Raw genomic sequence first — 112,891 nt, forward strand, 5'->3', positions numbered from 1 at the left:
ATTTATTTATTTAATTTTGGCTGAAATGGCTCTCCATATTCACTTGGCTCTCTTCAAAACTGAACTTTGGTCCTGGTAAAACTTTGTAAACCGCAGCTGTTGTTTGTTATGTTGAGAGTTGGATCAAATGCAAACAGGAACACAAAGAATATTTAATGAAAAACTGAAAACTTAAAGAACACAAGGAGAAAAGGACATGGAGCTCAGGCAGAGTAATAAGAGGAATCAGACAAAAACAATAAGAACCAGATAGTTTATGTAATGGGTTGAGAAATAATAACATTAAATGCAGGTGATTTAATCAGGGGATTATGAAGAGCTTTGAAAGAAACCAAACAAGCAGGGAAGATGAATAATTAAACCAAGTGAAGCCATAAACTAAACCAAGAGAAAATTAACACTGATCTACAGAAACTAAATCTAAATACACAAAGACCAAAAGACAAGAATAAACTAAGAAACTAACCACAAAGGAATTAACTAATATGGAAAAACCTTATTGACAATAATGAACACAAATAACTGTAGACAGCAAGAACATAGAAGCATAATTAAATAACTAAATCATCAAAACCCAAATAAAAATCCAAACCTGAACACCCAACCAATCAAATAGAAACTCCCAATAATCAACACCTTCAAGAGCTTAAAGAGACATACCCCTTCATTATTCTGGGAAGAGAATAAACATTAACTAGACCAACTAAATAGGAAACATTTTCTTTTCACAAAAGTTAGAAAACTGAACATTTTGTTTTTTATTAAAGCAAAAGAATGAGACGATTTCAGCTCTACTGTATTTTGTTTTGTTTTACTTTGTTTTATTTGAAATTTCTAAAATGTCTAATTTGTAACTTTTTCTCAGGTGAAATAGAAAGTGAAATTGTTTTCATACTTATACAACATTTTATGACTGACATTTTATTACCTGGCCTTTGATCTGTTGCAGAGTAAAACTTTAGATTTCTGTTTGTTCTCTCTGTGAAGTCGTGTCAGTGAGTTTCAGGGATATGGCAGATTTGGACATGTAGGAAAATGGAGCTGTTTGTCGTGTTTCTGTTCCTTCTTTATGGTAAGATCTTTGTCGTCTTTCCAAGGTGAAATTTATGAAGCTGATCTTCATTTATTTCCCTTCTTCGCAGTCAGTAAAGTCATTACTTGCTGCCTTTCTCTGCTCCACTTAAAAAATGTAGAATCTGTTTTCAGCCAGACAAATCGATGTCAAGAGATCAGGCCTCATTGTGAACAATAAATCTACATTTTGATGCACAGTTACATTAGCATCTCAAACTTGCACTTTAAACTATTTTACATCCACATCAACACAGTTGTGATATAACAGCTTAGTTGTACAATAGAAAGTTCACTATTTCTTTCTTTTGATTTTCATTTCCAGAAACTCACCTGAGGGTAAAATGTGTTTTACAGAACCGTAATGAAGGAGATTCATCAAACTGCCTTATAAATTTAATCATGTTTTTCTATAGACAACATTCACCCTGGAGGACTTTTGAAAACACCTTCAGTTTCCAGAGTCTGCAGCCAAATTGTCTAACATGCAGTGGATTTAATGTTATTTAGTGTCTAACAATTATTCTGATAGTTTTTCTGTTATGATCTGCTGGTGTTGGTTTTTTTCTGTTGTGATCATTTGTGGTCTACAAGGTTTTGTAGTTTATTTCTCTTGTGTCATTTAATTTTATTTTTCTTCCCTTCTCTGGATATTGATTCAGACTTGTCTTGTTTTTGCTTTGCCATCATTATGAGTTTTTTCTTTTGTTTTATTCCTTTTTGATTACATTTCTCTGCTTTTGGTCCTACTACAAACTTTCTTAATATTCATCTGTTCTGTTAAAAGTGTGAATCTCTGTTTTATTTCAGTTTGAAATAAATCATCCTGTAATGAGCAGACAGACAAATTTCTATAATTACCACCTGCACCATTACCAATTAGTTACATATATTTAACCAGTTTGTTGGTAGACTATCTGCTTATTTTTGGCTGTACATTATGTGATTCCATTGTGGACAATAACTCAGCAGTAACTTCAGACCAAATCTTCTCAAAGGATCAAGAGAAATGTTTTGTAATTTTTTTGCCCCCTTAATCTGACATGTAGAAAAGGTTCCCATGACATCAACAGAGTTTCTTTCCTGAAACTCTCCTTCTGGAACCAGAGTAACTTTATCAACTCAATCCTTTTTTTTCTTTGGTTATTAAAGTTTTTATTGTTTCAAAACACATACATATAAATACATAATCCCTCTCAACCCTCCTCACATCCTCACAAAACAAAAACCACAAACAAAGCAAGACAACCAGGTCAGCACATGTCAAATCAATGAAAGTTTCACAGATTAAATATCCTCAATGTTGGCAGAAACAACCACATTAAACAGAAGTAGTCACTCGTCTGTATTTTCCAAAGCAGCAGTTCATCAAAGGAGTTTATTTGTCTCAGTATTGCAGGAGAGGAAACAGTTCCAGGATTTACTGAAGTTTTCTGTCATTATTTATCTTGACCAGCATTTCTTCATATATTTCCACTATTTCCAACATTAAATCCAACCAGCTTTTAACATTCGGAACAGTTGAAGATGCCAAGGTCTGAGGATTATTCTGGCAGCCGTGATCGTCCCACCTAAACCACAGTGTTTTGTTTTTTTTAATATATTGATATATTATGATCTTTAGGTCATAATAATCAAACTTACAGAAGGTCTGAAATATTTCATTCTATTTAATGAATCTATATTAGTGTCACTTTCTGAAACAAGAGACAAAATGTTATTTTTTCAATAAATTTTAATTTTTTGAGATGCACCTGAATATAGTGTCACATTCGAGGTTAAATATATAGAATAAATACTTTTAAAAAATTATTCATTAGAGTTAATATGTTCACTTTTCCCTCATGTCTTGAAGAACAGAACAGTTGTGCTGGCATCTCCCCTGCACCCTCCAACCACTGAGTTAAAAACAGGATCAACTTATTTCTGCAGTGAGTCTTTAAATATCAGAGAAAAGTTAAAAGTTAACTGTTTCTTCATCAGAGCTGATTTTTCAGAGCCTCAATCATCTGTAAAACTGCTTCTGATTAACAATAATTACCTGAACTCCTCTGCTGATGCAGAGTCTGTATTTTCTACAGCCAGGCATCACAGCAACAAAATCACCCAGTTAACAAAATTATCATTTTTTCTCTTGAGTTTAAACAAATCTTAGTCTAGAAACGTTATTTCCTGTTTGATCACATCTAATAAATACTTTTTCAAGGCGGTTTCAGGAAGATCCTGTAGAGTTGATCTCAGGTCAGGGTTTGGTGTGTGTGTGTGTGTGTGTGTGTGTGTGTGTGTGTGTGTGTGTGTGTGTGTGTGTGTGTGTGTGTGTGTGTGTGTGTGTGTGTGTGGGTGTGTTGGACCTGCTGATCCGGTTTCTGACATTTTTTTTTATTTTCATTTCCAGAGAACTTATTATGAATCAAACCAGAAACTCACCTGAGGGCAAAAATGTGTTTTATAGAAACGAGAGTCATCAAACTGATCTTTGTCTCCTAAACTTCAACTGATTTATCTGTTAACATGATATTATTTTATATTCAGTGGATTTAAGTGTCCAATAAATATTCTATTTACTTGTTTCTATGCTGATAATTTATGGTTTGTTCCTTATTGTTTGTCTTTAAGGTCTTACTTTATAGTTTAATTTACTTTGTTTTACTTATTTCTTGTCTTCTGTAGATTCTGGTTAGACTCTCTTTAGTTTTTCTCTCAGTATTTAAGCTCCTTGGTCTCCGTTGTTCAGTTCTGGTTTCTTCCATCCTGATCGTCTCAGCTCCATGTCCTGTTCTTATGTCACCATTATAAGTTTCTTTGTTTTCATTATTATTACCTTTCAATTACATCTGGTTCTCCTACAAGCCTCCCCTTATTACATATTTATTTTGTTTTCTGTTAAAAGAGTGGATCATAATTATTTTTTTGTTTAAAATACAATCATCCTGTATTTAGGCAGGTAAACTACTACTGTCAGATGGATTATTATAATATAATTAAAACTTTGGTATATGTGCTAAATGAGATTCCACTCTAGACTACAGCAGTGACTTGAGGTCAAACCATGCCAGAACTGTTTTTACAAATATCTTCATCCATCAGCCCACATAGGAAGAAGCTGGAAGCAAAATGCACCTAAAAAAATTCACTTTAGTTCAGTTCAAATCAGTAAATCAATGGAGCACCAACATCTGTGTTGCCATAGATTTTCACTAGTTGATCTCACCATCATTTAATCTGTAATTCTTGTCCAGACTTGGTTTGTTTACGTACCAGCTGATCTGATCCAACCCGGAACAATGAAAACTGGTTTTACTGGTAGATCTTAGATCAACAGCAGAGTGAACTTTCAGTTTGCTTTCAGTTTGTCCAGAGAAACTATTTCAGAGAGTTATAAAGAAATTATTTAGAAGACTTGGTGTTTTATATCGAGGAAGATGGAGCTTTTTGCTGTGTTTTTGTTCCTGCTATACGGTGAGATATTTTTCCTCTCTTCAAGCTTAAGTTTATTCAGCTGATCTTTATTTTTTTCCTTCTTCACACACAGTAAAATAATTACCAGGTACAACTAAGCCCACAGCAATGTTTTAAAATGTAGGTCCTTGATCTTTCTCATAAAAAAATGTGATTCTTTCAAGTTTATTGTGAAGTCATTTTCAGAATCAGCAGAAAATATGGCAAATAGAGTCTCTTTATGGTAAATACATCATCCAGAGACATACAGCATCACTGTAGCATCATGTCCTTGCAGAAGCTTAATAACAAATAGTGTCAAAGTAAAATTTAAATCTCTACTGTAACAAGTTCTGGCACGGCTGATTGACAGTAGATTACAAACTGCCTCCCTGTGAGCTGAAAGCAACTGTTCATAGTGGAAACAGGAAACTGTTTAGTGGATCATTCTGCCTCAGAGATGCACAAATGAATCTTTTTTGCTGTTTTTCTTTCTCCTCATTAGTAGATAATATTATTAATCCTGGTCTGCAGTTATCAGCAGCTCTGTGTAGCTCAGGTTTCTCTTGGGGTCACAGTTTCCTTTTGTCATGGTTACAACACTGGATTAGGATTACAGGAGCAATGTTAGAGTGGTTCTGCTCTGACAGACACTTTGTGTTAATGTTGTCCATGTTTACTCCACTTCAGCACCACCTACATGCAGGGCTCCACAGGGTTTCATTCTGGGGTCACTTTTATTTCCATTGGGTCTGTTATAAGGAAGCATCATATTTCTTTTGGTGGTTAAGCAAACCCAACTGCAGTGAGACTTCTGTGTGGTTTGATTGTGATGTGATTCTCTTCAGTGACACAACCTTCTTACATAATTACATAATAATAATCATAATTTTCATCTGTTGTTTATATTCTGGCTTTTTCTGCTCCAGAATAATGATGCATGTCTCACATCAATGACATAAAAGTCACATAAAATGCAACATGACCGTTTTGACTGCAGATACTTTGAAAACAATCAGATATGTATCTGAATTAGTGTCACTCATTCAGATACAGTGTTGGATTGAGTGACTCAGATCAGATTTTTATGGGGGTGAAATTATAGGAAATGAGCCATTAAAACTGCCAGGAAAAAGCCACATACAGGCAACATGTCAGTAAAAAAAGAGGATTTAAGTCGTATTTGCCTGCTGTGTGATCGTAGCCTGTCTTGGGCTCTGGTCTCTCTTTCATTCCTCCAGTTTGTTCAGATTGTTACAGCTCAACTCTTAACAAGAGCTCATAGGTTTGAACCAATTTAAAATATATTCTGTGATTCTATTGGTTACAGAATATAGTTTAAAACCCTCTTACTGACTTATAAATGCCCATAAAGAGTTGTATGCATGTTAGCCTGAACAAGTGCAGACATTCAGACCTGAAGCTGTTAATAACGGCTCTACTTCATGTGAAGTGGAGACAAATTATAGTTGACTAAAAGTTTAATTTCAAAGATCTACATGTTGTTAGCAGGTGATTCTGTCCTCTCTGCCTCTTGCATCCTCAGTTATATATAGTATTATTCAAATATGAAGAAATGCAGGATTATTGTAAATAATTAACTTGCTGAAATTGTGAAAATGATCCTTTTCTGTTTTTCAGTCAGTCTTCATAACACTGAAAAAGCACTTAGAAATACAGAGAACTGGGACACAGTTTGATCAACAGTAAATTAAATATTTATAGACTGCATGTCTTTGGTTTAAATGTATTTATTTTAATAAACTGATTTAAAACTTGTCCTTTATTTGTCTTCCAGCCTCTCAGGATTCTTTGGCTGTGACAGTGGAGGTTCAGGAGGGGGAACCGTCTGTCGTTCTGCCCTGTCAGATCAGCAAAACATTAGAAGAGATTGTTACAGTGAAATGGAGTCGCTTTGATCTCAATCCCAACACTGTCCATCAACGGGACGTAGCAGACGACCTACATGGACAAAATCAGGTTTTCAGAGGAAGAACTTCAATGATACCTGAGGCTCTGGACTCTGGTGACTTCAGCCTCACTCTGAGAAAACCTCAACTTTTAGACAGCGGCATCTACATCTGCAGCATGACTGAGAATCAGGAGGAAACAGCTCTGTCTGGCGTTCAGCTGCATGTCAAAGGTCAGCTACCTTTCACTCCTCCCAGTTATTAAAACCAGTTGTTTCCTGGTTTGTAATGTCTAATAAATAATCTTGGTTAAATATGGTCACTCAGCAACCATTGAGCTGATTTATGGTCAGGGTTTTGGCAAATAATTTTCATTAAATAAAAAACATATCCGAGTAAAAAATATGTTTTACTGAACAGTTATAAAGTCGAGTCATCAAGCTGATTGAACTATGTCTCCTAAAACATTTTATTTTTCTATAGATTTTTGTCACTTTTCAATAATTATTCAATGACAGATATTCTGTCCTGATAATCATCCTGTAGTTGACAGATAAACTAATTCAGCTGTCAGAGTCTTCATCATCTATTAGTTAAATATCTCATCACTTCCTTATTTGTGGATTCAACTTATTTTTGCTGAAATGTATCAGATTCTACTGGTGGGAACTTATGGAGACATCAGCAGTAAAGATAACTGATATAAACTCCAGCTCCTCCCAATGACATTTATTTACAGTCCAATTAGATTCTAGTTGTGATAGAAAACAAAGAAAGCAGGTTTATCTAACGAGATCCAGCTAATGATATTAAGTTGCTGACTTCAGACTCATTTTGAGCAGAACCTGAACAGGGTGGAATAAAAGAGAAGAATATTGGTTTTTACCACATTGGGAAAAAGCCTAAAGCAACACTGTAGGCAGGGAGCCCAGTCCTACCTAAGATACCTGGTAGTTTAGCTAGGCTTAGTGTAAAATATTATATAAATTAGGTTATGGAGCTGTTCAACATCCAGCTTAGGGCAGCAGAGCCTCTCTGTGCTGTTCAGTCTCCAGTGACCAGCATGTTGAAATAACATGTTCAGGTTGACAAAGTGTGCCGTATTTTCCGCACCTAAAAACCTTCAATTTCCTCAAAAGCCGACGGTGCGCCTTATAATCCGGTGCGCCTTATATATGGACCAATATTGAGCCACAACAGGTCTAGCAACTACGGTAAGCAGCCGCCGACTTCATTTTCCCCGTAGAAGAAGAAGTGCGTGGTGCATGCTGGGATATTTGTCAGAACGCTGGTTTGTTAATAAAGTTTGATAATACATTTAAAGCCAGGGGGGCCGAGGGGCGGGGGAAGAGAGACAGAGACTTTTTTTCCAAAGAACTTTATTAAATGAAATTAGTATACATCAAAACAACATAATGAAGTATACAACACAGTACAACAGCCAAGCAACACAGCCAGGGGTGATTAGATAAGAACATGCAAAGATGTACATATTGAGATTGTCCTTTGAGCCTTTTCATTTGTAGAGTTTGTTATTGATTTGATATATAGTGAGAGACAGAGACTGCGGGGCAGCGTGTCGGTTGGTCTGTGTTACCCAGAAAGCAGTTGGGCACAATATCACAACACCAACACCGTGAGTGAAACAATGACTCAGGCAGATTACTATTTAAAGTACTTGGGGGCGAGTTATTTATAAATGTAGATGTGTAATAAGAGTACGGATCAAATTCTAAAGAGTCTAGTCTATGTGCTTTATATATGAAAAAAAGTTTTAAAATAGGCCATTCATTGAAGGTGCGGAAAATACGGTAATCTCCACACTCCAGTTGTACCAAATGTACTAACTGGAAGGGAACAAATTAAGAGTTTAATCAAAAAGAAACAGCAGTAAGCTGGGCTGGAAGGGAAATGTTCTGTTAGCGTTGACCATCATTTCCAAAGGGCTACATATTGTTATCTTATCTAGTGTTATTCACATAAGAATTGATGTGATGAATTTGTGAAAATGATCCTTTTTCTGGACTTCATTAACTGTCTGGAGTTTTTCCCCTATTGCTTTATAACACTGCAAAAAGTAGTAATATAGAGAACTGGGAGCCGGTTGGGTTATATGATTAACTGATTAAAAGAAAAAAGTTTCTAATGTTTAAATTTATTAATTTTGACATGTTGATTTAAAACATTTATTCTCTCTATTTGTCCTTCCAGCCTCTCAGGATTCTTTAGATGTGACTCTAGATGTTTATCAGGGGGATTCATCTGTCGTTCTGCCCTGCAAGAGTAAATCATCAGAAGGGATTCTCATCGTGAAATGGAGTCGCTTTGACCTCAATCCCAACACTGTCCATCAACGGGGAGAAGGAGACGACCTACAAGCTCAAAATGTTCTCTTCAGTGGACGAACATCAATGAGGTCTGATGCTGTAGATGTTGGTGATTTCAGCCTCACTCTAAGAGAACCTCAACTTCTAGACAGCGGTGTCTACATCTGCAGCATTCGTCAGGAGACGGAAGAAAAAATGCTGACGGGCATTAAGCTGAATGTCAAAGGTCAGCTAATTTGGTGTATATACACACACACACACACACACACACACACACACACGCACACACCCCACACACACACACACACACACACACACACACACACACACACACACACACACACACACACACACACACACACACAGTATATATCCAAAATTATTGTGTAATCCACAATGTGGGTCATAATCAATAATTGAATTCAGATGTTTCAATCACGTCCTTGGTTGCAGATATAAAATCCAGCATGTAAACATTCAGGTTATAACCAACATTAGCAACAAGACGCTCTGAGAAGTTCAGTGGATTCTAAAGTGGCATCTTGACAGGATCTAATTCAGTTTATTTATTTATATATATATTGTGTTTTCTACAAAAACAAATAATTTTAATTCAGTCAAACATACATTCCAATTAATTCTGGATATTAAACAGTTCATTAAGTTCAGCTTATTATTCAGATTAGTTTAAACATTTTCTATCTAAGGAAACCCAGCAGATTGTATCAAGTTACTGACAGGATGAATCTGTGGAATGAGTCTGAGATATTCTCTCTATTAAATGTTTTACTTTAGTGATAAACTGAAAGTGACTAAGAATGACAGACAGCAATATGTACCGATGTTAAAAGATCAGCAATCTAAATGTTTACAACACAAGTCTGGATGTCCAGAAATGAGTTTTGATATGGATGTTATGAACAACTCGTCATGATTTTCTTATGATTCTCCACTCTTGATGGTTTATGCTTCTGTTTTTGGTAACACTTTATTTGAAGGGAGGTGAATAAGACTGTCATGACACTGTCATAAACATGACATAACACCTGTCATGAACATGAATAAGCCTTCATGAATATTTATGACTGTCGTCATAAAGCGTCGTTCTGTAAATTATGACACTTTTAATACAAAGTTGACATTATTCAAAATGTCTTTGTTATGACAACTTGACATTAACCAATAAATCATTACTGTTCAAACTTTACCTTTAATAACATAAAGTTACCTAATTTTTAAAGTAAAATCAGTAATTATTTTATAACAAATTTATATCAGTAATGATTTCTTGGTTAATGTCAAGTTGTCATAACAACGGCATTTTGAATAATGTCAACTTTGTATTAAAAGTGTCATAATTTACCGAATGACGCTTTATGACAACAGTCATAAATATTCATGAAGGCTTATTCATGTTCATGACAGGTGTTATGTCATGTTCATGAAAGTGTCATGTCAGTTTTATTCACCTCCCTTCAAATAAAGTGTTACCCAGTTTTTTTATGTCTTCCTGAGATTGTGAGCTAAAGGGCTTTGCTGGACACCAGCATGATCACACAGGGTGAAACTGGTTGTATTCATCCTGAAGTGACATTAGAGATGTTTGCTGAATGTGTTGAGTCAGTTTTCACTCTATTATTGAGTGGTTTGGAGAAGTCTGGACTAAAGTCATGAGTCTTAGGATCGAGTCAGACTGGAGTCACAAATTATAAAACTGTGAAATTGACTTTCACACTAAAATCTCCTGGCTGGACTTCAGTTTGAACCCTGATATCTTACAACAAGCAGAAGGTTTGTTACAATGAAAACTCACCTAATGCATAACTGTGCATCCTCACTTTTTACCAATATATTCTCAACCTGTTATCAAGTTTTGTCAGGTTTGCTTTACTGTGTGATTCCCCACTTGAAAGGAATAGTCTCTACTATGAAACTTTTAACTGGTTTTCACTCAAAGAGCCTTCAATTTAGCTGATCCATCTTTATTGTTTATGACGGTCACCATGGTGATGTGATGTAGCCTTTCACCCATAGGTAAAAAACCTCAGAAGAAAGGTCAGCAGAGAAGAGTGGCTGCCTGGCATTTCACCAGAACAGTTATTACAACATGCATGCTGTATCTTCAGGTGTGATGCATCATAAACATGTCATACTTTAGTAACTGTTAAAAATGTATTTATTTTCCACATGCAAATTTGTAAGATATAAATTGCCAGCTACAATGAAATACATTGTTGTTCAGATGATCCTCATTATTTTTGAGTGATCATTTACATATTTCTTTAATCAGTTAAAGATTTATTAATTTGCAGCTTAACTCCTCATTATTCCCAAATCTAACAAAATTGAAAAGAAAAATATACATTTTTGTTAGGAAAACCAATTGGTCAAAAACCTAGAGAGGTAACAATATCTAATTTTCATAACATACTTAAAGCTGCAGTGACTTTTATTTAAAAAATGTTTTTCTACATATTTGTTAAAACTGTCATCATGTCATGACAGTTTAAGACAGATAATCTGAAAAGATCACCTCCTCTACCTCCTCCCTGTGCTGCTGTCATCTGCAGAAATCAGAAACAACCAATCAGAGCCAGGAGGAAGGTCTTAGCGCTGTCAGTCAAGCTCATGAATGCGCTGCTCAATCTGCTAATGGTGGAGGAACAATTTACTGTTACAGGAAAACAGTTTAACTCAGGGCTGTCAAACTCCAGTCCTGAAGGGCCACAGTCCTGCAGTTTTTATTTAATGAAAAGATTCACTGAAACATAACATGGTACCAGTTAACCTGTTGGTTCCTTTCAAGTTCTGCATCCAATCAGAACTCAAAATCCCAGATTGACTCCAGTCTGAATCCTGAACCTGAGAAGAAGAAAAAATGAGATGGAAAACACAAACTGACCGACAGACATGTAACAGGTTAAGCAACTTGATTTGTATTTTAAATTAGTTAAAAGTTTAGGACTCAACTCAAGACTGAAATGTCTTGATGTCAAACCCGACCTGAGACTATCATGTATTTACTTGGATGGAAAGAAATAAGAAATTAGTCCAATATTTTCTATTTCGTGAAGCTTCAAGTAAAACAGGTTACTGATTTTGAATACATGAGAACAGCTTTGGATAATAGATTCTCCTTGAACTCTATGCAGATTATTACTTCAAGTCAAGATGGTAAGTTTTTACCTTGAAACAACTGGAAGCTTCACTGCCAGTAAACACACATTGATCATAGATTATAAATTACTTACGGAGTGTTTTGTCCTGAAAAGCTGATCAGACAATTAAGATTAGCTCTAAACAATTCTTACTTTATGATAAATACGTACATAAGAAAGTCATCAGGTCTATAAAGATTCTTATTTATTCAGTAATTCAGCTTTTTTCCATCTGGCAGAAGATAAAATTTTCTGGTCTGAAAAAACTGCGATGAAAAACATTTTTTAATTTTTAGATGTAACTTTTTAAAGAAGGAAATAATGAAATATCTCAGTTTCTTTCCAGACATGAATATCTCTATGTATGTTTTTGTTTGGAATTATGTACTTTGCTGATTTATTGATGCTACAAGTTTTGTACATTTTAGGATTTCAATTTATCTACATTTATAGTCAAAGTATTTTATTGTCAATCACATCTATTAGAATCAAGATTACGTCTCTTGCCATCCCTTTAAGCTAAAAACTCAGCTGTCATACAATTAAACAGAAGGTTTTTAGAACCCATTAAAAAAACAAAGTTGGAGTTGCATTATAAAATATAACTTATCTTCATAACATTTTGTGTTATGAAGATGAAGAAATCATGACTCTCTTCCTCTCCCAGGTTTATTTGGGTTTTCACAGCCAAAATGCCCTGCAAGGTGGACAGTGAATTATCCAACCTTATTTTACCTTTTCTAGTCATGAGTGGATTGAATTTACTACATAAATTTTACTGAAAAATTATTTGTCTTTTGGATCAACACTTTAACTGAATTAAGTTCCTAAAATGTAACTATTTGGACAAAACTTTCTGACATGAGGCTTTTTACTTCAACTAAATGACTAAAAGGAAAGTAGAAAAGAGAAACAACATGTGACCAGCAGGGGGAGATTCTTTATGCACAAGATGAACCGGAACACAAACTGAATGCACAAGATTTTATTAACAATTTTCTTAAAATATTTCTCTTTTTAAAAACATGGCTTCAGGCCTAATACTCGGTCCCTGAACAAAAAGTTATGAGGTGAGGACAAATTCATTTATTAAAAAAGAAAATAAAGAAGAAAAAAAAGAAAGCAAACACATTAGTAATTTCAATAATGCACAACAAATACAAAATGTGAAAGAAAAACACTTCAAGCAGTGGAACAAATTGTTGTCATTCAGTTTCAAATGCCTCAACAAGCCAGAGGAGTCATGCCACACAGCCTGTCCAACAGCAACAGGTTAACAGGTTTAGTCGAGAGCAGCCAGGTAAAATAAATTAAAATCTAATAGGTGCTTAGCCAGGAGTGGAAACACAGCCTGAACAGGAGGGAGCAGATCAGCAGGTCAGGACTAGTTGGAAGCTGCAACAACCTGCAGCTGCAGCCGCAGAGCAACGCTGCAGAAACACAGCAGGTGCAGCACCTAAAACCAACCATAATCCCAGCCATCGATTGCAAAAATACCACTTATGATCTCAGATGAGCAGATCAAGAACACAAGCCAACATGTAGCAGGGGAAACAAAGACACACACACCTTGATTGATGCTTCACACACACCTTGATTGATGCTTCACACACACCTTGATTGATCCTTCACACACACCTTGATTGATGCTTCACACACACCTTGATTGATGCTTCACACACACCTTGATGCTTCACACACACCTTGATGCTTCACACAGACCTTGATTGATGCTTCACACACACCTTGATTGATGCTTCACACACACCTTGATTGATGCTTCACACACACCTTGATGCTTCACACACACCTTGATTGATGCTTCACACACACCTTGATGCTTCACACACACCTTGATGCTTCACACACACCTTGATGCTTCACACACACCTTGATTGATGCTTCACACACACCTTGATTGATGCTTCACACACACCTTGATTGATGCTTCACACACACCTTGATTGATGCTTCACACACACCTTGATTGATGCTTCACACACACCTTGCAGTGCCTGTCCAACTATGAAGGTATCTGCCACCAATCAGCAGTGAGCTTCTGACTGCATCTGGTGCTCAGAGTGGGGAGGATGGAAAACCATCCACCACAAAAAGAAACAAATGATCTCAGAATAGAAAAATGTCTAATCTCTAACTGGTCTTTGTTTTTCCATAGAGATTTTTCCAACTTGGGCCAAAATTTTCCTGGCTCTGCTGATTCTACTTCCTGTTTCTGGAGGCCTTTTATTTCATTTCCGACATTATTTCATGTCAGGTGAGTTCCTCTTACATCAGCATCAGTACTAATGTCCAACATGCTGAGGTTTTCTGAGTTTTCCTGAGACAGATTGTGAACATTTCAGACAATGAAGCCTGTATTGACACAGAAAGATGAAGGAAGCTTCATAGTCGTGGTTTCATTGTTTACGGTTATGGATAAAATGCTGAGTTTTCCTGGTTTCTATGGTCAGGAGCTGAACCCACATGAACTCAATATACGTTTGTGGGTGAATGAGAATAGAAATAATCTACAAGTTTATAATAGGAAGTACTGCAGAACTACACAAAATGGTTGAATTATCCGTCTTGTTATGAAGATAAATAAATCATGGCGTTCCTCCTCCCATCAACAGTCTCCAGGTTCACCTGGTTTTTCTGAGCCAAAATGGAAAAACCCATTGGGAAAACTTGTAAAAGTTTCCACATTGCTTTGATTTTTGGCATTTTGTTTCACTATAACTATTATAACTATAATCCTGCTGATCTTAATCCTACTGTTGAAGACCAAAAATAACAGAAATTCTAAATTGCAAACATTTATTACGGACGTCCAGATCAGATTTTTTGCCCCCAAATCAGAGTCTTTATTTTGAGTTTTGGCCGATACAGAGTCCCAATCTGATACTTAAAAAAAATCATTTCAAAAATAAAGAACAAAGAAACCGAATAAACAGAATAAACAGAATAAATATACATATATAGATGATCCCTGACTGAGATTTAACACTCGATTCTGATTGAGTCTGAAATTACATAATGTCAAACAACATGGTAGATAAAACATTAAAACATTAAAGTTACACATAAATATTTTCATTGTTTTTTATTTTATTTTCTCTACCATTGCACATCATAAAATGCTTTAAGCTGCTGCTGTTTCTGGTAAAAGAAAGACAAATGTCTGATTAGTTGACCTGCAGCTTCAGACCAGCAAACGTTTCTATGATTCACTGAATGATTTACGTCTGTAAGGTTGATGCACTGCAGCACAAAACCTTCAAATGCAATGATGATGAAATAATTACTAATAATTGAAAACTAGAATGTAAGACTTTTCTAACATCAACCTTAGCCTTGTAGGGTCGATTCCATAAAAGGACAAACTGAAATTCCCAGATCCAGAGTTCTGATGAGTTTCTGTCTGTCCTGCTGAATATTCCTGCTGTTTCTCATCCACTAGACATAAATCAAACCCACATTACAGGATGATGATATGAAGTCACTGAAACTTTTCTCTGCTTTGAACTCATCAGTAACTGTTTTTCTCTCCAGTTAGTAGGAAACAACAGTGATGCAGTTATCAGGTGGTTAAAAGGTACAAATATATTCATAACCATGTGGATGATAGTGAATCTTTTCTTCTGAGTCTTTGAGAGGAAGTTTAGATCACATGGATCCTCTGTCAGCATCTGGTCACTAAATCCTGAGCTCCACTTTGTGACTGAGGTGTTTTTCTCCTGGATTATCACTGAGGCTCCATCACTGTGAACATCATCAGTTCTGCTGCTGTCAGTGCAGCTCATCTGTTTGTTTCTCAGTCTACAGGGTGGAGGTGGATTCAGGAGAGGCGTCTGTTCTGCTGCCATTTAAAACTGCAGTCCGTCTGCCTGAAAATGTCTCAGTATGGTGGAGACACAACACTGGGAGGATGGTCCACGGGTGTTACAGAGATGGTTTCATGTGTTCTGTGGATTTCGGGAACTGGTCTGAACAACATGATCAGTATGAAAACAGAACAAAGATTGTGAAAAAAGGTAAATTTGGAGATTTCAGTTTGATCCTGAATAAACCAACAGACAGAGACACAGGAACCTACAGCTGCACCGTTTACGATTGGAGGTCAGAAAACATCCTGACCATGAAGCAGGTGCTTCTTGATGTCAAAGGTCAGTGCTGTAAATATAGATCATATTTCATCAATAATATATTTAATAAGAGTTGGTCTTTATGCTGAGTTATTAATATGATGGTTAAAATGAGGAAATATGTTATAAAAATATAATGTATAATAATAAAACAATATAAATTATGTGATAAACAACATTGTAATACTAATTATTATAGATGCTATGAAATAAAATGTTTTTCATTGGTTTTATGTAGAACTATTAGATTTTTAGCAGTACCAGTATTCAACCTTTCATTTATCTATTGTTCATATCCTCTTATCCATTCAGATGACACTGAGGTTTTGGTTTCTATAACCACTGGATTAGAAACGGGTTCACCATGAATAGTTCGCCTGAACAAGTGAAATATAAAATTACTGAGCTTTAATGTTTCAGTTTAGTTTTTCAGTTGCAGAATTAAACTAATAAATATAATTATGTTTATGCTTTTATTAAAGTATCAACTTATTGTAAAAACAGAGTCAAACTGTCCTTTAATCATATTCTAACTTTCTCCTCTCCTCCATCCAGCTGGTCCTGACTCTCTCATCATATCCATAGACTTTGGTTCAGGATTCAGTGGCTACGCCTTCAATGTTAAACCCAGACAGGAAGGAGGAGAGACCCAGATAAAGAGATGGAGGAATGGACTTGGACTAGACACCCCAAAGACTCCAACCTGCATCCTGTTAGATGAACATGAAGAATTTATGAAGTTTGGTTATGAAGCTAAAACAGCATTTAATAATATGAGAGGAGGAGAAGCTGAGAAACATTATTTCTTTGAAAACATCAAGTGGTGGATCCTTAACATGGTAAGTAAAAGTAAAGAACTACAGAAAAATCTTCTTCTTTCTTGGATCCTATCATGTTTTCTATGAACACACCAGCCTTCTCATTTTGAAACTGTCACTATTTGAATTATCTAACATTTTAAACCTGACATGTAGATAGTGTTAAGGAAATAAATAAGTCTCACCAAAGGTGAAACCCTGAGTCAATCAAGAACAAAATGCATTTTGATTATTATTTTATCAAGAAATTAACCAAAGAATAGGAGCAATGACTCCCCTCACTAGTCCAGGGAAGTGAAAAAAGATGAAAGTTCATCACTTTTAATATCCACCAGCCTCTAACAGAGATGGGAGAAAAAGAGAGAATCCCAGAGATGTGAAGTTTTAGTTTTTTCACAACTCTGATATTTGGACCTGCAGACTGAGACCTGATGGTTCAAACCCAGTTCAGAAATATCCTTTATTATGTGTTTCCAGCGAGCTGCTCCACATGAAGGATGCTTTATAGCTATGATTGATTGATTGATTGATTGATTGATTGATTGATTGATTGATTGATTGATTGATTGATTGATTGATTGATTGATTGATTGATTGAAATAAAACAAAGTTTGACATAACAGTTCCTCCCTTTGGTCCTATGATGGATCACCTTAAACAAACTTTGTGTTTTCTGGAGATATATAACATATTAATATAAAAACTGTAACATATAAAAATTCCAAAACAAAATAAAAAAAAAACTTCAGTAAAATAAGTTCCTGTAGAAAAGGCCATTCTTCAAACAGAATTAACAGTAAAAGTGATTAATGCAACATATATAAAATAAATACAACATGATGGTAAGAAGTTGAGGATTAAGAAATCATCACAAGCAAATTGTTCAGGAGTTTCTTCAGGTTCCAATAAAAACATGTTCAAGCAAACTTAAGGAGACTCAGGTACAATAATTAAACATTTTAATTTACTGTTTCAAAATTCAACAAAGCTGCACCAGATGGAATCTGAAAGTGAGGAAAAAACATGTTTAAGGCACTAATAAAGTTATTTTCTTAAAGGAACAAATGGACACACACTGATTGGTCTACAGGAAAACACTGAACTCCTAAGGACTCCTATTGGAACTAATATGACACTGAAAGTTAAGAAAACGACTAATGTCAGAATAAACTTAATGATTTTATAGTAAGTAGTTCCAACTATGTTTTATTAACTCCGTCAGGTAGTTCACAGCAGATTCAACCACCTGATGCTTCAACACTTTGATGCAAACAGAACAGAGACTGAAGAAGCTTCATCATCTTCCAGGAGATGATCAGGGAAAACCCAATGAAGCATTCCTGTCATCTTTAGACATGATATTCCAAATCATTCACTCCTATCCAACCTGCAATAACTGTCCAGTTTGAAACTGGTGTGACCGTGAAGGTGAACTTCCATCTCTGCATGACAACACATCTGTTGAACACACAAACCTCACCAATCTTGGTGGGAGCATCAAAGGTCAGCATCAGGTCAAGAGCAGGAGCTTGACTATAAACCCTGCTAGAAAAAATGATGTCAGTTCATTCAAATTAAGACATAGCCTATAAATATTTTACCTAAGATTGAAAAGAAACACTTCCATGTTCAGTGTGCAGTTCCAATGAAAAACAACCAGGAAAGAGAAATAAAATCCTTATTTTAAAAGAACAGTATTAAAAAAAACAGTGAACACAAGCAGTATTTTTTCCTTATTCAATTCAAACCCCCCATTTGTTTGTGTTTTTTATTCACTAAACAATGTTCCTATCACTATTGTTATTAAAATGATTTAACTTCAAACCCTTTAACAGGAATCTGAGCCTCACTTGTTTTCCTCCTGACATGGCAGCACTAAATAGGGAAACAAGGCATTAATTTTTTCACTACCATTGAGACGAACATTCACTAGAAGAATGAATCCCTTTGAAGGAAAACTTCCCTGTGTTGTTTCTGAAAGGCTGACATGACAGAGAAAACCTTCATGCTTGACTGAAAAACTGAGTGAACAATTTACTGTCCATCTTTCCTCTGAAACAACTTTAGTTGCAAACCAAACAAACAAACTGCTTTTGTTCTTCCCCCTGATTTTTCTTTCTGAAGTGTTGAAAATTACATGAGCAACAATACTTCAGATTCTTATTCTATTAAAATTTAATATGCACTAAATTAAGTACCTTTTCTGAAATAGTCTTTGTCATTTTAGATTATTATGAAAATCATAGTAATAGGAAAACCATTTATTCTCAAAGATCAAGTTATAGAGAGAGGTGAGGTTTAAAAAGTACAATTCTTCTTTTATCTACAGCTTCCTGCTTCCTAAGGCGTCTTTCTCTCAGGCTTCATACAAAATAAAACTCTCTGACCCTGAACCAAACCCGGTTTAAAGGAGTTTCACTAAGGGAGAAAAAAACCTCCCCAAAACCTTCGTTATCAGATTTGATTCTTCCCAGTAATTAATCCAGTTTCTTTTTTCCCATAACTTTCTCTTCACAAACCCTGAACAGTTATCACTACAACATCTCTACTGAATAATTTCATAACCATAAATTGTTGGAACAATCTTATCATTTCATAAAAGCTTCAACAATCACCTTACAGATCCTTTAACCTCACAGTTATCAAGTTTAATAAAATCCATGTAAACTTTGAAATGACTTGAGGTTGAAGACATTTGACCTTTTTCTACACAAATGGAAAAGGCTGAACAAAAACAGCAAAAACTTTGCAGTGAATGAAATACTTGTTATAAAAGACTTTTGTTTTAGAACTATTTTGGCATTCATAAGTCAAATCTACATAAGTTTTGTAGAAAAATAGCTGTTTTCTTTTCAATTATAAACATCATCTATGTTACACTGCAAAACATTTGGAAGTGGTTTAACTTGGAAAATGAAAGCTCATCTGCTGCTTTGAAAATGTGATTCAAGTCAACAAGAAACATTTATTGGTTTTAACTTAGAAATTAAAAGTTTATGAAGTTGATTCAACAAAAGACAAGATGTCCAAACATTGTTTTTTAAGTTAATTTATCCTGATTGTGAGTTTTAGCTTCAATTCAACTAAACAATGACTTCACAACATGCAACAAAAACTTTTCTCTATTACTTCACTCACATTATCAAGTCAAAATAACTACTTATTTACTTCAGAATAATTTAAACTCCAGTTTCAAAATGAATGAACTTCATTTCTGACCTGGTAATTTTTTTTATTAAACTTCACAATGATTTCTACTCAAACATTCAGTGAGAACCAGGACATTGTCTTCAGGCTTTAAAATAAACATTTTCCTTTCCAACATAAAGTCAGATCAATGTAACACGTCCATCTCACTCAGAGCAACACAGGAAACAAAAAGCATTCTGGGAAATAGTTCCCACTTTAGTCTTTTTCTTTGTTCAGTTTTTAAATTCACTCAAAAACTGGTTTATTCAACTCTTGGATTTTAGACTAAAGAGTCAACACAACTTATCACTCTAAGTTTATCTTTCTTTAACTCACATTTAAGTTCAAAATCTAAAACTCATTAAATTCATTTAATTCAAAAGTAAGAGATGGTAGATGCAACTAAATGCAGCTCAAACGTTTTACAGAATCTTAGTTTGCAAACTTCTGCATGTCTTAAATAATATTTCTCATCAGATTTTTTCCCGTGATGACAATCACAATGTCCACTTTACTTTACGCAACATAAATCCACAAGCATTTTGGTAAATCTGTTACATCAAAGAGTTTAAACCTGAAATTGCACTTCATACTAAATGCTAATAAAATCATCATTCATCTCCTTTCAGTGCCACATATTACATAATCCAATAGCATTTTGAGAGATTGCTCAAAAATTAATTTGTTCTGAGCATGACTGTATTTTAGTTTGCTAACCCTGTGATCCTTTTTAAAGATTCAGCTCATGAAGAGGGAGTTCATGTGTTTTTCTTTTTCTTTATGCAAATTCCTTGCTCAAAATAAAAGGCTCAGAACTCAAAATCTGCCCAAGGTAACATCAAAGTTACACAACCTTCCTGGTTTGATGAATTTGATAAATTAATCTTTATAAATGAATCTTTATATAGTTAATCTTTATATAAAGGAAAAATTACTGGACTTCAGATAGTTTGAGGCTCCTGTTCAGACTCTGAGTTGGGATTTTATTTGTTTCTTTGCTCATTTCAGTCCCTTGTAGTTTTTCTAGTTATGTTTATGCTGGTTATTTCTTCCTCTAGGTAAAGTTATTTATTTAGTGTCAGAGTCTACTTCTGCCCTTCTTAGTGCTTCTGGTCATTCTAGTGTGAGAATTATGTGTGTTTTGTTTTATCAATTCAGTCTCATGTCTGTCAGTTACTTCATAGTTTCTTCTTGTCTCACTAGTTTTATGTTTCTTCAGAGTTAGAATAATTTTCTGCTTCCCTGTTTTCTCTCTCTCCATCCTCTCCATCCTCTCTCCTCTCCTCACCCCCACAATCAGTTACATCATCAGACCAGGTCTATTCTTCACTCTTTCTACCTCACAGCTGATCAACTCCTCATTTCCTGTCACCAATCATCAATCCTTCACCAAATGCTCGGCCCACTTTGTCACAAGCCTTTTGTCCTTTCTTGTTAAAACATTATATCTGTTTTGTATTCTTATTAATACATAAATGAAGTGTTTTATAGACTAATATGTTTCAGCTTAATTTGTTCATATTAATTCATATTAACAGCATTTAGAGCACCAAAAGATCACAACATTTTAACACTGAAGTTAGTCTCAGTTGTTGTCTGAATCTCTGTCACAGTTTCATCAATCACTAAAATTTAATCAAGCAAAATCCAAGTTTTTACTGTTTTGTCGACACACCATAACATTAATATTTAAACATAATCTTGCTGATATTATTGGCATTTCTAATTTAAATTCTCACTCCTGTTTCTATGAATGAACTTAATTACTCAATTTTCAGTTGTTGCAAAGTTTAGCTTATGTATTTATGTTGTTAATAATACATTCATATATTTATGTATTTATGTTGTTAATAATACATTCATATAATTTTATGTTATTCATAATTTGTCTTCCTATAATGTTGAGATCTTAAAAACCTTTTTATCAATGTTCAGTTTGCCTTATTCTACATCTACACTGAGTTAATTCTTTAAACTCTTTTCTTTTTCTTTACCAAAGTCTTTACAATTTTTTTGATTATACTATTATGTTTATGATCTAATTCGCTTCCTTCTGTAACAAGTTTGGAAAATCTGTCCCAGCATTCCTTAGAACCGAACAGAATCCCCTGTTTAAAATGCAGGTGGATTTGCTGGCCAAGCATCCACACCGTTCCACAAATTTCCGGATCTCCAGAATTCAGTTAGGACTCTCCGTTCATGCATGCAAGCTATACAGGCCCAAAATGTGGTTCTGTTTGCAGACTTGATAGTGGACTGTCAGGGAAAGTATCAGGGCAAATCGAATCCGGATTCTTATTATACAGCTGGAACGTCTTCCAAGCCGGGTTCCTTCCTTAACTTCACGGCGTAGAAGGAGCAAAGACACACCTGGACTCCCTATTGAAGGGAATCCCCAAAATTCAACACAGTAGAAAAGTTTAAACAAATGAAACTTCCTATAAGCCTCCCAAAAGTCAACCAAGTAGATAAACAATGCACCTTTTGCAGTGATTACCCAAAACACTGACTCTTTCCCTGAGGTCACACCAACAGCCTAAAGTTATTTACTTTTAGAAATTACAAAATTAAAACTGTTTCACCGGAGCACAAAAACGTCGGATATGGATTACTGACCATGCAGAGATTCGAAAACACATTTTCCAGACTGATTAGGATAAACATGTCACAATCTCTGCTCAGTCAGAATTCTGCCCACCACTTTAGACACCAAGTTGTTAAGGAAATAAATAAGTTTTACTTCAGGTGAAACCCTGAGTCAATCAAGAACAAAATGCATTTTGATTATTATTTTATCAAGAAATTAACCAAAGAATAGGAGCAATGACTCCCCTCACTAGTCCAGGGAAGCGAAAAAAGATGAAAGTTCATCACTTTTAATATCCACCAGCCTCTAACAGAGATGGGAGAAAAAGAGAGAATCCCAGAGATGAGAAGTTTTAGTTTTTTCACAACTCTGATATTTGGACCTGCAGACTGAGACCTGATGGTTCAAACCCAGTTCAGAAATATCCTTTATTATGTGTTTCCAGCGAGCTGCTCCACATGAAGGATGCTTTATAGCTATGATTGATTGATTGATTGATTGATTGATTGATTGAAATAAAACAGAGTTTGACATAATAGGTTTTACCACTGGGTCTCTATAAATATAGATATTAATTAATATCTCTTTCATTTCAGTCTAATAGGTTTTGTCTTTTTTCCCACTGCTGATCTTTATTCAACATTAATCTGACAGGAAGTGGGGAAAGACAAGCAGCAAAGGTAGCGAGGACTCAAACTCATGTTCATATCGAGGTCTTTAACCTGCCTAGGGGGCGCCACTGCGCCAGGTGACGCCATTAGTTTAACAGTTTCTGAACAGAAAAAGCAGAACTTATACCTAAGGTGTCATAAGAAAAAATCCATAGGAATCATATGAAACGTGAACATATGCCCAAAATCCAAAAATGTCCCATGTCAAATAATAATAATAATAATAATAATCTTGATTTATAAAACCATTTTAATGCACACTTCAGAGCAATTGTCCCTTTATAAATCACAGCTGCACCTCCATGTTTCCATAAGGTTCCTCCTCAGGTTCTGCTCTCTACTCTCCCATATTCCATCATAAAGGTCAATGCAAATTATCTCATGAATAATAAAGTTTATTAACTGATTCAGACGATTGTGTGAAAATCTGTTCCTCTGTCAGGAGCGTCACTGCAGCCAGAGAAGCAGATCTGACCATTTTCACAGCTTCTGACTGATTTCTTGGTAAAATAACTCATATAATCATGTCCAGGTTGTAACTTTCACTTTTATTGGCAGCTGCTGTTAAAAAACAACAATAACAAAATTGTAAAATAAATAAATGAGGTTTTCTTACAGTTTTGTGTTGTTTTTTAATCTCCAAGAGAATCTGTCTTTTCCCAACTTTCACCACTTAAGCTTGATAAATAAAAGTCAGTCACAAATTATTTAAATTAAAATTGAACTGTAAAGCCATTTACAACAGTTAAAATTAAATAAGCACAGAATCTACATCTGATTAGTTTTTTAACCAGTAAAATCTGTTATTTCATCTTTAAATCAAACTATTGTTCAGCTCATTAAAGGAATAAGTTTCTGCTTGAACTGACTTTAAGACTGCAGCAGTTCATCATGAGTAGATTTGATAAACTATCCTGGTATGAACACAAACTAACAGACTGAAACCTGTTGACAGGACGACTGGTGGGAGAGAATCAGAGCAGCCAACAGGAAGAGGATGTCGACCCTGAAGGTTTTTACAGAAGTTCTGAGGTTCCTGAAGGACGATGCTCTGAAAACCATCAGATCTCATCCAGAAGGAGGAGAGTTCACAGCGTCTGACTTCACCTGGGTGCTGACTGTTCCTAAAAGCTTGACGGATTTTCGTAAACAGTTCATGAAAGAAGCTGCAGTTCAGGTAACATCATGTTTTTAGAGTCATCATCTCTAAATGTTCATCAGAATCAGACTTCTGGTTTCTCCTCCAGGCTGGTCTTGTAACAGACGCCACTAAAGACAAACTGATGTTTGTTCTGGAGTCAGAAGCAGCTTTGACCTGGTGTTTGAAGCTTCAACCTGATGGTTTCATCACACAGAACCACAGCAGAGACTCACAGGATCAACCTGCAGGAGCAGCAGAACCTGATACCAGCTGGAACGGTACTGAGTGGATCTGTAACGTCTGGCAGACAAACATTAACAGGTTTTAGTCTGTTTGTAGGATATGTGTGATATATGAATGGATTCTCTAGATGATCTGTTTGGACTAATTGAATTGAAGCAAGTCATGTAAAAGTATTTGATTCTTGAGAATAGGGACAAAATGGGTCTAAATTTCCCCATTTTTTTATTATTCCTCAAGCTCATGTATTCAAATATGACAAATAATGTTTAGGAAATGTAAAGATGCTAAGGTGCAGGCTTCCAGTTGCAACATTTATTTTGAAAATTAAATTTTTAATGGACCTGATCCAGAACTTTGTCATCACCATCTGACAAAAATAAATATAAAATTATTTTAATGACTCTATTAGTGATATTTTTACTAAGACAAATGCTTCTCAAGAAACAAAAATAATATTTAAAACAAACAACAAAAAGTCCATCTGATGGAGTTGATACAGAACTGAAGGTGACAAACTAGTGAATAAAAATAAAAACTTGACACATGTGAAGAAATGCAATTTATGTAAAATACATTAAAATGAATTAATTGCAGATTTAAGTGAGATTTGACAACAATTTCACCGAAAGAGACACAAAATCTGATGGAGTTGACAAAAAGCCAAACTACCTCAATTTATATGATGTTATTCTGAAGGAGGTCATATTGTAGCTCATCAGGTCCATGAAATCTTTACATTTTACCAAAATTAAGCTTTTATTTCACAAAATGTCACCAAAGTTTTGTAAATTGTTAGTTATTGTGTTGACACATCATGGTTGTGACGAGCAGCTTAGGAATAAAAGAAGAAAAAAACTAAAGAATAACATAAGCTAACCAGAGCTAACTAGCCTCTTAGCAAAGGAAGAGAAAGGAAGAGGTCATGGGGTCATCAGAGGTTCTGGTGCCCTGACAGGTCACCAGCTGGAGATGGGCACTATGACCTCCTGACCCCACTAGGGACAAGGATGAACAGAAAATGGATGGATGGATATTTAGTGTATATTTTCTTAAAATGTTGTTCTTTATCCATAGGACCTGTTTGGTCCTCCAGAATCACTGTTTTACATTTTTGTTCATAAATGTTTCACCACATCTTTTACCAACCTAACAAATTCTAATTTCCTCCTTCATCTAATAACTGATTGTTTTCACCTCGGCCCAGAATCTGGGAATAAATCTTTTAAATCACTGAGGGGGAAATTTGCTTCACTCTTTATTGCTGAATAATTTTAATTCAGCCACAATGGAGAGTTTTCCAGTATTAGTTCATGTTTGAGACGATGTCTCAGCATCTTAATGATGATTTTATTTTAACCTATCAGAGGCAGACTTCCTGGTTTCCTTCTGTTTTTCTTGAGTCCATCAAATTTTCTTATAAATCTTGGATATCAGACCTTTTGTTGACCGAGTCTTTATGAAACCAGAGTTTCTGATCTTAAACTCTCCCATGAAGGTCAGTTTTACCAAGTCTCTCTCTCTCTCTCTCTCTCTCTCTCTCTCTCTCTCTGAGGGAATAGAGCTGGAGACGGGAGTGTCGGTGTGAGTGGATTTTTGAGGCGGGGCTGGCGGCGATGATGCCTGGGCGGGCCGGGGCTGGCCACGATGATGCCAGGGCTGGGCGCGATGATGCCTGGGCGGGCCGGGGCTGGCCACGATGATGCCAGGGCTGGGCGCGATGATGCCGGGGAAGGCCGGGGCGCCGCCGGGGCGGGCCGCCATGATGCCGGTGCGCCGCCGGGGTGGGCAGGGGCGCCGCCTGGGCGGGCCGGGGCTGGCCGCGATGATGCCGGGGCAGGCCGGGGCACCACCGGGGCTGGCCGCGATGATGCCGGGGCTGGCCGCGATGATGCCGGGGCAGGCCGGGGCACCGCCGGGGCTGGCCGCGATGATGCCGGGGCTGGCCGCGATGATGCCGGGGCGGGCCGGGGCGCCGCCGGGGCCGGCCGCGATGATGCCTGGGCGGGCCGGGGCTGGCCACGATGATGCCAGGGCTGGGCGCGATGATGCCTGGGCGGGCCGGGGCTGGACACGATGATGCCAGGGCTGGGCGCGATGATGCCTGGGCGGGCCGGGGCTGGCCACGATGATGCCAAGGCTGGGCGCGATGATGCCTGGGCGGGCCGGGGCTGGCCACGATGATGCCAGGGCTGGGCGCGATGATGCCGGGGAAGGCCGGGGCGCCGCCGGGGCGGGCCGCCATGATGCCGGTACGCCGCCGGGGTGGGCAGGGGCGCCGCCTGGGCGGGCCGGGGCTGGCCGCGATGATGCCGGGGCAGGCCGGGGCACCGCCGGGGCTGGCCGCGATGATGCCGGGGCTGGCCGCGATGATGACGGGGCGGGCCGGGGCGCCGTCGGGGCCGGCCGCGATGATGCCTGGGCGGGCCGGGGCTGGCCACGATGATGCCAGGGCTGGGCGCGATGATGCCGGGGCTGGCCGCGATGATGACGGGGCGGGCCGGGGCGCCGCCGGGGCTGGCCGCGATGATGCCGGGGCGGGCCGGGGCGCCGCCGGGGCTGGCCGCGATGATGCCGGGGCGGGCCGGGGCTAGCCGCGATGATGCCGGGGCTGGCCGCGATGATGACGGGGCGGGCCGGGGCGCCGCCGGGGCTGGCCGCGATGATGCCGGGGCGGGCCGGGGTGGGCCGGGGCGCCGCCGGAGTGGGCCGCGATGATGCCGGGGCGCCGCCGGGGCTGGCCGCGATGATGCCGGGGCTGGCCGCGATGATGACGGGGCGGGCCGGGGCGCCGCCGGGGCTGGCCGCGATGATGCCGGGGCGGGCCGGGGCTGGCCGCGATGATGCCGGATCTGGCCGCGATGATGCCGGGGCTGGCCGCGATGATGACGGGGCGGGCCGGGGCGCCGCCGGGGCTGGCCGCGATGATGCCGGGGCGGGCCGGGGCTGGCCGGGGCTGGCCGGGGCTGGCCGCGATGATGCCGGGGCTGGCCGCGATGATGCCGGGGCTGGCCGCGATGATGCCGGGGCAGGCCGGGGAACCGCCGGGGCGGGCCGCCATGATGCCGGTGCGCCGCCGGGGTGGGCCGGGGCGCCGGCGGAGTGGGCCGCGATGATGCCGGGGTGCCGCCGGGGCTGGCCGCGATGATGCCGGGGCTGGGCACAATGATGCCTGGGTGGGCTGGGGCTGGCCGCGATGATGCCGGGGAAGGCCGGGATGATGACGGGGCGGGCCGTGGCGCCGCCGGGGCTGGCCGCGATGATGCCGGGGCGGGCCGGGGCTGGCCGCGATGATGCTGGGGCTGGGCGCGATGATGCCTGGACGGGCCGGGGCTGGCCACGATGATGCCAGGGCTGGGCGCGATGATGCCGGGGCAGGCCGGGGCACCGCCGGGGTGGGCCGCCATGATGCCGTTGCGCCGCCGGGTCTGGCCGCGATGATGCCAGGGCGGGCCGGGGCTGGCCGCGATGATGCCGGGGCTGGCCGCGATGATGACGGGGCTGGGCACGATGATGCCTGGGCGGGCCGGGGCTGGCCGCCATGATGCCGGGGCAGGCCGGGGCTGGTCGCGATGATGCCGGGGAAGGCCGGGGCTGGCCGGGGCGCTGCCGGGGCTGGCCGGGTCACCGCCGGGGCTGGCCGCGATGATCCCGGTGCGGGTCGGGGCTGGCCGGGGCGGGTCGGGGCGCGGCCGGGGCTGGGCGCGATGATGCCCGGGCGTCATCGCGCGATGATGGGCGCGATGACGCCCGGGCGATGATGCCCGGGCGGGCCGCGATGATGCCGGGGCTGGCCGCGATGATGACGGGGCGGGCCGGTGCGCCGTCGGGGCCGGCCGCGATGATGCCTGGGCGGGCCGGGGCTGGCCACGATGATGCCAGGGCTGGGCGCGATGATGCCGGGGCAGGCCGGGAAACCGCCGGGGCGGGCCGCCATGATGCCGGTGCGCCGCCGGCGTGGGCCGGGGCGCCGCCGGAGTGGGCCGCGATGATGCCGGGGCGCCGCCGGGGCTGGCCACGATGATGCCGGGGCTGGCCGCGATGATGCCGGGGCTGGCCGCGATGATGACGGGGCGGGCCGGGGCGCCGCCGGGGCTGGCCGCGATGATGCCGGGGCGGGCCGGGGCTGGCCGCGATGATGCCCGGGCGGGCCGCGATGATGCCGGGGCTGGCCGCGATGATGACGGGGCGGGCCGGGGCGCCGCCGGGGCTGGCCACGATGATGCCAGGGCTGGGCGCGATGATGCCGGGGCAGGCCGGGAAACCGCCGGGGCGGGCCGCCATGATGCCGGGGCTGGCTGCGATGATGCCGGGGCTGGCCGCGATGATGACGGGGCGGGCCGGGGCGCCGCCGGGGCTGGCCGCGATGATGCCGGGGCGGGCCGGGGCGCCGCCGGGGCTGGCCGCGATGATGCCGGGGCGGGCCGGGGCTGGCCGCGATGATGCCGGGGCTGGCCGCGATGATGACGGGGCGGGCCGGGGCGCCGCCGGGGCTGGCCGCGATGATGCCGGGGCTGGCCGCGATGATGACGGGGCGGGCCGGGGCGCCGCCGGGGCTGGCCGCGATGATGCCGGGGCGGGCCGGGGCGCCGCCGGGGCTGGCCGCGATGATGCCGGGGCGGGCCGGGGCTAGCCGCGATGATGCCGGGGCTGGCCGCGATGATGACGGGGCGGGCCGGGGCGCCGCCGGGGCTGGCCGCGATGATGCCGGGGCGGGCCGGGGTGGGCCGGGGCGCCGCCGGAGTGGGCCGCGATGATGCCGGGGCGCCGCCGGGGCTGGCCGCGATGATGCCGGGGCTGGCCGCGATGATGACGGGGCGGGCCGGGGCGCCGCCGGGGCTGGCCGCGATGATGCCGGGGCGGCCGGGGCTGGCCGCGATGATGCCGGGGCTGGCCGCGATGATGCCGGGGCTGGCCGCGATGATGCCGGGGCTGGCCGCGATGATGACGGGGCGGGCCGGGGCACCGCGGGGGCTGGCCGCGATGATGCCGGGGCTGGCCGCGATGATGCCGGGGCTGGCCGCGATGATGCCGGGGCAGGCCGGGGAACCGCCGGGGCGGGCCGCCATGATGCCGGTGCGCCGCCGGGGTGGGCCGGGGCGCCGCCGGAGTGGGCCGCGATGATGCCGGGGTGCCGCCGGGGCTGGCCGCGATGATGCCGGGGCTGGGCACGATGATGCCTGGGTGGGCTGGGGCTGGCCGCGATGATGCCGGGGAAGGCCGGGATGATGACGGGGCGGGCCGTGGCGCCGCCGGGGCTGGCCGCGATGATGCCGGGGCGGGCCGGGGCTGGCCGCGATGATGCCAGGGCTGGGCGCGATGATGCCGGGGCAGGCCGGGGCACCGCCGGGGTGGGCCGCCATGATGCCGTTGCGCCGCCGGGTCTGGCCGCGATGATGCCGGGGCGGGCCGGGGCTGGCCGCGATGATGCCGGGGCTGGCCGCGATGATGACGGGGCTGGGCACGATGATGCCTGGGCGGGCCGGGGCTGGCCGCCATGATGCCGGGGCAGGCCGGGGCTGGTCGCGATGATGCCGGGGAAGGCCGGGGCTGGCCGGGGCGCTGCCGGGGCTGGCCGGGTCGCCGCCGGGGCTGGGCGGTGCGCCGCCGGGGCTGGCCGCGATGATCCCGGTGCGGGTCGGGGCTGGCCGGGGCACCGCCGGGGCGGGCGTAGTAGAGCTGTAGTAGTAGAGCTGCAGGGTTTGGCGGCGTCTACAGGAAACCGAGGGTTTTTAACTTCCCTCAAAGATAAAAAGGCCGTTCTGGCCAACCTGTTGGGCACAGCAGCCAAAGGAGCCTTGGTCAGATCACGCTTCCTAAGTGTATCGGAGATGGATGCCCCGTCTCACTTTTTCTTTGGACTAGAAAAAAAGAATGGGCAGAGGAAGATTGTTCACTCCCTAAAGACTGACTGTGGTTCTACCATCTCAGGTTCTTCTGAGATCAGGAAGTTTGCTGTCAGTTTCTACAAAGATCTTTTTAAGAGTGAACATTTGGAGAATCCGGATGTGAGCGATGGTTTCTACGAAGGACTTCCTCAGGTGGATGCTGAAGCCGATCGAAAGCTGGAGGCTCAACTCACGCTGCAGGAACTGCATACTGCCTTGATGAGCCTAAAGAGTGGTAGATCCCCTGGCATGGACGGTCTTCCTGTTGATTTTTACAAGTCCTTCTGGTCTGTGATCGGAGAAGACTTGTTGGAGGTGATCACAGATGGCCTGCAGAGAGGTCGGCTGCCTCTGAGCTGCAGGCGGGCAGTCGTTACTCTGCTTCCAAAGAAAGGAGATTTACAGGATCTAAGGAACTGGCGACCAGTCTCTTTGCTCTGCACGGACTACAAGATCTTTTCCAAAGTTCTGGCTACCAGACTCAGAGAAGTGATGTCTTCAGTCATTTACGGGGACCAGACGTACTGTGTGCCTGCAGGCTGATAAGTGACAATGTCACTTTAATCAGAGATGTTTTGGAAATCTCCAGCTCATTGGGCTTAGATATTGGTCTGATTTCTATAGACCAAGAAAAAGCTTTTGACCGGGTTGAACACCGATATTTGTGGCAAACCTTGACTGCTTTTGGTTTCAGCCCTGGTTTCATAGCTATGATCCAGGTTTTGTATCGTGACATTGCGAGTGTACTTAAAATAAATGGAGGCTTAAGTGCTCCATTCAATGTTTTAAGAGGAGTGAGGCAAGGCTGTTCTTTGTCAGGGATGCTTTATTCCTTGGCATTTGAACCTTTGCTTCATAAGCTGAGGAAAGATTTGTGTGGTGTTTCTATTCCTGGGTGTAATGTCTCCTTAAAGTTGTCAGCTTATGCTGATGATCTAATGGTTTTTGTAAACGAGCAGGAAGATATTGATGTTTTGGTCAACACTGTTTTTCTTTTTGGCTGCATTTCTTCTGCTAAAATAAACTGGAGAAAGAGTGAGGCTATCGCTGTTGGGAGTCGGCTGGGGGATCAACTCAGTCTGCCTGGAGGCCTAGTGTGGAGAAAAGGTGGGCTCAAGTATTTAGGGGTCTTTTTAGGTAGTGAAATTTTTGTGCAAAAAAATTGGGAAAATGTTTTAGATAATGTTAAGGGTCGACTTTTGAAATGGAAATGGATTTTACCTAAAATGTCATATAGAGGAAGAGTTCTTGTTATTAATAATTTAGTTTCTTCCGTCATGTGGCACCGGCTGATGTGTGTTGATCCTCCAGTTTCTCTTTTATCAAATGTTCAAAGGACACTAGTGGATTTTTTTGGGATAAACTTCATTGGATTCCTCAAAGTATTCTCTTTCTGCCGAGAGAAGAAGGTGGACAAGGCCTGGTCCATCTGGCCAGCAGAGGCGCTGCTTTTCGTTTTCAGTTCATTCAGAGATGCTCACAGGACCCACAGACCTTGTGTGGAGGAGAATATCGTGCTGCATTCTTCAGAGATTTGGCGGCATGGGTCTGGATCTGCCTCTCTTTCTGATGGACTCCAGCAAAATGAACTCCTCTCTTCTTCCAGGTTTTTATAAGAGCGTTTTCTCTGTGTGGACTTTGCTGAGGAAGGAGAGGCAGCAGCAGGCTGAGTCTCTGTACTGGCTGCTCCAGGAACCGGTTCTGTTCGGGAGTTTGTTGGATTGCCCTGTGTGGGGAACAACAACCTGGTCCAAACTCCTCCACACTGCAAAAGTTTATTGTCTTGGGAGGGTGGTAGAGATGACTGGACCTCGACTGGATGATCCTGTGGAACTCGCTGCTTGTTTGGGAATAGAATCTGTTGGAGTTGTTGGTCGGCTTTTGAGCTACTGGAAACACAAGTTAAGTGAACATCAATGTTCCCTTTTGACTGATTATTATGAAGGTTCTGTGTTACCAAATCATCTGGACCCTTTTCCATCCATCAGACAGTTTCCTGGGATCAAGAACTGCTCTGGTCCTTTACTGGATTCGGTGGACAGTAAAGGAATCTCCCTAGAAGGAGCTTCTGGGAAAATGATCTATAGGCTGTTTGTAAAAACTCTTAATCAGAACAAACTGAATGGACGCAGTGACACAGTATGGAGATCTCATATCTCCTTAACACCTGAAATCAAGCCTGAATGGAAATCGTTGTATAAGCCTCCTCTACCGAACAAACATGCAGATTTACAGTGGAGAATCCTTCATGGTATTGTAGCTGTTCACTCATTTGTTTCTGCTATTAATCCTGCTGTAGAAGAAAGATGTGAACAGAGGGAAACAGTGTTTCATTGTTTTTCTGACTGTATTCGTCTGTCAGCTCTTTTTGTGCTTTTGAGAATTATTTTCAACAGATATGGTGAAGTTTTCACTAAACAGGTTTTATATGTGGTGTTAAATTTACACGCCAAAGAAAGACCAAATGTCAGTTGATAAACTTGTTGATAGGACAGGCTAAAATGTACATAAGCAGAAAGAGGAAAGTGGAGGAAGAGTTGAATATTAATGTGGTTTCTTTATTTGTTAACCTGGTGAAGTCTAGGCTATTGCTTGAATTTAATTTTTATAAATCAGTTTCAGATTTAGATACCTTTTGTCACACTTGGAGTTATGGGGAAGTAATTTGTAGTGTGGTAGAAGGAGAACTTATTTTGGAAGGGTGTTAATGTAATGCTGTGTGTGGTGTATGTTTTGTTTTTCCTGTTTGTTTTTTTCACTGTTACATAGTTTGTGATACTATGTCGATTATTTATTGAAAAATAAATTAGCTATTAAAATCTCTCTCTCTCTCTCTCTCTCTCTCTCTCTCTCTCTCTGTCTTTACTAAATCATCCTCTGTTTTTGGTTTTCCATAAACCAGAATGAAGCTCAGAGGACATCAGGTTTTTTCAGCTGTGGCTCCTAACCTTTGACCTTTGACCTCTGGTCTCTGCTGTTGTTTAAATTGTGTTATACAAATAAATTTGACATGAACTCTGACCTTTACTGAGGCCTGCAGAGCTTTAGATGTGTTTCCTGGTTTCTTCTGTAACTTCCTGTTTGAGTCGTTGATGTTGGAGTCATTTTGGTTGGTCAGTCTCTCCTGGGAAGCTTCACCTCTGTTGTTATTCTCTATTTGTAGATAATAACTTTCACTTTGTTCACTCAGGTCAGAAATTATTCTAACTTTATTTAATTTCACTTTTTAATCCAAAGAGTATTTTTGATTTTGAACTTTTACACTGATGTCAGTGACCTGGTTTCTCATCTGTTCTTAACTGTAGAATAAACCTTGACATCGCCTACTTCATGTTGTCAGACAGGTTCTGTTTACCTGATTCTTGATTCTGACAGTAATCAGATCTGGGTTTAGTGCTGAAATTGAATTTTAAAATGTGGCTGAATGGTTAATATGGATTTAGTCTGAAACATGAAGCTGGATAAACTGATGATTTGATCAGAAAACCAAAAGCAGCAGCAGTCAGGTTTTCTAGATAAACTGATGATTTGATCAGAAAACGAAAAGCAGCAGCAGTCAGGTTTTCTAGATAAACTGATGATTTGATCAGAAACCAAAAGCAGCAGCAGTCAGGTTTTCTAGATAAACTGATGATTTGATCAGAAACCAAAAGCAGCAGCATCTTAACTGCAGCATCTTAACTGCAGCATCTTAACTGCAGCATCTTAACTGCAGCATCTTAACTGCAGCAGCATCTTAACTGCAGCAGCATCTTAACTGCAGCATCTTAACTGCAGCATCTTAACTGCAGCATCTTACCTGCAGCATCTTACCTGCAGCATCTTACCTGCAGCATCTTACCTGCAGCATCTTACCTGCAGCATCTTAGCTGCAGCATCTTACCTGCAGCATCTTACCTGCAGCATCTTACCTGCAGCATCTTAACTGCAGCATCTTAACTGCAGCATCTTACCTGCAGCATCTTAACTGCAGCATCAGCTCCATCTCCTCCTCCTCCTCTAACTTCTACCTGCAGCTCTGCAGAGCGACACGCTGTGACCGAGTCCTTCCTCCTGCTGACCTCTGAGTTTCTCAGGCAGCTGCTGCTTGGAGGAAAACCTCACTGTCACCTCTCAGCTTCTAAGTTTAAGGAAATAAATCAACATTCAGGTTGTTTAGTTTCAGTTATTTAGAAATAAAAATGTTAATTGTGTCAGATGTCCCATAACTGCAGACTTTGAAATTACCAGAGGATCTGCAAACATGATGCAAATAAATCAAAATCTCAATATGAAGAAATTAATATTCAGATGAAATAAAATGATCTTTAAAACATTTAACTACATACAGACACATTCAATTAATTAGAACATTATAGAAAAGTTTAAAGTTTTATTTAAGATTATAATATCAAATCAGACCCAGAAAACAACATTTTAATATATAACTTTGTATAACTTTGCTTAAAAAGTCTTTTTAATATCCAACTTATTGTTTTTATTTTCAAAAGGTTCTAATCTGAAAAATTAGTCTCATCAGAACTAATAATCTGATCAAATATAATGATATAATTTAAAGTTGTTTTTTCAGCATCTTTCTTTTTATAAATCATTTTAAAGCTGATACAAACATCATGAAGACACGCCCACTTTACTCTAAACACCTCAGACCTTCATCATCACAGTGACATCACTTCCTCTAACAGTGAATCCTTCATCATCATTTCTACTCAGATTTCTGTTAAAGTCTCTCTGTCCATTTTTATTATTTTCTTTCTATGATCGGTCTGAGGAGCTTTGGCTCTGGATCATCACTGATCTGGAAAATTCTTCTCCAGAGATTTCCAGCATCACCATGGCAACAGATGGAGATAAATGAACTAAAAACCTGAATCTACCTGTAAAAACATTGATCATTGTTCATAGAGCAGCTCAGTGAGGTTTCTGTGTTTCTACAGATCCAGCAGGAGGTCAGGAGGTCGTACAGTTTACTGTGGAACCAGAAGAAACCAAAGTCCTGCTGGAGACCCAAAGAGACGGGAAACGGTACCTTGTTGTCGACTGTGGAGGTAAAAGTTACTCACCGTTATTTAAAGGTTTAAAGACGAGTTTTAAAAACATTTTTATCCACAGTAAACATGTTGAAGTGATGTTGTGTTGCCCGGTGGATCAGCTGGTTTCTCTGCTGCCTTGCAGCAAGAAGGTTCTGGGTTTGAATCCCAGTCTGGGGTCTTTCTGCATGGAGTCTCCATGTTCTCCCTGTTCATGCCTGGTTTCTCTCTGGGTACTCCGACTTCCTCCCACAGTCCAGAAACATGACTGTTGGGTTAACTGGTCTCTGTTTGTCCCCCACAACTCTGTGGGGACAATTGGATAAATGATGGATGAATTAATCTCTTTGATTAATGTTTGTAGAATGTGAGTTAAAATGTGTGATAAGTTGTTTCCTGAGATTTTTCCATTAATATATTTTATTCTCTTTCTTATTGTCAACAGATAGATACAGTCACTTCACTGTTCATGAAGTCCTGAAAGGAGGAGACATGAAGCTGCATGAGACCTTTGAAATATATTGCGGAGGAAAAGATGTGGACAGAAAATTCAAACAGTTCCTGGAGAAAATTTTCTCTGTTGGAATCTGGAAGGAATACGAGAAAAAATTCCCCAATGAGGTTCAGAAGATGATGTATGATTTTACTCGTCTCAAACTTTTGGATGAAGATGTTCTGATCAGTTGCCCAGGTAACCTGGTCATAGTGGCTCAGAAACAGAAACAGATTGAAACGTTCTTTGATTCAGTGGAAGGAGCTTCCTGGGATGATGGATCTATCAGGATCTCCAGAGAGAAACTGAGATCTTTCTATGACTTTAGTCTGCAGGGAATCACAGAGAAACTCAGACAAATATTAAACAAAAATCCCAACATTGGGTTTATTGTGTTAGTGGGAGGATTGGCTGAGAGCCAGATTCTACGTCAGCACATCACTGATCAGTTTGGACGTCAGTATAAAGTCCTGTGTCCTCTTAGACCCCAGGAAGCGATTCTGAAAGGAGCCGTAGAGCTGGGGAGAAACCCAGAGATGGTGGAGCCTCAGAGGAAACGTCCAGCTTGGTTCAGATGTTGTTCATGAGATTTTTGTTCTTAATAATTCATACATAGTTTTCTTGTGCTTGTTTGTGATTGAATAACTTTTTCCATGTTCAGTTTTTTTGCTGTTTTGTACCAGAAACCAATAAATCAGTTCTACAGACTTCAGTTTGTAATTGAATTAAAAATAAAAGTTAATTTGATTTAACCTGGTTCTCCTTCCTCCCTTCTGTTTGTTCTGGTTCTGATTCTTTTCTCTGAGTCATTTGATTCCTGATTGCAGGATTAATTTAGACCTGAAAGTTAAGCACCAAAATGTAGGTGTTAATATTTAAAAAACCCTGTAAGTTTAATTGTTTTATTGTGATGTTTACACAAAGAAAGCTTTAGAAAACTAAAATTTGCTCTTAAGTTTTAGCTTCAATTAATTAATAAACCATCTGAAGAAGTTTCAGGTGGTTTATTACTTGGAGATTTATTAAAATCTCCAAGTAATATTTTTGAATAACTAGTTTTCTTATGGGTTTAATTAGTGTGTAATCTTTGGTCATTAACATTAGTTCAGATAAAATAGAGATAAAAATACATAAACCACAGATGTAAACATTGATTTATTTTTAATTCTTATTCCACTCAACATTTCCTGCAGCAGCTGCAGTAACACATTTAATCACTAGATGGCGCACTGAAGCCAGAAAAGATGGAGATGGTTTGGTTTAAGTTTCGCCACATTTAATGACGTCAGAGCCTCTAGAAGTTGAGTCTGAACAGAGACCTTCATCATGGTCTGAGCTCCTCCTCTTCCTCCTGTGACAGACAGAGGAGATCTGAGAGGAGCAGCAGGAGGAAGAGAGTGAGGAAGAGGAGGAGTCCTGCTGCTGAATGAACGGCTTGTTGGAGTGAAGAACAGGATCTGATCAGAGGACTGAAGTTCTCCTCCTGCTGCTGCTTCATCAGGTTCCTCTGCTGCTGCATCAGGTCAGACCTGCTCACTAACTTTCACCTTTAGCTGCTTTTGACCTCCGACCTCTGAGGTGGGCGGAGTCAGAGCTGCTTCACCTTCATCTTTAATGTCTTCATGTCTGAAAACAAGCTGCAGATTATCTGAGTTTCCAGGTCAAAGGTCAGTCTGATGGCCTTTCTGCTGCATGTTCTCCTGATGTTGGTGATGAAATGAAGAGTCTGTTTCAGTTTTCCTGTTTTCTTCTGGCTGCTGCAGAGAAATGGAGATGAAGGATCATCAGTCAGACTGAACTGCTGCAGCCTGTTCAGAGCTGAGATGAGATTCAGTCTCACATGATGGAGAATTATCACCTGGAGGCTCTTTAAATGTGTTTCATCACATTAATGTGTCTCATCTGGCTGTTTGTATCAGAATCTGAGCTGATGAGCAGAACCAGATCAGAGCTGGTCACTGATCAGAGTGAGATCAGCAGCTGAAGCTGTTTACAGTCAGACATCATGTATCAACCAGCAGCTTCATCACCTGATGGTTTCCTCCTGATCTCAGACTCTGATCTGCTCTCTGGGAATCAAACGTGTCGTTTCTGTGTGAATCTCTGAGGCTGAATGTGGAACCAGAATCTGAGTCTCTCAGCTGTGAAGGATGTTTGTGAAACGGTCGACTGACAGGAAGGAATCTGCTCTGATTAAAACCTGCAGCATGATGGGAAGTTTTCAGGACAGAAAAGCTTCAGATGAACCTGAGGATGAACTCAGTGCAGCTGATGGAGGTTTAGATCTTTAGTCAAGTTGATCCTCTTCGTCTGAACCATCAGTGTTTATCTCAGTCTGATCTCTGATTGGCTCTTTGGTCTAATTGGAAATGAGGCAGCAGTGATGGAAAACACAAAAATGAAACTGATAAACTCTCTTTCTAGCATTTTTTAAAATCAGAGTAGCTTAAAAATATATTTGAAATCTCCCCAAACTAAAACCACAAAGCAAATCCATCTTTGTTCTTTAATATATTTTTTCCACTTGGTGAAGGAACAGAAATCTTTGGTCCCCAAACTGGGGATTTAGTGAGTCGCCCCTCAGCTGTGGAGCAGCTTTTAAGTATTAAAAGCATTGATGATGTCCAAAAATATTATTATGGTTTAGTTAAAATGTATTTTGTTTCTATCATCATTACCTTATATGAATATACAAATATATTGTATTTTCCAATATGCTCACAAAATTTCACTCCCATTTTTCCCACATGTTGATACAGTAGAACCACATTTTAACAACTAAAAACAATTAGTTCTTACTGAATCAAATGAAACTTGGTTTGTGTTTTTTATTGCATAATTTACAAACTTTTTGTTCAGGAACTCCTTAACCTGATCTTGAAGCTAAACCACTTTTCAACCAGAAGTTTTGTTTGGTCTTGTGAACAAAAATTAGTTTCCTATCAAATGATTTCAGGTTTAGGTGTGTATGAGACTTCCAGAGGAGGAGGAGGAGATGAAGCAACAATGTTTGCTTTTCCTTGTTTTTGGCAAATGTTTAGAGTAGATTTAACTATTCAACCCTCCCACAGTTTTAACTCTACGCTCGGGAAGAGCGACAGATGTCAGCCAATCAAAACCACAGTAATAGAAGCTCATAAACCAACGATCCGCCAGAACCTCACACACGGTAAAAAGCTCAGGAGGGATTAAAACAACCGCTCTTAAAGCTATGGAAGGGTTCAAACTTCGCTCATTAATTTTTAGCTTACAGAAAAAGCGCCAAGCTGCAAACTAAACTGACCTCACTCTTGTGGAAAATTTAGAATCACACAGAAGATATCCAAAAACGAATCACACTTAAAACTCTGAACTAAAAACTTCTCATCCCATAATAACAATTAACCACATCTGCCATGATAAATCATTACTGATAACTGTTGTGAATAGTCCTTAGCATTAATATAATGAGGCATCATGTAATCATCATCATGTAAATGTTTCCCAGGAGTCAAAAACAGGATAAACTGTTGTTCTGTAATTTTAGTACCATCTTTTACCACTAGATGGAGCTGTTAAAGAGGAAATCATCCATTCAGGCAGCTTGTCGAGATGACCAACAGGTGTGTGTGCAACCTTCTTCTGTATTTACTGATCTAGGTTCTAAGTTCATTGATAGATATTTAGCTCTTGATAAGAACTTGTTTTATTATCAGACATCATTACATCAACCCTGCAGCTTTTCTACAGTGAAATATCATCACTGGCTGTAATGAATACAGACCTTCAGCCTGAAATCTGTGGCCATGAAGTCCTTTGAGTGACTGATGTTCAACAATCTGAACATCACAGAATGGATTTCTGTTCAAAATATCAATCAGGAGAAATGCAGCCATGATACTGCAAACAATCAAAGGATGTTTTATGGACACATTAGTGGATGTGAGAGTTTATCAAACTGGGATATTGAGCTGAATGAGCTGCTGTCTCCTGGTGACCCATTTTGTTTCCATTTGTTCCAATGTTGGTTCTACGGGATGTGAACATTTTTGGGGAAATATGTCTTCAAGTTATGCCGACTGAGCAACAGATTCTGGGTAAACAAGTTATTGTGCATTTGATTTATATATATATCTGCTTGTGTCTCAGTCTGTGTTAATTATTCTCATTTTCTCCACAGCTGTTCAGCATTGTGCTCTGGTTAAGATAATCTGGTCCCAGTGTCACTCTCCACCCTTTCATCAGTACATAGTTGTTGATTTTTGCATTGTTCCTGATGTTACATAACACCATCATTTTCTTCTCAGAATCAGAATAGTTTTATTTGCCAAGATTGTGGAGACAGACAAGGAATCTGACTTTGGTTTTTAAGCAGTGATACTTTGCAGAGTAGATTATTACTGCAGTTTTAGAGGAAATATAAAGACACAGGATGTGCAGGATGTGCAGCCAGTTTGATTTCTCATTCTCTAAACTAAAGTTTTTGTTATCTGCTGTCAGTAAAACCCTTTCACTCACCATGCAGCTCACAAACTCTCCAATGAACTTTGGTCCAGTTACAACCTCATGAATGTTAGCTATTGTGTTTGATATGTTGAGAGTTGGATCAAATGCAAACAGGAACATGAATGTTTAATGAAAAACTTGAAAACTTATAGAGCATGAGGAGAAAAGGACATGGAGCTCAGGCAGAGGAATAAGAGGAACTAGAAAATTCCGCAGAAATTTTAAGGGGCATGCCAAAGTGTGCCCGTCGGTTTTTAATCAAGCGTTCTAATGCAAAAAATTAGCATTAATGCTAAAGAAAGCTTCAATGTAGTCAATAACCTGTGGTGAGTCAGAAACATGTTGACTAAACTGCACCTGTACCATTCAGTATGTTGAAATTAATGCATAAGCCAAAATGCTAATATTAGCGTGAAGACTAATATTCATGTAGGATGTTAGGATGTGCACTGCCTTGCTGTGCAAGGCAGTGCACTAGTGGGGGCAGTAAAATGCTAAATTTTGTGCTAATGTTGTGCACAATCCTCCTATCCTGAGGAAAAAAAATGCGAAAAAAGCTTAATATTATTGCAACGCCTACGGCGTTGCACTAGCATGAGAGGAGTGCAGCAACTCTTTGAAGCAGTTAGTTTTTCTGATCAAAGCGGCTTACTGTTCAGCATCCATAAGAGCAATCCGAAAACTTTTTGAAGCATATCAGAGGGCAATTTCTTGTCTCCGATGGAACCACGATTTAAATCTGTAGTTGTCTCTGCACTAACCTGAGAGAAAAACATAATAAAGGCCTGAGAGGAATATTCAGGCTTTTATTTTGAAATTTTCAGTAAGCTTCATTTTAAATGGCCACACTAATCCCATGTCTAACAGTGGTTGGGTTAAACCAGTTCATATATAATGCCCAGAACATTCTGCCCTGTCTGTAGTTATAACATTCTGCTCACCTTCTTTCTGTAATAAGTCAGAGTTCCGCCATTATGTACTTCTTAACTGCCAGCTCAGCCCTCCTTTGTAATGATTGAGGGTTCCACCATGTTGACCTTCCGACCTTCTGCTCAGGTCTCTGTAGTAAAGTGTTCCATCGTGTTTAGAACTACAAAGATGGTGTTTTTGTAGTCCTAAGGAGCAGTTTGGCTTTTGTCTGTGTTCTGTTGCTATAGTGATCAAGCCTCCCCCTGTGTTTCTCCAGACAGGGGGAGAAACAATTCTATGTGTTTGAGCCAGCCAGTTTCACTCCAAAAAGCTGTCCGAACAACTCCTTTCCATTCGGGAACCGTGATACGTATTCGAAAACCGTTTGAAGCAAATGAGAGGGCTATTTGTCGTCTCATTTAGTACCGCGATTCATATCTGTAGCTCATTCACAGTAATTGCAGTGATGAGAGAAAAATGGTGTGCGCTGAGCTCAGAACTTTTTGCAGAAATGTATGTAAAAAGAGCAATTACATGATGTAAAAATTGTCAAGGCTTTTATTTTGAAAATTTTCAATAAGCTTCATTTGAAATTGCCACACTAATTTCATGTGTAATAGTGATCAGGTTAAATCAGTTATATAATGCTCAAAGCACAAGTTGTTTATAATACCAGCCAACTCCTCCTCTGTAATAATTGAGTGTTCCGCCATGTTGTAGTTCTGACATGCTGCTCAGGCCTCTGTTTTAACTGAGTCTTGGCCATAGATAGAACTACAGTTATGGCAGTTATGGCTGCTGGTTTGTAGTCCAAACCAGCAGATTTGCCTTTCTCGGGATTCTGTTGCTATAGCGATTGGCCCTCAGCCAACTGCTGTGTGTGTGAGACAGAAAGCTGGGGAAGGATTTCAATCTTTGAGACAACCATGAAATGCTAATGTTAATGAACTGCCTTGCGCAGCAAGGCAGTTCACTATCCTGAGAAAAAAAACATAAAAAAAAGATTTTCATTTTTGCATCGCCTACGGCGATGCACTTTTGTCAGTGCAATTTTCAGAGTTTTATTTTGAAACTTTCAGTAAACTTAATTTTCATAACCACACTAATCCAATGTGTAACAGTGGTTTGGTTAATCCACCTGTATAATGCCCAAAACAGGAAGTAGTTCTAACTGCCAGCTCAGCCCTCCTCTGTAATCATTGAGTGTTCCGCCATGTTGTAGTTCTGACCTTCTGCTCTGCCCTCTGTATTAAAGTGTTCCGCCATATTTAGAACTACAGAGTCTTTGTAGTCCAAACCCCAGCAGTTCTCCCTCTCTGCATTCTGTTGCTATAGTGATGAAAGTGCCCTGTGTGTGTCAGACTTATCTATCTTTATGAGACACCCAGTCAGTTTTAATGGAAAAAGCAGTCCGAACGACTGCTTCCCGTTCGGGTTCCGTAAGTCCGATCCAAAAACCGTTTGAAGCATATGAGAGGGCTATTTGTTGTCTCATTTAGTACCGCGATTCATATCTGTAGCTCATTCACAGTAATTGCAGTGATGAGAGAAAAATGTTGTGCGCTGAGCTCAGAGATTTTTCAGAAATGTATGTTAAACACTGGGGAGGAGCGTCAGTTATCCTGTCCCAAAACTTTGCTCTGAAGCACCTGGACCCTAGGGCTTACGAAAACCGTAAGCCCTAGGGAAATTTTGAAAACATTTTACCGGAGCAGGCATTCGTATCAATGTCATGACCGACTTTCATACCAATAGAGCATTTTTTGCACCCATGAGAGCGATTTCAAAATTATTTTTGGGTCAAAAATCCACTCTTTTTCTCACTCTAAAAAGCGGCAGTTGGTTTCAGTTACACTCTAAGGTTTCGGCAGTTGGAAATTTCGCTCGTTTTTCACTTTTTACGTCGCCGTCGTAACTCCGATCCCCAATAAAAATAATAGCTCCAATGCCGGGATCGAGACACACGTTTTGATACCACTTTTGTGGGTGGGCACGCAGCGGTACGAGCCGCATTAAGGTGAACGGAAGAAAAATATGGAATAATAAAGAGACCTTCTATTGGGTGTAGAACAATAGGTGCCTGCCATGCAATGCATGGAGGCAGTGACTGACCTGCTTCGCAGGTCAGTCACTGCCTCCTGCTTCGCAGGTCAGTCACTGCTCTCCTTATGCATTGCTAATGGCATGCCCCAATAATAATATAGAGACATTCTATTGGGTGTAGAACAATAGGTGCCTGCCATGCAATGCATGGAGGCAGTGACTGACCTGCTTCGCAGGTCAGTCACTGCTCTCCTTATGCATTGCTAATGGCATGCCCCAATAATAATAAAGAGGCGTTCTATTGGGTGTAGAACAATAGGTGCCTGCCATGCAATGCATGGAGGCAGTGACTGACCTGCTTCGCAGGTCAGTCACTGCTCTCCTTATGCATTGCTAATGGCATGCCCCAATCAGACAAGAACAATAAAACCAGATTGTTTATATAAAGAGAGGAGAAAAGAAAAGAGAATATTAAATACAGGTGATTTAATCTGGATTATGAAGAGCTTTGAAAGAAACCAAACAAACAGGGAAGATGAATAATTAACCAGGTGAAGCCATAAACTAAACCAAGAAGAGAACATTTATTAATCCAAACGCACAAAGACCCAAAGACAAGAATGAACTAAAGAACTAACCACAAGGAAATTAACTAATATGGCAAAAGATGGGAAGAACATAGAAGCATAATTAAATATCAAAATCATCAAAACCCAAATAAAAATCCAAACCTAAACACCCAACCGATCAAATAGAGCCTCACAGACCCAAACATCCTCGAGATTTTAGAGACACACCCAGTCATTAAGTTTGCTCAATACAGAGAGGCAGATTAAACTTTAACTAGTCCAACAAAACAGGAAACATTTTCTTTTCACAAAAGTTAGGAAACTGTAGATTTTTAATTTTATAAATGCAAAAGTCTGAGACCTTCAGGTTTATTGTATAATGTTCTTTTTTTTTACGTTGTTTTATTTGAAATTCCCATGTTTGATTCATGGGAGTCAGGTGAAATGGAAAGTGAAATTGCTTCAATAGCCTCGTATGAGTGAAATTTTGCTCAGTTAAATATTTACATAGTTCTTAGTTCACTCTGTGAAACCGTGTCAGTGAGATTCAAGGATTTGGTGTTTGGACATGTTGAAGATGGAGCTGTTTGCTGTGTTTCTGCTCCTTCTTTATGGTAAGATCTTCTTCCTCTTTCCAGGCTTGGATGTATTTTGTCAATCTTCAGTTTTTTTGTCTCTTATTGGTAAAATAATTACTGGGTATTGCTGAGGAATACTTTAAAACATATAATTTATTCTGTCACAGGAACTAAAACATGTATTTTGTTTATGCACCTTTCAGCCTCTCAGGATTCCTTGACTGTAAAAGTGGAGGTTCAGTGGAGCCAATCTGTTGTGCTTCCCTGTCAGCACAGCCAAGGATTACAAGATATGGTTACAGTGAAATGGAGCCGCTTTGATCTCAATCCTGACATCGTCCATCAGCGGCGAGAAGGAGACGACCTGGAATCACAAAATGAGCTTTTCAAAGGACGAACATCAATGAGACCTGATGCTCTGGACTCTGGTGACTTCAGCCTCACTCTGAGTGAACCCAAACTTTCTGACAGTGGGAACTACACCTGCAGCATCATCAGTGATGAAGAAGAAACAAAGCTGTCAGATGTTCAGCTGCATGTCAAAGGTCAGCAATTTAGCTCAAAAAAGAATAACTCCAAGTGGCATCTTGATTAATGGCCTTCTGATTGACTTTATTAAATCAATGTAGACATTGGCTTTATTAAATCAATGTAGACATTGGCTTTATTAAATCAATGTAGACATTGGCTTTATTAAATCAATGTAGACATTGGCTTTATTAAATCAATGTAGACATTGGCTTTATTAAATCAATGTAGATATTGGCTTTATTAAATCAATGTAGACAGGCCACATTGATGGAATAAGAACCTGTGTTTGGCCGAACCATGGATTCTTTCATGCCGAGTTTACGTGCAGCGGCTCGATTTCCCTCCTGTACTGCCAGATCGATAGCGTTCAACTTAAAAGCTGCATCGTCTGAACTACTTCTTGTGGTTTCCATGATGGGGTGGTATGGTATGACGCCCTCATCATAGAGGGTACCCGTTGTGCCTATAGCAGGAGCCATGATGGAGAAATTTCTTCAAACTCATCCGGTATGAGTCGTGGCTGCTGCCATAGGTTTAAATGCACAGATGTAACCACACATATTTAACCCTTGTGTGTGCGAGGACTGAGGCAAATGATACAAGTGTTACGGGTGTGGGGTCGGTTGGACCCCATTTCTAAACACAAGGGTTAACAGGGTTAACTGCGACAGACTGGCAACCTGTCCAGGGTGACCCCGCCTCTTGGCCGAAACGTTAGCTGGAGAGGCACCAGCACCTCCCAACCCCACTAAGGGACAAGGGTGTAAAGATTAAATAATTTAGTGCATCACCGTTCACATAGAGATAGGGGTGCACCCTGGACAGGTCGCCAGTCTATAGCTTACCAAGATATTCAAATGAAGGAATCTGGTGGTTTTAGAAAAGTTTTCATCATTCATCAATATTTTTTTAAATGCTACATATAACTGCTAAACGCCACTTAAACCTCGTCACTTAAAGAACGGTTTCCGATTATATTCACTAACTGCTGTGGTTTTATTAACATGACAGTAGCAGTTTTTGAAAGGTAACACAGACATAAATGTCTAGATGCGCTAGAATGAAATCTGATGAGTGATGTTCTGACGATCTTTCTATGCGCCACAAGGACAGATTGTTGGGTAACACAGATAATCAGAACACCGGCACACTAATGACTCTCTTCAGATGCTTCTCACTTATATGGAAACCTTCTGTCAAGCACTGGTCTGATATGTTTATGCTTGAGCCCAAGTTTGAAATGAAAACCTATAAATCTCCCCTTGTGTGTCCTCCATCCGTGTGATTTTTTCATTACGTCTCTGACCTTTTGATCTCGAGAAAGTAAGTCGGGATTTCTTTTTTATATATAAATGTATTTTTTTATGTACAGGAGATAACAATCCAACATGCTCAAAACTTTACTGTGTATGAATTTTATTCATTTTATACTGAAATCATCTTGAAGCAAATTTGTTGTGATGCTCCAAAAATAAACAGATTTGAACTGAGTTCTTAATTTGAAAATATCTGGATAAAATGTGATGTTCTGATTATGTTAACTCATGATATAAACTTTACCTTTTTGCCACATAGTAGACACTTCAAGATACTTCATGAAGGAGACATGAAAGAAAATCTTAAACATTTTATTCACTTAGTTACATTAATACTAAGAATTTGCTCATTGTGACAATTTAAAGCATTTTTTTCCAACTGTAAAAGAGCATCTGATTTATCTGAATTGTATAGTTATGTAAATTAATAAAATGTTCAGAAGTTATAAGGTCAGTTATGACTATGCATGTCTTCAGATCTAACTGATATTTACCTTTTTTCTATAGAAATTCCAATGTGGGCCATAGTTCTCCTGGTTCTGCTGGTTTTGCTGCTTCTTGCTGTTTCTGGGAGCCTTTTATTTCATTTCCGGCGTTATTTGATATTAGGTAAGTACTTCTTAAAATCACAGATTAGCTAACATGTAATACCATTAGACGATGGTACGACTGGTAGAACCAGGTGAAGAAATAATTGTAATTCTATGAACATGGGTAGAATTATGGATAACAGACTTTCTTTCAGACTTTCTTTCCAGGTGATTATAATTATAAAAGACAATCATTTCTTTTATGAGGAAGTTTTGATGTTTGAATCCCTGAAAACAGTTGTTAACAGATTACTACTTTTTTAATATTACATCTCGACACACTCAGCTTTTGTTAAACATTGACAACTAAATTATGTAACGAATCAGGCCAGCAACACTTTTGGTAAAACATTATAAAGTTTCACTGTTACTCCATAAAATATATGACTAACCATGAAAGATATTCAGGTCTATAAAGATCATCTTCTCCTCTACATTCATTGTTTTAGGTGCTGGTGTTGTTGTGTGCAAAAGACTCAAATACAATCAGTATAAAAACCCTTTAGTGAGAAATATTTTATATATATGTATACATATGTGCTTAATGCATTTTAGGATTTTAATTTATTTTTTGCTAGATATTTAAAAGACATTTCTATCTTATGTCAGTCTATTGCACAATAAGGGATCTGACCTTATTGGAAATTTTTTGAATTTCCAAAATCGTTGTTAATCAGCACCATATAAGTAATATAGACTGTAATTGTCTAAATTAGCACATTAAGAATGAATAGTTTATTTTCACTATTTAACCCTCCTGCTGTGTTGGCGCGATGCTCAGTGGTAAATGTTGTGGTCAGACAGCAGGGAAACACAGGTTGTCCTGTCAGACTATCAGTTTAATAAAAACTAGACACAAAGAAACATTTATAAAAGCACAGAGAGTCAGTGCAGCCCCACCAGACCATGAACAGAGTAAAAACCTCGTGGGATATAAATGTCCCGATGTTTTAAGACCACGGGAGGGTTAACGGTCATCTTCAAGAAGAAAACTCTAGAAACGAAAGCTGAACCCCAGAAAATGCTCACTGATATTATGAACATTATTGCTACTTAGTATTTTCAGGGATAATTGTTTTAGCATTTTTAATGTAATCTCTGATTATGATTAGCTGATTATGAACACTATTAAACTTTCATAACACATATTTGAGGTCTGAACTATGCCTGCATGTCTAAGATCTGACTGACCTGATTTTTCTGTTTTTACACAGAAATTTCAACTCGGGCCAAAATTTTGCTGACTTTGCTGATTTTGGTGGTTGTTTTTGCTGTTTGTGGGGGTCTTTTATTTCATTTTGGACATAAATTTAATGTCGGTAAGTCTGATTTACCACAGTATCACTTTTAATGTCTAGCATTCTGAGGTTTTGAGGAAGCTTCAGGGTTGCCATGGTTTAAAGATCAATTTCAAGAAGCCTTTATTGTCATCATGTGTTCACACCCTCCCTGACTTTAAGAACATTAATTCTAGATTTTCACAGCAACTAAAGGAAATTTGATTATTATTTTTGAAGTAAACTCTGACCTGATTAAAGACAGTTATGTTTTCCCATAGAAATTCCCATCTGGGTCATTGGTCTCCTGTTTCTGCTGCTGTTTCTTATTCTGGATGTGGCCCTGTTGTATCATTTACGACAACAGTTTAAATCAGGTAAGTGTCTTTCACAACAGTTTCAATGCTACTGTCCAACATTCTGAGGTTTTATAAGTTTTTCATAGAGAGATTGTGATCATTTCAGATAGTGAACCATGATGCAGAACGGTGAAGACCACTTCAGGGTTGCCATGGTTTCCATAGTTGTGATTTTACAGTTATGGGTTCAGTTTCTTATTATTCAGAGTTTCTATCGTCATCACCTGAACCCACAGTTGCCTTTATGTTATTGATTTTGGCTTGGTTATTTGTGCATTGTGTCTTTTCCTGCTGGGTCCTGAAGAAACATTTCTGTCCTGTGTTATGGACAAAGCCTCTGACCTCATATTACCTGTTTATATATGAACTCTAAAATCCAACCAGCTGAACAAAATTCTGTTTAATCCTGAAAATATTTTTTTTTTCTCACTGACTTTAAGAACATCATCAGTAAAAATGTTCAGAATATTCAGACAATTTTATGCTCATTTTTAAGGGGAACTCTGAGATCTGTAATTATGAAAACACTTTTCAGAAATTACAAAAGCCCAGTAGTGGGAATGTCTAATATCTGATCTTTATGTTTTTCCAAAGAAATTTCAGCTCAGGCCAAAATCTTCACGATTCCACAGGCGTTGGTGGTTCTGCTGGGTCCTGCTGTGTTTGTGGGTCTATTATTTACTTCTATATCAGGTTGGTCCCTTTTACAACAGTATCAGTGCTAAAGTCTAACATGCTGAGGTTTCATAGTTCTCATTTTAAAATCATGAGCTGGATTGTTCTGGAGTCTTTTATCCATTAATGTAACATATTTGTTATATTAACCTTTTTGTTAAACAAAAAATCCCAAAATCAGCTGATCAGATCAGTAACATCAGTGACTTTAACCAACAATATTTCAATTCTTTGTCCATAATTATTGACTACTCCATGCATAAGAAAGATATGTATGCCTATAAAGAGCAAAGGAGAGGAGAGGAGCTCTTCTTTGCTTGTTGTTTCAGTTGTTACTATGTGGCAGAAGAATGATGGCACCATTATCCCCTATGGGACATGGAGGATTTTTTTTCTTTCCCTCACAATAGGTTTCACGTTCTCTCACAATAAAGTGCTGATAATGCGGCATAAATGAATACTGTAAGCCTTCCTTACAGTGGCCATCGTACTTTCTGCTTTAATATGAGGTTTTCATAAGGTTTTTCCATGAATATTAATATTTCATTGTGAAATTTCTGAAGCTTTATTTTTTTTTTCTTTAGTATAGAAATGCATCACAAACCTATGATATAAACAGAAACTTTCTGTAAGAAGAAATAAGAAATACATCCAAACTATTTGGACTATTTCTGAGTTATTATCATGGGGTAATAAAATCATCTGACAGTTTTGATTGTGTCTCTTTTGTGCTGGTCTGAACGGATCAAAGGTCCGTTTTCATGTCCAGTTCCACCTCAACCTGACATAAACATGCAGTTAATAAAATGATTTTCAATCAGTTTTTTGCACCAAAGAGTTAAGAATAAACACATTTTCACTGAGGCTCTTTAAATGTGTATATATTTGAAATTTATTTTAAATTGACATGTGTGACTGTATAAAAAATAGACCAGGAAATATTGCAGTAAGTGTATTGCGAGGTAAGAAAATAATTTCCCCATGTCCCCTAGGGGGCGCTGTACCATTAAAATGGAAAAACTGCAATGTGAATTATTTTATTTCTTTAGGTGTGACTCTAAAGTATAAGGTAAAATAATGCTTCACCTTTTGGTGTTAGATACTTAACTTATTTAGTTTGATTGTTTTGTGAATTTTAAGATAAATTTCTTTGAAATTGATAAATGCTGGGAAGGAAATTCCTTTTAATGTAAATTTAATGGTCAATAAATCTGAACTAGTATGACCTTATCCTAATAATATGACTGGATCTAACTATGTATTTTGCATAAAAATGAAATGATCTTTGAAAAATGTCTGAAGCTGTGATGTCATCCCACAATATGTGATTAAACTGAGGCCTTAATGCAACCAGCTGGACAAACCAAACTCTTTCTAATCACATGAAGTCCAGCTGTGTACTTTATGTTTTGCTGTTATTCAGTCATTTTATGGTACTTTAAGATAGAGACACATTAAAAATAGAAACCTATTGACATTAAGAACATTAGACAAAGGATTTCCATAGAGGTTAAATTAAATTGTATTCTAATTTTTAAAAACAACTCTAAAATAAAGACGCTAATGTAAACTATTAAACTTTTCAGATCTCAACTAATCTTTCTGTTTTTCCATAGAAATATATATTACCTCTGTAGGAATCATCCTGGCTCTGATGATTTTTCTTGCTGTTCCGGGGAGTATTTTGTTTCATTTCCAAGGATATTTGATGCCAGGTGAGTCTCTTTTACAGCTGCATCCCTGCTGCTGTGTAACATGCTGAGTTTAATCAGTTTTCCTTAGACAGACTGTGACCATTTCAGATATTAAACCATGAAGTGATTCAGAAAGATGAAGGAAGTATCAGGGTTGCCATGGTTTCACAGTCATCATTTCACAGTAATTATTTTTCAATATTTGTAACGACAGGAAATGAACCCACATTAACTCAACTGTGCCTTTTGTAAGTGAATGACGATACAAATAATATATAGTTTTTTGCATTTTGTGTTATAACTACAATAATAATTACATTTAATTGGGATTTTATGTGATAGAAGAACACAAAGTAGATTATAGTCAAGTAATTGATCATTATTTTCCAAATTCAAAAAAACAAAACAATAAAAGTATAGAAAGTTTGCATTTTCTTTTCTTTTATCCCCCTTTGAGTTCATATTTTGTAGAACCATCTTCCACTGATATCACACTGTAATCCTCTTGGGACAGTCTCTCCTCTTTGCACATTTAAAGACTGAAGTCTTTGCATGGAGCCACAAGTTCAGCCACAGTGGACAGGAAGTGTCTGTGGACACCAATTTTCAAGTTTATGCCACAGAAATGAAGTTTGGTATAGATCTAAATATTTGACTGCATCATCTTAATACATAAATATACTTTTATATATCTAAGACACCCCACTGCAGCCCTGGCTTTTTGTTTAGGGATGATCTGTGTGAACATTAACACTCCACCAATCTCATGTCACTTACAGAGAGAAGTCATTTTCCTTCCTCTTCTCCCTTCATTTCCTGCTCTCTTCTTTCCCCCTTTCTACCTGCTTCATGCCATCTTTCTTTAGTTTTTGAGATGATATCACTACTATTAGACAATAGAGCTCTGTAACATTATTGGCTTAAAATAATGTTTTAGCTCTTACTCTATAAATTACCAATCCAAGCATAAGAAAGACATTCAAGTCTGTTTGACTGCATATTTGGAGGATAAATTTGGAATTTTTGTTTTGGACTTTGAAACTTAATCCTTGATTCATACAGGAAAATCTTTTGAGATTCATTCATGGTCTCACTCACGAGAGAGATCTGCTGCATCTGATTGGATTGAATAGATTTTTCTGTGAAGGGCTTTGAGACGACATGTTGCAAATTGAAACTATATAAACTGGAACTAACTTGAGTAGGCAGTACATTTTTAAACTAGAAAATAATGAAATAATGTTTCCTGTTTTTAGACATGACTGGCTCAGAGTGTTAGAATAAATGTCTTTACTTAATCTACCTGTTTTTCTGTGCATTTTATGAGTCATTCTGGTTTTTCCTTGATAGATGATGAAGAAAAACTTCTATTTTATGTACATTCAATGGAAAGAAATATTTCTGAAAACATAAGACGTTTATACTGTGCATCTATTTCTAATATCTAACTGATCTTCATGTTTCTCCATAGGTATTTCAACTCAGGCCAAAGCTTTCCTGCTTATGCTGCTTCTGCAGTTACTTTTTACTGTTTATGCAGGACTTTTCTACCATTCTCAGCAACAGCTCATTTTAGGTAAGTCACTGTTACAACTGTATCGATGTAAATCTCTAACATGCTGAGGTTTTGAAAGTTTCCTGAGTTTGACAATTTCATGCAATGACCCATGTTGCAACTTACAATGTTTCTCTCTCTTTGAAATGAATGTAAGTCTCTGTGCTTGACTTGCATTCATTTCTACTGCTAACCCTGACTGTTACCCTAACCCCACATATTACCAGGATAATAAGCTTAACCTTAAACCTAGTCTAACCTCTAACAAAAATCCAGTACTTCCTCTCATGTGGATCAGGTTTTGATCCTCAGTTGGTCCTCACACAGGTTCATATATCATTATGGGACCTGTTTACAAACCCTGATTTAATATATAAATCTTCATTCACCAGATATCCTCTCTATAGCACAAAATATGTTCTGTCATAAATGGGCAATCAGCTTCTTCATATGGGGTGCCATGAGTGCCTTGGCATGACATGGAAAAACACAAAAAGAGGAAAAAGTGCCTTGAAATTTTTCACACCAGCCTACATTTTGTTACATTATAGCTGCAAAAGCAAGTGGATTTAATTGGGATTGACTTCATTACTGGTCTTTCACATTCCAAAGGGACAATTTTACTTTAAATGTTAAATCAAACTCTGATATATGTAAACTATTAAACTTTTCAGAAAAAAGGTCTGTATTGGAAATGCATGTCTTATATGTACCTGATCTTTATGTTTTTCCATAGAAAGTCCAACTTGGGCCAAAATTCTCCTGATTCTGTGGATTCTGGTGCTTCTCATTGTTTGTGTGGGTCTTTTACTTTATTTTCGGCAACAGTTTATGTCAAGTAAGTCTCTTTTACAATAGTATCAATGCGAATGTCTAACATGACAATGTTTTGAGAGTTTTCATGAAAGCACTTAATCATTTTATTATTTTCTAATTAAAATATGAATCAAATGTACTGTAAAATCATACAAAATATATTTTTTCCAATTACTTTTTATTTTCTCTACAGTATATTGTGAAATATTTTAAACAATTATACAAATCTGTGTCTAGCAAATATATAACATAACCTGATTAGTTAGCCTGGACAGCAATTCACCTGCTTAACTCAATAATTTTATTACGGTAGCAGTTCACCCACTGAGTGATGATTATTACAGAATGTGACTATCTTATAAAATAGTGATAAAATAATTTCTACCAATTTAAAAAGTTGGAAGTTTTATTTTAATGCTGTCAGTGCAGCTCATGTTGTTCTCAGTCTACAGGGTGGAGGTGGATTCAGGAGTGGAGTCTGTTCTGCTGCCCTTTAAAACCACAGTCAGTCTGCCTAAAGATGTCAAAGTAACCTGGACAAACGACTCTGGCAGAATCGTCCACATGGATCAGAGGTGTTCATGCAACTCAATAAGGCTTGAAGAGCAATACAGGCTGTACAGAAACAGAACAGAAATGAAGAAAAGATTTCATCTTGGAGACTTCAGTTTGATCTTGAAGAATCCCACAGACAGAGACTCAGACACCTACACCTGCACCATCACCAACAGCTCGGAAAAAGTCCTGATCAAGAAACAAGTGCTGCTAAATGTCAAAGGTCAGCAGAATAATTACTGGTCACATTTTACGCTTGATAACATACTTATTTAAACTAGGGGAGTTTTATCCTGAGTTACTAATATGAAAGTTAGAATGAGACTGTGTTAAAGAAATATAACATTAACAAAAGTAATGCAACAAAGAATAGCATGATGGATGCTATAAAACAAATTATTATTACAGAACTTTATTAGACATTTAGGAGTCCCAGGATCCAAAACCACTGGTCAGTTCAGGACGGAGTGAAGCTGGTTTCTATCTCCAGCTTTCATTTGGTGAGACGGAGGAACAGCCTAGAAATGTCACAATCACAGGCAGGTGGACCGGTACAACCTGTGTAAAATTAAATATTAGAATAAACTTTCATGTTTCAGTTTAGTTTTTCAAATGCAGGATTACATTTATAAATGTGTACGAAGGTTTATTTGTGGTTTTATTTCAATAATAACTTCTTATAAAACAGTGTCTGTATTTTTCATATTCTAACTTTCTCCTCTCCTCCATCCAGCTGGTCCTGACTCTCTCATCATATCCATAGACTTTGGTTCAGGATTCAGTGGCTACGCCTTCAATGTTAAACCCAGACAGGAAGGAGGAGAGACCCAGATAAAGAGATGGAGTGATGGACTTGGACTAGACACCCCAAAGACTCCAACCTGCATCCTGTTTGATGAACATAAAGAATTTATGAAGTTTGGTTATGAAGCTAAAACAGCATTTAATAATATGAGAGGAGGAGAAGCTGAGAAACATTATTTCCTAGAAAGGTTCAAGACGACTGTCCTTAGCAGAGTAAGTAATAAAGATCTGCAGATAAATCTTCTTCTTTCTTGGATCCTATCATGTTTTCTATAAATACACCTGTCTTCTCATTTTGAAACTCTGTTGCTATTAGAATGATCTGAATATAGTTTATACTTGAACTCTCCCCTCTTCACAGCTTTCCATCTACTGACATGTAGGTGGAAATTTTAATATCTCAAGCACCAAATGTATGTAAATATGTGTTAATGCATACAGTGAAAAACGTCTTAGCTCTACTGCAGAAGGTAACATCTACAGTTCTTTCTATTTCTGTTATTTACTGCAGAGGAAAATAAACTCATCTCCTGATTGGCTCCTTTGCAGTTGCCAACCAACAGCGATCCAGTTGGCATTGCACCTTCCCAAGCTGCGTTTTCTTTGGGATATTTAAACATGAAAGTATAATTTTACCCAAATTACTTGGAATCGCATTCCACAGAAAAATCTAAAACACAGAGTCACAATGTAACAAACTTAACCTTACATATAGCGAGCCTTTTTATACATTTTAAATGTCCTTCTTGTGAGCAAAGCGAGATCAAAGTCAAATTCCTTGTTTGTTTGATAAAACTTGGTAAGCTGATTGCTGAAGCTGATTCTAACTGAATCTGGTTTTCTACATGTTGATCATGTGGTTTTACTCAGATAACATCATATTGTTCCCTTTTGTCAAAAAGTCAAAAGAGGACAATTGCATTAATTGTAAGAGAGGATATGGCCTGTGATTATGACAACTTTAGACTTTTAAACATGTTGGATTCATATAATATGAGCTTTTGGACAATCAGTGATTCTGTTTATCTTCAGCAGTTTTTATGATTTTGTTTGAAATTACAGCTTTTGTAACAGAACCACGAATACTATAAGCAACGTCAGAAAAAAGTTTTCTGACATTAAAACAATCTGACATTGTTTTAGTGTCAGAAACTGACATTAAAACAATGTTTCTATGTGGACTGGTTTAAGTTTTCCATCAGAATTACTGATGGAAAACTGACCTCACCTGGGGATGAATACAAATTAATACAATGAAACTTTTTCCCAGGACCTCAGCAAGCAGACAGTTAAAGTATCCAACAACAAGTCAATGACAACGTTGAAGGTCTTTACAGAAGTTCTGAGATTCCTGAAGGACGATGCTCTGAAAACCATTAAAGATCCAGAAGGAGGAGAGTTCACAGCGTCTGACTTCACCTGGGTGCTGACTGTTCCTGAACTCTTGAAGGATTCCACTAAAGAGCTCATAGTGAAATCTGCAGTTCAGGTAACATCATGTTTTTAGAGTCATCATCTCTAAATGTTCATCAGAATCAGACTTCTGGTTTCTCCTCCAGGCTGGTCTTGTAACAGACGCCACTAAAGACAAACTGATGTTTGTTCTGGAGTCAGAAGCAGCTTTGACCTGGTGTTTGAAGCTTCAACCTGATGGTTTCATCACACAGAACCACAGCAGAGACTCACAGGATCAACCTGCAGGAGCAGCAGAACCTGGTACCAGCTGTAACGGTACTGAGTGGATCTGTAACGTCTGGCAGACAAACATTCAGAATCAGAATGTTTTAATTATTGTTGTACAGATGCACAACAAAATTCATTTCAGTACAACACATCCAAAGAGACACAAACAAGCGAAGTTAACAAAGAGAGTTGCCTCTGGCTGCAGCCATTCATTAGGTTAGAAGAAATGACAACATCAGGAAGGATGAGGGGGGAATCATCCTGTACCGTTAGTGGTTACAAAAAAGCCTCTGTATATTGCCAGAAGTATTCGCTCACCTGCTTTGACTCATATACAAGCTTAAGTATGTGAGTGACAACCCATTCCTAATCCGTAGGGTTCAATAAAACGTTGGTCCACCCTTCTGGGAAAGTCGTCCACAAGGTTTAAGAGTGTTTATGGGGATTTTTGATCATTCTTCCAGAAGCACATTTCTGAGGTCACACACTGATGTTGGACGAGAAGGTCTGGCTCTCAGTCTTCTCTCTAATTCATCCCAAATGTGTTTTATTGGGTTGAGGTCAGAACTCTGCAGGCCAGTCAGAGTTCTGACAGAGTTCATGTCCGTAAAGACATGTCATCCATGTCTTTACAGACCTTCATGTATCTGTGTTACAGCCTTATTCTAATAGTAACCTCATGGTCACTCTGTCAGAGATGTCATTCCTCTGTGGAGAGATGAGAACTTTCTAGAATGACATCTAGAAGGTTCCATCTCTGCAGCAATCCACCAATCAGGCCTGGATGGTAAAGTGGCCAAACAAATGCAAATCCTTAATAAGAGGCACAAGGCAGAGCATCTGGAGTTTACTCTCATAAGAAACAAGATTCTCTGGTCTAATGAGACAAAGATTGAACTCTTTGGAGTGAATGGCTTCATTTTTGGAGGAAACCAGACATGATTCATTACCAGGCCAGTACCATCTCTACATTGAAGCATGGTGGTGGCAGCATTAAATGGGGATGGGAACAGAGGAAAAGATGAAGGCAGCAATGCACAGAGACATTCTGCATGAAAATCTGCTCCAGAGGAATCTTGACCTCAGACTGGGCCAATGGGTCAGCAGAACATCCACCCAAGATCTCAGTGGCTTCAGAACCTTTGCCAGAGTTGAATCTGACTGAATATTCCCAGACATCTGGAAACTTTATATAAATGTCAGAATTACCACTTGAATAGTCAGATGGTATATCAATAAAGTCAACTGATGTAAATATTGAACTACATGTAGTTTTTTTTTTCAGTAACTCATATCAGTCACTAAGCGACTCAGAGGATTCAGAAAAACTAGATCTTGTTTGTCTTTGGTAACACAGCATTTTAATTCACCTTGAAACAGGCTTCATGTGAACACAACTCCATTTCACAACACAAGCTTAAAGGTTTTAATATGAGACATAATGTCACATTTTTAATGCTTTTTTTCCTCTTTCTCTGATTGGTCCAAGGAACCGAGGAACCATCACTGATCTGGAAACGTCTTTTCCAGAGATTTTGAGCATTTCCTTGGATGACAAATTAACTTTCCCAAAAAACCTGAATCTACCTGTAAAACCATTGATCATTGTTCATAGAGCAGCTCAGTGAGGTTTCTGTGTTTCTACAGATCCAGCAGGAGGTCAGGAGGTCGTACAGTTTACTGTGGAACCAGAAGAAACCAAAGTCCTGCTGGAGACCCAAAGAGACGGGAAACGGTACCTTGTTGTCGACTGTGGAGGTAAAAGTTACTCACCGTTATTTAAAGGTTTAAAGACGAGTTTGAAAAAATCAGTGTTCACACTAATAGACCCAATAAACGTATTGAATTGATCTTTTTGATCATTTGCTGAATATGAGTTAAATTGTTCAATGTTTTCTGATATCTATCATTTAATCTGTTTTATTATCTTCCTATTTGTCAACAGATTACAGTCACTTCACTGTTCATGACGTCCTGAAAGGAGGAGCCCTGAAGACGCTGCATGAGGCCCCTAAAAATGATCTGGGAGGACAAACTGGAGAGAGAAAATTCAAAGAGTTCCTGAGAGAAATCTTCTCTGATGGAGTCTGGGATGAATATGAGCAAAACTTCCCCAGTGAGGTTCAGAAGATGATGTATGATTTTACTCATCTAAAACATTTGGATGAAGATGTTCAGATCAGTTGCCTGGGTAACCTGGTCATAGTGGCTCAGAAACAGAAACAGATTGAAACGTTCTTTGATTCAGTGGAAGGAGCTTCCTGGGATGATGGATCTATCAGGATCTCCAGAGAGAAACTGAGATCTTTCTATGATAAGAGTCTGCAGGACATTACTAAGAAACTCAGAGAAATATTAGACAAAAATCTCAACATTGGGTTTATTGTGTTAGTGGGAGGATTGGCTGAGAGCCAGATTCTCCGTCAGCACATCACTGATCAGTTTGGACGTCAGTATAAAGTCCTGTGTCCTCTTAGACCCCAGGAAGCGATTCTGAAAGGAGCCGTAGAGCTGGGGAGAAACCCAGAGATGGTGGAGCCTCAGAGGAAACGTCCAGCTTGGTTCAGATGTTGGTCATGAGATTTAATTTTACTTTCTTTAAATATGAATAATTCACACTGTGCATAGTTTGTTTTGTCTGTTTTACTAATTGATACAATTGTAAACATTTTCCATGGTTCATCTTTTGCTGTTTTGTACCAGAAACCAATAAATCAGTTCTACAGACTTTAATTTGTAAATTGAATTAAAAATAAAAGTTAATTTTTATTTTACCTGGTTCTCCTTCCTCCCTTCTGTTTGTTGTGGTTTTTATTTTTATTTATTTTTTTTTGCAGTCGTTTAATTTTTGGTTTAGATAATTAATTTGGATCTGAAAGGTTAAGTATCAACATGCAGATGTGAATGTTTTAAAACTTAAATTCCCCTGATAGATAAGTCAGTGTTGCTCCCTTAACTTTTGTTTTTCTAATGGGTAACACTTTATTTGCAGGGGGTTGAATAAGACTGTCATGACACTTTCATAAACATGTCATAAACTCCTGTCATGAACATGAATAAGCCTTCATGAATATTTATGACTGTTGTCATAAAACGTCATTCGGTAAATTATTACACTTTTAATACAAAGTTGACATTATTCAAAATGTCTTTATGACAACTTGACATTAACCAAGAAATCATTACTGTTTAAACTTTACCTTTAATAACATAAAGTTACCTAATTTTTAAAGTGCAATCAATAATACTTTTATAACAAATTTATATCAGTAATGATTTCTTGGTTAATGTCAAGTTGTCATAAAGACATTTTGAATAATGTCAACTTTGTATTAAAAGTGTCTTAAATTACCGAATGACGCTTTATGACAACAGTCATAAATATTCATGTCAGGCTTATTCAACCCCCTTCAAATAAAGTGTTACCAAAAAGGTTATTAATGTGTTGCTTAAATAATTAGAGCTTTAGAAAACTGAGATTTGTTTTTAGCTTCAATTGATTAATAAAACATCTAAAGATAATTCAGATGGTTTATTGTTCATGTTTTATGTTTATACAGCTGCACATTTACTAAAAATTGCACATGACAATTTGAATAACTATTTTCTTGTGCTTAATGTGTTTTAGGTTATTAAATATTATTTCATATAAATAAAAATACAGATGAAAATGTTTTATCCACATATGAAAACAATGTTCTGTTTTATTTTTAATTCTTATTCCACTCAACATTTCCTGCAGGCAGCAGCTGCAGTAACACATTTAATCACTAGATGGCGCACTGAAACCAGAAAAGATGGAGATGGTTTGGTTTAAGTTTCGCCACATTTAATGACGTCAGAGCCGCTAGAAGTTGAGTCTGAACAGAGACCTTCATCATGGTCTGAGCTCCTCCTCTTCCTCCTGTGACAGACAGAGGAGATCTGAGAGGAGCAGCAGGAGGAAGAGAGTGAGGAAGAGGAGGAGTCCTGCTGCTGAATGAACGGCTTGTTGGAGTGAAGAACAGGATCTGATCAGAGGACTGAAGTTCTCCTCCTGCTGCTGCTTCATCAGGTTCCTCTGCTGCTGCATCAGGTCAGACCTGCTCACTAACTTTCACCTTTAGCTGCTTTGACCTCCGACCTCTGAGGTGGGCGGAGTCAGAGCTGCTTCACCTTCATCTTTAATGTCTTCATGTCTAAAACAAGCTGCAGATTATCTGAGTTTCCAGGTCAAAGGTCAGTCTGATGGCCTTTCTGCTGCATGTTCTCCTGATGTTGGTGATGAAATGAAGAGTCTGTTTCAGTTTTCCTGTTTTCTTCTGGCTGCTGCAGAGAAATGGAGATGAAGGATCATCAGTCAGACTGAACTGCTGCAGCCTGTTCAGAGCTGAGATGAGATTCAGTCTCACATGATGGAGAATTATCACCTGGAGGCTCTTTAAATGTGTTTCATCACATTAATGTGTCTCATCTGGCTGTTTGTATCAGAATCTGAGCTGATGACCAGAACCAGATCAGAGCTGGTCACTGATCAGAGTGAGATCAGCAGCTGAAGCTGTTTACAGTCAGACATCATGTATCAACCAGCAGCTTCATCACCTGATGGTTTCCTCCTGATCTCAGACTCTGATCTGCTCTCTGGGAATCAAACGTGTCGTTTCTGTGTGAATCTCTGAGGCTGAATGTGGAACCAGAATCTGAGTCTCTCAGCTGTGAAGGATGTTTGTGAAACGGTCGACTGACAGGAAGGAATCTGCTCTGATTAAAACCTGCAGCATGATGGGAAGTTTTCAGGACAGAAAAGCTTCAGATGAACCTGAGGATGAACTCAGTGCAGCTGATGGAGGTTTTTGTCTTTAATTCTTGTTGCTCCTCTTCGTCTGAACCATCAGTGTTTATCTCAGTCTGATCTCTGATTGGCTCTTTGGTCTAATTGGAAATGAGGCAGCAGTGATGGAAAATACTAAAATGAAACTGACAGATAAACTTTTGTTTCTAGCAATTTTTAAAATTAGAGAAGCATAAAAATAAATTTGAAATCTCCCCAAACTAAAACCACAAAGCAAATCCATCTTTGTTCTTTAATATATTTTTTCCACTTGGAGAAGGAACAGAAATCTTTGGTCCCTAAACTGGGAATCAAAACATTTAATGAGTCGTCCCTCAGCTTTTAAACCAGAAGTTTTGTTTGGTCTTGTGAGCAAAAATTATTTTCCTATCAAATGATTTAATCTTTAGATAAAAATGTTTTGCTGCCCAGAGTTCATGGATTAGATCAGGTTTCTCCAGTTAGCTGAGATTGAAGATGCTCTCTGTGTATTAATAATAACTCCTGTATCCAGAATATAAGATGTTAATTTGTTTTTCACATAATACATGATTTCAAATGGATTTTTCATGGTAAAACTGATCCTCGTGTTCAATATTGTCTCTTATTGATGTTTTTATTTTTTCGTTACTTTGAGTTAAAATCACAGTAAAAACAAACTGGACTTTTATGAAGTCTGGATTACATAATAATGTGGTAAAATCTTGTCTGATTACACAATGATATTATTTTCCTATCAGATTATGGCCTCATTAATATCTGTTCAGAGATGTTCCTCAGGAATCAAAAACAGGATCTGTTGTTCTGTAATTTTAGTACCATCTTTCACCACCAGAGGGAGCTGTCGAAAAGGAAATAAGCCGTTCAGGCAACTTGTCAAGATGGCGAGCAGGTAAACATACATTATTTATTTACTGATGTAACTTCTATGTTCATTAAGACTCTCGGTTCTTGATAAGAACCTCTTTTATTATCAGACATCATTACATCAACCCTGCAGCTTTTCTACAGTGAAATATCATCACTGGCTTGAATAAATACAGACCTTCAGCCTGAAATCTGTGGCCATGAAGTCCTTTGAGTGACTGAGGTTCAATAATCTGAACATCACAGAATGGATTTCTGTTAAAAATATCAATCAGGAGAAATGCAGCCATGATACTGCAAACAATTCAAAGGATGTTTTATGGACACATTAGTGGATGTGAGAGTTTATCAAACTGGGAGATTGAGCTGAATGAGCTGCTGTCTCCTGGTGACCCATTTTGTTTCCATTTGTTCCAATGTTGGTTCTTTGAAATGTGAACATTTTTGGGAAATATATCTTCAAGTTATGCCGACTTGGCAACAGATTCTGGGTAAACAAGTAATTATGCATTTGATTTATATATCAAATACACAGATGGAGCTCTAATTAAGCTCAATCTGTGTTAATTATTCTCCTTTCCTCTGCAGCTGCTCAGCATTATTCTCTGATTAAGCTAATCTGGTGCCAGTGTCATTTTCCACCTTTTCACCAGTATATAAAGTCCTTGATTTTTGTTCTTCTGAATTGGTTCCTGATGTGAAATAACACCATCATTTTCTTCTCTGACTCAGTGTTACGGCCCCTGGCCTCTTGAGGCTGTGCAGGCTCCCTTTTGTTATGCAGGTTCAGCTGTGAGAGCACATCTTCCTGATTGGCTGCCTGAAGGCTGCAGGAAAGCAGCTACACCATTGGACCAGCAGAGGATTGTCAAGCCAATCAGATGTTGATGAGGCCCACCTGCACCATGTAAAAGGCTCCTGAGTCCATTCTTCCAGTGGGGCAGCTAGTTGGAAGAGGTTTTGTGAAGTTGTCCCCCCTTGTTAGGTGTTTTAACTGCTTTAGGCAGTTTGTTTTGAACCAATTTGTACCCGTTTGTTCTGCTGAGTAGCTTGACTGCTTCAGATTGTTTTGCCAAGCTAGAAGCTTGTTTGGGAGGCTTGGGACTCCCTTTGTGTGTGTTTTTTTCTTCCCTTTTCTCCCCTTTTGGGTTATTTCGAGTTTACGTTGAATTGACTTGTGTGGACATTTTGTAACTTTAATTTGCACCTGACATCCTTGAGTTTGTTAATCCCTCTCGTTTTGCATTAATTGGGGTTAAATTATATTGTATTGTGAAACTTTCTTTTGCAATAAATCATTTTACATTCCACTTGTTACTCTGGACACATTTTATGTTGCAGCCCCTGGACCCCGAGGCCTTGGGGGTGTAACGCCCAGAATCAGAATAGTTTTATTTGCCAAGATTGTGTGCACAGACAAGGAATCTGACTTTGGTTTTTAAACAGTAATACTCTGCAGTGTAGATTATTGCTGCAGTTTTAGAGGAAATAAAACGAGGATAAACACACATTATGTACAGGTTGAGCAGCCAGTTTGATTTCTCATTCTCTAAACTAAAGTTTTTGCTCTTTATTAAAAACTTTCACTTGGCTCTCATCAAAACTGAACTTTGGTCCAGGTAAAACTTTATAAACTGCTGCTGTTTGGTATGTTGAGAGTTGGATCAAATGCAAACAGGAACACAATAAATATTTAATGAAAAAAACTGAAAACTTATAGAACACAAGGAGAAAAAGACATGGAGCTCAGGCAGAGTAATAAGAGGAATCAGACAAAAACAATAAGAACCAGATAGTTTATGTAATGGGTTGAGAAATAATAACATTAAATGCAGGTGATTTAATGGGGATTATGAAGAGCTTTGAAAGAAACCAAACAAGCAGGGAAGATGAATAATTAATCCAAGTGAAGCCATAAACTAAACCAAGAGAAAATTAACACTGATCTACAGAAACTAAATCTAAATACACAAAGACCAAAAGACAAGAATAAACTAAGAAACTAACCACAAAGGAATTAACTAATATGGAAAAACCTTATTGACAATAATGAACACAAATAACTGTAGACAGCAAGAACATAGAAGCATAATTAAATAACTAAATCATCAAAACCCAAATAAAAATCCAAACCTGAACACCCAACCAATCACATAGAAACTCCCAATAATCAACACCCTCATGAGCTTAAAGAGACATACCCCTTCATTATTCTGGGAAGAGAATAAACATTAACTAGACCAACTAAATAGGAAACATTTTCTTTTCAAAAAAGTTAAGAAACTGTACATTTAGTATTTTATTAAAGCAAAAGAATGAGACGATTTCAGCTCTACTGTATTTTGTTCTTTTTTAGTTTGCTTTATTTAAAATTTCTAATTTGTAACTTTTTCTCAGGTGAAATTGTTTCCATACTTATACAACATTTTATGGCTGACATTTTATTACCTGGCCTTTGATCTCTTGCAGAGTAAAACTTTAGATTCCTGTTTGTTCTCTCTGTGAAGTCGTGTCATTGAGTTTCAGGGATGTGGCAGATTTGGACATGTAGGAAAATGGAGCTGTTTGCCGTGTTTCTGTTCCTTCTTTATGGTAAGATCTTTGTCGTCTTTCCAAGGTGAAATTTATGAAGCTGATCTTCATTTATCTCCCTTCTTCGCAGTCAGTAAAGTAATTACTTGCTGCCTTTCTCTGCTCCACTTAAAAAATGTAGAATCTGTTTTCAGCCAGACAAATCGATGTCAAGAGATCAGGCCTCATTGTGAACAATAAATCTACATTTTGATGCACGGTTATATTAGCATCTCAAACTTGCACTTCAAACTGTTTTACATCCACATCAACACAGTTGTGATATAACAGCTTAGTTGTACAATAGAAAGTTCACTATTTCTGGTATTCTCTTTTTATTTTCATTTCCAGAAACTCACCTGAGGGTAAAATGTGTTTTACAGAACCGTAATGAAGGAGATTCATCAAACTGCCTTATAAATTTAATCATGTTTATCTATAGACAACATTCACCCTGGAGGACTTTTGAAAACACCTTCAGTTTCCAGAGTCTGCAGCCGAATTGTCTAACATGCAGTGGATTTAATGTTATTTAGTGTCCAATAATTATTCTGATAGTTTTTCTGTTATGAACTGCTGGTGTTGGTTTTTTTCTGTTGTGATAATTTGTGGTTTACAAGGTTTTGTAGTTTTTGTAGTTTATTTCCCTTGGGTCATTTAATTTTATTTTTCTTCCCTTCTCTGGATATTGATTCAGACTTGTCTTGTTTTTGCTTTGCCATCATTATGAGTTTTTTCTTTCCTTTATTCCTTTTTGATTACATTTCTCTGCTTTTGGTCCTGCTACAAACTTTCTTAATATTCATCTGTTCTGTTAAAAGTGTGAATCTCTGTTTTATTTCAGTTTGAAATAAATCATCCTGTAATGAGCAGATAGACAAATTTCTATAATTACCACCTGCACCATTTTCAATTAGTTACATATATTTAACCAGTTTGTTGGTTGACTATCTGCTTATTTTTGGCTGTACATTATGTGATTCCATTGTGGACAATAACTCAGCAGTGACTTCAGACCAAATCTTCTCAAAGGATCAAGAGAAATGTTTTGTATTTTTTTGCCCCCTTAATCTGACATGTAGAAAAGGTTCCCATGACAACAACAGAGTTTCTTTCCTGAAACTCCCCTTCTGAAACCAGAGTAACTTTATCAACTCAATCCTTTTTTTTCTTTGGTTATTAAAGTTTTTATTGTTTCAAAACACATACATATAAATACATAATCCCTCTCAACCCTCCTCACACCCTCACAAAACAAAAACCACAAACAAAGCAAGACAACCAGGTCAGCACATGTCAAATCAATGAAAGTTTCACAGATTAAATATCCTCAATGTTGGCAGAAACAACCACATTAAACAGAAGTAGTCACTCGTCAGTATTTTCCAAAGCAGCAGTTCATCAAAGGAGTTTATTTGTCTCAGTATTGCAGGAGAGGAAACAGTTCCAGGATTTGTTGAAGTTTTCTGTCATTATTTATCTTGGCCAGCATTTCTTCATATATTTCCACTATTTCCAACATTAAATCCAACCAGCTTTTAACATTCGGAACAGTTGAAGATGCCAAGGTCTGAGGATTATTCTGGCAGCCGTGATCGTCCCACCTAAACCTCAGTGCTTTGGTGTTTTAATATATTGATATATTATGATCTTTAGGTCATAATAATCAAACTTACAGAAGGTCTGAAATATTCATTCTATTTAATGAATCTATATTAGTGTCACTTTCTGAAACAAGAGACAAAATGTTATTTTTTCAATAAATTTTAATTTTTTGAGATGCACCTGAATATAGTGTCACATTCGAGGTTAAATATATAGAATAAATACTTTTAAAAAATTATTCATTAGAGTTAATATGTTCACTTTTCCCTCATGTCTTGAAGAATAAATGCCAGAACATTAATAATTGTGCTGGCATCTCCCCTGCACCCTCCAACCACTGAGTTAAAAACAGGATCAACTTATTTCTGCAGTGAGTCTTTAAATATCAGAGAAAAGTTAAAAGTTAACTGTTTCTTCATCAGAGCTGATTTTTCAGAGCCTCAATCATCTGTAAAACTGCTTCTGATTAACAATAATTACCTGAACTCCTCTGCTGATGCAGAGTCTGTATTTCCTACAGCCAGGCATCACAGCAACAAAATCACCCAGTTAACAAAATTATCATTTTTTCTCTTGAGTTTAAACAAATATTAGTCTAGAAACGTTATTTCCTGTTTGATCACATCTAATAAATACTTTTTCAAGGCGGTTTCAGGAAGATCCTGTAGAGTTGATCTCAGGTCAGGGTTTGGCAAACATCAGTGTGTGTGTGTGTGTGTGTGTGTGTGTAGGTGTGTAGGTGTGTGTGCGCGTGCATGTGTGTGTGTGTGTGCGTGTGTGTGTGCGTGTGTGTGTGTGTGTGTGTGTGTGTGTGTGTGTGTGTGTGTGTGTGTGGGTGTGTTGGACCTGCTGATCCAGTTTCTGACATTTTTTTATTTTCATTTCCAGAGAACTTATTATGAATCAAACCAGAAACTCACCTGAGGGGAAAAATGTGTTTTATAGAAATGAGAGTCATCAAACTGATCTTTGTCTCCTAAACTTTAACTGATTTATCTGTTAACATGATATTATTTTATATTCAGTGGATTTAAGTGTCCAATAAATATTCTATTTACTTGTTTCTATGCTAATAATTTATGGTTTGTTCCTTATTGTTTGTCTTTAAGGTCTTACTTTATAGTTTAATTTACTTTGTTTTACTTATTTCTTGTCTTCTGTAGATTCTGGTTAGACTCTTTTCTTTAGTTTTTCTCTCAGTATTTAAGCTCCTTGGTCTCCGTTGTTCAGTTCTGGTTTCTTCCATCCTGATCGTCTCAGCTCCATGTCCTGTTCTTATGTCACCATTATAAGTTTCTTTGTTTTCATTATTATTACCTTTCAATTACATCTGGTTCTCCTACAAGCCTCCCCTTATTACATATTTATTTTGTTTTCTGTTACAAGAGTGGATCATAATTATTTTTTTGTTTAAAGTACAATCATCCTGTATTTAGGCAGGTAAACTACTACTGTCAGATGGATTATTATAATATAATTAAAACTTTGGTATATGTGCTAAATGAGATTCCACTCTAGACTACAGCAGTGACTTGAGGTCAAACCATGCCAAAACTGTTTTTACAAATATCTTCATCCATCAGCCCACATAGGAAGAAGCTGGAAGCAAAATGCACCTAAAAAATTCACTTTAGTTCAGTTCAAATCAGTAAATCAATGGAGCACCAACATCTGTGTTACCATAGATTTTCACTAGTTGATCTCACCATCATTTAATCTGTAATTCTTGTCCAGACTTGGTTTGTTTACGTACCAGCTGGTCTGATCCAACCCGGAACAATGAAAACTGGTTTTACTGGTAGATCTTTGATCAACAGCAGAGTGAACTTTCAGTTTGCTTTCAGTTTGTCCAGAGAAACTATTTCAGAGAGTTATAAAGAAATAATTTAGCAAAGACTTGGTGTTTTATATCGAGGAAGATGGAGCTTTTTGCTGTGTTTTTGTTCCTGCTATACGGTAAGATATGTTTCCTCTCTCCAAGCTTAAGTTTATTCAGCTGATCTTTATTTTTTTTTTCCCTTCTTCATGGTCAGTAAAATAATTACCAGGTACAACTAAGGCCACAGCAATGTTTTAAAATGTAGGTCCTTGGTCTTTGTCATAAAAAAACCCTTGTGATTCTTTCAAGTTTATTGTGAAGTCATTTTCAGAATCAGCATAAAAATTATGGCAACTAAAGAGTCTCTTTACAGTAAATACATCATCCAGAGACATACAGCATCACTGTAGCATCATGTCCTTGCAGAAGCTTAATAACAAATAGTGTCAAAGTAAAATTTAAATCTCTACTGTAACAAGTTCTGGCACGGCTGATTGACAGTAGATTACAAACTGCCTCCCTGTGAGCTGAAAGCAACTGTTCATAGTGGAAACAGGAAACTGTTTAGTGGATCATTCTGCCTCAGAGATGCACAAATGAATCTTTTTTGCTGATTTTCTTTCCCCTCATTAGTAGATAATATTATTAATCCTGGTCTGCAGTTAGCAGCAGCTCTGTGTAGCTCAGGTTTCTCTTGGGGTCACAGTTTCCTTTTGTCATGGTTACAACACTGGATTAGGATTACAGGAGCAATGTTAGAGTGGTTCCGCTCTGACAGACACTTTGTGTTAATGTTGTCCATGTTTACTCCACTTCAGCACCACCTACATGCAGGGCTCCACAGGGTTTCATTCTGGGGTCACTTTTATTTCCATTCAGTCTGTTATAAGGAAGCATCATATTTCTCTTTGTTGTTAAGCAAACCCAACTGCAGTGAGACTTCTGTGTGGTTTGATTGTGATGTGATTCTCTTTAGTGATACAACATTCTCACATAATAATAATCATAATTTTCATCTGTTGTTTACATTCTGGCTTTTTCTGCTCCAGAATAATGATGCATGTCTCACATCAATGACATAAAAGTCACATAAAATGCAACATGACCGTTTTGACTGCAGATACTTTGAAAACAATCAGATATGTATCTGAATGAGTGTCACTCATTCAGATACAGTGTTGGATTGAGTGACTCAGATCAGATTTTTATGGGGGTGAAATTATAGGAAATGAGCCATTAAGACTGCCATGAAAAAGCCACATTTAGGCCACATGTCAGGAAAATAAGTGGATATAAGTCGTATTTGCCTGCTGTGTGATCGTAGCCTGTCTTGGGCTCTGGTCTCTCTTTCATGTCTGCAGCTTGTTCAGATTGTTACAGCTCAACTCTTAACAAGAGCTCATAGGTTTGAAACTATTTAAAATATATTCTGTGATTCTATCGGTTACAGAATATAGTTTAAAATGTTCTTATTGACCTTTAAATGCCCAAAGAAGAGTTGTATGCATGTTAGCCTGAACAAGTGCAGACATTCAGACCTGAAGCTGTTAATAACGGCTCTACCTCATGTGAAGTGGAGAGAGATTATAGTTGACTAAAAGTTTAATTTCAAAGATCTACATGTTGTTAGCAGGTGATTCTGTCCTCTCTGCCTCTTGCATCCTCAGATATATATAGTATTATTCAAATATGAAGAAATGCAGGATTATTGTAAATAATTAACTTGCTGAAATTGTGAAAATGATCCTTTTCTGTTTTTCAGTCTTCATAACACTGAAAAAGCACTTAGAAATACAGAGAACTGGGACACAGTTTGATCAACAGTAAATTAAATATTTATAGACTGCATGTCTTTGGTTTAAATGTATTTATTTTAATAAACTGATTTAAAACTTGTCCTTTATTTGTCTTCCAGCCTCTCAGGATTCTTTGGCTGTGACAGTGAAGGTTCAGGAGGGGGAACCGTCTGTCGTTCTGCCCTGTCAGATCAGCAAAACATTAGAAGACATTGTTACAGTGAAATGGAGTCGCTTTGATCTCAATCCCAACACTGTCCATCAACGGGCCTTAGCAGACGACCTACATGGACAAAATGAGGTTTTCAGAGGAAGAACTTCAATGATACCTGAGGCTCTGGACTCTGGTGACTTCAGCCTCACTCTGAGAGAACCTCAACTTTTAGACAGCGGCATCTACATCTGCAGCATGACTGAGAATCAGGAGGAAACAGCTCTGTCTGGGGTTCAGCTGCATGTCAAAGGTCAGCTACCTTTCACACCTCCCAGTTATTAAAACCAGTTGTTTCCTGGTTTGTAATGTCTAATAAATAATCTTGGTTAAATATGGTCACTCAGCAACCATTGAGCTGATTTATGGTCAGGGTTTTGGCAAATGATTTTCATTAAATAAAAAACATATCCGAGTAAAAAATATGTTTTACAGAACAGTGATAAAGTCATCAAGCTGACTGAACTATGTCTCCTAAAACATTTTATTTTTCTATAGATTTTTTTCCAGTTTTCAATAATTATTCAATGACAGATATTCTGTCCTGATAATCATCCTGTAGTTGGCAGATAAACTAATTCAGCTGTCAGAGTCTTCATCATCTATTAGTTAAATATCTCATCACTTCCTTATTTGTGGATTCAACTTATTTTGGCTGAAATGTATCAGATTCTACTGGTGGGAACTTATGGAGACATCAGCAGTAAAGATAACTGATATAAACTCCAGCTCCTCCCAATGACATTTATTTACAGTCTAATTAGATTATAGTTGTGATAGAAAACAAAGAAACCAGGTTTATCTAAGGATATCCAGCTAATGATATTAAGTTACTGACTTCAGACTCATTTTGAGCAGAACCTGAACAGGGTGGAATAAAAGAGAAGAATTTTGGTTTTTACCATGTTGGGGGGGAAAAACCCCTAAAGTAATTCTGTAGGCAGGGAGCCCAGTCCTATCTATAGTACCTGTTAGTTTAGCTAGGCTTAGTGTAAAAAGATGTTATAGATTAGGCGGCGCTGTTCAATCAGAGCCTCTCTCTGCTGTTCAGTCTCAGTGGCCTTGACCAATGTGTTGAAATACCTTCTTCAGGTTGGCAAACTGTGTAATCCCCACACTCCAGTTGTACCAAATGTACTGACTGGAAGGGAAAAAATAATAGTTTAATCAAAACAAATAATATGGTTGTTGACTAGCAGGGTTAGTCTAAAGCAGACTTTCTCAAACTGTGGTCCCCGGACCACTAGAGGGCGCCGCTAGTGGTACTGCATGTAATTACGACCGTTTATTTGCCATGCTGTGAGCTCAAAGTGTGACGCTACAGCTGGCTTTCCAAAGGACTGTGTTAAAAATAATAATGGAAAACTGGCTTTAGACCAAGTCACTCAAAAATGAAAGAAAAGCTTCAGATACCGGTGGAAAGAAAAAAACTCCAGGACTTTTTATATGATCAGAGGAAGCAGAATCACAGATGCTGATTGTTGATGTGTCTTTCACTAGCGACTGGATTCCTTTGAACGGCTCTATGGGGTGAGCGGTAGGCAGAAAAGGATTTTTTGTTTCTGCTAAAGCAACTCCAGTCTGTTTTTCTTTAATTGTGCTTCTAAATTACAAATAGCCCTAAATATTATTAATGCACACAACACTCGATAGTAAAGGACACTTTTATTATGTGTTTGACATCATTGGAAAGCTGACACTTTCAGAATCTGTAAATAACTCAAAATGCCCAAGCAGACCTGTTTTTTGTCTGGCCAGTCACATTTACCAAATAGCACCACTTTTCTCATTAGGATGAACAAAGAAAACCACAACACGAGTCAAGAGACTAATATTTTCAAAAGTTGCATTATATATTAAGATGTGTCATCACGGGGGCAATTTCAGGTTAGGTGGTCCGTGACTGTTTGTTAAACGATCCTCAGCCTGAAAAAGTTTGACAAACTCTGGTCTAAATGAATCCAACAAATAGGAATCAATACTAATGATGATATTAATACTCCAATGCTTACAGTAAGCTGGGGCGGACGGGAAATGTTTTGTTGGTGTTACGTCCACTCTCGCATTTCAAAATATCCAAAAAACACAAAAATGCCAGAGCAGACCAGGAGGAGGGTTTCGACTCGCTCAAAGCAAATAAAGCACTCGCGGAGACTCTTTCCTGTTTCCAAAAGGTTTCTTTTACTTACAAACATAACAAAAAGTAATCTCCGAGTTGACTTCAACAAAAAACTTAATTTGCGGTACAAAGATCATTTCGCTCCTCACTCCTTTGTCAAACAATCAGCTCAGCCCCAACAGCTGTTTGTGCCTGTTAATCACCGCTCCTCACTGACAAGGAGGAGGGTCTAAAAAAGGAACAATTAAATACATACATAATTGAATATACAAAATTGAGCTACCATTAATTTGTCATCAAGTCTGTGTTAATTAATTTAGCAAATAATACACTTATCTAATTCTTAATAGGCTCCAACAGTTGGTGTTAAATAACAGTTGCATTTCCAAAGGGCTACTGTTACTGTCTACTGTTCTTCACATAATTGATATGCTGAAATTGTGAAAGTGATCCTTTTTCTGGATTTCATTAACTAGATAGAGTTAATGAAATAGAGTTTTTCCCTATTCCGTCATAATAACCCTGCCAAAAGTAATTATGTAGCAAACTGGGAGTGTTTTGGATTATGTAGTTAAATGGTTGAAAGAAAAGTGTCTAATATTTAAGTGTATTCATTTTAACACACTGATTTAAAACATTTATTCTGTCTATTTGTCCTTCCAGCCTCTCAGGATTCTTTAGATGTGACTCTGGATGTTTATCAGGGGGATTCATCTGTTGTTCTGCCCTGCCAGAGTAAATCATTAGAAGGGATTCTCATCGTGAAATGGAGTCGCTTTGACCTCAATCCCAACACTGTCCATCAACGGGGAGAAGGAGACGACCTACAAGCTCAAAATGTTCTCTTCAGTGGACGAACATCAATGAGGTCTGATGCTGTAGATGTTGGTGATTTCAGCCTCACTCTGAAAGAACCTCAACTTCAAGACAGCGGTGTCTACATCTGCAGCCTTCGTCAGGAGACGGGAGAAAAAATGCTGTCAGACATTCAGCTGAATGTCAAAGGTCAGCTAATTTAATGTACCCACACACATTCACAGTATATGTCAAGTTTTTGGCCTCTACAAATCACCTTAGCTTCTGCCCAAACTTGAAAAGGGCTTGCTCCCATCAGAAAAAATCCAGGACCAACTCTTCTCTATTTTATTCCTCTTTTCTCTTTTTTCTTTAAATCACTGTACTTTCCAATACATGACACCCAAGCAGGTTGAAAACCTACAAACAAACAAATTACAAATTACTTTTAAGTCATCAAAAACAACAAAACAAAATAAACTACTTTCATAAATCCGTTTTTGTAAAGCCAGCTAGGTCCTCCAAATGCAGGTTTAAAGTTCAGTTCCTACCAGTGGTGTTTCTGCAGGAGCTTGAAGATGAGGTCTTTGTTTGTAGAGATTATTCTAAACACAGGTGTGCTGAGTTGCCTTATAGGCTCCTGAAGACCTGAGTGAGAGAGACGGGTGTGCTTGATTTTCCGTGAGGCACGTGCCAGCTGGGTGGAGATGGTATTGCACTCACACAAATACACCATTTCCTGTTTTAACTTGACAGTATATATCCAAAATTATTGTGTAATGAATGATTTGGGTCATAACCAATAATTGATTTCAGATCTTTCAATCACTTATTTTGCTGCAGGTATAAAATCCAGCATGTAAACATTCAGGTTACAACAAACATTAGCGACGGGACGCTCTGAGAAGCTCAGTGAATTCTGAAGTGGCATTTTGATAAAATCCAATTCAGGTTCAATTCAGTTTATTTATAAAGCACCAAATCACAACAAATGCTGTCTTTTTGTGTTTTTTGCAAAAAAAAAAAAAAAAAAAAAATTCAGTCATACATACCAATTCATTCTGGAGATCAAACAGTTCATTAAGTTCAGTTTATTATTCAAATTGGTTTAAAAGTTTTCTTTCTAAGGAAACCCAGCAGATTGCATCAAGTTACTGACAGGATGATTCTGTGGAATGAGTCATGAGATATTCTCTCTATTAAATGTTTTACTTTAATGATAGCAAAGCAGAAGAGACAAAGAATGCTCTTCTTTGTCAGCAATATGTACCGACAGTAGCGGAACAAGTCAGCGTCGGGCCGGGGGGCGGGGCCAATCACTGGGCCCCTAACCAATCACTGGGCCCCTAACCAATCACTGGGCCCCTTACGTGGAGTGAAACTGAAACTGTTGAGCGGAGGAGAGGGGGGGGTAACATTAAATACACCCTTCTCAACAGGCGAGGGCGCACTTTCTCTGTCTATAATCACATATTTCAATGACTTGAAACCATTCCTCCCTCCCTGGCACCTCCAGGCCCGGGCCGGTTTGGGGGGCAACAGCCCCCCCAGTCCCCCCTATAGCTCCGCGCCTGTGTACCGATGTTAATACATGTCCATTGTGCATCCAGACTTGTGCATGCTCCAAACATATGGATGTTTAGAGCTCCTCCTCACCATCATGATTTCTGTAGGATTGTCCACGCTTAATGGTTTATGCTTCAGATTTTTTATGTCTTCTTAAGATTGTGAGTATAAAAGGCTCTACTACCATACCATACCAACTTTATTTATAAAGCACTTTAAAACAACCACAGCTGATACAAAGTGCTGTACATCAAAACACAACATAATAAAAAAAAAACATAAAAACTTACAGTTTAAAAACAAAAACATACAATTTAAAACTAGATCCCACTGGAGTTGAAAGCCAAGTAAAACAGATGGGTTTTAAGACGAGCTTTAAAAGTGGACAGTGAAGGGGCCTCTCTGACCTGCAAAGGCAAGTCGTTCCATAATTTGGGGCCCATGAGGCTTAAAATATTCCTCCAAAGGTCCCAGGTCAACAGAGGAGGACTCACAGGAGCCACTGGGTCCAAACACCATCACCTCTGTTTTGTTTTCATTAAAATTTAAAAAGTTCAAGGCCAACCAAGCTTTAATATCTCCTAGACATGCCAGGAGATGTTTGATAGAATGTACATCCTTTTGCTTCAGAGGCAAATAAATCTGACAATCATCAGCGTAACAATGAAACAAAATCCCATGTTTCCTGAGGATAGAACCCAGAGGCAGTAAATAAAGAGAGAAAAGCAGTGGGCCCAGAATTGAGCCCTGCGGGACACCATAAGGCATTGAAGCAGCAGATGATTCAGAGTCACTAATTTTGACTGAAATTGTTCTCTCCTCCAGGTAAGACCTGAACCATTTAAGAACAGTGCCACCAATACCTATACATCATGATACCAATACATCACGATATATCATTTTAATATCGTGATGTAATCGCGATATTAAAATGTCTTGGTCTACTGTATCAAAGGCAGCAGTTAGGTCAAGTAAAATCAGAACAACATGAGAAGACTATATAGACCACCTTCTGTCAAATTTTAATCGGATGATTGATTGATGGCCTTAATTAATTGATATTAATGGATATCAAACCCCTCCCCCCACCCCTCGTGACCATCTTGTGATTGAATCCCCTCCCCAAACAAAGACTTTATTTAGACTTTGAATTACCCAATAGAATCTGTGGTTTTAGACATTTTAGACAGATTGTCTTCTTGTGACCCTGGCCCTGCACACCACACCAGTTATGCGTCCAGCGTGTGTCCCCAAGCATAAGACAACCTATAGATTCACCACACCACACCATTTGTGTGAGGAGGATATGACCATCCTCAAACAAAGATACTTATGTGAGGGATGTTAAAAAGCTCCCAGGGCAATATTTATAGTTGAACAAAAAAAAAACCTTTCTCCTTTTGACCAGCACAGAAAGAAGAACCTCATAAAGGAAGAGGACTGACCTTTGCCCTGCTCACCAAAGCGTTTGTGTGAATGTCCCTGCATAGGAGCGGGTAGATACCACTGAAGGAAAACAAATTTAACTGTTTTACTGCATTATTTATGGTAGCACGACTAGTCGGTGCTGACTATGAGTTTGTAATTTCCTTCATCTGTTCCGAAAACAGTCACTTAAATTTTAAACTCTTATACTTTTTTGTAACACTTGCTAGTGTGATACATTTCAGTAAATGTTCCTCGTTTGTACATGTATTTCTTAAGGATATGAGACAGGCAGTAAACAGGCCTACATGAGGCTACTCAAATTTAACTTTTAGTTTTCTACAGTTAAAGTGAGAGACAAACTAACATCGATCCCTTTCCAGAATTTGTCCTCTCATCATTGTGAATGCTACTTTGCTTCAGTCTTTTTCCTGTTGTTGTATCAACACTGATCTTCTCAGTGCTTCATGCTTTCTCCAAAATAGTGAAACTCACAGTTTTTTTTTCTGTAACACTTGCTAGTGTGATACATTTCAGTAAAAGTTTCTCATCTGTAAATGTATTTCTTAAGAATATGTGACAGAGACTAAACAGGCCCAGGTGAGGCTGCTGCTCATATTTATCTTTCAGTTTTCCCCAAAGTTGAAAGTTTTTTACATTACACAACCAGACTCCAAGAGTTGGTCACAATGCTGTAAATTGTTTTGTTACCTTTAAAATTATCTACAGCTTTTGATGCTATCTGTTCACTAATGTTCATTAACAGACAGTACACATCTTGTAACTGATAAGCTTATAAATGATCAATGTGAAGCATCAGTATGTGTTCAAGAAGATCACATCAGTCAGATTAAGTAAAATATCATGATACTCAAAGGAATCAAAATTATAGTTCGCAGAAAGGTAATGTATCATTTTCAGGGAGCTTAGACTGCATGAAAAGAATGATTGAAATTTACTATGAAAATATACAATTTGCAGAATCCTGATGATTAAACTTCAATTGTGAACTGAATGATTAGGTTGTATCTAGACACAAAAGAATCAACTGTTAATTAGTAATAATACTGTGGAAATGACCACCAAGATCTGAACAAACAAGAAACTTGACAACCTCAAGAGATTTCACTCGTTGGAGAACGAACCGTCTGACTTTCTTTAGTCGACTAAATTTAATCTTACCAAATTTTTGTCGTAGAGCAAACAGGTACCGAGTTTGAAGCGTGGATCAGATGCCTCCAGCCGTCTGCTAAAGCTAGACTCCGGCCTTCCTCACTGTAAAATAAAACATTCTGCTTAATAAAAGAGTTCAAGTGAAATTCATTTAATTCTCATCAACTTGCTGTTTGTTATCATCTTAAACAAGTGGCAGGAACTTTTGGATTTAAAAAGAAAAAGAAAGATGCTTTATAAGTTAATCTAATTTAAGTTGAGTCTGCAACAACTAGAATGAAATAAAAAATGAACTATTTGAAGTGGTGAGGATTTTGGGTGGTAAATGTTTAACATTTTAACACACAGACATTACTGCATTTCTACTCAACCAAACAGAAAGGTTTTGAACAGAACAACTATGTCAAGTAACGACACCATTTATCTTTAATCTGTGTATTAAATACATGCTGCTGCTGCTGCTGCTGCTGCTGCTGCTGCTGCTGCTGTAAGCAGAAAGTAAAATAAATTTTGCATTGAATAATATTTTGGATGAGTTTAAGAATATTGTTTGCCAAAATCACACAATGTAACTACACTTGTCTTTTACATGTTGCAGTAATTGAATCTTTTGGGGCATTTGGTTTGCATAAATTTAAGTAACTACAACCTATTTTCCTGCTCCACATACTTGGCTAGCAATTTGCCAGTTAGCTTCCCAGTCTGAACTTCTGCAGAAGAAGAGAGGAGCAGATCTTGATTCAGTCAAATCTTCTATCCTGTTTCTCCTGTACTCTGATATTCTACTACATCCACTCTGTGAATGTTTTGCTTGCTGGTCTTCTTCATGCTTTGAATGCAATATCAGTACCTCCTTTATCAGAAATGAAAAATTATAAATGCACACTACGTGTTGACGTGTTGGGAACCTGTGTTTGTTGACTGACTTTTATTTGTCAGATTTTCACGAGGGAACAGAATTTCTCACAAGACCTCTTAATAATTCCTGTAATGCTGCCACCCAGTGGGCAGATTGTACTACAGCAATTTTGCTATTTTTAATCAATCAATCAGATTCATTTATTTCTATAGCACATTTAAGCTACAAGAAAGTTAAAAGTTCTACATATATTTAAAAGCACAAATATACTAAGTAATAGAACATACAGTGAGTCAACAATCGAAACTTATAGTTTAGGATCTACGCATGCGCAGTTTGATCAAAAAATTATGCCCCGCCTCTTCCGTGACAACTCACATTCAAAACGAGTCTCGCTCTCACACATACATAAAACGAGTCTTAGTACTGTGTGTGTGTGTGTGTGTGTGTGTGTGTGTGTGTGTGTTCAACTTTAGCCTTGTGTATGTGAGAGATAAACGTTTGTGTGAATGTGCAAGCTGTTAGTAGTGCATGTGAGCGAGAAAGTTAACGTTTGTGTGCGTGTGTGACATTTTAGTAGTGTGTATACGCAATTTGAGTACTTTTTGAGTGTGCGTGAGTTTTTGGTAGTGTGTGAGAGACAAAACGTAGATTTTGTCCTGAACGGCCCCTCTTAGTGGCGAACCGTTGTCACTGCAGTACAGCGCATCTCAGCAAGAGAAGTTCAGCTTAAGAGCACAGCCAGCACAAGAAAAATGAAAGCAAATAAACAAAAAAAAAAAAAGAAAATGAAGGGGGTGTAATTACTTCTGATGTCCATTCTCTCACAGTTCATTTCAAGTTCTACATCCAATCAGAACTCAAAATCCCAAATTGACTTCAGTCTGAATCTTGCGAAGAAGAAATAAATGAGACGGAAAACACAAACTGACTGACAGACATGCAACAGGTCAAGCAACTTGATTTGTATTTGAAGTTAGTTAAAATATTAAAGAATAAATGTCTTGATGTCGAACCTGACCTGAGACTATCATGCATTTACTTGAGACTTGGATGGAAAAAAATAAGAAATTAGTTCAATCTTCTCTATTTTGTGAAGCTTCAAGTAAAACAGGTTACAGATTTTAAATACCAGAGGACAGCTATAGATTACAGATTTTTCTTTATTCAGATTATTCTTATTTAAAGTCAACAAATTCCTTTTTGGTAACACTTTATTTGAAGGGGTTTGCATAAGATACTGTAATAAACATGACATAACATCTGTCATGAACATGAAGAAGTCTTTATGAATGTTTATGACTGTTATCATGAAGTGGCAAAATGCCCTGCAAGGTGGACAGTGAAGTTTCTGACCTTATTTTACCTTTTCTAGTCACATGAGTGGATTGAATTGACTACATAAATATTTACTGAAAAGTAATTTGTGATTTGCATCAACACTTTATAACTGAATTTCATTCTTAAGATGTAACTATTTGGACAAAACATTCTGCTTGTAAAACCTGACAATATATTTAAAAGATGCTTTTTACTTCATTTCAACTAAATTACTAAAGGAAACAAAAAGGGAAAAAGGAAACCCAAAAAAAAAAACAAATGATCTCAGAATAGAAAAAAGTCTAATCTCTAACTGGTCTTTGTTTTTCTATAGAGAAATTTCCAACTTGGGCCAGAATTTTCCTGGTTCTGCTGATTCTACTTCCTGTTTCTGGAGGCCTTTTATTTCATTTCCGACATTATTTCATATCAGGTGAGTTTCTTTTACATCAGTATCAATGCTGATGCCTAACATGCTGAGGTTTTCTGACTTTTCCTGACAGATTGTGAACATTTCAGACAATGAACTGATTCAGAAAAGGTGAAGGAAGCTGCAGAGTTGTCATGGTTTCAATGTTATCAGTTACAGTTTTGGGCTGAATTTCCTAAAATGTTCTATGATCAGGAACTGAACCCACATGAACCCAACCCAATATGTCTTTGTGGGTTAATGACAATTGGAATAATCTACAAGTTTATAATGGAAAGTACTGAAGTAATCCGTCAACACATCCATTCATCCATCTTGTGTTTTATGAAGATAAAGAAATCATGGCCTCTTTCCTCCCATCAACACTCTGCAGGTTCACCTGGATTTTTTCAAGCCAAAAGTAACATAATATGTTGCAACAGTTTTCATTCCCCTTCAGAGATTTTATGCAATAGAACAACACATAGTACAACATTGTCAAATGGAAAGAAATCAATAATTGTTTTCTAAATTAAAAGCAATAAACTTATGAACAATGTGTCCAATAATGTTATTCATCACCTTGGAGTCGATATTTTGTACCATCTTTCACTAATATCACATCTGTCAGGTCTTTGGAGATTTATCTCCATCAGCTTTACTGAAATCTTTCCTGTTCTTTGTAACAAAGCAAGAGATCAGTCACACTGGATGAATATCAGCTGTAATTTATAACTCTGTGTGACAAAACCTAAAACTTGACTTGGTGATTCTGACACATGAATCTGATTTGATCTAAACTGTTACATTGTAGCTGCAGCTTTAGGTTTAATGTCGATCTGCTGGAAAATGGACGTTCACTCCAGTCTCAAGTTCTTCTGAACCTCCAATTTGTTTCCTTCTAGGATTGTCCTGAGTTTAGTCCTGAGTTTAGTCCTGAGTTTAGTCCTGAGTTTAGTCCTGAGTTTAGTTCTGAGTTTAGTCCTGAGTTTAGTCCTGAGTTTAGTCCTGAGTTTAGTCCTGAGTTTAGACCTGAGTTTAGTCCTGAGTTTAGACCTGAGTTTAGTCCTGAGTTTAGTCCTGAGTTTAGACCTGAGTTTAGACCTGAGTTTAGTCCTGAGTTTAGTCCTGAGTTTAGTTCCATCCATCTTCCCATCATCTCTAACCAGACACTCTGTCACTGCTGGAGAAAAAGCTTTTTTTTATTTTCCCTTCTTCCCCATCCTATCTGGTTCAATCTATCTTTCTGGATTTTGACATCATATTCCTGCTGTTGAAGGCCAAAAATGACAAATTCATAATTGGAAATATTTATATATGAAAGATTAAAACATTAAATTTACACATGAATATTTTTTACAGTTTCTTTCCTCTGCTATGATGAAATACTTTAAACTGTTTCTGTTTCTAAATAAATAAAGCCAGAAACAGTTTAAAGTATTTAAACATCTGATTTAATAACCTGCACAGCAACTCGGCTGCAGACCAGAAAGTTTTTATAAATCAAAACTATGTTTTGATTCTGAGTGATGATAATCACTGTTATACCAGCAGAGTTATTATCATTTGTAAGATTGATGTTGTGCAGCACAAAACTTTCAAATAATAATTAATAATTAGCTAATAATGAATAAAAACTTGAATGTCAAACTTTTCTAATGGATGTTTCTTAATCAAAATGTTTAAGCCATTCATCCTGATAAATTCCCAGATCCAAAGTTCTGATGAGTTTCTGTCTTTCCTGCTGTTTCTCATCCACTAGACATAAATCAAACCCACATTACAGGATGATGATATGAAGTCATTGAAACTTTTTCTCTGGTTTGAACTCATCAGTAACTTTTTTTTCTCTCCAGTTAATTGGAAACAACAGTTAAGTAGTTAAAAAGCAGAAACATATCAGTGATTTCTCTTCATGAATCAACATGTGGATGATAGTGAATCTTTTCTTCTGAGTCTTTGAGAGGAAGTTTAGATCACATGGATCCTCTGTCAGCATCTGGTCACTAAATCCTGAGCTCCACTTTGTGACTGAGGTGTTTTTCTCCTGGATTATCACTGAGGCTCCATCACTGTGAACATCAACATCATCAGTTCTGCTGCTGTCAGTGCAGCTCATCTGTTTGTTTCTCAGTCTACAGGGTGGAGGTGGATTCAGGAGAGGAGTCTGTTCTGCTGCCATTTAAAACTGCAGCCTGTCTGCCTGGAGGAGTCAGAGTGAGGTGGAGACACAACAATCGCAAAGTGGTCTACATTAATGACGGGGACTTAGATTGGTATCAACACTGGCTTTATAAAGACAGAACAGAGATTAAAGAGAAATCAAAATTTGGAGACTTCAGTTTGACCCTGAAGAAACCAACAAGCAGAGACACAGGAACCTACAGCTGCACCGTCTACAAAGACTCATCAGATGAAATCCTGACCATGAAGCAGGTGCTGCTGAAGGTCAAAGGTCAGTACTGTAAACATAGGCTACAATTTATATCTGTTAATATCTCCATTAAAGAATAATGAGGATAAATGTTACAGAAATAAAATCTATAATAATAAAGAAAATGATGTAATAAATAATGGCAAGACTATTTACAATAGATGTTATGAAATAAAAGTAAATTTCTGGGTTTTATTCAAAATTATTAACTATTTAAACTACCAGCTTCCATCCTTTCATCCATCTGTTGTTCCTACCAACTTATCCATTCAGGATGACACTGAGGTTTTGGTTCCTAGAACCACTGGGTGAGGAGGGTTCAGCATAAACTGGTCACCAGTTCATCACAGGACAGGTGGAACCAGAATAATCTGCATAAAATGACTAAACTTTAATGTTTCAGTTTAGTTTCTTATCAAAGGGATAAAATTATAAACATATAGAAACAATTATTTATGTCTGTGGATTTATTTCCGTAACTTGTTATAAAACAGTAACTTCTCTTTCATCATATTCTAACTTTCTCCTCTCCTCCATCCAGCTGGTCCTGACTCTCTCATCATATCCATAGACTTTGGTTCAGGATTCAGTGGCTACGCCTTCAATGTTAAACCCAGACAGGAAGGAGGAGAGACCCAGATAAAGAGATGGAGTGATGGACTTGGACTAGACACCCCAAAGACTCCAACCTGCATCCTGTTTGATGAACATGGAGAATTTATGAAGTTTGGTTATGAAGCTAAAACAGCATTTAATAATATGAGAGGAGGAGAAGCTGAGAAACATTATTTCTTTGAAGACTTCAAGGAAGATGTCCGTCTCATAGTAAGTAAAAGTAAAGAAATACAGAAAAATCTTCTTCTTTCTTGGATCCTATCATGTTTTCTATGAACACACCAGTCTTCTCATTTTTAAACTGTCACTATTTGAATTATCTAACATTTTAAATCTGACATGTAGATAGTGTTAAGGAAATAAATAAGTCTTACCTCAGGTGAAACCCTGAGTCAATCAAGAACAAAATGCATTTTGATTATTATTTTATCAAGAAATTAACCAAAGAATAGGAGCAATGACTCCCCTAACTAGTCCAGGGAAGTGAAAAACGATGAAAGTTCATCACTTTTAATATCCACCAGCCTCTAACAGAGATGGAGAAAAAGAGAGAATCCCAGAGATGAGAAGTTTTAGTTTTTTCACATCTCTGATATTTGCACCTGCAGACTGAGACCTGATGGTTCAAACCCAGTTCAGAAATATCCTTTATTATGTGTTTCCAGCGAGCTGCTCCACATGAAGGATGCTTTATAGCTAAGATTGATTGATTGATTGATTGATTGATTGATTGATTGATTGATTGATTGATTGATTGATTGATTGATTGATTGATTGAAATTAAACAAAGTTTGACATAACAGTTCCTCCCTTTGGTCCTATGATGGATCACCTTAAACAAACTTTGTGCTTTCTGGAGATACATAACATATGAATATAAAAACTGTAACATAAAAAAATTCCAAAGCAAAAGAAAAAACAAACTTCAGTAAAATAAGTTCCTGTAGAAAAGGCCATTCTTCAAACAGAATTAACAGTAAAAGTGATTAATGCAATATATATAAAATAAATACAACATGATGGTAAGAAGTTGAGGATTAAGAATCATCACAAGCAAATTGTTCAGGAGTTTCTTCAGGTTCCAATAAAAACATGTTCAAACTTAAGGAGACTCAGGTTCAATAATTAAACATTTTAATTTACTGTTTCAAAATTCAACAAAGCTGCACCAGATGGAATCTGAAGGTGAGGAAAAAACATGTTTAAGGCACTAATAAAGTTATTTTCTTAAAGGAACAAATGGACACACACTGATTGGTCTACAGGAAAACACTGAACTCCTAAGGACTCCTATTGGAACTAATATGACACTGAAAGTTAAGAAAACGACTAATGTCAGAATAAACTTAATAATTTTATAGTAAGTAGTTCCAACTATGTTTTATTAACTCCATCAGGTAGTTCACAGCAGATTCAACCACCTGATGCTCCAACACTTTGATGCAAACAGAACAGAGACTGAAGAAGCTTCATCATCTTCCAGGAGATGATCAGGGAAAACCCAATGAAGCATTCCTGTCATCTTTAGACATGATATTCCAAATCATTCACTCCTATCCAACCTGCAATAACTGTCCAGTTTGAAACTGGTGTGACCGTGAAGGTGAACTTCCATCTCTGCATGACAACACATCTGTTGAACACACAAACCTCACCAATCTTGGTGGGAGCATCAAAGGTCAGCATCAGGTCAAGAGCAGGAGCTTGACTATAAACCCTGCTAGAAAAAATGATGTCAGTTCATTCAGATTAAGACATAGCCTATAAATATTTTACCTAAGATTGAAAAGAAACACTTCTATGTTCAGTGTGCAGTTCCAATGAAAAACAACCAGGAAATAGAAATAAAATCCTGATTTTAAAATAACAGTATTAAAAAAACAGTGAACACAAGCAGTATTTTTTCCTTATTCAATTCAAACCCCCCATTTGTTGTTGTTTTTTATTCACTAAACAATGTCCCTATCCCTGTTGTTATTAAAAATGATTTAACTTCAAACCCTTTAACAGGAATCTGAGCCTCACTTGTTTTCCTCCTGACATGGCAGCACTAAATAGGGAAACAAGGCTTTAATTTTTTCACTACATTGAGACGAACATTCACTAGAAGAATGAATCCCTTTGAAGGAAAACTTCCCTGTGTTGTTTCTGAAAGGCTGACATGACAGAGAAAACCTTCATGCTTGACTGAAAAACTGAGTGAACAATTTACTGTCCATCTTTCCTCTGAAACAACTTTAGTTGCAAACCAAACAAACAAACTGCTTTTGTTCTTCCCCCTGATTTTTCTTTCTGAAGTGTTGAAAATTACATGAGCAACAATACTTCAGATTCTTAGTCTATTAAAATTTTATTTGCACTAAATTAAGTACCTTTTCTGAAATAGTCTTTGTCATTTTAGATTATTAGGAAAATCATAGTAATAGGAAAACCATTTATTCTCAAAGACCAAGTTATATAGAGAGGTGAGGTTTAAAAGTACAATTCTTCTTTTATCTACAGCTTCCTGCTTCCTAAGGCGTCTTTCTCTCAGGCTTCGTACAAAATAAAACTCTCTGACCCTGAACCAAACCCGGTTTAAAGGAGTTTCACTAAGGGAGAAAAAAACCTCCCCAAAACCTTCGTTATCAGATTTGATTCTTCCCAGTAATTAATCCAGTTTCTTTCTTTTCCCATAACTTTCTCTTCTCAAACCCTGAACAGTTATCACTACAAAATCTCTACTGAATAATTTCATAACCATAAATTGTTGGAACAATCTTATCCATTTCATAAATGCTTCAACAATCACCTTACAGATCCTTTAACCTCACAGTTATCAAGTTTAATAAAATCCATGTAAACTTTGAAATGACTTGAGGTTGAAGACATTTGACCTTTTTCTACACAAATGGAAAAGGCTGAACAGAAACAGCAAAAACTTTGCAGTGAATGAAATACTTGTTATAAAAGACTTTTGTTTTAGAACTATTTTGACATTCATAAGTCAAATCTACATAAGTTTTGTAGAAAAATAGCTGTTTTCTTTTCAATTATAAACATCATCTATGTTACACTGCAAAACATTTGGAAGTGGTTTAACTTGGAAAATGAAAGCTCATCTGCTGCTTTGAAAATGTGATTCAAGTCAACAAGAAATATTTATTGGTTTTAACTTAGAAATGAAAAGTTTATGAAGTTGATTCAACAAAAGACAAGATGTCCAAACATTGTTTTTTTAGTTAATTTATCCTGATTGTGAGTTTTAGCTTCAATTCAACTAAACAACGACTTCACAACATGCAACAAAAACTTTTCTCTATTACTTCACTCACATTATCAAGTCAAAATAACTACTTATTTACTTCAGAATAATTTAAACTCCAGTTTCAAAATGAATGAACTTCATTTCTGACCTGGTAAATGTTTTTATTAAACTTCACAATGATTTCTACTCAAACATTCAGTGAGAACCAGGACATTGTCTTCAGGCTTTAAAATAAACATTTTCCTTTCCAACATAAAGTCAGATCAATGTAACACGTCCATCTCACTCAGAGCAACACAGGAAACAAAAAGCATTCTGGGAAATAGTTCCCACTTTAGTCTTTTTCTTCATTCAGTTTTTAAACTCACTCAAAAACTGGTTTATTCAACTCTTGGATTTTAGACTAAAGAGTCAACACAACTTATCACTCTAAGTTTATCTTTCTTTAACTCACATTTAAGTTCAAAATCTGAAACTCATTAAATTCATTTAATTCAAAAGTAAGAGATGGTAGATGCAACTAAACGCAGCTCAAAAGTTTTACAGAATCTTAGTTTGCAAACTTCTACATGTCTTAAATAATATTTCTCATCAGATTTTTTCCCGTGATGACAATCACAATGTCCACTTTACTTTACACAACATAAATCCACAAGCATTTTGGTAAATCTGTTACATCAAAGAGTTTAAACCTGAAATTGCTCTTTATACTAAACGCTAATAAAATCATCATTCATCTCCTTTCAGTGGCACACATAACATAATCCAATAGCATTTTGAGAGATTGCTCAAAAATTAATTTGTTCTGAGCACGACTGTGTTTTAGTTTGCTAACCCTGTGATCCTTTTTAAAGATGCAGCTCATGAAGAGGGAGTTCATGTGTTTTTCTTTTTCTTTATGCAAATTCCTTGTTCAAAATAAAAGGCTCACAACTCAAAATCTGCCCAAGGTAACATCAAATTTACACAACCTTCCTGGTTTGATGAATTTGCTAAATTAATCTTTATAAATGAATCTTTATATAGTTAATCATTATATAAAGGAAAAATTACTGGACTTTAGATAGTTTGAGGCTCCTGTTCAGACTCTGAGTTGGGATTTTGTTTGTTTCTTTGCTCATTTCAGTCCCTTGTAGTTTTTCTAGTTATGTTTCTGCTGGTTATTTCTTCCTCTAGGTAAAGTTATTTATTTAGTGTCAGAGTCTGCTTCTGCCCTTCTTAGTGCTTCTGGTCATTCTAGTGTGAGAATTATGTGTGTTTTGTTTTATCAATTCAGTCTCATGTCTGTCAGTTAATTCATAGTTTCTCCTTGTCTCACTAGTTTTATGTTTCTTCAGAGTTAGAATAATGTTCTGCTTCCCTGTTTTCTCTCTCTCCATCCTCTCCATCCTCTCCATCCTCTCCATCCTCTCCATCCTCACTCCTCTACTCACCCCCACAATCAGTTCCATCATCAGACCAGGTCTATTCTTCACTCTTTCTACCTCACAGCTGATCAGCTCCTCATTTCCTGTCACCAATCATCAATCCTTCACCAAATGCTCGGCCCACTTTGTCACAAGCCTTTTGTCCTTTCTTGTTAAAACATTATATTTGTTTTGTATTCTTACTAATACATAAATGAAGTGTTTTATAGACTAATATGTTTCAGCTTAATTTGTTCATATTAATTCATATTAACAGCAGTTAGAGCACCAAAAGATCACAACATTTTAACACTGAAGTTAGTCTCAGTTGTTGTCTGAATCTCTGTCACAGTTTCATCAATCACTAAAATTTAATCAAGCAAAATCCAAGTTTTTACTGTTTTGTCGACACACCATAACATTAAAATTGAAACATAATCTTGCTGATATTATTGGCATTTCTAATTTAAATTCTCACTCCTGTTTCTATGAATGAACTTAATTACTCAATTTTCAGTTGTTGCAAAGTTTAGGTTACGTATTTATGTTGTTCATAATACATTCATATATTTATGTATTTATGTTGTTAATAATACATTCATATATTTATGTATTTATGTTGTTCATAATACATTCATATATTTATGTATTTATGTTGTTAATAATACATTCATATATTTTTATGTTATTCATAATTTGTCTTCCTATGATGTTGAGATCTTAAAAACCTTTTTATCAATGTTCAGTTTGCCTTATTCTACATCTACACTGAGTTAATTCTTTAAACTCTTTTTCTTTACCAAAGCCTTTACAATGTTTTTGATTATACTATTATGTTTATGATCTAATTCGCTTCCTTCTGTAATAAGTTTGGAAAATCTGTCCCAGCATTCCTTACTTTGTCCATGTTCACCAGAACCTCCAGGACTGGAGCAGGTCCGACCTTTTCTCTGAGCCTCGGCTCGACTCTGCACAGCTTCAAACTCTGTCAGCTCCACATCCAGTCCCAGAGGATTCTGGGTGTCTGACTCGGACATGAAAATTTAAAATATTAGAAAACTTAATTATGAAAAAACCTCACTAAAACAGAATCGCTCCACAGACAGTTTGTGCACAAACATCACTCATACACACTCATTCCCTCACATTTATTTGCAAAATCATTTATGCAGAAACTGAAAAATTAAGTTTGTTTCCCCCTTTTTACTATTTAGACCTAAATTTGCATCTGAGATTTACCAAAAACTTTTTGTCACCCATGTTTTGTTTGTAGACTGGCCAAGCAGGAAACTGTGGAACCGAACAGAATCCCCTGTTTAAAATGCAGGTGGATTTGCTGGCCAAGCATCCACACCGTTCCACAAATTTCCAGATCTCCAGAATTCAGTTAGGACTCTCTGTTCATGCATGCAAGCTATACAGGCCCAAAATGCTGTTCTGTTTGCAGACTTGATAGTGGACTGTCAGGGAAAGTATCAGGGCAAATCGAATCCGGATTCTTATTATACAGCTGGAACGTCTTCCAAGCCGGGTTCCTTCCTTAACTTCACGGCGTAGAAGGAGCACAGACACACCTGGACTCCCTATTGAAGGGAATCCCCAAAATTCAACATAGTAGAAAAGTTTAAACAAATGAAACTTCCTATAAGCCTCCCAAAAGTCAACCAAGTAGATAAACAGTGCACCTTTTGCAGTGATTACCCAAAACACTGACTCTTTCCCTGAGGTCACACCAACAGCCTAAAGTTATTTACTTTTAGAAATTACAAAATTAAAACAGTTTCACCGGAGCACAAAAACGTCGGGCTCTTTAAGGGGTTTGGATTACTGACCATGCAGAGATTTGAAAACACATTTTCCAGACTGATTAGGATAAACATGTCACAATCTCTGCTCAGTCAGAATTCTGCCCACCACTTTAGACACCAAGTTGTTAAGGAAATAAATAAGTTTTACTTCAGGTGAAACCCTGAGTCAATCAAGAATGAATCAAAATGCATTTTGATTATTATTTTATCAAGAAATTAACCAAAGAAAAGGAGCAATGACTCCCTCACTAGTCCAGGGAAGTGAAAAAAGATGAAAGTTCATCACTTTTAATATCCACCAGCCTCTAACAGAGATGGGAGAAAAAGAGAGAATCCCAGAGATGAGAAGTTTTAGTTTTTTCACATCTCTGATATTTGGACCTGCAGACTGATGGTTCAAACCCAGTTCAGAAATATCCTTTATTGTGTTCCCAGCGAGCTGCTCCACATGAAGGATACTTTATAGCTATGATTGATTGATTGATAGATAGATAGATAGATAGATAGATAGATAGATAGATAGATAGATAGATAGATAGATAGATAGATAGATAGATAGATAGATAGATAGATAGATAGATAGATAGATAGATAGATAGATAGATAGATAGATAGATAGATAGATAGATAGATAGATAGATTGATTGAAATAAAACAAAGTTTAACATAATAATAGGTTTTACCACTGGGTCTCTATAAATATAGATATTAATTAATATCTCTTTCATTTCAGTCTAATAGGTTTTGTCTTTTTTCCCACTGCTGATCTTTATTCAGCATTAATCTGACAGGAAGTGGGGAAAGACAAGCAGCAAAGGTAGCGAGGACTCAAACTCATGTTCATATCGAGGTCTTTAACCTGCCTAGGGGGCGCCACTGTGCCAGGTGACGCCATTAGTTTAATAGTTTCTGAACAGAAAAGCAGAACTTATACCTAAGGTGTCATAAGAAAAAAATCTATAGGAATCATACGAAACGTGAACATATGCCCAAAATCCTAAAATGTCCCATGTCAAAAAAAAATAATCTTTATTTATAAAACCATTTTAATGAACACTTCAGAGCAATTTCCCCTTTATAAATCACAGCTGCACCTCCATGTTTCCATAAGGTTCCTCCTCAGGTTCTGCTCTCTACTCTCCCATATTCCATCATAAAGGTCAATGCAAATTATCTCATGAATAATAAAGTTTATTAACTGATTCAGACGATTGTGTGAAAATCTGTTCCTCTGTCAGGAGCGTCACTGCAGCCAGAGAAGCAGATCTGATCATTTTCACAGCTTCTGACTGATTTCTTGGTAAAATAACTCATATAATCATGTCCAGGTTGTAACTTTCACTTTTATTGGCAGCTGCTGTTAAAAAACAACAATAACAAAATTGTAGAATAAATAAATAAATGAGGTTTTCTTACAGTTTTGTGTTGTTTTTTTAATCTGTCTTTTCCCAACTTTCACCACTTAAGCTTGATAAATAAAATTCAGTCACAAATTATTTAAATTAAAATTGAACTGTAAAGCCATTTACAACAGTTAAAATTAAATAAGCACAGAATCTACATCTGATTAGTTTAACCAGTAAAATCTGTTATTTCATCTTTAAATCAAACTATTGTTCAGCTCATTAAAGGAATAAGTTTCTGCTTGAACTGACTTTAAGACTGCAGCAGTTCACCATGAGTAGATTTGATAAACTATCCTGGTATGAACACAAACTAACAGACTGAAACCTGTTGACAGGACGGCTGGAGGAGGGAAATCTACGCAGCCAACAGGAAGTGGATGTCGACCCAGAAGGTTTTTACAGAAGTTCTGAGGTTCCTGAAGGACGATGCTCTGAAAACCATCAGATCTCATCCAGAAGGAGGAGAGTTCACAGCGTCTGACTTCACCTGGGTGATGACTGTTCCTGACACCTGGAAGGATTTCCATAAACAGTTCATAATAAAATCTGCAGTTCAGGTAACATCATGTTTTTAGAGTCATCATCTCTAAATGTTCATCAGAATCAGACTTCTGGTTTCTCCTCCAGGCTGGTCTTGTAACAGACGCCACTAAAGACAAACTGATGTTTGTTCTGGAGTCAGAAGCAGCTTTGACCTGGTGTTTGAAGCTTCAACCTGATGGTTTCATCACACAGAACCACAGCAGAGACTCACAGGATCAACCTGCAGGAGCAGCAGAACCTGGTACCAGCTGTAACGGTACTGAGTGGATCTGTAACGTCTGGCAGACAAACATTAACAGGTTTTAGTCTGTTTGTAGGATATGTGTGATATATGAATGGATTCTCTATGAGCTGTTTGGACTAATTGAATTGAAGGAAGTCATGTAAAAGTATTTGATTATTGAGAATAGGGACAAAATGGGTCTAAATTTCCCCATTTTTTTTATTATTCCTCAAGCTTATGTATTCAAATATGACAAATAATGTTTAGGAAATGTAAAGATGCTAAGGTGCAGGCTCCCAGTTGCAACATTTATTTTGAAAATTAAATTTTTAATGGACCTGATCCAGAACTTTGTCATCACCATCTGACAAATATAAATATAAAATTATTTTAATGACTCTATTAGTGATATTTTTACTAAGACAAATGCTTCTCAAGAAACAAATAAAATATTTAAAACAAACAACAAAAAGTCCATCTGATGGAGTTGATACAGAACTGAAGGTGACAAACTAGTGAGTAAAATGAAAAACTTGATACATGTGAAGAAATGCAATTTATGTAAAATACATTAAAATGTGTTAATTGCAGATTTAAGTGAGATTTTACAACAATTTCACTTAAAGAGACACAAAAACTGATGGAGTTGACAAAAAGCCAAACTACCTCAATTTATATGATGTTATTCTGAAGGAGGTCATATTGTAGCTCATCAGGTCCATGAAATCTTTACATTTTACAAAAATTAAGCTTTTATTTCACAAAATGTCATCAAAGTTTTGTAAATTGTTAGTTACTGTGTTGACACATCATGGTTGTGATGAGCAGCTTAGGAATAAGAGAAGAAAAAACTAAAGAATAACATAAGCTAACCAGAGCTAACTAGCCTCTTAGCAAAGGAAGAGAAAGGAAGAGGTCATGGGGTCATCAGAGGTTCTGGTGCCCTGACAGGTCACCAGCTGGAGATGGGCACTATGACCTCCTGACCCCTCTAGGGACAAGGATGAACAGAAAATGGATGGATGGATATTTTGTGTATATTTTCTTACAGTTTTGTGCTTTATCCATAGGACCTGTTTGGTCCTCCAGAATCACTGTTTTACATTTTTGTTCATAAATGTTTCACCACATCTTTTACCAACCTAACAAATTCTAATTTCCTCCTTCATCTAATAACTGATTGTTTTCACCTCGGCCCAGAATCTGGGAATAAATCTTTTAAATCACTGAGGGGGAAATTTGCTTCACTCTTTATTGCTGAATAATTTTAATTCAGCCACAATGGAGAGTTTTCCAGTATTAGTTCATGTTTGAGACGATGTCTCAGCATCTTGATGATGATTTTATTTTAACCAATCAGAGGCAGACTTCCTGGTTTCCTTCCGTTTTTCTTGAGTCCATCAAATTTTCTTATAAATCTTGGATATCAGACCTTTTGTGGACCGAGTCTTTATGAAACCAGAGTTTCTCTCTCTCTCTGCCTCTCTCTCTCTCTCTCTGAGGGAATAGAGCTGGAGATGGGAGTGTCGGTGTGAGTGGATTTTTGAGGCGGGGCTGGCCGCGATAATGCCTGGGCGGGCCGGGGCTGGCCACGATGATGCCAGGGCTGGGCGCGATGATGCCGGGGCAGGCCGGGGCTGGCCACGATGATGCCAGGGCTGGGCGCGATGATGCCTGGGCGGGCCGGGGCGCCGCCGGGGCGGGCCGCCATGATGCCGGTGCGCTGCCGGTGCGCCGCCGGGGTGGGCCGGGGCGCCGCCGGGGCCGGTCGCGATGATGCCGGGGCGGGCCGCGATGATGCCTGGGCGGGCGGGGGCGCGGCCGGGGCTGGCCGCGATGATGCCGGGGCTGGGCGCGATGATGCCTGGGCGGGCCGGGGCTTGCCACGATGATGCCGGGGCTGGCCCGGATGATGCCTGGGCGGGCCGCGATGATGCCTGGGCGGGCGGGGGCACGGCCGGGGCTGGCCGCGATGATGCCGGGGCTGGGCGCGATGATGCCTGGGCGGGCCGGGGCTGGCCACGATGATACCGGGGCGGGCCGCGATGATGCCGGGGCGGGCCGGGGCTGGCCGCGATGATGCCGGGGCTGGGCGCGATGATGCCTGGGCGGGCCGGGGCTGGCCATGATGATGCCAGGGCTGGGCGCGATGATGCCGGGGCAGGCCGGGGCACCGCCGGGGCTGGCCGCGATGATGCCTGGGCTGGGCGCGATGATGCATGGGCGGGCCGGGGCTGGCCACGATGATGCCGGGGCTGGCCGCGATGATGACAGGGCGGGCCGGGGCTGGCCGCGATGATGCCGGGGCTGGGTGCGATGATGCCTGGGCGGGCCGGGGCTGGCCATGATGATGCCGGGGCTGGCCGCGATGATGACGGGGCGGGCCGGGACGCCGCCGGGGCTGGCCGCGATGATGCCGGGGCTGGGTGTGATGATGCCTGGGCGGGCCGGGGCTGGCCATGATGATGCCGGGGCTGGCCGCGATGATGCCGGGGCTGGGCGCGATGATGCCTGGGCTGGGCGCGATGATGCATGGGCGGGCCGGGGCTGGCCACGATGATGCCGGGGCTGGCCGCGATGATGACAGGGCGGGCCGGGGCTGGCCGCGATGATGCCGGGGCTGGGTGCGATGATGCCTGGGCGGGCCGGGGCTGGCCATGATGATGCCGGGGCTGGCCGCGATGATGACGGGGCGGGCCGGGGCGCCGCCGGGGCCGGCCGCGATGATGCCGGGGCGGGCCGCGATGATGCCTGGGCGGGCCGGGGCTGGCCATGATGATGCCAGGGCTGGGCGCGATGATGCCAGGGCAGGCCGGGGCACCGCCGGGGCTGGCCGCGATGATGCCGGGGCTGGGCACGATGATGCCTGGGCTGGGCGCGATGATGCCTGGGCGGGCCGGGGCGCGGCCGGGGCTGGCCGCGATGATGCCGGGGCTGGGCGCGATGATGCCTGGGTGGGCCGGGGCTGGCCACGATGATGCCGGGGCTGGCCACGATGATGCCAGGCCTGGGCGCGATGATGCTGGGGCAGGCCGGGGCACCGCCGGGGCGGGCCGCCATGATGCCGGTGCGCCGCCGGGGTGGGCCGCAATGATGCCGGGGCAGGCCGGGGCTGGCCGCGATGATGCCGGGGCTGGGCGCGATGATGCCTGGGCGGGCCGGGGCTGGCCATGATGATGCCGGGGCTGGCCGCGATGATGACGGGGCGGGCCGGGGCGCCGCCGGGGCGGGCCGCGATGATGCCTGGGCTGGCCGCGATGATGCTGGGGCGGGCCACGATGATGCCGGGGCAGGCCGGGGCGCCGCCGGGGCTGGCCGCGATGATGCCGGGGCTGGACACGATGATGCCGGGGCTGGCCTGGGCGCCGGCGGTAGTCGGTGCGGGTCTTGATGCTACTGGATCTGGGGATCCTGGTGATCCTTCTATTTTAACTGTAGAGGAACAGCCTGAGGAGCGATCCTCTATAAGTTGTGGTCGCTTTAATGAAGTTGTTACCACTGATGGTGAGATGATAGATGATCAATCTGTTGACAGTTTTGATGCAGATTCAGAGGAAAAAAGATCTGAGGATTTTTTTTTGTGAAAACCTTTGTGAAGATGAAAGCATGCTTGATGACGATTTGCTGAAACTCTCAGAAAAGGAAAAGTTGTGAACCTGCTAACAGCAGCACTAAAGCTCTCAGAGCTCAGAGAGCAAACAAAGCAGGAGAGCAGCTTGGAGTCTGATAGTAGCTTTTCTTTGAGCCAAGATCAGCAGAATCTGTATCCTCCTGCTGAAATTAAGAAGGTTTTGCAAAAAACTAAAGGACTCAGGATGATTAAAATTGAAGAATATTTTCCAGATCTAAAATTGTTTGTTGAATCCTCTCGGGTTTTGACAAAGAAAACTGGACATTTTGTTGATGACGTGTTAACAGATCAGGAAATATATCGCTTAAAGAAACTGATTTTGAAAGTCAGACACTCACTGCTGATGAAGATGAGGACATTTAGAGACATTTTTTACATGTCTCTGTGTCTTTTCTTTTGTTTCTTCATTTCAATGTGTGACTTTAAAATAGGCACCTTAAATCTAAATGGTGCCAGAAATGAAGAAAAGAGGGCTGAGTTTTTAAGACTCATGGCTCTAAAGAACATTGATATAATGTTACTTCAGGAGACACACAGCACTGCTGATAATGAGTGTGATTGGAAGAAGGAGTGCGGAGGGGAGGTCTTTTTTAGCCACAAGTCCAGTTGCAGTGGCGGTGTTGGGATTGTGTTTTCTAGGAATTTTTTCCTGTTTCTTGTGAAGCAGAGGAAATAATTGAAGGTCACTTATTGAAAGTTAAAGCCAAATATGAAAAATAGTTTTTCTTAATGTGTATGCACCAACTAAAGGGGTTGATAGAATGGTATTATTGATACTTTAGGTGACATTGTAAATGACTGTAGTGATAATAATGATTATTTGTTTTTGTGTGGAGATTTTAATTGCACTGAGAATCCGTTACTTGATAGGAACCACTTAGAACCTCATGCTGAATCCTCTCGGAGGCTCAGGCAGCTGACTGCGACCTCTGACCTTTCAGATGTGTGGAGAGATTTCAACAGGAATCAGAGACAGTAAACATGGAGTCATTCTAAAGATAATCTTTTATCCTTGGCAAGATTGGATCGTATATATGCTTTTAAACATCATTTGAATATATTTAAAAATTGTTAAATAATTCCTGTTGGTTTTTCTGATCACTGTCTGGTTTGTTGCTCTGTGTTTATTAAAAATGTCCGTATACAGAGTGTCTATTGGCATTTTAATACCGCTCTTTTGAATGATACAGCTTTTAGAAAAGCTTTTGAATATTTCTGGGTCAGTCATAAACAATCTAAATCAGATTTTTCTTGTATCCAACAGTGGTGGGATTATGGTAAATGTCAAATTAAGCAGTTGTGTCAACAGTTCACTCGCAGTGTCACTAGAGACATAATCAGATCTATGAGGGACTTGGAGACTCAGGTAGTAGAGCTGCAGGGTTTGGCGGCGTCTACAGGAAACCGAGGGTTTTGAACTTCCCTCAAAGATAAAAAGGCCGTTCTGGCCAACCTGCTGGGCACAGCAGCCAAAGGAGCCTTGGTCAGATCACGCTTCCTAAGTGTATCGGAGATGGATGCCCCGTCTCACTTTTTCTTTGGACTAGAAAAAAAGAATGGGCAAAGGAAGATTGTTCACTCCCTAAAGACTGACTGTGGTTCTACCATCTCAGGTTCTTCTGAGATCAGGAAGTTTGCTGTCAGTTTCTACAAAGATCTTTTTAAGAGTGAACATTTGGAGAATCCGGATGTGAGCGATGGTTTCTATGAAGGACTTCCTCAGGTGGATGCTGAAGCCGATCGAAAGCTGGAGGCTCAACTCACGCTGCAGGAACTGCATACTGCCTTGATGAGCCTAAAGAGTGGTAGATCCCCTGGCATCAGGGGCGGATCTAGAAAAATATTTGTGGGGTGGCAAGAGGGTGGCAAGGATGTTTCAGGGGGTGGCAACAGCCAAAGCACAGGCAGCAGAAATACAGGTGAAGTTTTATTGCCCAAAAACCAAAATGACAGTGTGGGCATAACACGAGATAACACAGAATGGACAAGATCATAAAGCAACCAAAAACGAACAAGAGAACAAGAAACCAACAAGAAACAAAGCCAACCATGAACTTAAATATAATTAAGGCAAAACTATGAATAACTTATGAAACAAAAGCAATTAAAAAAAAAATCAAACATCAAACACCCAGAAATCATAACAGTCCAGTACTTAAGCATTTGTATAGGTAACCTACTGAAAAAAATGTACATGTTAACATCTGTGCACTCCTAAAACAACGTGAGAATAGATGCATCAAGTAGAGAAAAATGTATACTAAAAAAACTGAAACTTTTATTATTTACTCAAAATACATCATCCATCCAACCAACCGTTAACTGCTTAGTAAGTATATATGTATTATTATTTTAGGAGCTTTAACAATCCCTGAGAATGCAGATTAATGAAAGGTTAAGGTCATTTCTATATCAGCTTAATACGCCGATTTCCATGCTGCATAGCAAAACGCTTTACAAATTGATCAAGATCTAAAGATTTTGTTCGTTTTGATTCAATGCTGAGTACAGCCAAACTTGAGAGTCTTGTCTCTGTCATAACTGACCGCAAATAGGTCTTAATGACTCTGAGAGTTGAAAAACTCCGTTCACAGGATGCACTGCTCACTGGTAAGACGACAGCTATTTTGCATAACCTGAACAACTCGCAAAAAACGTCCTGGTATTGGTCCAACCATTGGGTCATCTCCATCAGAGTGGTAGGACATTCCTTTTTTCTCTTTTTCTTCTCCAACAGCACCCTTACCTGATGCAACTCATGTTTGAGATTCTCAATATTTGAATCATAGGCTGTAGCCAATAAGAAAACAGCCTCATCTTTTAAAAAAGTTTGACTAGATGGATTTAGTGCCTGCACACCTTGCATAATATTGCAATTTGTGTTAGAAAATCTTCTCCCTATTTCTCCAATCATGTTATCCAGAACTGGATAATAGACAGACATACGGAAAGCATGTTTGTTATCTGGAACTACATGCTGCCCCAAGGTGGAGGAAATGACACTTTCTTGAAGCACCTTTGCTGTCAGTCTTGACCTCTTTGGGTTTTGTTGAGTTGTATCAATGTTACTGCGCTGACATAACTCAAGTGTTTCATGCCACATTTCTTCAAAAGAGTCAGGATTACGATACTGAGCCAGTATCTCTTTAAGTGATTCAATTAGTTCAACCACCTTAGAATGGTCCACTGTCTTAGACTGGAGCATGTCTGATAAAAATTTGGAGTCACTCAAGACCTTTCGAAACAGAACCAGACAACCAGCAAAATTTAGATCCATCTGAGCCAAAATCCCCCTGGCTTCAACAGCTCTTTGTGGATGTTTCTCAGAAGCAATCTCCTGAAGCACCTGTACTATTGCAGGCAACCTGTCCATAACATTGCGACATGCTATGTGCCTACAAGCCCAACGTGTGTCACTTAGCTGATGAAGTTCCCTTGGTGCACCATCAAACATCTTCCGCTGCACGTCCAGCCATTTGTTATGTATATAAGAGCCAGATATAAAAACATACATTTGCTCTAATAAGGAGAAGAAGTTCCCAGCATCTGTCACGCTTTTTACAGAGTCCACTATGACCAGGTTTAAGCAATGTGCACTGCAGTGAACATAGAAGGCATGGTTGGCTACTTCTATGATTTTAGCTTGGACACCTGCATGTGCCCCACGCATGACTGCTGCACCATCATAGCCCTGACCAACCAGATTTTCCTTGTACTCTAACCCGTGTCTTTCAAAGAAGCTTATAATCTTGTTGCTTAACGCAGCAGCATCCATGTGTTCTGCCACTTCAAATTCAAGAAAGCTCTCATGAACCACTGTAGTAGTATCTGAGGACAAAGGACATTTGTTCTTTTTTCTGAACATCTTGCTCTTTTTGACCTCTTGAATGATTTCCTCTTTAACCATTCCTGCCAAGCATTCAAGTATTTCATTCTGGATCGTTTTACTTGTGGACTTAGCATTTTTAGCTTGTTGTTCAAGCCTTTTTTTATTACGACATTATGGTTACCCAGCAAATCTAGCACAGATAGAAAAAGTCCCTTTTTTTCAGAGTCGGTAGACTCCCTGTGACCACGCTGGGCTATGTTTTCTGTCGCAGTTAGAACAAGAACCTCAGCTAATGTTTTAATGTAGTACTGATTTTCAGTCACTTGTATTTTATTGTGTTCGTCAATCATTTCCAGCATTGAAGTATTTCTTAAAATCCTCTTTTTGTTTTCAGTCCATGCAAACATTGCATTCAGATGGTTTTCAGATCGAGCATGACAAAGAAATCCACTGTCTGTCAAGGTAGCCTTTTTCCAATTGCGGTAACCATCAAATGAGCTAAAAACTGTTGTTGGCGTGTCAGGGAGTGAGAAATGTCGACAAGCAAAACAGTAAGCAGAGTCTTTCAGATGAGAGTATTCCAACCAAGGGTGTGCATCGTACCATTCATTTCTGAAGCTCCTTCTGGCTCCCCCTTGGAAGGTTCTTGGAAAAGACTCATGCCTTGGCTGAGTTGGGTCCTCACGCCACGACTTGGATATGTCTACATAAAGTGAATATATAAATTCTGATCACAGCTCTACTATTTATAAAATGTAACAAATAGTAAAAACACAATTTGGAACAGTCTTTTATCAGCTAACCATCAAGCTTAATTGAAACATACAGCATAAAAACAGTACTTTGGTTAATTTGTTCAACTTTATTTAAGTCTGTGACAGCTGACACTACTGTCACACAGACCTGAATGGTAACTTTTTTGTTCATCCTTAACATTAATTTAGACATTAATTAGAGAATATTTTAGATTTTTATTTTTGAAAATTATTTTCATTAGCCTGACTTTTTAGTTAAATATTTGCAGTGCACACATTTAGTGTTTAGTGCTATAATTTTCTTAACAGGTCTTCTTATTCAAGTTTTATAAAGCAAGTTATGAGGATTACTCAAAAATATTTAGTTGAAGAGACCAAAGACATATCTGTTTAAATGTACTGATTGGAATAAATTAGAAATATATTCGAATCAGATGTAACTCAGAACTAAGTTAGTGATATCTACATACCACGTGGACCAACTCGAACAAATGTGTTTGATGTGTCAGGCTCTCTCCTTTCACTGCATGAACCCTGGATGTTGTCCAGCAATTCTCTTTCTCCCTGTTCTTCTTGGTGATCCTCTCCCTCGTCCATCTCCTCGTTGCTGTGCAGCTGTTCCACTACATCCTTTCCCTGGTCACCTGGGCTTTGCTCTCCGTCATATTTCTGTTGATTCTCCCCCTCTTTTTTATCCTCATCTCCTCCGTGAATCTTACTCAGCTGGTTAGTCTCTGTGTCTCCCGCCTTTGCCTTTGGTAAGAAGAAGCTAGCGATGCTACCTTTCCTCTTCATATCTGGAAGATTTGAAGTTATTTCACAATGTTTTCCTCTCAAACATTTAATGGATATCAGTTTACACAAACCACGAGTCGACCAAACATTGAACTTACTCTGCATATATTTAGGATTTTTTTTTACTGTCTCAAAAAAAAAAAAAAAACAGCCGATTGAGAGTGCAACACCGCATAAATTTTTCAAAAACGACTTGGAGTTAGAACAAAAAATTGCCGTATGTCTATTGACCTATTTTCGCCTGTCTTTACCGGACCTACTCTGATAAATACTGCAGCCATGACTGGTTCTGAATACCGTGGTAAAGCTAGCCGCTTCGTTGGAAATAGCAGTAAAGCCAGACGGTACTCAACTTTGGCATCTGCACAAGAGACAACCGCTCTCTCCCTACCTTGCACTACCTACTACTGCAATAATTTTTCTAAACGGACATAGATATTTAATACTTTTTTTTTTTTTTTACCTCTTTACTCTTACTATCTTCAGTCCTTTTCATTTCATTTCTCACTTCCCGCCACTCAGTCAGCTCAATCAGAATGTTTTGCTTCTTCTTCTTAAAATTTATTGGCAGTTGGCTACAAAGTTAGGTGAGCATTACCGCCACCAACTGGTATGGAGTGTGGACTACATTGTGCTGCATTCAATGTTGTCGGAAAAAAATGTTCGTGTTCGTAATGTCCAGCGGGGGTGGCAAACAGGGTGGCAAGGCTCTCCGTTGGGGTGGCAACTGCCACCCCATGCCACCCCGGTAGATCCGCCTATGCCTGGCATGGACGGACTTCCTGTTGATTTTTACAAGTCCTTCTGGTCTGTGATCGGAGAAGACTTGTTGGAGGTGATCACAGATAGCCTGCAGAGAGGTCGGCTGCCTCTGAGCTGCAGGCGGGCAGTCGTTACTCTGCTTCCAAAGAAAGGAGATCTACAGGATCTAAGGAACTGGCGACCAGTCTCTTTGCTCTGCACGGACTACAAGATCTTTTCCAAAGTTCTGGCTATCAGACTCAGAGAAGTGATGTCTTCAGTCATTTACGGGGACCAGACGTACTGTGTGCCTGCAGGCTGATAAGTGACAATGTCACTTTAATCAGAGATGTTTTGGAAATCTCCAGCTCATTGGGCTTAGATATTGGTCTGATTTCTATAGACCAAGAAAAAGCTTTTGACCGGGTTGAACACTGATATTTGTGGCAAACCTTGACTGCTTTTGGTTTCAGCCCTGGTTTCATAGCTATGATCCAGGTTTTGTATCGTGACATTGCGAGTGTACTTAAAATAAATGGAGGCTTAAGTGCTCCATTCAATGTTTTAAGAGGAGTGAGGCAAGGCTGTTCTTTGTCAGGGATGCTTTATTCCTTGGCATTTGAACCTTTGCTTCATAAGCTGAGGAAAGATTTGTGTGGTGTTTCTATTCCTGGGTGTAATGTCTCCTTAAAGCTGTCAGCTTATGCTGATGATCTGATGGTTTTTGTAAACGAGCAGGAAGATGTTGATGTTTTGGTCAACACTGTTTTTCTTTTTGGCTGCATTTCTTCTGCTAAAATAAACTGGAGAAAGAGTGAGGCTATCGCTGTTGGGAGTCGGCTGGGGGATCAACTCAGTCTGCCTGGAGGCCTAGTGTGGAGAAAAGGTGGGCTCAAGTATTTAGGGGTCTTTTTAGGTAGTGAAATTTTTGTGCAAAAAAATTGGGAAAATGTTTTAGATAATGTTAAGGGTCGACTTTTGAAATGGAAATGGATTTTACCTAAAATGTCATATAGAGGAAGAGTTCTTGTTATTAATAATTTAGTCTCTTCCGTCATGTGGCACCGGCTGATGTATGTTGATCCTCCAGTTTCTCTTTTATCAAATGTTCAAAGGGCACTAGTGGATTTTTTTGGGATAAACTTCATTGGATTCCTCAAAGTATTCTCTTTCTGCCGAGAGAAGAAGGTGGACAAGGCCTGGTCCATCTGGCCAGCAGAGGCGCTGCTTTTCGTTTTCAGTTCATTCAGAGATGCTCACAGGACCCACAGACCTTGTGTGGAGGAGAATATCAGGCTGCATTCTTCAGAGATTTGGCGGCATGGGTCTGGATCTGCCTCTCTTTCTGATGGACTCCAGCAAAATGAACTCCTCTCTTCTTCCAGGTTTTTATAAGAGCGTTTTCTCTGTGTGGACTTTGCTGAGGAAGGAGAGGCAGCAGCAGGCTGAGTCTCTGTACTGGCTGCTCCAGGAACCGGTTCTGTTCGGGAGTTTGTTGGATTGCCCTGTGTGGGGAACAACAACCTGGTCCAAACTCCTCCACACTGCAAAAGTTTATTGTCTTGGGAGGGTGGTAGAGATGACTGGACCTCGACTGGATGATCCTGTGGAACTCGCTGCTTGTTTGGGAATAGAATCTGTTAGAGTTGTTGGTCGGCTTTTGAGCTACTGGAAACACAAGTTAAGTGAACATCAATGTTCCCTTTTGACTGATTATTATGAAGGTTCTGTGTTACCAAATCATCTGGACCCTTTTCCATCCATCAGACTGTTTCCTGGGATCAAGAACTGCTCTGGTCCTTTACTGGATTCGGTGGACAGTAAAGGAATCTCCCTAGAAGGAGCTTCTGGGAAAATGATCTATAGGCTGTTTGTAAAAACTCTTAATCAGAACAAACTGAATGGACGCAGTGACACAGTGTGGAGATCTCATATCTCCTTAACACCTGAAATCAAGCCTGAATGGAAATCGTTGTATAAGCCTCCTCTACCGAACAAACATGCAGATTTACAGTGGAGAATCCTTCATGGTATTGTAGCTGTTCACTCATTTGTTTCTGCTATTAATCCTGCTGTCCATGTTGTGAACAGAGGGAAACAGTGTTTCATTGTTTTCTAGACTGTATTCGTCTGTCAGCTCTTTTTGTGCTTTTGAGAATTATTTTCAACAGATATGGTGAAGTTTTCACTAAACAGGTTTTATATGTGGTGTTAAATTTACACGCCAAAGAAAGACCAAATGTCAGTTGATAAACTTGTTGATAGGACAGGCTAAAATGTACATAAGCAGAAAAAGGAAAGTGGAGGAAGAGTTGAATATTAATGTGGTTTCTTCATTTGTTAACCTGGTGAAGTCTAGGCTATTGCTTGAATTTAATTTTTATAAATCAGTTTCAGATTTAGATACCTTTTGTCACACTTGGAGTTATGGGGAAGTAATTTGTAGTGTGGTAGAAGGAGAACTTATTTTTGGGAGGGTGTTAATGTAATGCTGTGTGTGGTGTATGTTTTGTTTTTTCTGTTTGGTTTTTTCACTGTTACATAGTTTGTGATACTATGTCGATTATTTATTGAAAAATAAATGAGCTATTAAAATCTCTCTCTCTCTCTCTCTCTCTCTCTCTGTCTTTACTAAATCATCCTCTGCTTTTGGTTTTCCATAAACCAGAATGAAGCTCAGGTTTTTTCAGCTGTGGCTTTGACCTTTGACCTCTGGTCATCTGCTGTTGTTTAAATTGTGTTATACAAATAAATTTGACATGAACTCTGACCTTTACTGAGGCCTGCAGAGCTTTAGATGTGTTTCCTGGTTTCTTCTGTAACTTCCTGTTTGAGTCGTTGATGTTGGAGTCATTTTGGTTGGTCAGTCTCTCCTGGGAAGCTTCACCACTGTTGTTATTCTCTATTTGTAGATAATAACTTTCACTTTGTTCACTCAGGTTAGAAATTATTCTAACTTTATTTAATTTCACTTTTTAATCCAAAGAGTATTTTTGGATTATAACTTTTACACTGATGTCAGTGACCTGGTTTCTCATCTGTTCTTTACTGTAGAATAAACCTTGACATCGCCTACTTCATGTTGTCAGACAGGTTCTGTTTACCTGATTCTTGATTCTGACAGTAATCAGATCTGGGTTTAGTGCTGAAATTGAATTTTTAAAATGTGGCTGAATGGTTAATATGGATTTAGTCTGAAACATGAAGCTGGATAAACTGATGATTTGATCAGAAACCAAAAGCAGCAGCAGTCAGGTTTTCTAGATAAACTGATGATTTGATCAGAAAACCAAAAGCAGCAGCAGTCAGGTTTTCTAGATAAACTGATGATTTGATCAGAAACCAAAAGCAGCAGCAGTCAGGTTTTCTAGATAAACTGATGATTTGATCAGAAACCAAAAGCAGCAGCAGTCAGGTTTTCTAGATAAACTGATGGATGTTCTCTCATTTAAAGCATCAACCTGATTATTGGTTTGTTAAAATACATTTAAGGCTCTAACTCTGAATGTCTTCATGTAAAACCAGCAGAGCTGTTGTTTCTGAGGATCCATCATTGGAATTAAACATGACTGTAAACCAATCAGAATAATTGATACATCATTAAAGGAGAACCAGACTTTATTATAATGAGGTCATGATAACATTAGAAGATTCCTGAAGATCAACCTGAAGTTCTGAATATTTAATTTTCTATGCCATCGTCTTCTCCTTCACTATCTGACCATTTTCAGAGAAATTTATCTTTATTTCTGAACTCTGATCAGAAAAATCCTGAAGTTAAAATGTACATCAGTGATGATCAATAACCTTGTTATAAAAATACCAAAGATAATCATTTGACAGACAGAAACTATTTTATCTCCAAAGAGTCTTTAGTTGAAAACTTTCCATCTAGTTGATCAGTTGAAGGATGACGGATCATTCAGGTCTAAAGACTTTCAGATTCTGTTCATCTGCTGGTGACATCAGGTAATAATTTCTTCTGAAAGTCAGAAATCGTGCTGATCCAAAATATTTCAAGAGATAAAATGTTTTATTTCTCAGAGGGAAACTGGCAACAAATTACCTTTGGAAACATTTGCAATATATTGTATATTTTTAATTTCATGTTTAACATTTATTTCTACTCAATTATGTAATGTTACTGTTTCAATTTGTTCTTTATGAATTTAATATACCATAAAAAAGAAATAACCTGTTTGTGAATCTATTAGTTTTTGAAAATTTAAGGTGTTAAAACTTAAACACAGGATGAACCATCAGTCTTTTAACCAACAATCAGGATTTAAATCCTTTCAGTTTTATTTTCTAGCAGCAGCATCTTAACTGCAGCATCTTAACTGCAGCATCTTAACTGCAGCAGCAGCATCTTAGCTGCAGCATCTTATCTGCAGCAGCATCTTAGCTGCAGCATCTTAACTGCAGCAGCATCTTAGCTGCAGCATCTTAACTGCAGCATCTTAACTGCAGCATCTTAACTGCAGCATTTTAACTGCAGCAGCATCTTAACTGCAGCATCTTAACTGCAGCATCTTAACTGCAGCATTTTAACTGCAGCAGCATCTTAACTGCAGCATCTTAACTGCAACATCTTAACTGCAGCATCTTAACTGCAGCATCTTAACTGCAGCATTTTAACTGCAGCAGCATCTTAACTGCAGCATCTTAACTGCAGCATCTTGACTGCAGCATCTTAACTGCAGCATCTTAACAGCTGCAGCATCTTAACAGCTGCAGCATCTTAACTGCAGCATCTTAACAGCTGCAGCATCTCAACTGCAGCATCTTAACTGCAGCATCTTAGCTGCAGCATCTTAACAGCTGCAGCATCTTAACTGCGGCATCTTAACAGCTGCAGCATCTCAACTGCAGCATCTTGACTGAAGCATCTTAACTGCTGCATCTTAACTGCAGCATCTTAACTGCAGCATCTTAACAGCTGCAGCATCTTAACAGCTGCAGCATCTTAACTGCGGCATCTTAACAGCTGCAGCATCTCAACTGCAGCATCTTGACTGAAGCATCTTAACTGCTGCAGCAACTTAACTGCAGCATCTTAACTGCAGCAGTAGCATCTTACCTGCAGCATCTTACCTGCAGCATCTTAACTGCTGCAGCATCTTAACTGCAGCAGTAGCATCTTAACTGCAGCATCTTAACTGCAGCATCTTAACTGCAGCAGTAGCATCTTAACTGCAGCATCTTAACTGCAGCATCTTAACTGCAGCAGCACCTTAACTGCAGCATCTTAACTGCAGCAGCACCTTAACTGCAGCATCTTAACTGCAGCATCTTAACTGCAGCATCTTAGCTGCAGCATCCAGCTCCATCTTCTCCTCCTCCTCTAACTTCTACCTGCAGCTCTGCAGAGCGACACGCTGTGACCAAGTCCTTCCTCCTGCTGACCTCTGAGTTTCTCAGGCAGCTGCTGCTTGGAGGAAAACCTCACTGTCACCTCTCAGCTTCTAAGTTTAAGGAAATAAATCAACATTCAGGTTGTTTTGTTTCAGTTATTTAGAAATAAAAATGTTAATTGTGTCAGATGTCCCATAACCACAGACTTTGAAATCACCAGAGGATCTGCAAACATGATGCAAATAAATCAAAATCTCAATATGAAGAAATTAATATTCAGATGAAATAAAATGATCTCTAAAACATTTAACTACATACAGACACATTCAATTAATTAGAACATTATTGAAAAGTTTAGTTTTATTTAAGATTATAATATCAAATCAGACCCAGAAAACAACATTTTAATATATAAATTTTTTATATATAACTTTTTATAACTTTGCTTAAAAAGTCTTTTTAATATCTAACTTATTGTTTTTATTTTCAAAAGGTTCTAATATAAAAAATTATTCTTATCAGAACTAATAATCTGATTAAATATGATGATATAATTTAAAGTTGTTTTTTCAGCATCTTTCTTTTTATAAATCATTTTAAAGCCGATACAAACATCATGAAGACACGCCCACTTTACTCTAAACACCTCAGACCTTCATCATCACAGTGACATCACTTCCTCTAACAGTGAATCCTTCAGCATCATTTCTACTCAGATTTCTGTTAAAGTCTCTCTGTCCATTTTTATTATTTTCTTTCTATGATCGGTCTGAGGAGCTTTGGCTCTGGATCATCACTGATCTGGAAACTTCTTCTCCAGAGATTTCCAGCATCACCATGGCAACAGAGACAGGAGATAAATGAACTAAAAACCTGAATCTACCTGTAAAAACATTGATCATTGTTCATAGAGCAGCTCAGTGAGGTTTCTGTGTTTCTACAGATCCAGCAGGAGGTCAGGAGGTCGTACAGTTTACTGTGGAACCAGAAGAAACCAAAGTCCTGCTGGAGACCCAAAGAGACGGGAAACGGTACCTTGTTGTCGACTGTGGAGGTAAAAGTTACTCACCGTTACTTAAAGGTTTAAAGACGAGTTTTAAAAACATTTTTATCCACAGTAAACATGTTGAAGTGATGTTGTGTTGCTCGGTGGATCAGCTGGTTTCTCTGCTGCCTTGCAGCAAGAAGGTTCTGGGTTTGAATCCCAGTCTGGGGTCTTTCTGCATGGAGTCTCCATGTTCTCCCTGTTCATGCCTGGTTTCTCTCTGGGTACTCCGACTTCCTCCCACAGTCCAGAAACATGACTGTTGGGTTAACTGGTCTCTGTTTGTCCCCCACAACTCTGTGGGGACAAATGGAAAAATGATGGATGAATTAATCTCTTTGATTAATGTTTGTCGAATGTGAGTTAAAATGTGTGATAAGTTGTTTCCTGAAAATTTTCTATTAATATATTTTATTCTCTTCCTTATTGTCAACAGATAGACATATTCACTTCACTGTTCATGAAGTCCTGAAAGGAGGAGACATGAAGCTGCATCAGACCTTTAAAATATGGCTGGGAGAAAAATACGTGGACAATGAATTCAAACAGTTCCTTAGAGAAATCTTCTCTGATGAAATATGGGATGACTATGAACAAAACTTCCCCAATGAGGTTCAGAAGATGATGTATGATTTTACTCGTCTCAAACTTTTGGATGAAGATGTTCAGATCAGTTGCCCAGGTAACCTGGTCATAGTGGCTCAGAAACAGAAACAGATTGAAACGTTCTTTGATTCAGTGGAAGGAGCTTCCTGGGATGATGGATCTATCAGGATCTCCAGAGAGAAACTGAAAACTTTTTACGATGAGAGTCTGCAGAGAATCACATGGAAACTCAGAGAAATATTAGACAAAAATCTCAACATCGGGTTTATTGTGTTAGTGGGAGGATTGGCTGAGAGCCAGATTCTACGTCAGCACATCACTGATCAGTTTGGACGTCAGTATAAAGTCCTGTGTCCTCTTAGACCCCAGGAAGCGATTCTGAAAGGAGCCGTAGAGCTGGGGAGAAACCCAGAGATGGTGGAGCCTCAGAGGAAACGTCCAGCTTGGTTCAGATGTTGTTCATGAGATTTTTGTTCTTAATAATTCAGACAATCTGCATAGTTTTCTTGTGCTTGTTTGTGATTGAATAACTTTTTCCATATTCCATTTTTTTCCTGTTTTGTACCAGAAACCAATAAATCAGTTCTACAGACTTCAGTTTGTAAACTGAATTAAAAATAAAAGTTAATTTGATTTAACCTGGTTCTCCTTCCTCCCTTCTGTTTGTTCTGGTTCTGATTCTTCATTTTGAGTCATTTGATTTCTGATTGCAGGATTAATTTAGACCTGAAAGTGAAGCACCAAAATGTAGGTGTTAATATTTTAAAAATCCTGTAAGTTTAATTGTTTTATTGAGGTGTTTACACAATGAAAGCTTTAGAAAACTAATATTTGCTCTTAAGTTTTAGCTTTAATTAATTAATAAACCATCTAAGGAGGTTTCAGGTGGCTTATTGTTCATGTCCTATTTTTATATAGTTTATTAAAATCACATTTATTAAAATATCCAAGTAATATTTTTGAATAATTAGTTTTCTTATGGGTTTAATTAGTGTGTAATCTTTGGTCATTAACATTATTTCAGAGAAAAAACAGATAAAAATACATAAACCACAGATGAAAACATTGTTTTATTTTTAATTCTTATTCCACTCAACATTTCCTGCAGGCAGCAGCTGCAGTAACACATTTAATCACTAGATGGCGCACTGAAACTGACCTTGGTTTAAGTTTCACCACATTTAATGACGTCAGAGCCGCTAGAAGTTGAGTCTGAACAGAGACCTTCATCATGATCTGAGCTCCTCCTCTTCCTCCTGTGACAGACAGAGGAGATCTGAGAGGAGCAGCAGGAGGAAGAGAGTGAGGAAGAGGAGGAGTCCTGCTGCTGAATGAACGGCTTGTTGGAGTTCATGGATTAGATCAGGTTTCTCCAGTTAGCTGAGATTGAAGATGCTCTCTGTGTATTAATAATAACTCCTGTATCCAGAATATAAGATTTTAATCTGTTTTTCACATAATACATGATTTCAATTGGATTTTTCATGGTAAAACTGATCCTCGTGTTAAATATTGTCTCTTATTGATGTTTTTATTTTTTCGTTACTTTGAGTTAAAATCACAGTAAAAACAAACTGGATTTTTATGAAGTCTGGATTACATAATAATGTGGTAAAATCTTGTCTGATCACACAATGATATTATTTTCCTATCAGATTATGGCCTCCTCATTAATATCTGTTCAGAGGTGTTCCTCAGGAATCAAAAACAGGATCTGTAGTTCTGTAATTTTAGTACCATCTTTCACCACCAGAGGGAGATGTCGAAAAGGAAATAAGCCATTCAGGCAACTTGTCAAGATGGCGAACAGGTAAACATACATTATTTATTTACTGATGTAACTTCTATGTTCATTGTACAAATAATTGTGCATTTGATTTATATATCAAATACACAGATAGAGCTCTAGTTAAGCTCAATCTGTGTTAATTATTCTCCTTTCCTCTGCAGCTGCTCAGCATTATTCTCTGATTAAGCTCATCTGGTCATCTTCCACCTTTTCACCACTATATAAAGTCCTTGATTTTTGTTCTTCTGAATTAGTTCCTGATGTGAAATAACACCATCATTTTCTTCTCTGACCCAGTGTTACGGCCTGTGGAGATTCTGTCTGAGAGGGACCACGGCTGACACGGCGAACAGAGAGGAGAACCGTCTGCACTGTGAGCAGCTCCAGAACTCCTGATGGGTCTCCTTCAGGAAGAACCAGAGAGATGGCCGACCTCCACAGAGAAGAGTTCACCCAAACATCAGAGGAAAAATGAATGCTGGTGCTCAAACAGAGCAGCCTCTTTTCTTAAACCCAACACACACAGGGTGTTGTGGCCCTGATTAAAAACCTGCTAACTTCAATGTAACTGAAACATCCAGAAATGTGATGAACTTCAGACAGAGTGAAAATGACACAATGAGAAGAAAACATTGGTCTATATCACTAAGTTATACAGGACATTAACATTTTACATTTTAAAGTGTTTGTTCCAGAGCAACAAACGATAGCATTAGCTCGTCCATTTTTCAGATATTTCTTGAGGCCAGGTGTGACAGAAGGAAACACCTGAAACATGCAGGGCAGACCGACCTGAGGACTGACTGGCTAAACTATTTCACTGACACTTCAGATTGCAGATTTCCAATTGAAGGCATCCGTAAGTGAACACAATCATTATTTAATAAACCGAGCTGTGTAAAATAACTGTTATGGTTACTATTAATAACCCAATGTCATGTTTGTTCATTTCTAGTACATACAAGGTTCTCCACTCACTGTTTAGCTTCATGTTGAAGAATCTTCAGTGTAATGAAACCAAAAAAATAAAACGGGTCCAAAACTTTCAATCTGTGTTCTATTTTTGTAGCTTTGTTGTATTAAGATTACTTTGTTTGTTTTAAGCCACAAACAAACGATCCATTTTATTGTCTCTGGGATGTGAAAACATGAGATTTGATTACATTAGAACTACACAGATTAGAAGGAACACAGATTTCATAATAAACATTTAGTTTATTCAAAACTGTAAAATACAGACGATTCTTGCATATCAATGCTATAAGAACAGCCACATTTTTTAAAATGAATGTGTCACCAGTGCATGTGGCCGGGTGTTCCTGCTCCAGAAAGGTGAAGGTCTCTGGTCATCCTGAAGCTGTGAGATCACTGGAAACACTGAGACCAGAGGCCTGCAGGATGGTCTGCTGTGACAGCTTAGCATCTGAAAACATACATGATGGAAACATTAATGAATGTGCTGCGCCAACAAGCTGTACTTTTGACCTGGTGGCGATCACCTGTGTCAGTCAGGTATGGTAGATCTGAACTTTGGTTTGATGAACTCAATATGAGAAACTTCAGACTGACAGGAGTTAGGTTAAAGCCACATCTTGTGAAGTTGGTATATTTTTCCTCCAACAGGATCCAGAGAAATCGCAACAACCAGAAGTGGGACTAGAATTTATTTCAGTGTCATTTGTGAATGTCAGCTTCTCATTTTCAACAGTGGAGCTTTAAAAGTTGAAAAAGGTTATTTTGGAGAGTTTTAACGCATCGAAAAGCCTCTTAGACTCAAAGCAAGATGCCAGAGCCACAAAACTTAAAAAAAAATTTAATTTCACATAATTATTGTGGTATAAGCCATTTGTTTGTTACTTAATGAAACAGTCACAAATGAACGAGGTAGTTAGTCCAAGTTTGTCGTTTAATGAACGTTCATAAACTACAGCGGCTGTGATGCATTCCAGCAAAGGTAAACAAAAGTAAAATAACAGCAATGACTCTAAACCTCTCCTGCCTTTTTACTGTATAATCAACCTGTTGCCGTGGCAACCGCCTGAGTCCCACAAACCCAGCAGAGATTAGCTAAAAACACAACGGATTCAGTCCGTTAAGATTTTAGGTTTTCAGGCTTCATATTTATTTCTCCTTAAAAAGCCTCTCCTCTCATGAACACAGCGGTGGCTGATTGGCCAATTTAAACTTATGCTCTGCTCATCAGGGTCTTTGAGTCCCTTTTTACTTTTGTAATGATACCGAAATGCACAGAAAGGCGCAACACCTTTTAAACAATAACTACTGAGATTATTAATTTTGTTGGGCCATTAATTTGAACACGTTTTGTTGATTTTATCCTTAATAAGATGTATTGGACGTGCTGGTCTCAACATCCTGGCGGCGTTCAGTTTGTCACCTAGTGCCGAGATCAACTCAAAACCTTCCGCCATCGTAATTGAGCATCTATTGATTAAATATGACTGTAGTTGGACAACAACCATCAGCGTTAGCTTACCGTCTGGGCAACCGGAGGATCCTGGACGGACAGCAGCGGTCCACCATGTCTGAAAGATGGCCTCCGATGCAGATCTCCAAGGCTTGGCACTCTCACTCTCTCAGCTCGATGCTCCATAGAGCTGCCTCTGGATATTGCAGTTCACTTACGATGTACAGTAAAGTCTGCTCCTTATAGTTGGACCACAGCTGGTAGCTACGAAGGCGTCCCCAACCTTCAATCGTAAGCCAACTTCAGCGGCCGCTTCGTCCAAACTATAAAAACCCCCGACGGTGAAGC

General features: G+C 39.1%; 3 protein-coding genes and 1 pseudogene across 3 annotated transcripts; 3 read left to right on the forward strand and 1 right to left on the reverse strand.

The window, feature by feature from the left end:
- Positions 1–4,394: 4,394 nt before the first annotated feature.
- Positions 4,395–36,858, forward strand: LOC106907388 (heat shock 70 kDa protein 12A-like). The gene is made up of 11 exons (XM_088002870.1): positions 4,395–4,530; positions 6,308–6,652; positions 8,631–8,972; positions 14,081–14,179; positions 15,723–16,070; positions 16,605–16,872; positions 22,309–22,324; positions 24,270–24,491; positions 24,562–24,733; positions 35,521–35,631; positions 36,059–36,858. The coding sequence occupies exons 1-11, from the start codon at positions 4,494–4,496 to the stop codon at positions 36,691–36,693; spliced, it is 2,595 nt and encodes an 864-aa protein (XP_087858996.1). The 5' UTR covers positions 4,395–4,493; the 3' UTR covers positions 36,694–36,858.
- Positions 36,859–44,950: 8,092 nt separating this feature from the next.
- Positions 44,951–59,317, forward strand: LOC148160935 (heat shock 70 kDa protein 12A-like). The gene is made up of 10 exons (XM_088002859.1): positions 44,951–45,235; positions 47,045–47,146; positions 48,342–48,446; positions 53,424–53,525; positions 53,949–54,281; positions 54,792–55,075; positions 56,133–56,351; positions 56,422–56,593; positions 58,193–58,303; positions 58,491–59,317. The coding sequence occupies exons 1-10, from the start codon at positions 44,983–44,985 to the stop codon at positions 59,123–59,125; spliced, it is 2,316 nt and encodes a 771-aa protein (XP_087858985.1). The 5' UTR covers positions 44,951–44,982; the 3' UTR covers positions 59,126–59,317.
- An 8,905-nt stretch (positions 59,318–68,222) lies between these two features.
- On the forward strand, positions 68,223–108,967 carry LOC148160936 (heat shock 70 kDa protein 12A-like). The gene is made up of 11 exons (XM_088002885.1): positions 68,223–68,354; positions 70,133–70,477; positions 73,007–73,348; positions 79,816–79,914; positions 82,025–82,345; positions 82,866–83,141; positions 90,196–90,217; positions 91,156–91,363; positions 91,434–91,605; positions 107,622–107,732; positions 108,160–108,967. The coding sequence occupies exons 1-11, from the start codon at positions 68,318–68,320 to the stop codon at positions 108,792–108,794; spliced, it is 2,568 nt and encodes an 855-aa protein (XP_087859011.1). The 5' UTR covers positions 68,223–68,317; the 3' UTR covers positions 108,795–108,967.
- On the reverse strand, positions 97,611–99,048 carry LOC148160937 (zinc finger MYM-type protein 1-like; annotated as a pseudogene).
- Positions 108,968–112,891: the final 3,924 nt, after the last annotated feature.

This window comes from Poecilia mexicana, unplaced genomic scaffold (assembly GCF_051168715.1).
Source record: "Poecilia mexicana isolate PSO_F unplaced genomic scaffold, ASM5116871v1 scaffold_2, whole genome shotgun sequence".
Classification (NCBI taxonomy): domain Eukaryota; kingdom Metazoa; phylum Chordata; class Actinopteri; order Cyprinodontiformes; family Poeciliidae; genus Poecilia; species Poecilia mexicana.

Coding starts and splice junctions, on each gene's coding strand:
- LOC106907388 (XM_088002870.1), top strand. CDS start 4,494: ATGGAGCTTTTTGCTGTGTTTTTGTTCCTGCTATACG. Junction 6,653..8,630: donor CGTTCAGCTGCATGTCAAAG/GTCAGCTACCTT, acceptor TTGTCCTTCCAG/CCTCTCAGGATTCTTTAGAT. Junction 24,734..35,520: donor ACCTGATACCAGCTGGAACG/GTACTGAGTGGA, acceptor GTGTTTCTACAG/ATCCAGCAGGAGGTCAGGAG.
- LOC148160935 (XM_088002859.1), top strand. CDS start 44,983: ATGGTTACAGTGAAATGGAGCCGCTTTGATCTCAATCCTGACATCGTC. Junction 48,447..53,423: donor TGGACATAAATTTAATGTCG/GTAAGTCTGATT, acceptor GTTTTTCCATAG/AAAGTCCAACTTGGGCCAAA. Junction 54,282..54,791: donor AGTGCTGCTAAATGTCAAAG/GTCAGCAGAATA, acceptor TCCTCCATCCAG/CTGGTCCTGACTCTCTCATC.
- LOC148160936 (XM_088002885.1), top strand. CDS start 68,318: ATGGAGCTTTTTGCTGTGTTTTTGTTCCTGCTATACG. Junction 91,364..91,433: donor TAATAAAATCTGCAGTTCAG/GTAACATCATGT, acceptor TTTCTCCTCCAG/GCTGGTCTTGTAACAGACGC. Junction 107,733..108,159: donor CCTTGTTGTCGACTGTGGAG/GTAAAAGTTACT, acceptor TATTGTCAACAG/ATAGACATATTCACTTCACT.